The sequence below is a fragment of the Lontra canadensis genome, unplaced genomic scaffold (assembly GCF_010015895.1).
Source record: "Lontra canadensis isolate GAN:19392208 unplaced genomic scaffold, GSC_riverotter_1.0 scaffold33, whole genome shotgun sequence".
In the NCBI taxonomy this organism is placed as follows: domain Eukaryota; kingdom Metazoa; phylum Chordata; class Mammalia; order Carnivora; family Mustelidae; genus Lontra; species Lontra canadensis.
In genome coordinates, this window is record NW_022631027.1 from 8,745,680 (window position 1) to 8,889,858 (window position 144,179).

The following is a 144,179-nucleotide window of genomic DNA, read 5'->3' on the forward strand; positions in this document are numbered from 1 at the left end:
CTAAAATTCCACTTGATGTGGTGGGGACTGCCAGCTGCCTCCTAATATTTTCCCTTTCTCCATAGTATAGGAATAATAACAGTATTTCATTTCCTCCTCCACTTTTAGCTGGACCTAGAATAAAGTTGCCATTTACCACTCCCTTACTGGGAGTGGTCATGGGACTAAATTCTAGTCAATGGGATTGGATGGAGTCCCATTCTCCTGACTAGATGCAGACTTGGTGGTTGGAGCTCCAGGGACCACCCTGGAGCATGGTATGACAGTGGACCCAAGCTGTGCAGAGCAGAACCACAGAAGGGAAATACCATCGGTCCCTACATTGCGGAGCACCCCAGCTTTGCCTGCCTCCCTCCACTTAAACCTCTAAGACAAAATCCCTGTGTCTTGTTCAAGGTGCTGAAGTTTTAGGTTTTGTGCTTTTCTCACTTGAATGAATCCTAAACCATACATTTGTTGGACTTACCACTTTTGAACCTATTTTCTCTCTTCATGCCTCTCACCAACTCCGTTTTCTTTACTTAGTCCATTTCTTTTCTTTTCCCTTCCCTATTTCCCCCTTTCTGTTCTTTTCTCCTTATTGAGCATTATACAAAACTCAAATACCTTGACCTATTCTCTATTGAACACATTTTTAAAAAGTAACCTATTATAGAGAAAGTAAAATACACAAAAGTAGACAGAATACCAAATCTTTCTGCACTCACAACTCTGCCACACCAATTTGTAATCTATGGTCAACTCAGCCACAGCCATACTCCAGCCTCTCGCCCCTTTCTACATTATTTTGAAACAAATCTCAGATCTCATATTATTACCAAATGAAGTTTCAGGTCTCCCTATTGCTTAAAAAGCAGATGAAGCCATACTTTTCTTCTAGAAATAAAGCCAATTTAAAAAAAATTATTATTTTTATTAACATATAATGTATTATTTGCTCCAGGGGTACAGGTCTGTGAATCGTCAGGCTTACACACTTCACAGCACTCACCTTGTCACATACCCTTCCCAATATCTATAACCCAACCACCTTCTCCCTACCCTCCTCCCTCCAGTAACCCTCAGTTTGTTTTGTGAGATTAAGAGGCTATTATGGTTTGTCTCCCTCCCAATCCCATCTTGTTTCATTTCTGCCTTCTGTACCCCAAGTCCCCCACGTTGCCTCTCAAATTCCTCATATCAGGGAAATCATATGATAATTGTCTTTCTCTGATTGACTTATTTCGCTTAACATAATACCCTCTAGTTCCATCCATGTAGTTGCAAATGGCAAGATTTCATTTCTTTTGATGGCTGCATAGTATTCCATTATATATATACATATATATACATATATGTATATGTATATATATATATCACATCTTCTTTATCCATTCATGTTGATAAGACATCTAGGCTCTTTCCATAGTTTGGCTATTGTGGACATTGCTTAAAACCAAATTTTTAACTCATGTTTTTCTTCACTTCTTAACACTCCTCCTTTTCATGTTATCTTAAGTGTTCACCTTACTATTTCCCTGCTCTTTGCCCCCCCCATTCCTTTTTTTCTCCCTCATTCCCCTCTCTTTCTGTATCTAATACATCATTTGCCTACAGCCCCCCCCCCCCGCATTTTTTAAAAAAAGGAAATCCAGGTCTAATTTTCTCAGTCATAGATGTAGTTCTTTGATCTACCTACCTCTTTTGATTTTCAACCACTGAGAATCATTTTGCCAAAATGGCAGAATTTCCTCATTTATAGTTCCTTTGTGAGTTTGAAAGTATTTTTAAAAAGTCACATAGTCCCCAAACTACCCTCCCTCTGTCCCCATAATAAAAACTGGCTATGCTAGTAGTACAGTGAGAAAATGTAAAAGGAATCCAGTTACAGTAATAACCAAAACTAAGTATTGGATGTTATTTTAATTATACAAAATTATAAAACCTGACTGATACTGAGGACTTGTTTTTATAACATAGATAAGGCATTGAACTTTTATGTCATTGGACCTGGGCCATGTGGATGTTTTCCCACAAAGCAAGCTAGAACTGTTTCGATACCACTCATGGGTAAGAATCAAACATGTTTCTCATAGGCAGAATGTAACCAATCTTTTGGAGTGAGTACAAATTATTTGGACATGGTGGAGGTGGATCTTGCCACCAAATGGTATGATTACAGAGTCACTGTCAAATTCTTACAGATTTTATTTGTTTTTATTTTGTTTTCTTGGTGAAAAATCAATTTGTGACTTTCCACACTGTAACAAAACAAAAAGAACTATGACCAATTAACACAACAGTCTTTGTGTACCTTTGGAAACAGACTACGTTCCTAAACATTACAAATATATTTCTCCTCTGGGAAGTTGTGGGAAGTGGGTGTTACTCCACCCATTTCTTTCACCTACTACATTGACCTTCATACCAATAAGAAAATGTGAAAGAACTTGTAATTGTTGCTCATTGTGTTTACTTGTCTAACTTAATACTCAAGTCTTTGAGAGCAAGGGCTTGTTGCTTTCATCTCTATTTCAAAACACTAAGCTTGTAGGGTCAGGCCAGTCAACAGTCAATGTGTGCCCAAAACATTTTATGAAATGAGTAAATACAGAAACTTCAGTAGGAGAACCGCTCACATAGCTCATTGAAGTTCAGGTTCATTTCGCAAGTTGGCATTTAATGCCTCTTTTATTCTTTACTCTTAGTGGGTCTCTCTCTCTCTTTTAAATTCCAGTTAGCTAACATACAGTGTTATATTAGTTTCAGGTATACAATACTCTTAGTAGTTCTTAAAAAGCATTTTTACTTTTCTTACAGTCTTAACATGATCTTTTTCCTTATCATGTCCCACTACTTCAGTATTCTTAGCTTTTTTGACATGATACTAACATTTAACCAACCTCTCCTAATACTCTAAAATTGTGTGTTCTCACTTCTGTGTCTCAGTGGGGTTTGACTTACATTTTCTGATACAGTGTATTTAGGTCCACTACTACTCATGATGAAGTGAGAAGAAGTGTTTTCTCAGAAAAGCTAAAAGAACTATTTCCTGAGCTAGTGGTTTTAACTGGAGGTGAGAGATTTAAAACTTCTCCTCCTTATGGTCTTGGTAAAACAACTGTTTAGAAAAGTTGCTTGTATAAATAATATTCTAGCAAATCATACACTGTTTAAGGGAGGAGAAGTATGGAGAGGGAGAGGCAAAGAAAAAGAAAGTGCTCTAACTAGACATTCATCTACATGTCTAGACATTCATTCCACATTTAAATATTTAGAGTTTTTAGTAGCCTGTGAATACAAGAAAATTTATTACATTAAGGTAGGCTGTAGATATTTGACATGTAGCTGATATTTTCATAGTGTGAGAAATATCAAGCTGACATTATGCTTTCTCTGTGATGATTACTTCCAAATGTCAGAGAGTAGAAACTTATTCATGGGATTTCAGGGCCTTAGGATAGTGTCAATTTAAAAGACATTCACATCGACTTCTTTTTTTATTTAAACATGCTAAATGGAAGATGAAAAGCAGGTTAAGAAATCAACAGAGAAAGGAAGAGCAAAGAAGAGACCTATTGACAAGAAAATTTTAAATAGATTGATGTACTCTTACATCAATTTCATGAAACCTTAGCTGACAGCAGGCTCTGTGATTGCCTCCTAATATTTCTGACAGCTGGAGCCTTGCTGTTCATATTATTTCACTCCTATCACTTATGTTGAATTTGGGAAATTAAAAATAAGATATGAACTATTTGACTTTTTGTAGACTATCTTTAATAAATAAGGCTAATAACTAAAATTTGTATTTTAATACTGGCATTGGACTTCAAACTAAAATAAAATAACTTAGTGATATTTTAAATTAAAAATGTATTCTTTTGTTCACCAAACTCCTTAGAAGTTAATTATGAACCTACTGAATTGCTATTTTAGAAGTAACTCAAAGAAATTTTAAAAATTATTATTAAACAAATTGGCCATATCAGAGATAATTATGAGTTTAAATAAGCCTTTGTCTTTCCCAATTATGTGCACAGCAGTGCTCCTAATTACTTGGGGTCACTGAAATCCCATGGCATCCTGTGAAAAGCATTTCTCCTGCAGTCTATCTAGTTAGATTTCCTTTCTTATTTGGGGGAAGCCAGCATCTTCTCCTTTTTAAAAACCCCTTTTTAGCAACAGTGGGAACGATGTTGAGGATGGTAACATGATTTTTGTTGTGACTTGTGTAGGTCAATGACAGGACTCACCGTGTAGCCATCTAAGTTCTCTAATTCATCTTACAAATTTATTTCTGATACAAAGAAAAAATTGTGGAACCTCAGTGAGCTAGACAAGCTACTTCCTGAAGCTGCAGAATTTGAAATTGTTACTTAGAAAAACAAAAGGACAAGCCAAACATGCTGGCTGATAGAACTATCTCAGAGGATCATCGTAATCTTGTTCACTAAATCAAAGCTGGAACAGAATGGATTGATAATTCTCTTATCCTATTGGTGTTACTCAAACTCTTAAACTGAAGTGCTGAATTCAAGGACGATCATTCCATTATTAAAGCTTTAAGTGCCCCACTGTTTTATATGCATCAAGTATCATAAAATGAGTAATACTGAAAAGCTAGAGTTTGCTACGTTTCCACACTTGATGTACCCCTCCCGAGGCCAAGGAGTCTGGGCTGTCCCCTGAGAAGGCAGGAGACAACTGGGAAAGGTTAAGACGTTGCCTGCACCCTGGCGCATAACAACCCACAAAGTCCAGAGCCACCCCAGTGACATCCTTAGAATGGCAGGAGCTGCAGGCCCTCTGCTTTTGCAGGGTTAAGAGAAACAGGTCTCAGGAATCCGACTCTGGTTCATAGTCCCGGTGCCAGGTCCAGCTCAGCATCTGGGCTCGTTATTGCCCCCCGGCCTTTTCCGGGTGTCTCACACTGCCAGAGTCACCAACAGCTTCATCCGGACAGAGTGTTTCCTGCTGACTGCAAGGTCCCCAACACCCAGCCCCATTTTGGGCCGGACCAGGGCTCACCTCCTCACTGATCACTTTCCTGCTTGTTTTTGTCTTCCTAAGCTTCGAGTTCCTTTCTTCCACTCTGCCCTCCACCCCGAGCCCACGGCCAAGTCTGGGCGGGAACGGTGAGCCTTCAAAGCCGGGCTAAAGTTAGGGGATTTCTGGCTTTGCTGGGAGGCCTCCTTCCTCTGTCAGAAAGCAGCGGGGGTGCTGTACGGTCGCCTCTGGCTTCCGAGAAAAGTCTCCCGGGAAAAGTCCCCCGCAAAGAAACCGAGCCTCGCGCCGGAATTCTGCAAGAAGGAGCTTCGACGGCGGACTCCTAGGCCAGCGTCCTCTCCCCGCGCGCCGAGCCGGGGAGACACAGGGCGCCCCCCAGTGGCCGCCGGGCCGCGCCGCTCCGGGCCGGTGAGGGCTGCGGCAGCGGAAGTGGAGGGGCGGCGGCGGCGGCGGAGGCGGCTGGGCGGCCATGGCAGATGCCGCGCAGGAGGAGCTCTCGGCCCTAGCCGCGATTTTCTGCGGGCCGGAAGAGTGGGAAGTGCTGAGTCGCTCAGGTGACTACCCCGGCGAGGGAGGGGCCGGGCGTCCTTCTTCCCCGCCACCGGGACCGGGCTGCCTGCCCCAGGGCCCACCCTCGGGGACCCGGCTAGTGGAAGGATGGAACGCCAACCGCCGGGACTGGAGATGTGTGGGAGCAGCCGGGAGAGTGAGGCGACCCCCTCCAGCGTGGACTGTTGTCGGCGTGCACTCCGCCCCGCAGGGGACTGAGACCGCAGCGCCCAGGCCGGTGCGGCCCGCCGGCCGGCCCCCGCCCCACCGCCACCGGCCGAGCGCTGGGCCCTGCGCGGCCGCAGAGCCCTGGCCCCGGAACGCCCTCCGCCCCTTCCCGGGCCGCCCGTGTTGACTTCAGGTCTCACCTTGAAAAGAGGCCTGTCCTGACACCCCCAATTTAAACCCAGCTGCCCCAGATTACATTGTGTCCTTCCTAAACTCTGTGCATTATTCCTTCAGGGGCACCCACCACAGTTTTAACTCTCTTAAGGGCATTGAGGGTGCCGAGCAGCAGGTGGGCGGGGACCCTGTCTGTTACGTAATCACAAAACTCCATGCTCCTAGGACAGTGCCAGGCATATGGTGGTTAGTAAATGTTTGTTGAATGAATGTTTGAATTGGCCCTGTGCTCTATCCGAACCTTTTCTCAGTTATGTTTCCTAGTCGATTGCTCTTCTTTTGCGTTTTTCTGGCCCGCTGAAAGGTGGCTGTCAGTTAGAGGCTTTGGGCGTGTTGATCTTTCAGCCCGCATGTACCGATGCCCTGTAAACACAAGGTTTCAGAGACACAGCCCTTGTCCTCTGGGAGCTTACAGTCCAGAAGGGTTCTTTTGGCTATTTTTTGATGATAGTTAAAATTTATTCTGCCCCTGTCTGTGACTTCTATTAAGTAAAAACCAAAACTGCAGATTTTGAAAAAAGTGCAGTGATGCAGATAATTTTCAATTTTCACTTAGCTTTTAAATACATTATGTAAATTTTTTGGCATGGGATTTAGCCTTCTGTTATGTTTCAGCAACTATTAAAGTTGCCTTTCTGACCATAAATTGGTTGACCTTTAAGAAAGTAGTCTAAAAATGTTCTGGGTGTTGTGAGAAAACCATCTAGGACTAAGATGGGTTTCATGGTATCATTTGGTTGGTTATTCACACAGGAAGCCAGAGCCAAGCCTTTTCATTCTTTCTTCCTTGCCATCACCTGTGGTCATGTGACCATGATTATGTTCTAGGCACTGTGAACCAATTCGGGTAATGCAGCTGCTTCCTTTTCAGTGCCTGGCCTGTCTTGTATCCTATATAGAAACTATTGTTGACAGTCCATATGAAATAATTTGTTTTTAGTGTTTTCTTGTCACCCTCCTTCTGATTGGATAGCATTCATAATTCTTCATCATCTTTCTTACTGTCTCCATGTGTCTCTTTATTGATCATTACTTCTGCGTGAGGCAGCTATTACGGAGATCATCAGTTTTTCTAAATTCTTTCATGATGGCTCAGTTGAAATATCCTGGAAAAATGAACATAAGATTTCCCATCACACCTTAAAGAGGATGGAGTGGTAGTGAGCTGGGTCATGAGTACATAGATAGCTATGCATAAGATACTGCTGACCAGTCAGAGAAAACCTAAAAAAGTAAGCATTGAAAGAAAGAGAGCAGATTCTTAATAGTGAGAACACTGTGGACCCTTTATCTGCTGTTAAATTGAGCATGACTTTCAAGCCATGCCTCCTAATTAATTTAATTCAGCATTCTGGCATCAATAAGTAATTGAATTATAAAAGAATTCAGTGTAACAACTTAGGACATTTTGTTGCTGAAAGGTTCATTGGAGAATAGAACAATTGAGTGATTGAAATAAGGATGTTTGATGTCCACAACTGGGAATTAAGGGTAAGGTAAGGCCTTCTTTAATAGACCACAGTAAACACAAGTGGGCTGCTGGCTGTCGTTCTCACGGTCACTGTCAGCCTGGGTTGGACGATATAACATTGATACCAGAACATTAACAACATCAGTTCCATTCTGGCCTCCCCACAAATAATGCTGCTGCTTGTTGCCACTGGAATCAGGAGAACATTGTGGGGACACTGTGGGTGGGATTGCACTTCTGGTATGAGATTGCCCAGGAAGGGTTAGGCTCCCAACCCAGGGGTCAACTATTAAAACCATCAGATTGAAGAGGCTGACTAATTGAAATCAGTTAAGTTGGGCTAATTTATGCTGGGAATTTCAGGGGATTTAAGCACATGGCCTCTTTATAGTGGTTACAGTAAGCCTATAGTAAGAGGCACATGGCCTCTTTATAGTGGTTACAGTAAGCCTATAGTAAGAGGCGTCAGGTATAACTGTCTCTTACAGGGACGAATGATGTAAACCCCCACACTGCTGTCTACTGGGGAGGGCTATGGGTAGACCAAATCAGAAGTATTCTACCCCTCCTTGTATAGTGCAGTCAGGCCAGGTGCCAAGTTTAATGGGGTCACCTTCCATGTACCTCATACTTCAAATGAATCTTACCTGATGAGGGGTACTCTTAGCTTTTTCACAGAGAAGTTAACAGATGTTCAGGCTGGTTAAGTAACCACCAGGCACCAGGGTATATGGACCCTTAATAGAGATGGGGCTGCTGCATGAGGAAAAGAATTCTTAGCAAGGATAACACTTATGAAAGAGCAATAATGAGCACCCATAGAAAGGAGATGGGTGTCACCCAACTTATGTTCAGAGTAGTTCTGTAGGGGAGTGTGTGGGCATGCGTCTGTGTGCACACTTAGCAGGTAAAATGGATACTGTTATAAATCCTCATTTTCCTGATAGTTGAGGGTCACAGATTATATTGCTGTAGTCAGTGCTCATTATATGTGGACGTGTAGTTCTGGAAATTATCTTGTGGATCAGAAGCTTGTAAAATGGGAGGTATATAAGACTCAGTATCAGATAATATGTTGCACAGTAGCTTCAGCGTGAATTTTTGTCTTCTGCTAACACTCATGTTCGGATTGGATTGGGCCCTCTTGCAAAATGAATCATGACTGTCACCCACTGACCCCTCTACATCTGCTCAGCTCTGTTTCCTGCTGATTGTCAATACTGTGTTCACCTCTGCAAAATCAATTCAGCCTTGAACTTGACTTCTAAAGGATGGGATTGCCACTTTTAGCTTCACTTATTTTTAGTTTTCCTTTTGCTTTTTTTCTGTAACCACATTTTTAAACACATAGAAAAATCCAGCCATAGCATAAAAACAAGCACGAGTGGATGCATATTTGTGGCGAGCTGCCCGGGAGGAAGAGGAAAGAAAGCCCCGTGCAATGAAGTGCAACAGGGTACTAGGGCCTGCTTCTTGGTTTTCTGAACAACGGCTTACTTTGAGGATATCTAAAAATTGAAGAAAAAAGGAAGCAAATGAAAGGAAAGTCAGTTGTATGTGGTTTCTTAATGGGCTCCAAATGAATCTTGAAGAATGCATTCTATTAAATGGTTAACATTTTCCAATGTCTTCTGTTATTGGACAGTATTAAGTTCCTATCGTGTAGCTGTGAAAAATGGAAATTCTTAAAAATAACACTGCTGTGGAATTTGGGGTTCAGTTCAGTTTCTCTAGTTTGATTTTCTGTTGTTTGGAGTGTGGTTAGGTGTACAATTTCATGTAAGGAAGAACAAGGTCTGAAACCTATTTTGGTTAGTGTTCTATTTATGAAATTGATACACTTATAAGGCAGAGTGACTTATTTAAAAAAAAAAACTGGGTAATTTATATGTGAATTTCAACCAGAGGCAAGACCTACATCTTTTGGTAGGTTCTTTAGATTAAAATAGTCTTGAAACTTACGAAAATTTCAGTTTTCTAGGGCAAGTGTAAGTTTTCTAGGGCATAGATGTTTATTGACAATGATGAGTTTGTAAGTTAATGTGTTTTTTGAGCTCAGGGAGGGGCAAAGATTAGTGTTAGATTTAGAGCACGATTATTTTTTCTGTTAATCATTCTTTCTAAGCTGTTAATAGTCTTAAAGCAGATAGAGGCAACTTTGTTTTTTGTGTCTCTCTTTTCCTTTAATGAAAAAATCAGATTGACAGTACATGTGGTTATATGAAAAATCCTGACATGAGAGAGAGCCAGTTTAATTGCATGTACAAACTAAAGCAGATATGAAATGGAAAGGTAATGCGCATACTTCTAGAGTTTTAGAGAGAAAATGAGTTTTTAAAAGAATATAATTTTATTACCACATTAAATATCAGCAGAGTGGGGTCATTATTGGGCTTTTCATTTTCCTATAGAGATAACAGCATTTTGTGTAATTTTAGTTTGCAGCCCCAGTATGTGTGTATATGTTGGGGTGGGTGGGGGGAATGGGCAGAGTCACTGTCTCTGAGAAGACCAATTAGGAAGAATGTTAATCCTTTCCAGTTCTTGAAAGAATCAAAGCAATTTTTCTTCTAAACATATAACTAATAATTTTATAGTTTTCTAAGGCAAAAGTAAGGATTTCTCCCATTGCTTTTTTTTTTTTTTTTTTTGGAGAAAGAGAGAGATGAGGGGGAGAGAGGGAGACAGAAAATCCCAAGCAGGCTCCACACCCAGCATGGAGCTCTGTTCCACCACCCCGAGATTATGACCTGATACGAAATCGAGAGCTGAATGCCCAACCAACTGAGCCACCCAGGTTCCCCTCTCCCTTGTTTTCTATTTGCTGCTTAGGACCAGAAAATCCCTAAGAGAGAAAAATGAAAACTGGTAAGAATTTGAAAGGCCAGCTCAATAGCATTTTCCTACTTTCTCCCTGAACTGCCTGTTTCTGTCAGTTGGTTACCTGCACTGGGGAGGAACAGGTGGGTATACATACTTACATGGCAGGGATTGAAACACTGTGGGTTTCAGGGGTTTGATCAGAAAGGGATTCTTGCTTGAAGGGAAAAGCTTGCTTTGTGGACACAGGTACTGTATTAGTTTCCTGTGGCTACTGTAACAAATTTCCAAAAATGTGGTGGCTTAAAATAACACCCATTTTTTTCTCTTGTCATCCTGGAAGTCAGGAGTCTGAAATCAGCTTCACCAGACTAAAAGCAAGTGGTCAGCAGGGTTGTGTTCCCTCTGGGGGTTGGAGGGGGAGAATCCACTTCTTTGCCTTTTCCAGCTGCTAGAGCTCATTTCTTGCACCCCTTTGCTCATGGTCCTTCTCTCTCTTCAAAGTTGGTAGCATGGCATCTGACTGCAGTGATTACATTGCTTTGGACACTTGTGATTACATTTTCCTTGTGATTACATTTGTGATTACATTTAGGTCCCATCTCAGGATCCTTAACACAATCACATCTGCAAAGGCCCTTTGCCATGTTCTGGCAATGAGGACATATACATTGTGGGACCATTATTTAGCCTATCACAGGTAGCAAGGACTTCTGCACCTGTGATCCCCATGGTTACAAGCTAGCGCTCAGAGCTATTTATCTGTAAAATTTAAAAGCTTCTTATAGCTTAATAATTATTTCTTGGCTATTGTCTAAAAAGAAAATTTTAGATAATCCAGTGGTGAAGAAAATAGTTCATTTGGTTCAACCATAGTAATTCTGGTATGAGAGTACCACAGAATAAGTTCAAAGTACCATGAGAATCATAAGACAGATTTTATAGGGGTGATGTTCATTTATGATGAAGGTATGAAGATCTTCAGAAGTTATGCCTCCCTTTGAGGGAGAAAGTAGGCTCCCTAAAGGATTTCTGGAGAATTTATTCCGTCTAATGGTCATACGTTGTCTGTAGGTGTATTTATAGTGCCCGTTTCACATAGTGAAATGTACTGATGCAACTGACATTTAGGGACCCTATTTAATAATAAAATGGTCATACGTTGTCTGTAGGTGTATTTATAGTGCCCGTTTCACATAGTGAAATGTACTGATGCAACTGACATTTAGGGACCCTATTTAATAATAAAATATTTAAAAAATAAGGAACTCGGTGGGAGAAAGAAGGGTTTTGAGAAACATGATGAATTGTAGAGGAATGTACTAAGATTTGGAAAATTTTTCTTTATCCATACCCATTTTACTTAGGTAAACACATTTTAGTTATATCATTTTTTAAAAAGATTTTATTTATTTATTTGACAGAGATCACAAGTAGGCAGAGAGGCAGGCAGAGAGAGAGGAAGAGAAACAGGCTCCCCGCCGAGCAGAGAGCCTGATGTGGGGCTTGATCCCAGGACTCTGGGATTATGACCTGAGCCGAAGGCAGAGGCTTTAACCCACTGAGCCATCCAGGCGCCCCTAGTTGTATCATTTTAATATGGTCTTTATAATGGTTGCTGTCTGTGTTTCTGGGTAGTGTCTTTAAATAGTAGTTCTTTGCCGCTGATACCAAAGAGTCTAAACAACAGCAACGAAAACCTTTCTGTAGCAGATGTGTTTGGTCCTGTGTGAATCAACGTCTGTAACAATAGCTTTTACATAAATGGAATCAGGTGGCTAGAAAGCCACATTAATGTTCTGTTTGGTTCTTTTGGGGCGGGGCGAGGGGCGTAGCCAGGTTCCAGTTGTTGAGGCTGTTGAGCAGCAATCCAAGTATGAAAATGAGAAAGGTTTGCCTGTTTCTGTCATGAAGGAGGATGGAACAAGGGCGTGTGGAGAAAGAAGCAGGGGTAGAGAGAGGCAAGTTAGCTTCAAAGATATCCGTCTGCACCCAGTTCTGTTCTACTCTGCTCTTCTGATGTGTGTGCTTCTGCCCCCTGCAGAATGAATCAGCCTGACGTTTTATCAACTTTTTGAAAAGTGGGGTGAAGCGGTGTGGAACACATCAGAGGGGTGAAGTGGAGCAAATCTGAAAGGGAGCAGTGTTTCATCTCCTAGCCTGTATGTGCCTCCCCCTCCTCCTCGTGGAGCCAGAGAGGGCTGAATTGATGTCCGCCCCATTTTAGTTCATTCTGCTACCTTCATGTTACATTGATACTAATACATTTGAAGTCGGAAAGGAGCAGGGCCGGGCAGTTACTGTTTCATGCACAGTCATCAGTTTCTCGGGCCCTGCAACTACACTGCATTACGGTGTTTGCTTTGACTTGAATCTGCCACCTTATGACCTGGCTTGGATGCACTGTGTAACTTTTAAATTAATACACTGATTTTATGTATATGCAGCACTGTTTCTCTACGTGTTCATGTGAGTTCATTACGAGTTTCCAGAATTAGAACTAAGTGAGGGTAGGAAAAAAAAAATCGTGTGATGAGATAGCCTTCTGGTAAACCTGACCAGAAATGGGGCACTAGCCAATGGAAATGCCTCAGAAGCTCTGGATGCTGGGATGCAGGAATCCATGAGTATATGTGTATGGTTGAAGGAGAGAATCTGTAAATCACGGCTCTCTTGGGATTATGTGTCTCTTTGTAAAATACCTCCAGTTTTCTCATGAAACATCAATTGACATTGGAAATGAAAAATTTAACTTCTTAGTGTGCCATTCAAATCGAATTATGTATAGCTAATCATTATTTTTGGATGCTTTCCAGGGACAGAGGGGACAGTGTTCAGAATTCTCACAAAAGCTGAAGGCCTCACGGGCGCCGACGTACCTTTAGAATTGGTGTTCCATTTGCCAGTCAGTTACCCTTCGTGTTTACCTGGTATCTCGGTTCACTCCGAACACCTGACCCGGGCCCAGTCAGTGACTGTGAAGGAGAAGTTACTTATGCAAGCAGAGAACCTTTTGTCGGAACCTATGGTCCATGAGCTGGTGCTCTGGATTCAGCAGAATCTCAGGCATGTCCTCAACCAACCAGAAACTGGAAGTGGCAGTGAAAAGTGTACTTCTGCAACTGGCATGACTGTGGATGATGGACTGTGGCTAACTCTTTTGCATTTAGATCACATGAGAGCAAAGACCAAATATGTCAAAACTATTGAGAAGTGGGCTTCCGATTTAAAGCTGACAGGAAAACTGATGTTCGTGGGTAAAATAATACTGATTTTACTACAAGGAGACAGAAGCAATATCAAGGTGCCAAAAAATTTAATGTTGAATATGAATTGGGCTATTTTCTGCTAAAATGGTGTGTCTGTGTGTTTTGTGACAATGGGACAGGTTAATCATTAAGATGTTAATGGATCTCCATTTTTTTAAAGAATGTCTCTAACTTCTAATTACAACAACAAGCTTACAAACCTTGAAGAATAAGTAGATTATATTTTTAAAAATTATTCCACATAATGAAAGGGATAGGTCATTAAAAAAATCTCTATAGTGCATGGATTTTGTTTCTTTAGTTAGCTTTGAGCCTTAACTTTATTAAATGTGCACTAAAAGTTTGTGCATATCTGTATTCCATTCCTCAGGCACAGTGTCTGCCTGTGGGTACTGTGTAACTTTTTGGCAGTTAAAAACATATTCAGACACTTTAATTTGGCTTCTGTAATACCTGGAAAGAGGAGCTGATCCCTCCTAACCAGGATTTAGTGTTAGTGGAAGTAGCATCGTTAGGCTGTCAGCTTGTCACCTCCTACCTAACTTTTGTTTTCCACCTGACTTGTCTCAGCAGCTGCTTTCAAAATCATGATCTTCTTCAGATTCTCCAAGTTCGCACGCTCAACTCACCTAACCTATTTTATGTGGGACCAGACAAGGAAAGCTGCTTATTATATTTTAAATCTTGAAAGCACCACAAATCACTTAATAGGTTTATGCTTTCAGATGGGTTGGATCAAGAATACTTCAATTGAATTTATTCAAAACAGATTTAGTTTGCACAACCTATAATCTGAAAGATTTGTAGAATAACTACCTAGCTTTTTCAGAATGGGTGCTTATCACAATACTTATTTGGCATTTGGTTAACCAGATTAGTGCTGGGGTTATAGCATATAGATACCACAAATAATTAAAGTTGAATCAGTCTTGGTTTGAGGTCTGACCAAAGTACCAGATATTGCAAGGTGATTTATAGTATATCTATAAAACTTGACATTCTGGGTAAACTCCTGGCTGACAGAATGAATACAAATTAATTTCCTTGTTCATATTTCCCTAAAAGGCTCAGATTTTTCTTTAAGCCAGCTCAGGAATGTTAGGTTAAGTGCAGCTGTTTTGCAGATGTCACTCAGATTGGATCCATCAATTGATAAGTATTTATTTCATATGACTAGAACTTTGCTAATATAGAGGAATTGTACTTTTTATTTAAAGAGTTCTTTCTTTTTTATGAACTTTCCCTAAAATGCCACTTAATGTAAATATCTCTGTTAAAATTGTTAAGATTATATATCAGGATTGAGAGTTACAGGTACGTATTTATAGATGTCATCCAATTTGGACTGGTAAGTGCTGTGTGCCTGTTAATTTCTTTCAGATGCAGAAGTAGCCATAACACTACCACTAGCTGGTACTGTTAATTGTGCCAAAGCACTGTGTGCCAGGGTGTCCTCTGTGCGCTTTGCACATATTAACTCTTTTAATCATCACAGCTTCCCATAAGGTAGCTACCGTTCTGCGTACCATTTTATGGAGTAGATTCCTGAGGCACAGAGGGCTTAAGTAACCAGCCTGGAATCAGATATAGGAGGCCATGCAGTCCCGATTTAACCCTGCGTTGTTTGAAGGCCTCCTTCTACCAGCACATTCTTCTGTCTAGTGTAGAAAGACAATGTAGCCCTCTTACTGCTTGATTCAGAAAGAGAGTACTCTAGGCAGGAAAATAAGCCTGCAGGTGCATGGCTTCTTTAAAACTAGGACTTGGAGATTCCGAGTAAGATATGTACTTAATGTACTGATTTATCATTTAGGAGTACCTGCTTCTTCAGAAAACCTCCAAAGTAGATGTGGACTCAAGTGGAAAGAAATGCAAAGAGAAAATGATTAGTGTACTGTTTGAAACAAAAGTACAGACAGAACACAAAAGGTATAATTTAGTACTATTGCAGATGGAAAAGTAACTGAATCGATAATTATACTCTGACAAATCTAGGCATATTCATGAGTTTCTCTTGTATAATGCAGGTTTCTGGCATTTGAAGTCAAAGAATATTCATCGTTGGATGAGTTACAAAAGGAATTTGAAACTGCAGGACTTAAGAAGCTTTTCTCTGAATTTGTGCTTGGGCTGGTAAAATGAAATGGAAGACAGGAATCTTTTAGTCAAACCGCGGTGGTTTTTTGTCTTGTTTTGTTTTGTTTTGTGTTCTACAGTGGATTTTGGGAATGGTTAATTGAAATTCTCGTAAGGAAACAATTTTAAAGTTTCTCTGAAGCAAAATGATAGACACCATTCTAACTTCAGGAACAAAAGCCCATTTTGCTTATGGACTATTAAACTTTAAAAACGCCCATATATTCTAATTTTTGCCAGTAAAGGCTAGGTTTAATAGATGGAATGTTATTTGAAAGATAAATATGAAATGATGGTAAATGAGCCCTTGTGATTATATAGAGGATTTGTTTGGAACTGTGCAATTTTCTAGCTAATTTTCTTGTAATTAAATGAAATTTTTTTAAAGATTTCTTTTCATGTTTACATTTTTAGCATTTGGTCATGATTTTCCTCAATTCAGCTTATTATATCTATGTTTTATATTTAGTATTTTATATTTAAGTTGGATGCTATGAAAAATATAACACTGATTTCTTTGTGCAAGTGTGTAAACTGTTAGTTTAAATACAGACCAAAGAAGTTCTATAGAACTTGACTTTTGATCACTTTCTTTGGGGTCCTAGATAGCATAGTACTTATTAGTACACTAGTTAGTTATAGGACTAGGGAGTCAATTAAAATTAAAGTTAATATTATTATTTTGGGGAGGAGGGGCAGAAGAGGGAGAGAGAGAATCTTAAGCAGGCTCCATAACGTGGGGTGTGCTCTCACGACCCTAAGTTCATGACCTGAGCCGAAATCAAGAATCACATGCTTCACTGACTGAGTCACCCAGGTGCCCCTTAAAATAATTTTTGAAAAAACTTACCTTTGGGTTTTATAAGAAAAGAAATGTTTCACATAAAATGAACTTGACTTGTTAGATGGAGGAAATGATATAGAGATACTATTTTGTATTTCTTAGGAAATCTGTTAAAATATGATAATCTTAAAATATATAATGACCTAAGGAGAGAAGAAGCCATAAAATGAAAGCTTGTATTACAATCTGTAACAAAAGCATAAAGAGGCATTTATGTTTGAGAAAAGGAATTTGTGTTCATAAAGCCAAGTGTGCTTCCAAAATAAGGGGCCAAATGATAGAGGAAAAGGCCATGCAAATCCCTCTCACTGCAATCTGTGAAGTACAGTGATGTCATTATAAAATCATGAAATGTTGTAGCATGCAGGTAATGTTTCTTTCTTTCTTTTTTTTTTTTTTAATTATTATTTTTTTGCAGGGAGGGTTTCTTGACAGTGTTGTTCTGGGGCCTTGATGGTTCAACCTGATTGTCTCACTTTCAGGCACCCTTATAATTAAATTGAACCTCCTATTGATCATCTTACGGGTTTCTAATGAGAAGGGAATTTTGATTCATTTTACCTCATTCCAGGGTATTTATGATTTTTTCTTGGAGAACAGGTAAATGTAGTTAGGTTGTTCTATGGGAACAGCAGATGGCAAGGAGAAGCTAGGCTACTGGTATGCTCAACTGAAAATAGGCTGGAAAATGTAGGGCTACTGCTTCATTTGATTTACTAAGTAAGGAGATTAAAGGTTATTACCATCAAGGCTGTAACAGTAAAAGTAGCAGGGGGCTGGTCTGAATTTTATCACAACAGAACAGCTAGTCCTTTATTTTACTTTGATTCTTCTCTGTTCAAGTGTTTTCTGCACCATGCTTTGTGGCTCTCCCAACTTTCATCTTCAGATTTGACCCTCTACACCTAGAGAAGAACTTGAATCAGGCAAAATTGAATATTGGTAGTGACTTTCTCCAAATTAATTAAATTTCTATTTGCTAAAATTATGTTTAAAAAGTATTAGTTATGATTACTTTCTTGAATGTTTACATCTGAGTCTTTCACAAATATACACATCAGAATGCAAAACTAACCTTGACAGTATTAGAGACTTATATAAATTTATAAATTTATAAATCTCTGGATAAAAGAAAATTTAAAATGATATGCAAAAAATATTTAAGAGTCTTTCTGATATTTTCTTACCAGAGAATTGCTTCCGTTGATATTTTTACCTCAAACTCTTAATGCTTTCTTTTCAGCCCGAGGTACTTATGAAAAGATCATTAGGACTCCCGGAAGACAGAAGAGGTGAGGCCAAGGGCTGGGACCCCTGAAGGACTACACTATAATTGAAGCGTAAATAAATTAATTGTCCTAGCTAAACTTTGAGGATTCTGTTAGGTCCAGAAAGTCTTAAACTTTGAATTTGGATTAAAGTAATCCATGATTCTAATGCCGCCATATCCTCCAGATCTTTGGAGAAAGATAACATTATCCTAGGCATCAAATTTTATCTATTTAAAAATTTTAATATTATTTTATTTTAAATTCAATATCCAGCAAATTTTAAATTTTAAAATTCAATATCCAGCAAATAATCAGATAACTGGACTCATCAAGAGACAAGATATTATCAGCGAGAAGCAACAGAAAAAATAGACAATAGAAATAGAACCACAGGGACTCTACATGCTGGAATTATTGGACATAGATCATGGAACAGTTATGCTTAGTATATTCTAATAGACAAAAGCCAAACTTGGAACTGGTATTAGAAACCATAAAAGGTGACATGGTATATTTGTATTTGAAAAATAACAAAATAAAAAACAAATAGAAATTCTAGAACTGAAAAATAAAAGAATTAAAGAAATAGTTAATAAGTTAAAGCCCAGTTAGGAAATCAGAAACCAGCTTAGGTATTTCAAACAGTGAATTTAAAACAGGAATTGGTTAGAAGGCTGGAAGAGCAAAAAGGAGAAGGAATGGGACTGGATGACAGAAAAGAAAAAGAGGGGAGGGTGATGTTCTCAGAGTTCAGAAATGGCCAAGAGTGTATTCCTGCTGCTGCACTTTAAAAACTGTTGTAATTGGTCCCAGATCTGCTCACTTGGTGCTGCCTAGACCAGAGCTAAAGGTGCTGATAGGTACTATCTCTGGTCTGTTGGAATTGCCACTTGCTACCACTACAGCAAATGCCAGCAACTATCACAGTGCCCTGTGCTGCCTTCAGATCTTCCAGCAGTTCCTCCAAAATTGACCAAACCAACAGGAATCCAGCTGGCAAAGAAGTCTGGGAAATGTAGTTAGAATATCCCGACCCAGAAGAACAGCAGAATAGAGGAGGATGTGTATGTGTGTGTGTGTGTCTGGGAAGTGAGGGGAGAGACCCAAATGCCCATAGGAGGTAACCAGCACAATCTTCCTTTTAGCTATTAAGCATTCCCACTTACTCCCTACCCATATTTAAATTTCTGTACAATTTTTATGCTTCCATCTATGCAGACTTAGCTATATTTTGCACAAATGAAGAGATTTTTGCCTTTTCCCTCAAAGGGGGAGAACTAAAGTCCCATCAGTTACTATTATACTCACCAGTGTTAATTCTTCTAGTTCAATCACAATTCCACAATTCCACCTGGATATTCTGTAACCTGAAGATGAAACTATAAAGTTCACCACCACCACCATCTCTTATATCTAACTTGAGGGAAGGAAGGGGAAGAACTTGAGGGAAGAGGGAAGGAAAAATAGTTAATAAATACAAAGATAAACAGAACAAACAATGAAGCAAATTTTCATGAGTACTTTGGTACTTCTATAACTGGTCATGAACCTATAGCTGGTATTTATAACTTCTTCCTCTACTCTTTGCTCTCGGTCAGCACTTCTACTGGTCAAGTCTCTCTACCTAGCATAGTGGCCAGAACTTCATTTCGGAAGGATCTAAGTCCTCAGTAGTTGAGTTGCTTATTAACTTTGACTATAGAACAAGAAATATTAAGAGGCAACCCAGGATTTCCTGGGGTCCTGACATAGTTCTTATTGACCTCACTGTATATCAGTAACCCAATTTTGCTGGATCTGGATCAGCACCCCAGCCACAATGGGAATGTCTTTCTTTGCTTGTTGGTTTAGTATCATAAGGAGCCTAATATATTTGAGTGTCAGTCTCAACTTCCAACTGATTTGAGCCATTTTGCGTGCCCTGGAAGAAACATTCTTTCCATGGGAACTAAGATTGCCAAATCAGCATAGCCCAAGTTTACAGAGGTGAGAATAAAAAATTCTGTGAGTGGATTATTAAATATAATATGGATAGAAGTCCATCCTATTGTTATTCCCTGATTTCTGGATCCTCATATTCTGGAAGTGGGAGAAATACATCTTATACTGATCACTGAAGCAAAATACTTTTTTATCTTGTATAATAGTACCTCGGCCTTTCAGAATCTTGCCTCCCAGCTGGCCAAGTAACTGAGTCTTTTGTAGGTCACTATATTACTTTATCAAGCTGGCTACTTCTGTGTGATTTGGTACATGGAAAGACCTATGAATTTCATAGTCATGAGCCCATTGCTACATTTCTTTTGTTGTGAAATAAATTTCTCATTTAGATGTTGTATTGTGTTCTCACAATGTCTATAATATTCTGGTTGGTAGTATTATAGGAAGGGACTTCTGATTCATATCCAAAATAAGGCTTTCATGTTTTTATAAAAACAAATTGCTGGCCCTTCCACTAGAGAAGAGATCCAATGTGATTAACTAGCAACCAGGAAGCTGGTATCTCCCAGGAAGTGAGGCCCTACTGGTGGCTCAGCATTGATCTCTGTTCAGAGCAGGTTAGGCACTTACCAGTGATAACAGCAAGGTCAGTATTGGTGAGAGAAATTTTACGTTGCTGAGCCCATGTATAACTTCCATCCCTGCTGCCACATTTGCTTTGTAGAAGAGCCCACTGAGCAGGCACAGGGATGCTAGGGAAAGAAAGTGACCGATGTCTACAGGATGAGTCAACCTGTCCATTTGATCAATGAAGACTTTCTTCAGAGTGGTTGCCCTTTGATAAGCATCACATGGGACACAAATATCCCCATATTTTGTGCTCATCCCTAGGCGTCCATTCAGGTATCTCTGCCTCATCTCCTTGTCATTAGTCTTCTGATCTCATTCTTTCAAAGTGACTGATTTTCTGGCCAATCCATTAGCCACTGCCCATGAAATACTGTAGATCTATACCATGGATATTTCTTTACCTAGACAAGGTAGATAGCCAGAAGTACTGCTCCAAGTTCTGCCCACTGAGAAGATTTCACTTTAACCTTTCAGAGATAATCTAGATTGGAATGGTAATTGCTGAAGCATATTGTGAAGGACCATCTGTATTGCAGGCCTGAGTTCATTCTTCCTTGGTTAACAAGTTATGGGTGCTGCTCATGACACAAGAAGAATCTCGTGCAATAGTTGCTATAAGCATCTGAGCCACTTGATCACGAAGCTTGCCTGTGCCTTCAGGACCTGCTTGAGCTTGATCTTGCACACATCACTTCATTGTACATACTCAAATTTAAGATTTCATGGATGAAATGATACCCAGTTCATGATATAGGTAGCTTGGGTCACATGGTCAGTTGGTATTCCACAGTCAAGTGTTCAATCTCATCCAAGATCCAGGAGCAGGCTAGGAGGTCTTTTTTAAGAGAAGGATACTTATACATAAAAGAGCATGGCTTTGATTTAAAACCTAAGTTCCACTGTGCTTGTGAGGGGCTCTACATAACATCACCACAGGCCATAACGCATTGAGCTTCATCGGGTCTTCTGGGTTGCAAGGTCCACTCAGCAAGCAACTTGTACTGCAGTTTGGATCTGTAACCTTTTCCTGTTTTGGGCCCCACTCAAAACAGGCAACTCCATGGGTTAATCATCAAATGGGCAGAAAATCACATTGAAATACAAAATATATTGCCTCCAGGATCCAGAGATGCCTAGGAATCACTGTACTTTAGTGGCAGGCATAGAAGGGGAAGCAACTTGGGATATCCTGGGATATACCTGACAACACTGGAGCCCTAAAAACTTCATCATGCTGTTGGGCTTCTGAATTTTTGTAGGTTTTTATCTCCCTCTTTTGGATAAGGTATTTAGAGTACTTGCTAATTTCTGTTTACTGGGTCTACTGGCATGATGTTCAGAGGGATGTTAAAATGAATGAAGTCCTTGAATACTGAATTATGACCCAGAGCCAGAGCTGTGATATAGTCCCAAAGTAAAATATAGTTGTGAAGTCAAAGTGTCAGGCTGTACTTGCTAAGTAAAAACAAACTGCTTCTAATGGGCTTTACGAATTGATATCAAGAAGAAGCATTTGCCAGATCCAGACCTGGATACCAAGTACTCAGGACTGTGTTGATTTGTTGCAGGATGAGACCACATCTGGAATAGCAATTATGATTGGAGTCAATTATCTACCTAAATTTGATATTCTACAGCCATTCTCTGAGACCCATCTGCTTCTCCCAAGCCCAGTTGGTGAGTTAAATGGGGATGTTATAGGAATCGCATTTGAAAAGGACAGAACATGGTCCTGGAACAATTGGTTACCTACATGGAGGAAAAACAATTTTAATTTTGCTCCTACCTAACATCATAACCAAGATTAATTCCAGATGTATTAGAGACCAAAATCATGTATTTTGGAAAGTCAAAAATATTTTAGAAGAAAATACGGAAGCGTATTTTCTTGACCTTCAGATCCTAGTGTTAAATGAGACACAAAAGCAACATCTTGAGGGGAAAGATTGGTAAATTGGGCACCATTAAAACACTTCTGTTCATCAAAAGATATCATTAAAGATCACGGAGAGGTAAGGGACAGAATGGGAAAATGCGTTTAACATTTAATTGATACAGGTCTCATTTCCAGAATATTAACAATTAGACAACCTGGTAGAAAAACAGGCAAAAGAATTTTGAATAGATACTTCACAGATGAAACTATCCAAATGGCCAAAACAGTATGCAAAGGTGCTCAATGTCATTAGTAATCAGGGGGAATGCAAATTAAAACCACAGTAATACCACGAGCCACCCACTAGAAGAGCTAAAATTTAAAAGATGGATAATAATGAGAGTGGACAAAGAAGTGAAGCAATGCCAACATTGACACTCCCTTGGCAGGTGTATAAACTGACCCAACTACTTTGAATGAACAGTTTGCTATAATCTGGAAAAACTGACAATCCCATATCCTATAACCCAGCATTTCTGCTTCTAGGTATATACCTCACAGAAACGTGCACAAACATGAGATTTCATACATTTTTGTATGAAAAATGCCCATAACAATATTATTTTTATTAGACCAAATGAAGCAACCCAAATACCCATCAACAAAGAATGGATGAGTTAATTGTGGTATACTCATGCAATGGAATACAGTAGGGCAAACTAAGGGAGCAAAGTATAACCACATAGAACAATATGGATTCCTTTTATAAAAGCAAGAATGCTCGAATGAAGTAATCTCAAAAGAATATGTGCCATATGATTCTAAAAGTTCAAAAGCAGGCAAACAGCACTCAATTACAGATGCATATTCCCATGCTAAAACTCAAAGACAAGCAAAGCAGTTGTTATACTAGAAGTCAGCATGGCAGTTACCTGCAAGGACGGGGGGAGGGATGGCGTTGTAGTTGGGGTTGCATGTAAAGATTTGTTTTGTTTTGTTTTTGGAGGGGGAGGTAGCTATGTTCTCCTTCCTGACCAGGTGCTCATTTCTCAGACATTTCGTTATAGTCATTCATTAAGCTCTATTCTTACTTTATTATTTATTTCTTGATTTTTCTTCTATAAAAGTAAGCTTGGCTTTTAAAAATGCCAGAGTTCTTACAATATTTTTAGTAAATAAAAATATTGAAGGTAATTCCTGAATCTTTATAATTAATAGCAATTTCTCCAATCTTAAAGCTTGGCTCAGCCGTGTAGAAAATTTGGAAGGTAGGTGCAGGAAGATAGGCTATTTTAAGTAGAGTTGTCAGGGCAATCTTCTCTAAGTGGACGGCCTTTGAACCAATACTTGAATGAAAGGGACCAAACCCTGGGAAAAGTAGGCAGCAGAGAGTTCCAGGCAGTAGGAACTGTAAGTGCAGAAGACCCGAGGCCTGAAGGCACATGGCCTGTTTGAAATAGATTCAACTGAGTGAAGATTACTTTTGCAGTGGAAGTTGTACGTCTACCTGTCTCAGCATGCCAAATGATCTCAGTCTTACTTCAGGTATGCTAACTCTATGAGACTTCTGCTTGCTAGCATTGCTTTTGACCCCTTAATTTGCTGTTTTCTACTTATTTTTATACAAGATGGAGAACACAGCATTCAAATACTTGTACACGTAGAGCTATATAGGATGAAGAGGTTAACAATTTTGGAATTGTGGTACAATAGCTTAATTTTGTCTGTCAGTTGATGCACCAATGTCTGAATTTGATAAATGAATAACTGCATTTCAAGTGTCACTACTATAGAATGCGTAGGGCAGAAAAATATATTTGAAATAAACAGATTAAAAATAGGAGCAATTCCCCCATATTATGAAAAACAGACAAAAGTGTCTAAAGATGGTAAAACTGCCAGTGATGTACAAAAATGATCAAGAAATGAGAGAAGTTGGGGAATAGAATCTTCACTTTGGATCACTTTGTCATTTCAGCTCATCTAATGCCTAAGTCGGTTTGCTTTCCTCCCTTTGGTTTGAGACTAGATTGCTTTTTTTCCAAACAACTGGATTGTAGGTTTCAATTTCTTCAGATCATCTGAAGTGATGTTGCTTTTCTCCTTCCATCCCTCTTGGATTAGTCAGGGTTCTCCAGAGAAACAGAGCCAATGGGGTATGTATTTACCCATTTTAAGGAATTGGCTCAAGTGATCATGGAGGCTGGCAAACCCCAAATTTGTGGAATGGGCTGGCAGGCTGGAGACTTAGTAAGGGCGGATGTTGTAGTTTGTGTGTCAGTGTGGAGCCCTGGGGAAGAGCCAGTGATGCAGCTGAAGTCTGCAGGCAGTCTCCTGGCAGGATCCCCTCTTCCCTGGGGGAGGTCAGTCTTTTGTTCTATTCCCATTTCCAACTGATTGGATGAGGTCCACCGACAGTATAGAGGGCAATCTGCTTTCTCAAAGTCCCTCAATTCAAATGCAGATCTCATCCTGAAACACCATCACAGGACCAAACATCCAGAATGATGTTTGGCCAAATATGCCCGCAGTGTGGCACAGCCAAGTTGACACATGCAATTAGCCGTCACACCTCTCAAGAAGCCATCCATAGCTTTGCTTTTAGAGGTGAGGAATGTGGCTTTCAGTTCCTAGCTGCTTAACTCATTGTGGTCTCTTACCATGTACCAAGGCTACAAAACATTGAAGACTGCTGTGAATTTGTAGTAGCATTGGTAAGAAAGATACCATTTACAAAGCAAGTTAACAACTTGACAAACTATAGTTTTCTTTGGCCTGAATGGCTCCTCTTGAGTCAGAATTGGCCACAGTAATAAATTCCACAAAAAGCTACATTTCTACTAGCCTAGGAGTATAAAATATATAGACTCAAAGACGTATATTGATTTTTTAAAAATAGTGAACTCACCTGCTTTGGGACAACTTTCTAGCATTCTAAGCTTGTGTTTGCTTAGTTCATTGTTATGAAGGGTTATTGCGGGGAGGGGGGGTGGTGGTTCTGGAATTGTAGTCCTTTCTATGTGAACTCCAACCTAGTTTTTTTCTGATGTGTTAGACAATCCTGTTTCTTCATCACCGGGAGAGAAATGAACCTCTGCTAATCTTTAGTAATAGACCTTTCATGCAATGAGGAAAGCTCTGTTGTAAAGTGCTAGTGACTTCCAAATTTCCATGCATGGAGTTTTTCACTTCTTTATTACTTGGGAATTTTATCCATTTGCATATCGCCTTTCTGTAGCTGTGGCTCAAGTTTACACCTCAGGTCCTGACCTCTCTCCTGAACTCTACACACCCATTTCTAACTCTGCCTGATATTACAACATAGATGTCCTGCCAACACCTTAAATCCACTATGATGAAAACAAACGATCCCATTTTTTGCTGTTGCTGATATTGTAACCAAAACTGTCACTGGTTCCCAGGATTAATCTTGGATTTTCCATTGACTTCTTTCTTACTTCTTTGCATCCAGTTAGCTGCCAAATCTAGTTCCTACTGACACTTACATTCTCCCATCTTTTCCATTTTCATGGTTACACTGTATGTCAGGTTCTTTTTTTTTCTGAAGAGGACTATTGGAGGTTTCCCATCTAGTGTTCTCATCTCTGTTCTCCCTTTGACCCATCCTATACATTAATAATCCCTCATATAAAACTTGGGGTCAGATGTGTTTCAGAATGCAGATTTGTCTTTTCCATTGTTGGAGTTTTAGAAAGGTAATGTGGAGAAGATACTTTATTTTACAGTCTCCCTAATCGGGACTGGGACAATGTCCTGTAGCCAAATCTTATTTTTCTGCAGTGAAATATGAATATTTACTTTAAGTAGGATTAATAAAAAGTATAAATAGGCTTGTATTGTTCATGTTAAACTTTAATGCCAAATGAGTTCAGATAAGATTGGCTTTTGCCTCCAAGTAAAGTATCAAAAAAGAATGAAAACAACATCCTGCATTTTTGATTTTTAGAATTTTTGCTTTTGAAATTGTGGAAAAGACTTGGTAGATCTTAGCTAGGTAAATCTTCCTCAGGTAACCCGATCACTCTCATTTCCTACTAGGTTAGTTGTAAACTCTTTGCTCTGCTATTTTCAAATGCCTTCTCAGTTTGACCACAAAGCATTGTTTTCTGGTTTTGTCTCCCACTCATCTTCTACATACCCTTTTGACCTACCTAAACTGGTTAAATACTTCTTATTTTTTCTTCTGCATATACTCAGGCTCATCATTCCTGAAATGTCCTATCCTCTTGTCCTTTCTTCTGCCAACTATCTATTGATCTTTTTTCTGTCTTCAGAATGTTTCCCTCTATAAACTGTTTGATCCCCATTCTGGGATCAGTGATTGTTCTTTAGTCTAAATTCTTGTAGTAAGCTTTAATTTTCCCATACGGGAATGGGGGTAATCCCACTTCCTTATAATCCTACTTCCTTACCTCCTACAGGTAAATCAGTGGATTAAATAATGTTATAAGTGTGCCTAGCATGGTTGTAAACCCATAGTAGTACTCAGTTGAGGTTGGTTCTTCCTTTTTCTTCTCCTCCTTTTTCTTCCTTGCTTTTTCTTAGTATATTCTGTACTTTATATTATAGTTTTAAATGTGCTTTTATTGTCCCCACTATTAGAATGGGAGTTTTCTGAGGGTAGAAACTTACTTATTAGAAGCTCAGCAAATATTGAGTTATGTGAAATGAATACAAATGGTTACTAGAGAAATTTCATCTCCTCCTTTGGATTCTGGAAAGACTAATTTGTGTGTCTATGAGTGTGCATTTAAAAACCCAAAACAGGGGACGCCTGTGTGGCTCAGTTGGTCAAGCGGCTGCCTTTGGCTCAGGTCATGATCCCAGGGTCCTGAGATCAAGTCCCACATTGGCTCCTTGCTTCGTGGGACCCTGCTTCTCCCTCTCCCTCTGCCTGCTGCTTCCCCTGCTTGTGCTCTCTCTCTAACAAATAAATAAAACCTTAAAAAAAATAAAAATAAAAAACTCAAAATGCAAAACAAAAACAAACCTATGATCACAGGACCCATCTTGGTGTTTAGTGTCATAATTTCTGTTTCAAGGGTAATTTTGAATGTCCAGAGCCATTGTACAGGACACTGCCTACCCAGATCATGGCAAGCCTCAGGGCCTAGAGGGGCACACTCTTTCTGGTACTCTAACAGCCAGCCATTGGGAAACCTTGCCAGAAACCAGTGGGCAGGGTGACTAACACAGCTCTTTGGCGCTGGTGAAATACAGTGCTCACTCCTATGGAGCCTGGATCATGGGAGAGCACAGATTCTGTTCCTATGCTGTTTCTTAGGGCTCACTGCAGTGTCCCTAGGTCCCCTCAGGGAGGGGGAGGTCTCTGAACACCACCTTTGCTTTTGTGCATTTGGTCCTTTCAAGTTGGTTCTGATTATCTCCAAGCTCTTCAGTTTCCCTCCACAATTATCTCCCCTAAAACCCCTTTCTCTGCCCCCTCCCCCACCCTGAGAATATTATGTCCCCGGGAGAGAGAAAAGCTAGTGGTGGTAGAGGTCACTAGGTGTTTACCTAATGTCCATCTAACCTCCTTTCTTAATAAATTTTCTTAGTAATTTTCTAAGTAATTTCTTAGTAATTTAACATGGGTACATTACTGTCTAGAATAAAAACAATATTTTGCAGCTCCCCTTGAAGCTAGTTATGGCTATAAGATTAAATTCAGAGTAAAGGGAAGTGCTATGTGACGTCCAGAGAGGCTCTTCAAGGGGCTCGCTCTGAGCCACTCTTTGGCCCTTCCTGCCTTTGCCGCCTGGACAGTGGACACTGTGGCTGAAAGGCCAGCAGCAATGCTAGATTATGAGGAGAGCTTGAGGGTGAAAATGGAGCTGAAAATAGGAGCTATCTTCTAAACGCTTTTTTAATGTCGAAGAAGATACCTTTTTGGCTTTTGGCCCCATTTTCAGTTTTCTATCATATGCCATCCAGTCCAGCCCCGATGGATCTGAAGATTGAGACCTAGTAAAATAATAGAAGCTAAAATGTGACCGATTTTGAATTAGTCCAGATGCCTTAGTTATGACTTCAGTTTGTTACCTGGAGTTCTTAGGAACCTAGATGTTCTTGAAATGAGATTTCAAAACATGTGATCTAAAGATTTCATTCTTTTGTTTACCCATGTTCAGTTTCAATAGCCATCTCCTGTCATTAGAGGTGGTGGAGGCCTGAGCTGTTTGGGCTGGGTAAGGGATACACGGACACGCGAGGGGAAATGCATGTGCGAAATACCATCCCACATCATATCCTATAGATAAATATGCTTTGACTGTTTTCAGGGAGATATCACCTTGGCGCATTCATAGTTTATGTTTCCATGTTTCTAATAAAGTACACGTCAATTAAGTGTGCTTTCATTTTTGTCATTATCATCTTTCTGTTTCCCAGAATTATTACTAATAATTATTGGAAATTTACATGGTGCTAATATCTCCAGTTGGCCTAAATGACTTAAGCTTTTTGCCTGGAGTTTTCCAGAAGACACAGATTCCTCTGAAATTGACACGCAGGGGGAAAAATGGAGAGAAATCTGCAAATGTAATTTTTGCCCATTTCTTGGTTTTCTTTAAGCCCATGGCTGGATTTACATTGTCAGCCCACACAAATGTGAATTCCCAAGAAATCCAAGTAGAAAGAGAATAGAGAGAAGGGAGAATGTATTTGATTTCTTTATGGCTAGATCTTTGTTCTAGGCCCTCAGGTATGAAGTTCTTTATATCTATTTATAAATCATCCAAGTATGTCTGTGCATGAACCCACTCCATGCACCAGGGAGCATCTCCATTAACTTGGATAAATAAGGTTCCCCATGATCCAAAGTTCACTTCCCTAATTAACAGGGCTCTTTTGGAAACATTTTAGAGATGAAAACATTTTAACAATGTTTTGCACTCATCAATGGACAGAATGGCTAGAACATGATCTAAGCTCATTGCATGGGAGTCATCACTAACAGCCTGGACCCCAGCCTCCTGTGATGTAAGAAAGACAGGTCCTGGTCTGTGGAGGTGAATGAGCCTCAGCTTCCACTTCTACTGTATGGACCCCAGTGCCCTCACATTCCAGCTAGTGTTGGTTCCTCCTTTCTCTTTCTGCTCCTTCTGCTCCATTTCCCCTCTGTCTCTTTTTCCTACTCACCATTTCTGACGCTTCTGCTTCCCTTAATCTCTGCCCTCACAGAGATTGGCTGCTTATTGATTTCTTTCCTCTTTCTCTCTCTTGCTCTTGCTCTTTTTTTTTTTTTTTTTTTTGCCTTTTTCCCCTTTGCTGTCTCTTTTTTCCCTTTCTTACCACTTCTTCTAAAGTTTATGACTTTAGGGTAGCAGGGCTTACTTTTTAGAGCCATCATCATCCAACGAGAATGACAGCCAGTCACAATTTGTCTTCTTAGATGTCATCTCTTTTTTCTTTTTGTTATTTCCATTCATACTCACAACTGTGGGCTTTACAAATTCTTTTTAGGTTCATAGTCTGTTCCTGAAGGTTGACAGTGTTTGACTGCTTCACTGTGGTATCATATATATAGAAGTCATAGGCCTTAGAACTAGGAACTTCTAGGAAGAACTAAAAAAATAGTTTAATCCAATTCCTTTTTTCTAAGCAGAGTGCTGAAGTAAGTAACTTACCTAAGAGCATTTATACATCTGGTAGCAAAACCAGGACTAAGACATAAGCCTATACATCTTCATTTGGAAGAGAATTATATTAGCTCCCTAGTCCTATATATATAATACAAGGAGACCTCAAGGAGCCAAGCAAACAATTATTGTCCAATAGCTACAGTCTCTGGGGAAATATCTATTCTGTTCTGATGCTTTAGAGAGGAGAGAAGCTCTCCTTGATTCTTGATTTGTAAAATTATCCCTAAATATATACTCATGTATGCATTGTAAGATCATAGGGTTTCTTCACAAATGAAAGCTGTTTTCTTATGACTGCAATTATTTGTGTATGAATAGAATGTACATGACCCAATGCCTGAAACTTGCTTCATACATATTGGGTGTTTTGAACAGCCAAATGACTCTTTTTAGTCGGAAATAAGCACTCTGAGTATCACAGAGTCTTATATTTATGTAAAAAAAACCCAAACAAACCTTAAAAACATCTTGCTATTAGAGAAATAAGCATACAATAAAAATCTTTTACATTGCATGTGCGTATTTCACCTTCTCTAGAAAAGTAGAATCTAAGACTTAGAAATGTGGAGTTTTAGCTCAACTCCCTACTCAGTGCAGTAATTTTTAAAAGTTATAACTCTGACAGATATCCAATGTCTGCTTGAAAACCTCCAGAGAGTGGTATCACCCTTATGAGGCAGCTGTTATTGTTACTGGACAGCACAAGTGGATAAAAAGTTCCTTCTCGCATTGAATCAGAATCTGCCTTCTTTAACTTCTAGCTTTTTATCCTAGTTCTGGCCTCTGGAGCAACACAGAATTAGTATATGATTCTCTTCATGACAGCCCTTCAAATATTTGAAAGCAGATATTATACCTTTTCTTATTCTTTGCTTCCCAAGTTGCTTGAATAATTTATCAAAAATTACAGCTTCTCCTATTCACCTGGACATTTGCCTTTATTACATCCTAATTGGTCAAAGTCCCTCTTAAAATGTGGCACCCAGAATTGAATTCTATATTGTAGATGTGGTTTAACTAGCTAGAAATCCAATAGAACTGTCATGGGTAGTGATCTGTGGGTAGTAATTTCTCACGGAAGCATCCTAAGTCCCTTAAAAGAAGGTGGATTGTATGACAACGCTCAGTAAACTGTAAAGTGCTTTATAAATGATAAGCTTTGTTACATTCCATTTAAAAATACAAAAAATAATCAAGGAGTTTTTTTTCCCTGTCATTGACAACGTTGATTTCAACCTTTGGGTCTACAGTTAGCAAAGAGGCTGGTATTTATTCCTTGGTAAAAGTGTGAAGATAATTTTAAACTCAGCCATTATGTTGTGGTACTAGCTGAACAAGTTTTAAATAATCAAGGCTTTTTGAGGCATTTTTTTTTAAGTGTATGATAAATGTCATTTTTAACCTGTGCATACTCATTTAATGCGATAAAAGCAGAATCTCCTACTGACAAGGCATTTTCACATTCAAAGTAAAGTTTTAAATATGTAATCTGTGTTTCTTCCATTTTAAAATATGAATTTTAAACTTCCATTCAAAACATTTCTTTTTTTAATTTTGTGTAATGGTTTAATATTATCATCTAACCAGTCTTTCTCATTGCTGGGTATTGATTATATGTTAAGAACTTGAAAAAGACACTAATAAATTGTTTATCCTTCTTTCTTCACTAACCCTAGAAGACTTTTGGAAAGAATAAATTTTTATCTAAAATGTTTGTCATGAATTTACATCTTGAACATTCTAAGGGCTTAATGCCCTGCTAAATGGGATAATCTCAAAACTAACAGTAGCAGGTTACATTTGGTATATATAAATGTGTATAAAGTTAAATGTAAAATATAGATATGAAACCCAAATGGGATAAAGTTAATGATGGGGAGCCTAGCACACTCCCTGGCACATAGCAGATTCTTAATCAACATTGGCCTCATGAATGCTGCCTATTAGGGGAGGATTATTCCTAATCAGGCAGTGAGCCTGGTATGACAGCTGGAGGTTGAGTCCTGTAGATTGATGTGCCATTGCTCAAATGAGTACGACACATTAGAGACTGCACTGTATTTTAAGACCTCATATCTCTTTCATCGGAACATTATTTCTTGGTTAAGAGAAATTACTACATTTTCTAAAACATGACAATGTTGTGGTGGTTATAGTTGGATTTACAACATATGTCAAATACTCTAAAGAGCATAAATTATTTAAAAATACATAAATACTCAGAATAAAAATCAGTTGTTCTGTACTGCCCATACTGGAAAGAAATTTAGTAAAGAAAATAACCCAGTAAATCACTTCCAAGGATTAGAGTATTCTGATAGCATTCTGCAAAGTCAGAATTCTGGAAAATCATCCATTTGCTGGTACATTTTTTTAAAAACTTATATAATTTAATAATTCTTTTTTTCTTTTTACAATCCTGGTGACTGGGGCCATGTAAATTGGAGAGGACTGCTTTGTAAAATTGGACTTAGAGTCACATAATTTAATTTTATATTACTTGATCCAAAATTCCTCTTTCTATTGGATTTTCTTTCTTCTTAATAGTTTAAAAAAATGTATAAATAGGTGAGCTTTTCTAGAGAAAGACTGCACTCTTTTTATATTTTGTGCACTTAATCTTCCGAAGCTAGGTATTTGTTGGTTAAACATCTAATTTATAGTTATACATAGACTGAGCAAAAATAAATATTCTAATAGCATCCAGTTATTGGTTTTGGCTATACGGATGTGTGGGCTTTTATATCAATATTAGTGTTTTCTACACTTCATAGTATTTTCCTCCAGCAAGAACTGTCTCTTTGCTGAGAAGGAAAAAAAAACAACAACAACAAACTTGCTTACAAAATGAGGCCATTTTGCATATTAATTAGGAGGTCTTTGAACTCTAAGAATAAAAATCCGTTAATGCTTTGGGTATGGAACAATTATGCATTCAAGGACTTTGATTTTATGCTAATAATGCGACAAGCTTTACATTTTTCTTTGTTTTGTTTGCATTCCCTAAAGATAATTTAATGCAAATAATCCATCCACATACAGCATAGAGCGTGTCGGATGGTTTCCCTATAGTTAAGATTGTATCAGCACTCCCATTATAAATCTCTATTACCCATGGTTTATAATTTAATTGAAAAAACCCACTGCAGGCAGAAACTCAACACTTAGGGTTTCAAGCTAAAAGCAATATTTCTCTCTTAAAAATAGCCTCCTCTCTTTAATTTCATAGTTAATAGAAATGTAAGAAGGATCATCCTGGAGCTGATTTTGAACAAAGCCAAACAGATCTTTGTCTATAACTAAAATAATTTCTAAATAAAAGTAGTTGATATCTTATCATTGGCCTATTACTACAACATTTAACCAAACGAGAAGAGACCACAATGGAATCTGCTTATCCTTTCTCTACACAAAAAAACACATACAAGGAGAACAAGAAAATTCTGTAAGACCAGATATCTATAACATATATGTTTGACAGTATGGTGTGAGGCATTACATTTTCCTTTGGTTTTCAAATGTGTACTTTAGTCCTTTCAGTGGATCTGGGCAAAGGCTGTGCAATCTGCTTTTTGTCGGTCTGAGCTAGAAGAGGGTGCTGGGAGGAGAGCTGCCTGCTCTGGAATTCTATATTTTGTCTGCTGTATAAATCTTATCTTAAGTTTATGCTTCAGTTATCTTGATGGGATTCAGGGGTTAATTAACAGGCACGGCAGTTTCAGCCTGCTTACACAGTAGAATTGAAAAGATCAGTTTTTAGACACACGGTAGTTTTGTCATCAGCTTTTGAACCCAAATCCTGTAGTGTAGAAAGGTTAACCTGCCTGCCAGGTAATATGCAATCTCCAATCAAGACTTCACCATAGTTTTATCAAACCAGTGAGACAAAGAAACTGTGAGTTAGTTAGAACAGATGTTTTTTATTACCTGCAGCCCATCAACCTTTTCCTATGTAATTCCTACTTGTACTGCTGCATGTGAGATATATGCCGGGATTACTTAACCCTAAGCAAACAAAAACTTGCTTAAAGATGGTCTGGCTCTGTCTTTGCAATTCATCGTGTTTCTAAATCAGTTGCCTTTGAGATCCTAAGGGCAGTTACTGAGGACAATAACACAAACTCATATGTTACAACACTTAGCTGTGCATAAAGGGCTTCAATATATCTAATACACACAGCTGTTCAAAAGTACAGAAAGCAGGGGCATCTGGGTGGCTCAGTTGGTTAAGCATCTGCCTTTGGCTCGGGTCATGATCACGTGGTCCTGGGCTGGAGCCCTGCATCGGGCTCCCTGCTCAGCTGGAGCCTGCTTCTCCCTCTTCCTCTGCCACTCCCCATGCTTGTGCTCTTTCTTTCTCTCTCTCTGCGTCAAATAAATAAATAAAATCTAAAAAAAAAAAAAAAAAAATTAGAGAAAGCAGAAGCTTAAGAGGTTAAATGGTGATTAGTACTCACTCTGTCTTGTCTACTAATTCTTCTGTGGCCCAGTGGCTCCTTAGTTCCCTTAGGGGAACTATGTTTTTAACTTTGAGAAATAGAGTCTAGTGAAATCTTGATGAGAATCCCCTGTAATTACTTGCCACCTATTGTCGGAGACAATAAAGGAATTCACACAATTTCTAAGTCCAATTCTTAAAATATTCCATGTTTGCTTAGATTTATAAATAAAAAAACTTAGAGCCTAGATAACATTCATATATATATAAGCTACACAGTAAGTCAATGATGAAATAAAACAAGTCATGGATTTATTGTTCCATCTCTCTGATTAAAATTATTTTTAATGTTGATATTTTGATTATATTAGAAACATTGCTTAAGTATAAAGGTTATGAGAAATTCTTTTCTGAACACTCATAATTGTACAATCTTAAGAGATTTTTGAGAAAATAGTAGATAACTATTTTCCAAGGATGGTATAAATGTAGTACTAGTATAATGATGCAGGGAATACATAAGGAAACTCCCTAGGGTTGCAGTAAATCTGGCAGTCCATATTTGTTATATATAGTGAAAAGCAGATTATCTTCTGATATTTACAAACTGATTCAAAGTTTTTAGTTTCTGTTGTAAGAATTTTAATAGATCATTCTCTACTCCTCACCCACCTCCTTTTTTTTTCCTTTCTTAGATTACTTTTTTCTTTTTTAAAAAGATTTTATTTATTTCACAGAGAGAGAAAGAGAGCACAGCAGGAGGAGTGGTAGGCAGAAGGAGAAGTATGCTCCCCACTAAGTGGGGAACCCCATGCAGAACTTGATCCTAGGACCCTGGGGATCATGACTTGAGCTGAAGCAGATGCTTAACCAAATAAGCTACCCAGGCCCGCTCTTTAGACTACTTTTCTTTTTTCTTTCTTTTTTTTTTTTTTAAAAGATTTTATTTATTTATTTGACAGAGAGATCACAAGTAGGCAGAGAGGCAAGCAGAGAGAGAGGGGGGAAGCAAACTCCTCGCTGAGCAGAGAGCCTGATGTGGGACTCGATCCCGGGACCCCGAGACCATGACCTGAGCCGAAGGCAGTGGCTTAACCCACTGAGCCACCCAGGTGCCTTTTTTTTTTTTTTTTTTTAAATTTGAGAGTAAGAGAGCAGGCAAAGGGAGAGGGAGAAGCAGGCTTCCCGCTGAGCAGAGAGCCCCATGTGGGGCTTGATCCCAGGACCCTAGGATCATGACCTGGGCTAAAGGCAGATGCCTAACAGACTGAGCCACCCAGATACCCCTCAGCTTAGGTCTTGATCTCAGCGTTGTGAGTTCAAGCCCTGGGTAGAACTCCATGCCATGCATGGAGCCTATTTAAAAAAAATAATAATAATAATATGGAAAATACAGAGATTAAAAAATAGTAAGAGAATAATATCAACACATAAGGCTAATTCCACAGTAATCCTCTGTTTTAGGCACCATCACCTTTTTTATTTCATATATGAGGAAGCTGGGAGTCAGGGTTAAGTAATTTGTCCAAGGTTATCATTTATCTAGTATTTGCCTTTTTATTATCCGGAAGAAAATTCCTCTTTGGGGGAGATTGTCTTTCTTCTATCCCAAACATGTGGTTGTGGTAGAGTGGAGGCTAATCAAAATTCTCATGTCCTTTGGCCACAGAATGGGGCATTGGTACCAGAAAGGGCCAGTCATCATGCTCTGGTTCTATGGCTTGCCGTACAATTCCATTGTGGTGGGCCATGTGATCCAGGCTTGTCCAAGCAGTGGCATTTTCTGGAAGAATTTCAACTGAAGTGCCAGGGAAACTCTTTTCTCTCTGGCCCTGTGGCTTGTAGAATGTGTTTTTATCATTGTGTTTGGCCATGGGTTGATCTTGTGGGAACAGCTGACCTGAGAGAATGAAGAGGGAGCAGAGCTGGTAGCTCTTGGAGTAGCAAGAGTAGATGGAGGGGAGAGAGAGAAGAACCTGATGAGGTTTGAGTCCCTGGATCCATGTATTTCTGAAGGCAGACATATCCTCCAGCTTCTCCATGGTTTGGTGGTATGAGGCTTGATCAAAACTGTCTTTGTCAAGTCAGATTGATTTCTTGTCTTCTTTTTTTGTAGTAATAAAAAAAAAAGTACTGATTGAGCACCTAGAGTCAGGATGCAAATCTGGATCTGGCTCACCCTGCAAACTTGAGCTTCCTTCCCAACCTTCCTTGGACACAACCTCTGCTAATGGTTTGATATTTTCCTCACCATTTCTTCTTCCTTTTTTTTTAATGACTAAACAAATATTATGGTATATGTAAATATTTAAATTTATGATATATGTTGCCGAATTGTCATTCAATTTGGCTTTACTAATTGATACTTTCCCTAACACTTATATGCTAGATATCTTATGTTGCACCCCAGGTGGAGGGGGTGCCCTCGACTCTCTTCTACCCTGTTTTGTGCTCTGAGAGGCTGACTTGGGGGTATAGGTCCTTTGTCTTCAGGCTTCTGATTGGGCTGGGTTGTCCAGGATAGGGGACACTGGCGGGAGATGAGAAGGAAGGAGAGTTAAGAGATTCTGCTCCTCCTTGGCTCTTCCTGTGGCATTACTGAGGGTTGGCTGCCTTCCCAGACCTAAGGTTACGGTTCTCTCTGCTCCGCTTTGTTTTTCTGCATCTAGCCCTGGAGACTGCCCTCTTCCTTGTGGGTCCCCTCCACCCTGCTTGACACCCTTATGGATAACCCTTTTATTAAATGCTCTTCAAATTACCCGATTTGAGTATGTTCTTAATTTCCTGTCTGGACTCTGAGTAATACTGCTTGTATAAGGGTGTCTTTTCCCTCCACATTTCATGTCAACATAGGGTATTGGCCACGATTTTAATCATTTCAATTCTCATAAAGGGAAAATGGTATCTTGTTTTAATTTATATTTTTTTGATTATTATTGCGTTTGAACATCTGTTCATATGTTAATTGGCTATTTGCATATTTCTCTTAATTGCTTGTTAATATTCTTTGCCCATTTTTCTTTTGGGTGATCTCTCTTTCTCTCTTTCAAATTCCTATTATGAGTGGAGTATTTGTTCCTATTATATTTTCCAACTGATTGTTAGTATAAGTGAAAATTATTGCTTTCATATTTTGTTATTCCTATAAATTCTGTTAGTTTTAATAGATGTTAATCGATTCTCTCAGATTTTCTATCATTTACAAAGAATGATAATGCTATCTCTCCCTTTCTGATGTATGCTACATTTCTTTATCCCAATTTACACTTTGGCTAGATCCTCCAGAACACTCTTTGACAACAGGGGTGTCAGTGGGAATCTCTGTCTTATTACTGACTCTAACTCCGCTTTTCCCAGAGTGTGTTTCACAGAACATGAACCCTGACAGATACCCCTTGAGAAAAGTTTAGACTGGTGTGGGAAGCATTACATATTCTTAAAGAGTCTCAGTGCACTCGAGCATGTTAAAAGCTCTAAGTTGGTTTTTTGTTTGTTTGTTTGTTTTTGGTCTTGGCCTAATATAGCTCCGGTACTGAATTTTCTGTAGTATGTTATTAGCCTGGTCATTTCCATAGGTCCTGGAGGACCCAAATACAAACAAAATATTTTGTAATAATATAGCTAAGCCACCATGTTTTTATGCAAAAACTCTGAATTATTCCAAAGCTTCTTTATGTCTCTTCTCAGTACTTATTAGTATAGCAATATAAGCCACTGTATTTTGAATGTAAGGGGTCATGTGACACATCCACCACGTTGGCACATGTTACTCTCAAAACAAACAGCTGAGATTAAAACACTAACTTAAATGGAAGGAAAGATGGGTGTCAGGAAATCCAGCTGGTTTCTCTCCCTCTCTTTCTTCTCTGTTTTATGCACACACACTCACACAACTAACCAACCCACCAAATGAATAAAACATTCCTGCCAATTGACCTCAAGGTACCATTTTCTTTCATGTACGGGCTTCCTTCTTAACCCTGCCTCCCTTCTTTCCAATACCTATCCATTGTTTCTTCCAGCCTCCTTCACTTTCTTCTGTGAAGTGTGCATGTGCATGCATGAATGAGCATGTGTTGTCTCCAGGAAAATCTCTACCATCCCTTTTTTCCCATTGCGATTATCAGTTAAAAATTACTATTATCTTTGTTGATAGAAATCAAGTGAATATCAGAGAATACTTGTAATGAGAAAAGAAAAAAAGCACTCGTTTTTTAAACTCATCTCCACTGCTTAATTAATACATGTTATGTTTTCACATGAAATTAAGACCTGATACAGAATTGGTGACAACAACCTCCAAAGACCTTGAAAAAGCTCAGAAGTCCCCTTCAGAATTCTCACAAATGTCTCATCTACATTTGCTTTCTCTTCCAATTAAGTCTATTATTCCCAGAGCATTTAAGAATAATAAACTATCTTTTATTCAATTTAACTTTCCATTTGCTTTAATTACTAGTATTGAAACAGTTTTGCTTTCTGCTATATTTCATTGCAAGTCTTTCAGCTACACTATAAAGCTAAATTAAGGCTTTTATAGATTTTTTTTAGGATCAACCTGATCCTTATTTATTACTTTCTAGGGTAATATTCATCTTAAGTCTTAAAAAACTGACATATAAGTAAACTCTTAGAAAATAACTCACTCAAAAATTGGCAATTTCCTGTGTGGTGAATTAAAAAAAAAATACCAAAAGATGGACTCCTATTTTTATAGAATTTCTTTAGTTCTGTTAGGCCGTTTTTGTGAGTGTGAATTTAAATCACATATCAAGGTTAATATGGATTTACAGAAATTCATTGTTACCGCTACTTAATTGTTATGCCATTATTTTAGTCATATGTTTATTTTTCATTTTCTGTAAAATTTCATTGATTTCTGAAGTTGTAATTCCCGTGTTTAAAAGAATGGAGCTCTGACTTTATATTAAATGAAATGGTATACCAATTTTACAGGGGGGAGGGGCATGGCAGGGGGTAGTGTCTGGAAAATGCCTTTTTCATGAAATCTATAAGAAGAAAAATTCATTATTGCTAATGAATGTAGGGATTTTACTTACTGGAAGTAGTCAAGTGGTCTGGTACAAAAATGTACATCACATTATGAACCATAACATTGTGAGATTTGTAATATAAGAGCTGCGAAATATATTTTGAATATCACAAAGACTGTGTTTCTTCCCCGGAGCATGCTCTTTGTTATACCCTGCTTCTCATATTCTTATCTTTTTCATGAGTATGAATCTCAATAAAATCTATGGATTGTGTTATGTTTAAAGGCTATTTACTGAACCAATATTTTCACAGATAAGATCAATAATATATGTGTAAACCTTTGAAATTTAGAATGGAGAGGAAGCTGCCTAATAAAACTCTGGTACTGAATTTTATACAACATCTTACCAGCCTTTTCATTTTATATTCAGGTCCCGAAGGATCAGAAAACAAACTGAACACAACTGCAATTATCTGGATTTAGCCTGGATGGTTTTATGCAAAAACTCTGAATGCATTTAATGTTTATGTATTGTGAAGCCACTGTGTCCTGGGTCCTCATTTCATTTCTTTAAGAACCTTTGTCTAATGTAAAAATTTTGAAGGAAAAATTTTATGTTTATACCTATTTAGTTGCACCATTAGTTCAAGATATAGACTATGGAAGTGCTAGAGTTCTAAAGCATGTTTCAGTCAATGATTTTTTTTTTTTATAAAGTTGGTATCTAATGCTGTATTTGTAAGGCCATCAGTTATCAAACCACGTAAGTGTTAAATTCCTTTTGAAGCTTTCAAGAGGTATTTTAATTAAGTTTTCAAAATTGCTTTTGGATCATCTTCACAATTCTTTAGTGCTTTATTTCCATTAACAAAATAGTAATTAAAATTAAATTTTAAAGGAAATAACCACAGTAGGTCATACTTTTATTAACTTGAGGTAGATAATGAACCTGTCCTATTTAAAGACTGATCTAAATCGCTGAGAGGCTAGGGATAGTATATTTTAATTAAGGTAATCCTTGTTTGCATCTAACAAACAGCATTGCCACTTAGAAATTTAAGATCTTAGTAATGCATATTAGTACGTTACCTCAACAATCTAATAGAGATTTAATACTTGTGTTTTAAAGAGCAATTTGTCATAAATTAAGAGCATTTGCATAGTAAATTTCAAGGATGTTATTCTTTGCAGAGTTTTCTATAATTAAGGAATGCATTAAACATTAAAATTTTATAATTTTTGTAGTACTAGGAAAACTTGCTTTGTTATTAAACTGAGCCTATTTTCAGCTGCGCACAACCCTATGGAAAAGTCCAGCCTTAATAAAGACATAATGAATGTACTGTCACTAAGATTTTTTTCCCTCTTAAATCTTGAGCGAAGGCTTATGTGTTTAAAGAATGTTTTATCATACGAAATGTCTGTTTACTTGGATGGGGAGTATTTAATCATTTAAAAAGTAGGCCAAAGAGACTTACCCCAACCCTACTGCTAAATAGTTACAAGCTGCATCGTATATAAATTAAGTGTTCTGTAATTGGGGGTGTGGGTAGAATCTTTCTTTAGTCAGTTAAGTGTTTACAGTATTCATATCTACTTTAGTTAAAGGAATTAAAAAGCCAATTTTAATTAAAAATGACAACCTTATTCTCAAGGTTTCTTTTATTCTGATGGCTAACAAGATAATTTTAGCATTTGCATTTTATTGATCCAGAGAGAATGCTTTTTTAAAATATGTTTAGGATAAGGCTCAGCATCCTGGTTCACCCCTGGTCAGATGGATTTTTGACTTGTGGTGAGAGTCTCTATCACTTAGACATTTTTACCTGGGGATAACTTTAGGGTAAGAAGGGGTGTATTCCTCAGAGAAGGAATTTATACCTTACTCAGTTTACCTTAGATTACCGTGTATTCTTCACATTATCTTCTCCTATAAACTACCTGAGTCTCTTTATTTTTTCCAACCAAGAGGAAAGGATCTACACTAGATTCCACCAGGATCTACACAGTTCATTGGCTTGAGTTGTAGTAATTTTTTGAAAAAGTTTCCCCTTGGCAGGGAACACGGATGTTTATTGAACATTCATTTAGGGGGTTTCTTCTGTCAAAGGACTAATTCAGTTTATATGGGTGTGGACATTATGTGACTCATGATTTTTAACTCAGCACTGTATCATTTCTAATAATAATTATAAAATATTTAGATTCTTCGTTTTATTATATGTTGGAGCTAGTAAAGAAGGTGATATTTTGCTGTTCTCATAATTTTAGAGTTTTGATGCTGTCAATATATCATCATCATCATTATTATATAATTAGCTATAAAGTCTAATACTTATTATGTGTTATAGTTAGTTATAGCTAAGAAATAATCGTAATGAAAGAGGATATTCCAATTCTTCCTTTCAGTAGAAGGGCAGACTGAAGTGAAAATAGTAGGCACAGGATAATAGTAGTTAGTGAGTTCAAATCTCAAAATTATAATTATTGGCTGGCTGATCTGCCTGACAAATTCCATTCAATTTTAGCTCCTTCTTTCCTCAACTTTAAAAGACTGGATTAACTTGAAAGCTCTAGTGGTTTCATAGACGACATCTGTGGTGAAGATTCTTTCTTGCCCTGTTTGTACCACCCAACTGCCCATCTCTACCCCTCAGTAGTTAAGAGTTGGAAAATTAAACCCCAGAAAGACAAAATGATTGGTTGAGGGATAACACTAAATAATTTAAAAATAAAAGTGAATAGTGGCTGCAGATCAACTTATCCAGGCCCCTCAGTCCTCTGGATGGGTTAAGTGTTCCCATAGTAGGTAGAGGGCTGAGTTTTACCACTGGGACTTAGGGAGGAATGGCCAAACTGTCTGTGATGGCAAAGAATGTACAGTCTAAGGTCTTAGATTAAAACCACTTTCAAGCTATTTTGTTGTTGAGGTTGCACTGTATTAGATGCGCAGCAAAAGCTGGTGATTGGAAGCTGGTCAGTGAAGATCCTGAATTGCAGATGACCAAATCTCACCCCGTTGTAGCTGTTAAGAGCCAGAAATAGCATCCAACACCATTTGGCACTTCCTATGTCATGCACTGAGCATTTCACATTTACTAACCTGTGTAATTATCACTACGACTTCATCACTGTTACCATTCCCATTTTACTTATGAGAGAAGTGAGGCACAAAGAAGAGAACACTGTCCATGTAAGGAAGTCAGAGGACTGAGAAGCTAATCGAGGCCATGCAATGCCATAGCCTAACTGTTAGGCACTTTGCTATTCTGCCACTTAATATTCTATGAGCTGTCTAGGGAGAGTCGGTGCAAAGGTAGGTATGGAGCCCCGTCTTTCCTTCTGTGATTGTTTTTAGGTTGGAAGTAGCTTTAATGGAGGGCACACATAGAAAAAGGATCTGAGAGAAGAGCAGCAGAATAGAGAGTAGTCATGTCACACGGCTTTGGAGGCAGAAGATGTGACTTTTATATATTTATTTATTTATTTATAAATGAATGAGTGAGAGTATGAACAGAAGGGGCAGAACGAGAGGGAGAGAGAATCTCAAGCGGACTCTGGACTGATCAGGAGCTGCCGTGGGGCTTGATTTCAGGATCCTGAGATCATGACCTGAGCCCAAACCAAGAGCCTGATGCTTAACAAACTGTGCCATCCAGCTGCCTTAGGAGATGTGATTTTTCATGTTGGTTCTGTAGCTCCTAGCATGACCTCAGGTGAGCTGCGGAAGCTCTCTGAATTTTCTGCTCAGTAAAGTAGTGATGTTAATGTCCACATGGTAGGATTGTTGTTCCACATCATCCATGTGGCAGATCCCTGGTTCAATCAAGGGCTTTATCCATAGTAGCTATTGTTAGGATTTACCCACTTATTACACTTAGAGAAATAAGGGATCGCAGTCATACTCTTGTGCCCAAAGTGTTCCTGTTCAAAAGTTAAAGTCTGCCTCATTGTTAATCTTAGTGGCTTATAATGGCCCTTGTTTTTGTGACATGGGTTTTATAATTGTGTTTTCAAATAAATATAACTTTCTCTTCTGGTTGCTTCTACTTTTCTGTATGAGAAGGTAATAAACATCTGCAGGAGATTGGAGGCTCACTATAAAAATATGAGATATGTTTATGAGCCACTTATTTGCAGTTAATCTCTATGATAACACTTTGTGGGAATTAGCAGTGGAATTAAACTCATTTTAGAAGGACAATCCCAACATAGGATATTTTCATCTGCAAAGAGGAGAGGGAGCTTTATTTTTTCATTTCAATAAATACAGAGTATCTACCATGTGCCAGATACTGTGCCTGGGTAGAGCGAATACATTACATTTTAAGAAGTCACTGAGCAGTTGATGGAAGCTGTTTGCTATGCTGTGTTGAGGTGGATTGTGATCCCAAGTGGGCAGGAAAGAGTGCCATGGGTTGAGAAAGGGGGATGACAGACTAGGACTATGTATTTACTGTTTATGATATAACTACAATAATATGAGCAAAACCAAACCTAAGTCATTTTTTTATAAAAAATTTTTTTTTAAAGATTTTACTTATTTATTTGACAGATGGAAATGACAGAGAAGCAGGCAGAGGAAGAGGAGGAAGCAGGCTCCCTGCTGAGCAGAAAGCCTGATGCGGGGCTCCATGTGGGGCTTGATCCCAGGACTCTGGGATCATGACCTGAGCCCAAGGTAGAGGCTTTAACCACTGAACCACCCAGGCGCCCCCCAAAAAAGGTTTTTATAAAGTATTTTGAATATATTGACTATTTTGGACCTTTTTCTATTATATCTAAATATAGTTTGTATTATGCATATATTATATGTATATGCATATGTATATATATATTTTGCATCATTCATACCATCATTTTATGCCAACTTGATATGATCAATGTATAGATAGGAGTTTATCTTCAGAGAGAAGTTATTAATTATTTTCATATATATAACAAAGACATAGATCCTTCCCTCTAGGAGATAGAGTTTAAACTAGATAGTACTAAGACCAGAACACTTTATTTTTTTTTTTAAAGATTTTATTTATTTATTTGACAGACAGAGATCACAAGTAGGCAGAGAAGTAGGCAGGGAGGAGTGGAGGGGGAAACAAGCTCCCCACTGAGCAGAGAGTGCGATGCAGGGCTAGATCCCAGGACCCTGGAATCATGAATGGAGCCGAAGGCAGAGGCTTTAACCCACTGAGCCACCCAGGCACCCCAAACCAAAACACTTTATAATATTGAACAGATACCTACATTGAATAAAACATTTTGTATTTCCAGATATGTCACTTACCTACCTTAATCAGCATGTGTGCTAGTAATTTTTGCTTCTGTTTCTGCAAAAACAGAAAGAACTAATGATTTAGTCCTAATGGGGAAAGAGCAAAGATGTCACAAAATCATACAGTTCTTTAAATTAGTTTTTTTTTCATACTTATTAGGATTATGCTTTTTATCTATGATTGTTGCTCTAAAATATTAACCTTTAAAAAAATTCATTGCACAGCCGGCTGTAGCTCTGTGATCTGCCCAATTACAGCATTCTGAATGTTTATACCTCATTGGGGATCCCCAGCGGGTTTCCCTCAATTCCCTGAAGAGAAAGAAAAATTCCAATCCTTGTTTCCCCTTCCTGCTTTTGTTCCCAGAGAGAACAGACCCGATTGTCAAGAGCATACCCACAGAGGTGAGAGATCAGTGAGATTGTAGGATAAGGCAGCCGAGTTCTGCTTTGTTGAGCAGAAGGAGTGAGCCCTACAGTCTCCATGAGGTATCTCGCTGTCTGCGGAAGATTTGTGTGAACTGTCAGTTGAAAGCGTTGACAGTGTTCCATTAGTAATGAATTATGGGAGTAATTTCATTAATTTCTTTACCTTAGTCGGTACATGTTAGTGTAAGTTGTTCAACCAAACATCAAAAGAACCACTGCATTGTAACCTTTTAGTCTTTTACTGTGTAACCAGGAACAGCAAAGAAATAAATTAGTGTAACATTCCTTTAAGAAAAAAAATGACTGGAGATAAGCAGTGGACATAATTTCTCCTGTTTTTAATTTAATAGCAGGTTTATGGTTTTATGCAAAACCATTCACATTACATTTGACCCTCTGGGAGCTGCCTGTTTTTTTTTTTTTTTTTTTCCTTCTGTGGGTATAATTTTGAGTCTTTAATAATCTGTTGTTAAATCCAGTCTGAATTTGATTAATGAATTGTGATGAGCCAGTGCATTAATTTGCAGGTTTGGTCTAATGCCCTAAAAGGCTGCTTTGTTGTGGATGTTATTAATGCTAAACTCCTCAGGAGGAGCCATGGGATGGCAGTGTGCCCCAAATAATGGACCAGCTACATCTTTGGGAAATCCCAAGGAGGGAACTATAGCTCTAGAAGTGACTTTGGAGCTATGTTATTGAAGGAGAAAATCCTGATTGAGTTTAATGTTCTACAACAGGGGGCCGTAGAGCCCAGGGGTTCTCAGGATGGAATTCAGGGGGGCCTGTGGCTTTAGATCGTAAAACAATTCTTTACTTTCAGTAAGCTTTAACTGAAATTTCACATTCTGTTCAATTATAAATGTAGGCAGCAGACCACAGAATTATTAATAGTATCTGTGACTTTGTCATCAATAAAAATTACAGATATTTTTATAACACGGGGTTACAAGTAGCTCAACATGCCACTTGTGCTATTTGTGCTTATGACTGTTTCAAAATTATAGTTGTTATTAAGACAGCTGCTGGGTCTGGTTACTTAATGTGTTAGTAAAGGAATATACATATCACAAATTTTTAGGACAATAACCATATTTCAGTATGATTGGTTACATTTGTATTCTTATTTTAGACATTTAAATACATGACTCTGAGAAGGGGTCTATGGCTCCCGAATAGTTAAGAACTCACTGTTCCAGATTGGCTGTTGTCACTGCCATCATCATCTTTCTCTTTGGTAACTGATACTTTACTTCTTCCTCAGAGCTTTGTTTTCAGGAGCAGGTCCAAGGTTCAGGTGTGTTAACTCATGTGGCCAGATGACAGCAGTGACTGTGGGATGCTAACATTACCAACTTCTCATTTATTCCCTTGCTTTCCTCCTCTGAGTTCCTGGAAGCTATGGACTGTTTATTTTATTCACTGTTAATTTCCCAACCACTTATTATACTGTTTGACACATAGTAGGTACTTAGAAAATATTTAATGAATGAGTGATAGGTTAGGAGGAAATAACTTTTTTTTTTTTTTTTGCCCCATTTGAGTGAATCTGGGTTTTAAAATCATTTTTTGAAGTGAAAGAAAAATCTGGTCACATTCTGAAGATTTTATTGCACTGTAAAAGTTATTTATAAGGCATTAGGAATGTTTATAGGAACAAATATTAACCAGTTTATTGTCCAGCAGCTCTGCTTATCAGGGAATTATAGACTCTGGTAACTGATTTTTTTTTTAAAAAGTGTTGTTATCATTAAACAAAGAGAACTGGAATCCTCCAAAGGCAAATGTAGCTGCAGAGAGATAAGAAAGTCAGATTAAGGAAAGAGATTAGCACGTGTGCTTGGAGTGTGTATAAGTGTGTGGATGTGATTTTGTGTGTGTCTCTGTGTCAAAAGAGACCCAGCCCGCGTGAGAGAATCTTTGGAGCTGTAAGTTGCCTTGGAGATTATTTTTCAATTTAATTTAACAAGTATTGAAACTGAAGCACAAAGAGGTTAAATGATCAGTGACCTCCTAATTGCTAAATCCAATAAAGCCTTCCTGGACCTTATCTTACTCAACCATGCTCCTGCATTTTATGTTGTTTACTTTTTACTTTTTCTGAAAGTCTGTGCAGATGCTGTTCGCACCACCCAGAGTGCCTTCCTTTCTTGCTCCTTTATATCTCTGCCCCCTACCCTTCTTCCAGAAGAACACACCTTTCACACCCACCTGGTATCCATCCTTCAAGTAGAGCTTTGCTCTAGTTCCATGTTTTTTTTTTTAATTTTTTATTAACACATAATGTGTTATTAGCCCCAGGGGTACAGGTCTGTGAATTGCCAGGTTTACACACTTCACAGCACTCACCATAGCACATACCCTCCCCAATGTCCATAACCCAACCACCCTCTCCCTCCCCGCTCCCCCTGGCAACCCTCAGTTTGTTTTGTGAGATTAAGAATCTCTTATGGTTTGTCTCCCTCCCGATCCCATCTTGTTTCATTTATTCCTTTCCTACCCCTCAAGCCCCCCATGCTGCCTCTCAACTTCCTCATATCAGGGAGATCTTATGATAATTGTCTTTCTCTGATTGGCTTATTTTGCTCAGCATAATACGCTCTAGTTTTATCCATGTAGTTGCAAATGGCAAGATTTCATTTCTTTTGAGGGCTGCATAGTGTTCCATTGTATATATATACCAAATCATCTTTACCCATTCATCTTTTGATGGACATCTAGGTTCTTTCCATAGTTTGGCTATTGTGACCATTGCTGCTATAAACATTCGGGTGCACGTTATCAAAACTTTTTTCATTCTTGCCATCCCTAAGTAGCCTTCTTAGACATTAAACAACAAAAACAAAACTTTCCTCATTCTCTCCTCCACCAAATTCTGGTGTAGTTTTAGAACCACAGATACACTATAGATCAGTTTATGGACTCTAGCCTTTTGCAGGGTAACAAACCATTATAGTATCAAAGACATTCTTACCTCCAAGAACCAATTTCATCTCTCTGGGGGTTGGATCACCCCTGCTGAGAATGCTTACTCTTGTAGAGTTCAAATGTTGCCAGACTTTGGATTCAAAAGACATTGCAAAGGGCATCAACTTCTAGCTATTTTGCTAACAGAAATTCCAGTCTTTCCTACAGCATTTCTTCCTTCTCCCAACTTTTCAGGAGTGTTTACCTGTTTTGTATAAAAGTAGGTTTTGTTCCATCTGTTTGTTTCTACCTAGGAGGTAACGGAGAACATAGTCACTATCTCAAGGAAGGACTAGAAGAGAATTGTTCTCCATTTTGTCTTTGGTCCTGACGGTCAAGCCCAGTGAAATGCAGCTGGTGGGCATGAATCTCAGAACCCTCTTAGTGCTGCTACAACTGCCTAGTGGGCGGGAAGATGGTCACCTTCCCTGCTCTTGCAGCTGGTGACAGGTGCCTGTGTTTATGGGCCTTTGCTTAGGTCTCTGGTAGAGTAATTGCTCAGCCATCTGTGCTTTTTGGTGATAATAACTTTTAATTCCCATCTTACACAACTGTGTTCTCTGGGTGCATCTGAGACACCAGGTCAACTAGCAACTTCCTGAGTATCCTATGGTCTCTCTGTCCTCCAAATCTGGCCCATGCTGTTCTGTCACCCTGGGATATTCTTCTACTTTTCAACTAGGTACCTCTACTGTCGTTACCATATTATAATATCGTTTCTCTCAGGAAGCTTCTCAGATGCTGTCCACAGTCTATGCGTGGATACCTTTCCTGCAAGATCCCATGGTTTCCTGCATTCCTAAAGTTATTATATACAGACTGTTTACTTTTCTGTATATCCCATTATCATTTAGCCTCCTTACACACAGAAAGCATGAGGGTTTTGAGATTTAGCAAATAAAAATACAAGATGCCAATTAAATTTGATTTTTAGATAAACAACAAGTATTTTTTTAGTATAATTATATCCCATAATTGAATATTTGCATATGGGACATACATATTTGAATATGGGACATACATACACTGAGAATTATTCATTATTTATATGCCATTCTAATGTAACTGGCCATCCTGTATTTTATCTGGCAGTCCTAAGAACATGTCATGTGTTTTACTGTATTCCTGGAGCGTAGCACTGTTCTAATCATCAAGGAGACACTATAAATCCTTACATAGTAGGTAAATTTATTTTAGAAACTAGGGATAGAGCAGTGAACAAAACAAAAGTCTTTGCCTTCTTGGAGGTTATATTCTAATGGGTGAATATAAATAATAAGTAAGTAAAATACATAGCATGTCAGTGTTGGTAAGCGCTATGGAGGAAAATGAAGCAGAAAAGGCGATATAACGTGTCTAACATAGGACTGATTTTTCTTCTTGTCAAACTTGCTGTATGTTCAGTTTTTCTCATTTCAGCTGATGGCAACTCCATTCTTAGAGTTGCTCAGATCAAACCCCTGGAAAGTCATCCTTCCTCTTTCCTTTATACTTCTCATCCTGTCTGTTAGGAATTCTTATTTGTTTCACCTTACAGAATTTGCCCACTTGTTACCATCTCATAAAAAGTCATTCATCCTAGCTACCATCAACTCTCACCTGGATTACCGCAATAGCATCTGGGATGGCATCACTTCTTCTGCCCTTGTTTTTGTATGTCCCATTTTCAACACAGCAATAGAAAGAGGTTTTTTAAATGTAACTCAGATCGTGTCATTCCTTTCTTCAAAATATTCCAATGGCTCCCTGCTTTCCTCATGTTAAAAGTCAGGTCCTTAAATGATCTTTAAAGATCTGGATGATTCACCCCCATTATCTCTTTGATTTCACCTCCTGTAACACTTTCTCACTAGGGTGACTGACCAACCATCTCAGTTTGCCCTGGGTGCCCTGAAAGTCACACATCCCAGGAAATCCCTGAGTCCCTGGTGAACTTGGACAGTTGGTTGCTCACCCTACCCACCACTCTAGCCATTTGTGCCTTTTTACTGTCCCTCCAACATACTGGGCACACTCCACCTCTGGCTTTTGCACTTTGTTCTCCCTGTTTTGAACATTCTTCTCCCTATATCTAAGTCACTAATTCCCTTCTACCTTCAAAGTTTTGTTCAGATGTCATTCTTCTCAATAAAGCTTGTTCTAAACACCCTACTTATAATTTGGGGCACCTGTGTGGCTCGGTGGGTTAAAGCCTCTGACTTCAGCTCAGGTTGTGATCCCAGGGTCCTGGGATCAAGCCCTGCATCTGGCTCGATGCTCAGCAAGGAGCCTCCCCCACTCCCCATCTCTGCCTGCCTCTCTCCCTGCTTGTGATCTCTGTCTGTCAGATAAATTAATAAAATCTTAAAAAAAAAAAAAAGAAACATTAAACACCCTACTTATAATTTAATTTTAACTCCTAACAAATGCTGCTTGACCTGCCCCAGTTTTATTTGCAAAGCGTTTATCTACCTCTAACACACTGTATAATTAAAGTAACTATGCTTATTGTTTGTCTCTTCCTTTTAGAATCGAGGCCCCAAGTAGGCAAGAAACTTTGTTTTGTTTACTTATTTGTCCTAAGCACCTGGCTCACATTGGCACTAGATAAATATCTGATGAATTGAACTGAAAAGGGATTGGAAGTTGTTGGTAGTGGAAAGAATTGCAGTGATAGTGGTCAGGGATGAAGGTGATATTTAAGCAGAGATCTGAAGAAATGAGGGAATGAGCCATGTGACTCTAGGTGAAGAAATATCCAGGCACATGGAAGAACATGTCACGGGGCAAGAATGTGCCTGTCATGTTTGCAAAGAGCCAGGAGGCAGTAAGGCTAGAGCAGAGTGGTCAAGATGTGGGGGGTAGGAGATGAAGTAGGTGATGGGATGGGAGTCCAGATGATGTAGAGACATAGTCGTGACTATTATTTGGCTTTTACTATGAGTAAAATGAGAAGCCAATCAGATAGTTTTGTGGAGAGTGGTGACATACTGTGATTCAGCTTTAACAGTTTACACTAATGACTGTGTTGAAAATTGGCTATAAGAAGCAAGGGTAGAAGAAGGAAGACCAGAGATGAAATGGAAATGAATCAAGAAAGAGATGATGTTGGTTTATACAAGATTAGCAGCTGGTGGTAGTGAGAAATAACCAGATTCTGGATAAATTTTGAATTGAAGCTGGCAAGAAATGTTAATGATCTGGAATGTGAGGATTGAGAAAAAGAAGAGTCAGGAATACTTTCTGATTTTTTTAAAGTAAAATTTTCCTTGCAGTATAATCATGCATATAGAAACATGCCCACATCCTAAGTGTAGAGCATGCTGAATTTTTCTCAGAGGGACAATACTCATGTAATCACCTCCTCCAGCAAGACATAGAACATTACCAGCCCCTGCTATGCTGCTTCTCAGCCATCATCCCTCCTCGAATAACCATTGTCACTGACTTTTTCCCACTCAGCACAACTTAAGCTGTGTTCACAAGTTTTGATGTCATATTTCATCATCATTTATTTAAAAATATTTTATAATTTCTATTCTTATTTCTTTGACCAATTTTCAAGTATTTGTTGGATTTTTTTTTTTTTTAATCTAGTTACTGATTTCTTGCTTAATTCCACTGGTTCAAAGAATACATTAATGGTTTCAATATTTTGAAATGTTGGGGGACTTGAGAACTCATTTTCTGGCCCAGAATGTGGTCAGTTTTGGTAAATGTCTCATGTTCCCTTATTAGATGGAGAATTTTGTATCTGTCAATTAAATTAAGTTTATTAATATATTATTTAGCCTGACTGTTCAGTGAGTAATTTTTCAAAGTTTGTTGAAGTCTCCTACTATAATTATGGACTTATCTCTTTCTATATTTAGTTCTGTTAATTTTTGCTTTACTTTTTGAGAGACTGAATTTAAAATTGTCATATCTTTCTAGCAGATTAACTTTTTTACTATTTAAAAAGTTCTTTTATTGTCAGATAAATCATACACACAAAAAAGAGATAATGTATAACATATATATAGTTTAAAGAATAATAGAAAAAAATAAGAGTGTGAATCCACAATACACCTTAAAGATACCCTTGTTCTTGTTTATGTTCCTGCCTAGTTCTATCTCATGCCACTATCCTGGATGTTTTTCTTAAAGATTTATTTATTTATTTGAGAGAGTGAGAGTGAGAGCATGTGAGTGGCAAGTGGGGTAAGGGGCAGAGGGATGGAATCTTTAAGCAGACTCCCCACTGAATGTGGAGCCAGACTTGGGACTCCATCTCACAACCCATGAGATTATGATCTGAGCTGAAATGAAACCAAGAGTCAGCATTCAACTGTCTGAACCACCCAGGCATCCCTATCCTAGATTTTTTTTTTGTTAATTGCTCTTGCTGTTAAAAAGAGTCTTATCATAATTATAAGCATCCCTAAATTATTGTTTAATTTTATCATTTTTTCATCTCCACATCTGGCAGATTAACTTTTAAATATTAGTAGGAAATGTCACTTTTTATGTTTAATGATAGTTAGTGCTTACATCTCTCCACTCTGTGATTTCAGATGCACTCATTTAGCAATGTGCAGTTGAATTTCTATTTTTTCATTTAGTTGGACAAACTTTATCTTTCAGTTGAAGTATTTAGTCCATTTACATTTAATGTAAGTAATGTATGGATATATTTGGGATTATATTTACTGGATACAACAGCATGCATCTTTACTTAATAGATCTAATACAAATTACCACTGCTCAGACGATGCTAGGATTTAATAACGTATTAATTCCATTTACCCCCTTTGCCTGAGAGTATTGCTCTCATGCATTTTAATCATGTATTTTAAACTTCATAGTATATTATTATTGCTTTTTAGTCAATGGTCATTTATATTTATACTCATATTTACCTTTCTATTGCTTTTCATTCCTTCCTGAATTTCTGTCTTTCCATCTGGGATCATGGTCCTCCTAACCCCTTCGGTATTTGTTTTAGTATGGATTTGCTGACAACAAATGCTCTGTCTCTCTTTTTTTTTTTTTTTTTGGATGCCTTTATATCTGAAGGATGTTTTTACTGTCTATAGACTACTAAGTTGTCAAAATTTCTTTTGGCACTTAAGATGCATTCTATATTCTTCTGGCTTCCAAGGTTTCTGTTCAGAACTTAGTTGTCATTGTTGTAGCTCCTTTGAAGGTAATATCCTTTTTCATCCAGCTGTTCTTATGGCTTTGTTTTTGTCTTTGCCATTTGCAAGTTTTACTATGGTGTGATGAGTAGCTTATTTATCCTGCTTGGAGTTTGGTATCTTTCATCTGTTTTAGAAAATTCTCAGACATTATGTCTTTAAATATTGCTTTAGCCCCCATTCCCTCTCGAATGCACTTCTAGATATCCAGTTACACTTTTGCCATCACTCATGTGTCTCTTGCACTATTTTCTAGGGGCTGAATATTTTCTACTGAGCTATCTTACAGTACTAATCCTCTTTTTACCTGTGTTTAATCTGCTATTAAACCCTTCTGTTGACTTCTTAATTTTAATTTTTGTATCTTTCACTTCTAGAATTTCCTCTTGATTCTCTTTCAATGGATTCCATTTTTTTCTAGTGAAGCTATCTTGTCATCTATTTTTAAAATATATTTATCCATATTTGATAACTTTAATGTCTGAATTATCTGTGACCCTATTTCTATTGTCTTTCTTTTTCTTTTTTCTTATTTCTTTGTATGTCGGCTAATAGTTTATTGAGTACCAGAAACTTTGCATGAAACATTGTAAAAGCTCTGGATGGTGCTCTTTTTTTCTAGAGAGGGTTAACTTTATACAATGGTAAGCAGCTAGAAAAAGAGCAGAGCAACTCAATCCAATCAGTGTATGACTGAAAATAATTGGGGTCTTAGCATTTATAAGGTCATAGAGCATTCTGCTTGGGTTCAACTTATTTGTAGGCTGGGTAATCTTGGATAAATACTTAATATTTCTGCTCATCACTTTTTTCATTGAAAGTACAGGCTAAATAATAGTACTTTCTTCACGGGGTGATTAAGAACATTAAATGAGTTCAAATATGAAAAGTACTTAGATTAGTACCATAGTAAGTGGTCAGTAAGTGTTAGGGTAGCTATTAAGTGTTGCCCCGATCAAACAAACATCCAAGGCCAAAATCTTCTCCTTCCAATCCTGCATTTAATAAATATTAATTGGAATGGCTACTGATGAAACTCAATATGTGGAGAAAAACTAGACCTTGGTACAGGATGGATCCGGAAATAGGGTGGAAATGTAAAAACACTTTAAGCTTTTACTACATTTATAATAGAGTCAAAACTATAATGTAAGAATCTCAGTGCTGGGTCCTTTGTTATTCCAGATAATGTCCTACATGTAACTCAGTTAGTTCCCATAAGGCTAAGTAGAGTTTCAAGGTTTAAGTCTTGCACGGTGGAGGTGATTTTAAAGACTGGTCAAGTTCCTACTTGCTGTCTCTGAAGTGGGAGTGAGAAGTGGTTAGAGAAAGCAAGCCTAAGGAAGAAAGAGTAAATATTTTTAAAGTTCTCCCCAATCTAACTCCTGGGCTTTGTTTTACTTCCTTTTGGAGTGGTGCATTCTTGACGTAGGCTCCAAGAAAGATGTTCTATCAACCATGAATTAGACATAATTTCATTAGAGAATTTCCCAACTAATGTTTCTTCTTCACTTTTAGAAGAATCATCTTAGTAGGATCATTCTAGTTTGATTGGATTCAAGGTACATGATTATGCCACAGACACTGTACATGAAGCAATCTGTGTTTTGACTGGTGATAAATTGATAATCACCTAGCCAGCTCAGCCAGGCCACAGAGAGGCAGTTAATATTGTGAAACTTCAATAAAGTCGGCTGTCAATGCAATAGATATTACAGGTGAACTCCTTGATCTCTCATTGTAATCCTTTGAATCTCTGTTATCCATCACTCTATAATACATTTGTTTAGGAGGAAAATAAGCTTCTAAAATCGCACCATCAAAGTAAGTCTCTACAATAACATTTCTAAATCTGACATACAAGTCTCAACAACACTGTCAGAACACTATTTAGCTATCAAATTTAGTGAGGTGATGTATATTTACAGAAGGATGGCAAGAGATTGAAAAGTGCTCCCCTTTGTTTTCCTGGACAATAAAAAAGTTTCAGAAGCATATCCTTTCCACTCCCCTTACCAACCAGACCTTTGGGTAACAGGTCTTGGTATTAGGCTTCTGAAATTTTCCTACTGCCAAGTGTTAAGTGATACAAAGAATAAGAATCAGCTACAGAAAGGTATAGCTTTGTTCTTATGAATGGATGCAAAACTCTGAAGAAGCAAATAATATCAGCAGACGTTTTTTATTTAGGAAAAAGGATTAAATTCTTTTTTGTTTTAGTTATCTTGTACTTGGTTTCATTGTCAAAATGAGTTATCACCTCAGTAATTCTTCTCAAAGAAATTTTATCCTACAAAGGCCAAAACTCAAGAGTAAAACCAGTCTTGGCTCCACTTAGCATTTCTAGGGTGTTACCTTTTATGAAGAAGACATTACTCTTCCCATGGTATATTTTGAATTTATATGAACATTCTAATGAATGATCTTATTGTGTGCAGTTTAGTCTCCCGAGGAAAGAATTTTCTTCTATTTAATCTCAGGAAATAGGATCAGCTCTGCCAAAGTATTATAGAGCCCAAGGAAACACTTCCTGTATTTAAATTAAGCAGATTTTAAATTGCTTAAAGGGATCTTACTAATTAGAATTCCAGTGGAGAAAGCTTGGGAAGGTTTCAGAGTGCTGTATCTGAATCCACTTCTCTTCCACTCCTGGTGGGAATTTTGAAGGGATTTCACGTCGTTTCCCTAGGAGGTCAATTACAGACCTACTTTCCCCAACAATTTTTGAATTCATTATTCTCAAATATCAAATACACAAAGGAAAATATAGTCTTTAAGCTCTGCTACGAGACATAGTGATTGAATCAAAGGTTTCTTAGAGTTTCAAAAAAATTTTGGTTTTCTTCATCTTTATTCAGAATAGGCTGGGAGAAGTGTGGAACCAAAAGTTTCTGAGGATATGGACTTCATGACAGCAAGCTCCTTGAGGAAATGTATCGTAACTTTTCTCACAGCAACTTGCTCAATATTTTGTACAAAATTTACATTCAATAAATGTGTGATTAAACTCACTGATATCTATTGCTTGGAAAAATACTTCTCACTTAGGTATGCTAGAGCAGCCTGACTGTTTTGGAAAAAATGGATCATGTTAGAATGTGTTTCAAGCAATCTTTAGTGTGTTTCACTTGTAGTATATCTCTCATGCCAGTTGGACCTTCTTGGTGTCAGTAGAATGTTGCTAACTAACAGGATGTTTGCTCTGGCTTTTGAACCTATCATAACTAAATTTAATAAAAGAGCTGGAAAGCAAGGGAGGCAAGCCCAAGATTAATTTCTTTTTTTTACATATGGTACATTATTATTTCCAAAAAGAAAATTATACCTAACATTGTAATTAAAGCAAATTTTCACAGACTTAATTGGCGGCAGTGTGTAAGATTTTCAATCATAGTAATAAACACTAAGTTGAAATGCTCAGAAGAGAAATAGTAAGAATAGCTGATATTTATTGACTACATAGATGAGTCAAGTTCTTAACCTTTAGGAACAGTGCCTTCTACAGCTGGGTCACATTTTCCATTTTTTTGGAAAGGTGGCCAACTATATTTTAGGCCCAACTTAATTTCTTTCAGTCCTAGGTATGTGAGGCTATATTCATTTTCATAGTCATGTTAAAGGTTTTGGAACTTTTGATAGCATTTCATCAGATGCTTCTAAAGACCTGACAGAAAATTCTGTGCCCCATTTACCTTGTGTCTTAAAGCCACATTCAGTTCTCCATTCTGGGACATCTTCAGTCATTGGACTCTGAGGAATTTGAAGAACTCACCAAGGTACTTCATTTTGTTAAATCCTCCCAGAGAGCCTTCATGTGGTATGTGGAATTTCATTAATTTGGAACTCAATGTCATTGCATTCAGACAAGGCCAGTCTAGAGGGCAGAATTTCAGAGGAATTCACAGAAAGGAGGATGCTGGAATACCCAAAGGAGGAACATAGAGGTAATATACCAATATTGTTATTTACCACACAGGAGATGAGCTCCAAGGGATTTTTAAACTATTTTAAGCCTCTTGGTATAAAAAAAGATGATAGATAAATAAATTTGTTGCATTTGGGAAAGGCATATGGTTCCTGCACTGTGACACACAATTACAAAGTTGTGAGCAGATAAGCAAGAGAGCAGAACTCACTCTCTTCCTCACTAATCTCTATGGCCGATGCATAATAAGTTTCCAATTAAGTTTTGTTGAGGGAATAAAATAAATTGCTATGAAGGAAGATTTCTTAGGACATTAGACCAAAATACCAAAAACATGATCATCTCAAAAGAACATTAACTCTGGATTTACTTGTGCAAATGAGGAGGAGAGTGTGAGGGGCGATGGGGACAAGTGATAAAATGAATGCTTGCTCCCTCAAGATTCAGTGTGTCCATTCACTAGGACACCTTACAGTATGAAGGAGGCTGGTTTAAGTAGGAATCTGTGGAGACAATAAGCTTTTGTTTGATTTTTAAAACTTGTTTGTTTGCTTATTTGCCTCCTACCCTCAGTCATGACTGCTATGTGAGAATAGTGGGGTGGGATAATCTTAGACGAGCCACCTGACTTGGATTTTTCATCTCTGAGGAAATGAGGTTATAACAGGTGAGACTGGACATCTTTTTGAGCTATTATCTTGGATTTTTTTCTTTATTTCCCTTCTCTCTTACTTGCAACTCAACTCCACATGGTTTTATTTATTTTTTATTTTTATTTTATTGGTTCACCCCCAACTTATAAAATCTCTAGGAGAATATACTTATGCTTATCTTTGCCATTTACTATTTGATTAGAGCCCAGGCACTGTGAGGTTACACCAATAATTTGTAAATTTCTCTCTGATGGAAAAAATAATCTCAAAGATTTTATTAATTACCCTAAGGACATTAACCAGTTTTGTACCTAACCTAGCAGTTTTATTAACTATCTTTCCTTTATTAGATTGCCTGTAACCCTAATTCCTCAAATGTGCTTTGTTTTTATTTATTTTTTATTTTTATTCAAATATAATTAACATAGTGTTTTATTAGTTTCACATATACAATATGATGATTTGATAATTCTATACATTTCTCAGTGCTCATTAAGATAAGTATACTCTTGTTTTTTCAAGATTTTTAAATTTATTTGTCAGAAAGAGAGAGCGAGAGAGAAAGAGTGTGTGCATAAGCAGAGAGTCTCAGGCAGAGGGAGAAGCAAACTCCCTGCTAAGGAAGGAGCCCAATGTAGGACTCAATCTCAGAACCCTGGGATCATGAACTGAGCCGAAGACAGATGCTTAACCAACTGAGCCACCCAGGCGTTCCAAGTTAAGTGTACTCTTAATGCCCTTTTTGAATGAATTGTGTTGTTTATATGTTGGTATACACAGAGTTTCTGATTTTAAGACTTACTTGCAAATGGAAAGAACACAGAAAGAAAATGAGAGATTGATTAGGGTGGGGTGGTGATATATAATGGGGCAGTTGAAGACTGATTCTCTCATACCTTATTTTTAGGAATTTAATAAGATGAAGAATGGATTCCCCAACAGGAGAGACAGAACAATGGATTTCTCTCCATAGTTAAGATGTTATATAATGTTCTTGGAAAGACCTGTGCGGATCCCAGCTCTGGCAGTCCCCACGCCGGAGGGCTTCCCCTAGCTGCCTCCTGTTCCCCACCTTGATTCATATACCTGACAGGGTGGCAGCACACTGTTCCCTTCTAGAAGTCTTGGGACCAGATTCTCAAGATGGATTGGTCTTTGAGAGAGAGAGAGATCAACAGGCTGTCATAGCCCCTCAGCTTACATTTGTCTCTCTATTTATTTCTCTAGGTAGGGATTTGCTTTTCCTTCTTTTAGGAATTACCCTATTGGGACAAACAGCTATTGAGTTATATGATGGAGAAGAAGGGTTATCAAGTTTATTGGTCTGAATTCTCACTTTTGGAAAGCAAGCTATCCTGCAATTACTTCAGATACCAGGTCTAAGTTTCATAAAGTTAAGCTTATTGAGTTGTGAGGTGTTTTTTTCCAGTGAGCCCTAGACTGTGTATGGAATACAGTAACATGTATGTAACATCTGAAAAGTCATTCCTTTAAAAATTATGAATAGCACCTTATTGTATGTTAAGAGCTTCATGGATTTTTTAAAAAATATATTTTCAAAAATTTGATTAAAAAACACAAGTTAGCTATATCCTCCAATGAATTAGGAAACCCATAATACTGTTTACTTGGGGCTGAATTAATTCCCAGTATACCTGTCTGCTTCTTGGGTCATACTGTATCCAGTCACGGTGGAATACTAGTGGGACTGCAGAGCTCTACCAGAGAATCACAAACCAGAACCAGGAATCCAAACAGAAATGCCCAGGTATTCTCAGTAGAAGAAGTCTTGGCATGCAGAAGATGCTCAATAAACATTTACTGAAAGACTAAAGCGGAGGAAATTGCTAAGAGCATGGCGGAGTTGAGGAGGTTCCTGGCAACTTTATAAAACATGGCACAAGTAAACAATTACTTCTTGCAGGAAGCCATAGCGCAGAGGGATTGAGGCCGGTGAACTAGGTGCCATAGATCTAGTTCAGCCTTTGCTACAGACTTGTGTCTGTGGGCAAGATAGTTCAACTTCTATGAGCCTCAGTTTCCTCTCTGTAAAAGGAAGTGGTTTTCAAACTGTGGTTTTCCTTTTTCAAACTAAATTTTTTGAAGTATTCTAATGTACACAATAGGAAAAGTGGACCCTCTTGGGTTGACTCAAGGAAGGCAGACTGTAGCTCTGACTGCTGTGCCACCTATCTGACCCCCATAGCACACAGTTTGAAAGACACTGAACTTCACCTATGAGGTCCTCTCCCGCCATGACATTTGTGGGTGGTGTCAATAACCAATACTATAAGCAGCTGTCCAGAGGCCAGAGGAGGGCACTCGAGGACATATTTTGAGAAATACTACTTTAGAGTGTCATCTTCTCCCTTAAGCCATATTCTGGCCCCTGTGGTCTCTAAGTCAGCATCACAATCCATGTTGTCCCCTATACCTAAACCCTAGGGATTATCCAAGACCGCCCCCCAGTGCCCCTATCCACTAAGGCACGAACTGCTCTCGGTTTTCATCTCTGAATATTTCTGAAACCTGCCATTTCTTCTCCAACTGCACTACCACCCCTAGGATGCAGGCCTTTATCCTCTTTCTCTTGGACAATCACAAAAACTTTCACTAGTCTTCTGACCTGCAGTCTCAGGCCATCCCCTTCTGTGCCACTCCTTAACAGAAGTCTTTTCATTGTTCCCATGGCCTAAAGGACAATCCCAATCTCCTTCAGAGGGCAGGTGGGCTCTCCATGACTGGATGGACCTGCCTCCCCAGCCTCTACTCACATGTGCCATCTTGTCCTTTATGCGCTGGCAGGATCAAACTGCCCAGAGTTCTTCAGATATACTGCGTCCTGTTACACCCTCATCCTTGGGTCCTAGGGATTCTCCTCCTATCTTGCCCTCTACCTTTCTTTTCTATAGCTCCTTTATAGTTTCTTTAAGATGTTGTGCAAGTGTTATCCCTACATAAGGCCAGCTAAGGGCCCCACTCTGTCTTTTAGGACTCTGCTTGCCGCTACCACACTGTGTTAAAGTTATCCAGATAGATATAGTTCCTCCACTAGATGTAACTCATTGGAGACCAGTGTTATTTCTTTTTATACCTCTTATTCCCCTGTGTCAAATACAGTGCCCATGAGCTTCTCACTATGCAGCCTGTTTTGGGATTATCTCTGGTCTCAACACATCAGCTCACTGATTCGGCTTCCCGTGAGATTAGTCAAGAGATGTAAGTGAACTCAGGGGCAAGGGAAGGGCTAATGTAAAGTGTAATACTTGCAAAATTAAAAAAAACCTTTTCATATAAATGCTATTCTAGTATTTATCATAAAGCTGTTCAGAACTTTCAAAGTTCTGTTTGCTTTCCATTTTAATAGTCTGCGTCATTTAAGAAGAGAAAAGTCAAAATACACAAGTGAATAAATTTACTCAAGTAAACCTTTGGGTATTTTGAGTAAATTGCCAGTTGTTCCTTTGTCTTAGCATCAGCCTCATGGAGGGTGAATGCCTACCATGTCCCCCAACCCTGGCACCCTCAAGGATCAGGAAAGCAAGCTTCTTCAGTATGTAATTCTCTCTTTCCTTGTCTAGGACCAAGGCTACCTCTAGCCTATGTGGCACCTTTGTGTGAATGAGGAAATGGCAACTCCTCGGCAGTGATGCTGCCCCAAAGGCACAAGGTTTAGCAACAGAACCATGACTTTGTGCTAAGACAAGTGTGGACTATCCTCTAGGCAGATGGCCCCATAGGAAGGGAAGCTGGATTGGAGCACCTCTACCAGGCACCTTTATGAAAGGTGCAGACATCCATGCCTAATGCAAAGAGCCACACATTTCCTCCTTGTCCTCAAATGATAATCTGTGGCTGCCCACCAAGCAGGGAAAGGAGTAGACTTCTCAGAGAGACTGAGAAGCATTTTGGTAGGTTTGCTTGTTAAGTCTAGCTTGCCATTCTGATGGGGCTAGATAGTGGCATTCTGTGGTGCTTTCTGAACATGACCCAGAGAAATCCCTTCTTTGCATAGGATTGTCATTTTGTAGAACTCATTTTGCTTAGTGACAAAGCTGATTCTGTCACAACATGAGCCAAACAAAATGGTGATCACTGGCTCACGCGTGAGGGGTCACTTCATTTCCACACACTCTGTGGTAAGCATTGTTCATGAAGTGTTAATTATTGGTCATCATGAATAAAATGAAGGTGACATTTGAGACAGATGTTTATTGTTTGCTACATATATATATATATATTTTGTCAAAACTCCAGCCACAGAAATTGGCCAAAATTACCATCACAAAGCACAGCTTTTGTACATTCAGGGCTTCATCCTGATCTCTGACCTGTAGGAACAGTGTGCAGGTGTGGTGATAGACAAATGGACAGACTTTTCTTTTTATTGACAAGAGGGATGAAGTTTCTTGAACAACTGTGCTCAGGCTGAAACAACTGCTGAGTTCCACCAGGGGCTGCTGTTGAACTTCTAAAAAAAAAAATCATATTTTAGAGAAGAAGGGGGGGTGATGGTGGATGGGGGGGGGGGGGAGGGGAAGGGGGTAGAGGAATAGAAAAAAAAAATCTTGGAAGGAAACCTGACATTTCTGTTGAAGGTGGAGGAACATGCTTTGCTGATGCCACACGTGGAATGTTTCGGAAGTGTCAGTAATAAATACTTCTATCAGAAATTTTCTCATTCTATACCTCTGCATATTATACCCCAAGGAGAGTCATACAAAGACATAGCTGTCAGGGTCTAATTTTGGATCTGAAAACTATGGCGGTTGTCAGGCATCATTTCCCATGTGTGATATTTATCTCCTCTCACAAACAAACTGAGTGCAGGGTTTTTAATTAATTTCCAAGTGTCTCCCATGATAATTTCCCCCCTAATATATTAATACGATGATTTAAACCTTCATTCAGAGGCAGACTTTTGGTTGGAAATCACTAAAGGCTTAGACGGTATTTAGTATTATCAATAAGTTACACGTTCGTTGGTTTGCAGGGAATCAATAAAGTTGCCCTTTCCTCATTCTTATTTTTAGAGGCATCAGTGGGATTGTATCTCTTTTTGAGTATATTAAGGAAATCATGAGTGAGCTGATTTTGTTATTTTTTTCTTGTGATTGGAGGCAGTTCTGAGGCTGCTCCCCTTCTTGCTTGTGGTAGAGTTACTTTAAGAAAAGTTCTTGATTTGATGAGAAGGGAGTGAATTTTCTCCTGTAAAGTATTCCCTTCAGAGAAACTTGATTTTTTTTTTTTCTTAAATAAAGGACCCAGAAATAGACCATAGAAAGGGGCATATCCCTGAAATGTATAAAGCAGTTGGGGACAGCAAGTGAATTCACCCCTTCTTTCCCTGCCATATCTCCCTCTCAACAGAAAATGTGGAATAAAAAGCATAACATCATAAAAATTCTAAGGACAAGAGGAGGATGGAGTTATAATTCATGTTTCTTAAATATCATGTTTTTAAAAGAAATGAAAATTAAAAAGTTGTGTCTTCTATAGGAAGTCACATTTGGTAGAATTTTATTTATTTATTTTTGGTGATACTTATATCTTTATTATTATTATACTCTTAGCTAAAATGTTACCCCAAATTTCATCAAGATTTTTTTTTCCTCAATTCACCTTTAAGGTATTCGATTACTGGGGTGACAGGGCAGTCCTCGAAGAAATGTTTATCTTTCTCTGAAAGGGACATTCAAACACATTGAGAAAATCATGACAATAAAAGGTAAATTCCCACAGTCTTACATGCATCTTCTAATTATTGACAATCAAAATATTAAATTCTTGGAAATGCATGAAAGTCCTTATAGGACTGCAGCTTACATTTGTTAGTTTTTTTCTGTATGAGGATTTATTTCTTTCTATTTTATTTATTCCTCTCTCCCAGCTCCCAGCACCTTCTATGCAAACGCTTTCCCTAGGTCCCTTAGGAAAATTTAACAACCAAATATCTACCTAGTGAGAAAGGAATTTTTTAAGCTTCAATTGCTCTGTTAATAATTTGTATTTTTTTTTTCTGTCTTGCAGTTTCTCTGTAAGCACCACAAAAATCAACTTTTTAAACACAGATTGATTCTGACAATTTTTATTTTACTAGATTTCCAAGAATTGGTACAGAAATGCCTCTTAATTGAAATAGTTCTCCTTTTTGGCTTTTATTTTATTGTCCTTTACTTCTTGACATCTTGTACATTAAATCAGAGGCTGTTTTAGAGACGTGAAATGACAGCTTTTTCAGAGCCCGACTCTGGATCCTGATAGATCTGCACTTCTCAAAGCAGACAGGCTGCTCTCCACAGCCTGCGAGAAGCTTCCTGCGCGATGGGCGCGTCACCTGGAAACATAACCATAAACTGCAGGTTAATCACCAAGGACCGACTCGTGTCAATTCCCCACTGCCCTGCTTCCCATCTAAGAGGAATAAAGCCAAGAACTATTTTTTCCCCCTCTCTGCTATTTAATTTAACAGAATCTGGGCTCAACTTTAGTTGGAAATTATATTTCCTCTCAACCACAGTGGAAAGGCTACTCATGTAATCTGGTAGTGTGTTGTAAAGAAAAATCAAAGTGCCCTCATGGAAAATTTTCCCCGATTACATCTTCCTGTGATGAGAGAACATATAAAGTGAATGAGATGTGACACAGGCATGAACAGAGAACCCATTTGTTACACTGAAATTCTGAGAAAAATGCTATTTTTGTTACTGTGATGTTTTGGAGTTAGAAGAGGGTTATTTGGGAAAAAAAATGTGTATTTATATCAGAGTCAAGAGGAATAAAAATGAGACAGGATGCGAAAATATGATAGCACAGGAAAGCACAGCTCCACAGACCAAACCAGTCCTCGTTCAAGGTAGCAGGCAAACATCTTATAGCAGGAACGCTAACAAGATGAGCATTCTGGATTTGTTTTTCAGTTCTACCTAACTCTTTGTAACTTTACAATGTAAGATTCAGAAATTGGAGCCAATTACCATAATATGTGGTGGTTTGGTGGGAGCATGTTCTACATCAGACAGTTAAAAGGTTTTATTGCTATTAGGAGCATGTTAATGCCCTTGATAATGTCTCTACTTGCTTTGTAATGTCTCTCGTTGAAGTATAGGATTCTTTTATCTTCTTATTACATTATGCAAAAACTTGAATTGAAAAGATATTTGCAGGAACATTTAAAGTAGTGCATCAATCAGCTTCAAAGAAGAGAAAATGTTCTCGGAATAGCTTATAAAAGGATAACTGTCAGTTTTATTTTGGATGAACAAAGGCGGCAACGTAAAAAGCACTTTATTGTAAAAGCATACTGTGCAATTCAATAAATATGCCATATAAATATAAAAGAGAAGAAAGTTCATAATTATCTGATGACTTAAATGTAATTTAAGTAATACTTATAAAATGCATCTAACAGTGAAGTACTCTTTTTCGGTTGGGTTCCGAGTTCTAGCCTCTAAGCCCCCATCAGGTGATAACTTAAATTTCTCTCTCTCTCTCTCTCTGATATTATAAGGATTTGAATGGATTAGTCATGGTCCTGTTTTTAATATATCTCAGAATGATACAGAAAGGAGTATGTGTGTGGAAAGCGTTAGCAAAATTTTAACAACCACTTAATGGTGCAAGCTTTTCAAAATGATTTGTTCTTGTCTGCATGGTATTCAATTGTTTCGCATCCTGTCATTGCTCCTATAAGACAATTTTGAATTTGAATCTAACTGTATTGTCACTTGAAATAGCATTTCCAAGTGTTTTGTGTTTGTTAGGTAAATCTATCAGCATTGTAACTGCTGGACTTTCTGAGTCAGGGGTGTTTGTTACTTTGTTACTTTCTACGGGAGGATACTTGTACCCTTCCTTATATCTAGAAATATATATATATATATATATATATATAATATATATATGTATATATGTGTACAAATGTATATGTATATGAAATATATATATGTATATATATAAATGTGTATATACACACAGACACACAATTTTAGAAAGTTGACTTTTAACTGTAAATGCTAAATATATAACCTTATTTTCAAATGTGTTTCCCAGGTGGTAAACTTGAGCCTGAAAAATGCTGCAGAGATGACTCTTTGACAAGGTTTAAAAATCTACAGTTTGAACTGTCTATTAAAGAGAGTATTCAGATCCAGCAAATGGAAAACATATGTAAATTTTCAGAATAGGGAAAAAACATCTCCAGAACTCAGTTTTTCTATAATTTATGTTTCTACACATATCTGTACACATCTAGGCACAGACAGCTCCCTGCACATAGAATGAACTGGATAAATATTTGTTAATTAAGGTTAAAATATAAAAAGAAAAATATCCCAATCAGTAAAACTCTGTTTTCTGTTTTGTCACCTGACAAAGAGATACTAATCTCTTATTAAATAGAGGAATGGACATTTTTCCCGGACTCAGGCCTTCTTAAGATTCAAAAAAACTTCACTTGAAGTCAAGTAACCAGCCTAATTCATTCCCCCACACTGTTGTCTCTTATAAAATTATATTGTTCGTAACTTTTCTAAGAAATAATCTTCATTTATTTTAAAACTGTAAATATGACACCTTGTAATAAAAAATCAATTCATAACTTTATTTGTAACATCATTTTGCTAGCAACTGATTTCTCTTCACTATTGTATATGACGCCTAATTCATTAAAATAATGTCCTCATTTCAGTGGGTTTCATTCAGACTCTGTAGAAAACAGACCTCAGTCTGCTGGTACTCTCTGATATACCCCATTTTCTCATCCCTTCTTTCTCTCGGCCTGTTTGGGAACACTCTCATTTTGAAAGTACAAGGAAAATTATCTCATAAAAGAAATTTAATAACAAAAGAACTTTTGAGATTTCAGAAACGTAGAATTCTTAAGTTATTGAACTATGGGAAAATCCGTAATTTATAACCAGCAAGTTAGTATGTTGTACACATCTGTGTACTGTTTCAGAAAATAAAGGTTGTTACTATAGCAACTGCCACATAATATGGAACATACGTTATTTGTGAGATGCCAGGCTTCGTGTTAAAAAAAACAACAACTCCCTCCTCATGGCTGCTCACTGATGTTTCAAGGATTTCCACCTTTTCCTTTACTATTGTAAGGGATTCTCATTTTAATACTGTTATTTTAAATATTTTTCTTATTTTCAATTTCCTATGCTTTCGAGTTTGTTGGCTAAATTAGTAAGTTTACATAGAGTACTTCCAGATTTGGTGACCACTACTGAGACATTCTCTCCATCTTATTTTGATTTTTAAGAAATTCTAATTCATTTTTTAGAGCAATAAGTATGTAGTAAGGATACATATAGCTACTATGAATACACAGGTGATATGTCTATTAACAGTTTATTTGGCCCTTTCAGGGTTTCGTAATTATGTATTGTGCAACCATTGTGGTATTTGACCCCCTTTTTATAAAAGTAAAAATGTCACAAAGTATGTATCTACTTTATGGATATCAAATGTGTTTGTATGTCAATGTTGCATGTCATACTTAATTTCATTTCAAGCAATTGTTCAGACAGCACTGGTCATTTTATGATGACAAAACTTAACTCCTCTGTGAAGGATAGATTTCCAGTCTTTCTTGGTAAATGGTGTGTCAAAGAACAAGAAAGTTGACCCAAAATTCAGAAATTTCAATTTTGGGAGAGATCCTTTTAGTTTTATAGCCAGAATAAAGAATCCATAAAAGAAACAAGGTAATAATGTAAGAAAGGAGCTCCTTTGATATGTCTGGTCAAGGCTTCAGGATGTCCAACTAGTTTGAAGTAGAAGTCTGAAAGTAACTTGACACTTAGAACAATGGTTTTTGACTCTTATTGGGTCTGCTTTGTGGCAGAGATTTTTGATATGTAGATCTGTCTGATATGACTGACTTTCTTGTGCGTGGTGACTTCTTAGTCCAGATTTAATATATAATTATGATCATGATATATGTATCTTGTCAGCTTGGAGGTCCTTGGGGGCAGTTTCTGAGTTCCCTGTGGCACCAGAGGGGATGCTGGGGACTAGCTCTCCTTAGAGACAAGTACTTCTCTATCTTCAGAGCGCTCTGGGTCATCAAAATACACCATATCAAGCCTAAAAGCAAAACACTTCTGGTGAAAATGGCAGAATGAATAATTCTTTCCTTTTTTTGGGAAAAAAACAAAACCAAAACCAAAAACTTGATAGTTAAATCAACAAACATTTATTAACCATTCACCGAGTGCCAGGCACCATTTGGGGGCTTTAAAGATGAGTAAGAGCATCCTTGTCTCTGGGGGACCGACGAGCCTCATCAGGGACAGAGGTGTCCCGCTAGGAGAGAAGCAGCCCAGTGAGGTCCATGCTGGGACCTCGTTCTTGTGGGCCTCAGCAGTCAATATCAGCGCCTCGACAGCAGAATAGTAACGCCAACATCTCTTGAACACTGACTTTCTGACAGATACCTCAGGCGCCTTTGTAATTTAATCCACACAATACCGGTGTGAGGATTTTACTGGCAAGAAACTGAGGCTGGGAGCGACATAGTCACTTGCCTGCCATGACCCAGCCGAGTGGGGAGTCTCAAGCCAGTTATACCTGAGACATTCCGTCTTGACTCCTTGTCCCCATCTGCGCCGCTAGCAACCTTATGGAAGGCACCTTCCTCTCTCACAGGACTCAGCGGCATCTGTCTAATCGCTGTCCCTGCTGCCACTTGGCCCCCGCAGTGCTCTCCACAAGGCTCCCAAAATGAAGAACATGAAGCAGATCATGCGTTTCCCTTGCCGGGACCCTTCCAGGGCTTTCTATCACCTGGGGGATAGAATCCAAGTTTGTAGTGTCTGTTGTTTGCTGCCTGCCAGCACCCCTTCAGCTCAGTTCCTGCTGCTTTCACCCAGCTTGTTCACCAGCCTTTAGACCAGAGGTCGGCCCGCTTTCTGTAAAGGGCCAGATAGAATTCTCACAGGTTTTTCAGGCCATAAAGTCCCTGTGGCATCTACCTGCTCAACTCTGCTATTATAGCTTGAAAGCTGCTACAGACGAACGGATGAGGGTGGCTGTGTTCTAATAAAACTTTATTTAATGAACAGGTAGCAGGCCAGATTTGGCCCTCACACCATAGTTCGCTGACCGTTATTTGTTTGGACTTACTGTCCTTCCTTTGTTCCTCTAATATGCCAAATCTTCCTACCTGAGGGTCCCACATTCTGTTCCCAGATCTTCCGTGGCTATTAACCCTCACTGTGAATGAGAGACTTTAACTTGGCTGCCATTGTAAGTAGCTCTCTCTACCCCATCTGGATACCATATCATCTACATTATTGCCTTCACAGCTCCTAAACAGACAAGACCCCATTGATTTGTTTTCTTGTTTCTTGTCTGTGCCCCCTTTCTAAGGTAGCTCTATGGGAGGAGGAATCATATTTGCCTTGTTCACTGTGGTATTTCCACTGACTAGAGCAGAGCTTGAGGCAGAGGATAGATGCCTAGTAAGTACTTTTAGTGGAAGTACAAACCTGTCTGAAACCAAAGCTTGTGCTTTTAATGATGTCTCAGTATTCCCTTTCTGTAAACATAAAGTCACACCAATGATAATTTGAGGAATTGAGCACATCAGACCCGTAGAGGACCTCTGTGTCCTGGCAAAACCCCACCTCTCAAGTATTTCTGGTGGACCCAAGGAATATTTCCCATGGGCATGTGGGTAAGTCCAGAGTCTTACCTTGTGGTGTCTGCTGAGTTCTGACCCTTCCTATGTGGCCATCACTGCCTTTGCTGACACAGTTGCCTTGTCCCCTGGGTGGCTTCACTTCAACCAGGCTCCTGCTGTCACTCACATTGCTCTGCACTCACTGGCCATCTTGGATGTCTTGTGACCTCACCTCTGGGTACCACAAAGCCCACACGGTGATGGCCACGGCTCCCGATGGTCACTGCTGCTGTCTCTGCTGAGATTCCATCTCTCTGAGCACCACTGTCCCTGTCAAGCCCGGGAGACTTCTGTTTCCAGTCCCACTAGATGCCACCACTTCAAAGTGCCGTGCTGCTTCTGGTCAATGTAGAGATGGGAAGAACACCTAGTTTTTGTTTTCTCTCAACTTAGTGGTTCCAAGTTAGTGCTGCATGTGCCCTAAGGCCTTATAGCATTTTCAATTTTTTACTTAACTGTCATCTGTCTTCCTAAGTATAATAGCTGGTGCTTATTATATGATGCTTATTGTGTGACAGGCGCTGCTGGGGGCTTCGTGTTCATTAACTTGTATAATTCTCATGACAGAACCATGAGGCAGGAATGCTATTATTACCATCTCCACTGAAGCTAGAGAGGTTAACTGACTCACTCAAGGCAACTCGTATGTGACAGAATTGAAATTTGAATGCAGGCACTGAGCTTTAGAATTCACACTCTCAATGCCAGTTGATATGACCTAGACATGTATCCATGGGGGTGGATTGGGGACAGGTGCAGGAGGCCAGTCCCACACTGTCCTCTGATCCTCCCTCCCCTGTCATCCTGGGGTTGTTACCTACTCAATGACCCCTCTCAGTGCCCCTTGTGCATAATTCCTGGGTGCACACCATTGAATTTTATACCTCTGCAGATAGATCTGACCATAGGCTTGAGGGATAACTGCTTTCCCCACACCCTTGGTCAAATAAGATGCTAAAAGTAGATGCTTGAAATGTGTCTGTAACACAAAGGAAGAATCATGAACTCTTCAGGGAAGGAAGGGAAATTTGAACTAGACTCTGAAAGATGAATATTGTTTTGCCATTCAGAGACTTTGGATAAAAGAGCACAACTAGATCAAGCACAGACTACAAGATCTATAAGGGGTCAGCCTATGACAGGTGAGAGGTAAGGTGGGGAAAGGAGAGTGGGGTGGATCTGGAAGGGTCCTTGATGCGTGCTAGGAACCTAGGACATTATTTGGTAGGCAAGAGTGGGGATGGAAAGACAAGAGAGATGACAACAGCTTTGACCCCTGAGTGCAGGAGAAAAGAGCTCTCTAATGTTCTATCAAGTGGAAGGTTTCAACTTACAGTTTAAAGTCTACTTGATGTCTGCTTGGTCTGTGGACTAACTTTTGTAGTATTGGTTGGCACAAGGCTGTATCTGCATGGTTCTAATGTGAGCTAAATACTTGCAACGCCTTTTTTCAGGATCAGTTCCCTTTTGCTCATTCCTTGTGATAAAGTTTCCTTTCACTTTATGCCTGCTCCCACCCCTGCCTTGGCATGAGTGGAGGTGATTCCCGAGTATTCTATCCTTTTTATTTTTTCTAAAGATTTTATTTATTTATTTGACAGAGAGTTTGAAAGAGAGCATAAGTGGGGAGGAGAGGCAGAGGAGCAGTAGACTCCCCGCTGAGCATGGATCCTGATGTGGGACTCTATCCTAGGACCCTGGGGTCATGACCTGAGCTGGAGGTAGAGGTTTAACTGACTGAGCCACCCAGGTGCCCTCAGTAGTATTCTATTCTACTAGAATGACCTCAAGAAGTTCTAGGACTACTGCAACAGAGGACCTCAACCATGGGGATGATGTCACACTTGATTGCCTTGAATGGCTTCATCCAGGTTAACGAGTCTTCTGGGGACCTAAGTGGAATCTCTCAGCCACCTTCCTGCTGTGAAGGTTATGAAAGCACCAATTCTTAGTCTGAGAAGCTGTCTGCCTGGCACGGTCATCTCTAACGACTTTGGAGGCTCTTCAGTTTTCATGGACACCTAATTAGGCAGTTATTTATATTTCATTTTACTTACTCTCGTGACTCCCTTCTAACCAGCACACTAATGAAGTTCTTCTGTGACATCACAATGCTCCAACTGATGAAGTATGTCTTCCCTTTTGGAATCAAACGCCTATTCGAAATTAATGAGTCTCTTAGACCCAAACTACTTGTGAATTTTGTCAGCTCTGTCTGTGAGAACTATTTAGACTTGCCTGACTCTTGTCAGAACAGAGATCTTAGTTCTTTGGCAAATTTACATAAAATTGTAAGGAGAGTAACCCAATCAATGTGATCTATGTGTCTCTTCCGCCCCACAAGGAGCAGGGGGAATGGGGAGTAGGAAAAGATTTCCAAGGTCACAGAGGACCAGAATAGAGCTGAATGAGCCTTTTGAGGAATCAAAAAAGAAATGATCAGCCTGAAGAAACATTTACCATCCTTATAGTTGTTCTATTTTCCCAGGGTCAATCTAGGAACATGAATTTTTCTATTCCCATGATTTTCCAAGTTTTAAAAACAGGGGGATCCTTTTATTTAAAAAATGGATTCTTTAGTGATTCCCATACATAGAAAACAGGGAACAATGGAGTTGCAGTGGTCGGAGAGGATGGTGGAGTCCCGAGAGCTTGTCCCATAATGCCTTTTTCCTTACCTTACAGCTCCTTCCCCCTGCCTCTAGCTACTACAGGGCTCTGAAGAATTTGACATGAATACCCCTGCTCTATCCCATCCATTCATTCTAACAGTTGCTCTAGGAGGTATAGCTTACATGGGAAAGGGTTTTAAGAAATATTCTAAGAATGTTCTGTTTTCTCTTCATAGTGAATTACTCTAGAATTCCCTTGATTACCATTTGAAATGGCATGACTTCTTCAAAATACTACAAAGTACATCAAAATGCCGTGGTTCTCAGAAGCATCCCTCCTATAGGTCTTTGTCTTCTTCCAGTCTATTCATTATTCTTATATTACCTTTATTATTCTTCCCACCAAGAGGGGCAAAGAGTGCCTTTGCTCCAGCACTAATTATTGCTCTATTTTCAATCTTGAGGGTGGGAGAGGCCCTGAATCATACAGAATATGTATTCTAGAACCATGTATAAGTGAAAACCAACTTAAGGCTACTCTTAGACTAATCCAGCCTTTCTTTTTCTTTTCTTCTTTTTTTTTTTTTTAATATTTTATTTATTTATTTGACAGAGATTACAAGTAGACAGAGAGGCAGGCAGAGAGAGGAAGGGAAGCAGGCTCCCTACTGAGCAGAGAGCCCAATGCAGGGCTTGATCCCAGGACCCTGGGATCATGACCTGAGCCAAAGGCAGAGGTTTTAACCCACTGGGCCACCCAGGCACCCCTAATCCAGCCTTTCTAGAGAACTGGAAATATGAAGCTTTAAAATTATCTACATTTCAAACTCAGAAGAAAAGACAAAAAATTTATGTAAAGACAGTAAATAATGATATAATAGATTTCTATGCTGCTGTAGTTAGTTCAGTCGGTGAGAGACAGGAGAAGTGGGGTGTGTGGGTGGCACAGTTGGTTGAACCCCTGACTCTTGGCTTTGGCCCAGGTCCTGATATCAGGCTTGTGAAATCGAGCCCTTTGTTGGGTTTCCTGTTCAGTGTGGAGTCTGCTTGGATTCTCTCTTCCTCCCCTTCTGCCCCTCCCTACCACCTCTCAAATAAATAAGTAAATCTTAAAAAAAAAAAAAAAAAGTCAGGAGGAGAGAAGAAGGGAAGGTGGGGGGGAAGGAGGGAGGGAGAGGAAAGACAGCTTATGGAGTGCATGGAGCGTGGGGAGAGAAGGATGGCTGGCCTGTTCAGGCACCTTCATTTGCTTCCACCTCTGGGGGACTCCATCCAGGGTCTCCTTCGTCGGTAGCCCTTACCTGATGGTCAGCCTCACCCCAGTCCTGCCCTGATACGACCTTCTGAGCTACTAGAAACAACATGCACCATGTCTACCACTTGTCAAGGTTCTTCTTTATCCCTGCCTCTCCTGGCTGCTTGTGAGGTACCTTCTGGAAGAATTCCCCTATGTTCCTGAGAACGCCTGCTCCGAGTCTACTCTCTGCATATCAAGGAAAAATCACTGTGCTGTGGTGCTTTTCCTCTTTTTGAGAAATGTTTTCCATGCATCCAGGAGAGAAGTAAAAAGCAAACTAGTTTTTTTCTTTCTTCAGGTTTTAATTTTCTTTAAAAATTGTATGAAAAATGCCTTTCTTTTTTAAAATTAAGAACTCATCCCTGATAGAGAAATGATTTCTCTTTGATGACTTTGCTATGCCTGCATACCATCTGTGATATTTTTCTCCACATTTTTCTTTAAAGCAAGTTAAAAGGTAATAATTCTAAGTAATAAAATTGGTGAAATCAAGCATTTGATGTGATATTATATTTTAAAAAATAAATAGATAACAATGTAAATATTTGGATGGGAGGCAACTAAAATGATTCCCCTAGAGGTAAATGTTCTACAATTTGGGAAATACCATTTGTTCTAGTAAATGGTCTGCTTCTGGCTTATTATTACTTTGAATATAAACTTAGGGTCTGGTACAATATTCTACAATGCACCAAGAAGAAAAGAAATGGTAAAGCTAGTGGACCTGGAAGTTGCCAGGAGCCGATAGGTCCCAATATAAAATTCATTAAAATACTAGAATTTTTTCAGTATAAGTAAAATGAATGTGTATCCAACATAAATAAAATATCTACACATACATATTTTTTTAATTCATACCTCAGTTTTGAGTGATAAAGTTATTCTAGGTCTATGGTATAGAAGATGACTGTGCACAAGAACATCACTTCAGTAATTTTCTTGTTACTTTCAGACGGTAACTCCACACAGCAGCTCATTGTCCTGAAGGTGGTGTGATGGTCCACTCATTGTCCCATAAATAGGCAGGGTTTCTATGATTAAAAAAAAAAAAAATCATGCTACTTAATAATACTCTCAATCAACGGAGCACCTTTGTAGTTTCTCAGGAAAAAGATACAATAAGGTTATATTATTCCTTTATGTTTTTCTGTTTGCCATAGAATTTCCTTTTCAGATTCCAGGGCAAATAGAACAAAGGATCGGTTTTTATGATTTTTTTCCCCTAAGAGTATGTTCTGGTGTCTCATTATTTGGAGATAGCTGTGAAAACTAGGATCAAAAACATAGATAGGCATAGTTAATTGTGTAATTCATAGTAATAGCAAATTTTTCCTGTTCATAAGTCTTTTTGGATGCATTTTTTTTCTTCTGAGAAAGACTGAATGGAATAATTTTCTCCTTTTTCTCTCTTTTTCAAAACTATTGATGCGACACAATGCATGTTACATAATAATCACAGTTACCATGACTTTGGGGAAGCAGGGTTTCAAGTACACATGCTGTACAAAGGATTTTATGAAAATTTGGATTCTCATGTTTGAAGAGAATAAAAGGATTCCTTTGCTTCTTAGAAAGAAACCCTGAAAACAAACGAACAAACCGACTCAGGGCACGGACACCTAGCCGAGCCCACATCTGGGAAGAATGACGTGCCTTCAGCATGAAGTAGCTACAAGAAAAAGACATGTAATTAAGGAGGGGAAAAAAATCAGAAACTGGAGCCATTAAAGAGACTGTGATATGAGGAACACATTGTACAGGAGATGTGACCACAGATCTCAGATCTGAGAGCTGAAAGGAAATGAAACTAGTTAAAATTCCACTGCTCATTCACTCCACAAGAGAAAGAACCTTCCTGTTCAATGCCACTTGGCACTTCAGTTTTAGAAACAATTAAAAGATGCAAATATTTGTGAATTGCGGCGTATGCTGTAATCCCGTTTTGAAAACCAACAGTGCCTTGTACCTGGGGTCCTCACTGCTGGTTATGTTGGGATTCAGGGGTTAAAGCAAACCCTTCAGAATGAGTTCACTCCTGCTACTCAGACAAAGGGACGCAACTCTGAGTCTGCGTTCTGTTTGCCTGCAAGCTGTTGCCTATGCCAAATGAGCATTTTAAAAACCATTCAAATTAAGTTGAAAATTTGTAATTATATTTTCCCTTTTAATTGTAACTTATGCAAATGTTATATTCCAGCTGTACAAATAATTTTCGCTTCAGACTACAACATCCACATTAAATCTAGCATGTAACACCCTGATAGAAGATTCTTCCCAAGCTGTAGTTGCAGATTTAGAAGGCTGGAGTCGGCGCTGTTAGTTATGGCTTTCGTTGCTGTTACCCCGCAGTTAAGTATAGATTGCAAAGTGGCAATAGAAAAGAGAGACACCTTTGCTATAATTTGCTGGAGACAATTTATGAAGAGAGTACCGAGAAAGAGAATAGGAAGGCAAACAAACAGAAAGGCACAAGGTCTAAGAAACCTGGCTATTTGAGAAAGTGGATATTGTATCCTTGCTGTAATTGATGAAGCTGGCTTGCAGTGCATTAGTTACAGGAAGAGGTTGCCTGTGATTCATTTGTTAATTGTCACGCATTTTAAACCACTTAGTGCAAACAGAAATTGAGTACTTTCCATTTTCAATGGAAATTTCACTTGGGGAAATCATGTACAAAACCATTAAAATTTTTAACCAAGGGTGAAAGAAGCATGGATTGTTTTACACACACACACACACACACACACACACACACTCACACAGGGGATCACGCAAACGTGAGAAATGAAAAAGAAAGATCCCCTCCCGCCCAAATGCAACATACTGTTCTCATTACCAAAGTGCTTTCTATACGTTAATTTGGGAAGGTTTTCATATGCTTGGTAGGCAAACACGCGGAACCCTGATGCAGAACCAGTTGATCTGTTTTTTGTGTTTAACTGTTCTGGAAGCGATGGAAGAGACGGAAGAAGAAAGTTTACTTCACATCCTCAGGTAATTCACAACCTTGTTGAGAAAGAAGGCAAACTTATGGAATGAGATGGACTATAGTAAATAATACTATGTGTTTATAGAACTAGCAGAGAGATCAACACTTCATCTCTCAGGGGGGCAAACAGCTCCAGTGTGGCTTAGTGATTTGTTCAAGGTCACACCTAATAGTGGTGAAAACATTTTTCAAACTTAGGAGGTCTAACTTCTTGTTCTGTGTCTTTTTCCATCATGAAGGCATCTGTTAATTGAAAGTTGTGCAACTAAAGAATCTATTTGCTAAGCATGGGTCCTTCCTATATTTGCCCATGAAATGAACTTCGACTCAGTTGGAAATTGTATAGGTTTTAAAATACTTTCATAGGTCCTAGATAGAGATTGGAAGGTTTTGTTGATCTCTAATTAGCTCTGATTGTTAAGATTGATTTTTAAACTGGGAAAATCCAAGATAAAGATCCCATAGCCTTGAAAAGTATGCTGTAAATCCATACGCTTTAGGTCAAAGAGCAAGTGATTAAAAGTCCGGATTGATTCTTGCGTAAAGGGGCACTGCGAGGAAATGCTAAAAACGAATGTGCATGGACAAAAACCCTGGTGGTGTGTGTCACTAGCTGGGAATGCTCATTAGACCTCATTTACTACTGCTCTTGGCACAGTCTGTTACATAGACAGCTATGACAATGACTATACTTTATAATGCAGAGCCTGGGCACTGATGTCTACGAAAAGGACTGATGATGGTAGGATTGGTGTGTTGGTCTACGTGCAGTGATTTCCTGCGGGTACGTATGGGTGTGCTTAGTTCTTTATACACCAATTGATTCATTCAGCAGTTAACGTATGTACTGACTCATTCATCATGCATCTAGTGGGGGCCTTTACCATGGTTCAGGCAAGATTACATTTACCACTGGGAATACAGATTGGCAAAGTAAAAACGAAATAACTTATTTAATGGATATCCACTACAGGGCAGTTGCTGTCTGATGGAACCAGAAATTCTTAACTTCTGCTCTCGGCTCCCATCCAGAAAGCCAGCTGTGCTGCCTATATCCAAAGCCAGGTTAGTTTCCCTAGATGTCTCAGCAGATCTCATCTAGCCAAACTGAGTGTCAGCCATAGATGTTGATTCTTCCTCCTGTGTATCTTCCCAGAAGGTCAGTTTGTAAGCCTATTCTACTGGAGGGTTCCAGCATCTTCTGTACTAGGATAGTGTATAAAAGCATAGACTTTAGGGTTAGTTGTATGTGGCTGGTTCCACCACTCACAAGATGAAGGTCCTTACCACATATTTAGTTTTCTCATCAGGAAAATGAGTGTAATCTGGAAAGTTTGCAGCGAGGATAAAATTTAAATAAATTAATGCTTGACACTTAATAAGGCCTCACAATGGTGGCTAACCAGTGACATTTTACTAAAATTTGCTCTTCTCTCAATACTCCTTTCCATTTGCAAGTGATGACTCTTGCCTGCCATGTATTAGCTTCATGGGCTCATGACATTTTGCAGTGTGAGTAGTAACTTGGACATCTGGAGTCGGCAAGAATTTTCTGGCTCCCTTTGACTACTTTGATACTCTGCTAACTGATTTTCTAGTGGTGGACATGAGTGGGGCTACTGAGCTCATCCGTGGCTACTTTCTGGAGGGCATCTGGAAATGCGGCCTTGCAGAAGGCTGACCTATGCTGGCTTCCATCCACAGGATCAGGGTGATTTCTGGGATGTAAATTGCTTCAGAGTTCCTTGATCCATTCTCCCCCTCCTCTTCTCCACCTTCTCTTTCTGCTTTCATCTCTTTTTCTCTTCCTCCTCTTTCCATCTAGTCTTTGGAACATTTACAAATACACTTTGACTCCACAGTTCCTGACTCAGGCATTATCTTTATTAACGTTTGCAGTTTGTGAATATAAGAGGTTTTCATGACCTCTGCAGAGCCCCAGGGGAGGCCACGGCCCTGTATTTGTAGACTCTTCTACTTTGATGAAATGCAGATAAATTGAAAAATCTGCCAAGAATCATTGTCCTCAGGATATTGGGAAACAAGCACTTCCATAGTTAATCGTGTGTGCATTTTTAATTGTGGCCTAATAAATTAGCTTTTCTTTTTTATGCCTTTAAATTCACTCTCAGAAAAAAAATCTCAGAATATTAACATTTTTGCTTCCTGTGTGGTCAGCTAATTATCCTCAGAGTAGGTGCTGGACTGGGGAGAGCAAATAACAAAATCAGGTGGAGGAGGCAGGGATTTTTTTGTAAGTAGGAAGTAGGATAAATTCTTTTCCTTCAAACCTTGAAACCCTATGAGGCAGTGGGGTAAGGAAAAATCACATACAACACGCTAGCAGCCGAGGGGACTAAGATTCACAACATGTTTTGTCCATCTTGCTAACTTTTTTTTTTTTTTTTTCCTGGGCAAAAGGTCTCTAGCCAGAGCTTCTGGATCTTTAGGGCACATAAGAATCACTGGGGTGGCTATTAAAATGCTGAATCCCAGAGAGTCTGAGTCACTGGATGACTCAGTTCGTTGGCTCTCATCCAAAAGTCAGCTGTGCTGCCCATGTCCAAATCCAGGTTAGTTTGGGATTGGATGAGTTGGGACCTGGCAGCCTGCGTCTGAGAGCGTGATGAGGCACGGGGTCTGCTTTCCTCTCCCCTTTGGTTTCCACTTTTGGCTCTGCCCATCTTGGCAGGCTGGGCTAAGAAAGCCTGCGTGAGAGGAGGTGCCTGGCAAAACAGATGCAGCCGTGTCAGAAGTGTTTATTCAGAACTCACAGCGCTGCCTAATACACAGTGCCATCGGGTTGTTGCTCGGGGAGACACCTATGATTCCATTAATTATTTAGGGATCCAAAGTAGCCACCATTAATGAATTTGAATGTATTACAATGATCCTAATCAGAGTAACAGATGCAAAATGACAATATGATACACACAATTTTCCCCCAGCGAGTTACACACTATTAAGGTCTGTTGCAGTCAATGAATCCAGATGCTTCCACACTCTTACTGACCATGAAAGATCCTGGTTTCATTACATGAAAGAAAATAAGTTCATCCTGTCATCTTGCAGAGTTAAAGCGGGCTCCAATTCAGCAGCTGGTAAGGCATCATAAGTTGGTTTGCAATAACCCTGCTTCCATTTCAGGATTGACTGAGTGGAAGAATCCTATTGCATCTGGGCTTATCATTCCCTTTACATTATTTTTATGCTTTCCCAGATGAGATGGTTTATTCTAGCTAAGAAAGCCTCTGATGGGCTAAACCAGTTTTATACACACACTAGGTGAGAAGAAAGTGAACTATTTTTATCGAGGGTAAATTCATTAAAACCAGAGTGACAAAACCAAAGTCAACCATGATAAAATGGGAAGCATAAAGCTTCTCCAGAGTATGTCAGAATTCTGGTATGCATGAGGCCGTGCATGGCAGCACTCCCCGCCCCCCTTGTCTTAAGGATCATACAAAAGGAAAAGAGAGAGGGAAAAAAAAAACAAACCAACCAGGAGACAAATATAAGCCGCAGACTGCAACACCTGTGAGGGCTGCCAAGAGAAGCTGAAACTGTGTAGTAGCTGTAGAGGAGGAAACAAAAAGAAGCATCACAGATGGCAGCGAGACATCCTGGGGATGGTGGGATGTAGGGAGTGCCAGCAAGAATACTCTTCCTGAAGGCGAAGGGCTCGCTTGAAGAAGTGCTAATGTTAACAGAATTGTTGAGGAATTCAGGTTAGCAGGGCTGGCGCAGAATTTCTCTTCTCTCCTGAGTTGGCTCTGATAGATACAGTAAAGGGCTGAACAAAGGATCCAAAGATGAGCTGTATTTGCAGAGAACGACCTAATTCTAGGGCAGCAGGGAAGGACAATGAAGCCTGGAAGGCCACTGTGGCCCCACCCCAGGAAAAGAACCGCTGGAAAATAGCTGATTTGGGAAACTGTACTCATTCACTGATGAGAAGTTAAAAAGGAAAAGGCATGGATAGAAAGATCGTATAATGAAAACATGTGGGAACAAGCAACAAAACTAACCAGCAGATGGAGAACACTCCTAAGTAGATAAAAAATCTTGTCCTAACAATTTTCCATGAATTAAAATAAAAATACACTCAATGAAGCAATTACCTTGATGAATGAAGACCACAAAGCAGAAATAGGAGAACATGGAAGGGAGGTGGGAAGTCACTGAAAAACATGAAAGATGAGCTGAAATGCAGAATAATTTTGCTGAGTCCTCATAGGTAATAATTGACAAATTATTTTATTTAAAGCTGAAAGAGAAAGTAGTAAATGTGAAATGCTTATTTAGCAGTACAAAGATGACAAACAGAAAAATAATAACATACCACTGGGTGATAGAGGGGAGAGAGAAATGAGGAGGAGGACAAAGAGAGAGAGAGAGAGTAAGAAAACAGCAGAGGTGACTTATCTCTGCTGCACAATACCTGGGGCCTCATCTGAATGACTGGAGACTGGAAACATCTGGGAGATTCTTCATTTGCATGGTTGGCTCATGGGCTGAGATGACCCAAGGCTGAGTTCAGCTGGGACTTGACCAGAGTCCCAAGGTGTGATATCTCATGTTGCCTGAGCTTCCTCACAGCATGGTAGCTTCGGGATCACCAGACTTCTTACACTGGCAGTCCAAGAGCAAGTGTTCCCAGAAACAAGGAGAAAGCTGCATGGCCCTTGCTGAGCTGGCCCCGGAGTCACATAGCATCACTTCCACTGTAGTCTATGGGCTAACATAGCCCAGGTCCACCCAGACTCAAGACAAGAGGCAGAGACACCACTTCTCTAGAGGAAAAATTATCAAAGAATTTGTGCTCATGTTTAAGTCTGTCACAGTGTTGAAGGATTCAAATTTTGGTCTAATAAAGCAGTTACTCAATAATATAAGAATAGACTAATATTTCCTTAATATGATAAAATACATTTGGCTCAGTGGAATGCCAGAATCAATCTGAATGGCAAACAGCAGAGGCATTCCTTTTAAAGAGAAGAAAAAGTCAAGGATATCTGCTATTACTAATATTACTTACCATTCCTTGAGAAGTACTAGCCAAAGCAAGTACCTGAAAAGAAGGAAATAAAACTAACATTATTTGCAGATAATATATAATCTTTTACCTGGAATTTCCAACAGAATTAGTTGGAAAAAATGCTACAAATTGAGAATTCAGCAATTAGGGGGAACAAACTTAGTACAAAGAAATTAATAACTTTCATATACAAACAGAAGAGAGGATGGAAAAAAATACCCCATATAGTAGCAACTCATAATACTAAATACCTAAGAATCCACGTTAAAATGGTCTATCTGAATGACAATAAAGATAATAACACATTTTAAAACACTCCTCAGAAAATCAAAACAACAACTTTGAAAACCTTGAGCAGGTTGATAGAAATACTTAATATCATAAAGATGTCATTTCCCCCCTAGGTTAATTCTAATCAAACTAAGAATTTGGTTTTTGAAACAAATGGTTCAATTTCAAAGTTCACACTGAAAATTAAGAGTAGCCAACAGAACTCTGAGAAGGAAGAACAATGGTGGTGGTGTTGGGAGGGAAATGAGTCAGGTGATACCATGTATCAACCCATCTTTTAAAGCTTAAGTAGATGAAACAGTGTGGTAGGTAAACGAGTAGAAATAGATTAATGAAACAAAGCAGAAAATCACCACATAGCCAGATATCCACAAAAATAGACATCAATGTACATGGGAATTTATTACATGGTGAAAGTAGACTATTCTAAAATTAATGTTTCAAACTGTAATGTGAAAAATCTGGGAAAAAAATTTAGATCTTCTCAACCATTCCAAATGGATCAAAGATTTCAGGTAAGAAAGGATGTGTTGACAGTACTGGAAGAAAACACAAGGGCAAAGGAAATTCCTTTAAGTCCTTAGAATGGAAAATCTTTCTGACAATAAGATAAAATCTAAAAGAAAAGCATGATGAATTCAACTATGTTAAAAAAAAAACTTTTGCATGTATAAAACACCATAATCAAAGTCAAGAGACAATATTAATTGCAAAATTTTTCAACTTCTAAAGGGTTAATCACTCTAATATATACAAGGAAGAAATGGATAAGAAACAGGCCAATGATGTAGTCAAAAATGGAAAAAGGATGTATGTAGATTACAAAAAAAAAAAAAAGAAATCCCAGTAGCTCTTCAACATATAAAAATATCCTAGACTTTGTACACAAAAAATGCAAATTAAATCTGCTCTGAGATGACATTTTTTAACCTTTCAGACTGGCAAAATTCCTTATGTTTGATGATACACCGTGTTGATGAAATTGTAGAGAATCTCATCAGTTGCTTGTGGAAGATGAATACAAATATTGTAACTACTATTTGATTCTCAACTCAGTTTCTAAGAAAAGAAACTCTATACCCTCTTCTTGATCTTTTTAAAATATTTTGAAGCCAGTAAAATTCCAAAGTTTTTGTTAGCTCTTCTATATGATGATGAATTGCTAACTTAGTCATTATACCACAGTGGATGAAAACCCTAGACCCTAGTGAGTAAATATGACCCTAGGAAGTCACTCTGACCTCAGTTTTCTCATTCAGGAAATGGACATGGTAATCACTTCATAAATTTGTGTTGGGAATTAATAAGAGTTTTGAAGCATGATAGGATGAAATAAATGCTAGCTAATAATATTATTATTTCATACCATATTGGTATATCATAAAACAGGTTTTTTTGAGGGGAAGAGAGAGGCAGGCTTTAAAACCTTACCAAAAATACTTCTTAGAAGATTTCTTATCAAGAAGTCTTTTTTTAAGCCTTTAAAAAAAAGTTATTATATAAAAAATTTTATGTGTAGTAACGGGCAATTTAAATGGCTATGGCAGAAAAGAAATGAAATGATAAAAATACTATGTTACTTCTCCTTAACTCTTATTCTACCAATGGAAATGCGAGGAAAGGATTATTTTTCCAATAGGTACCCTTTCTCTCTACTATTTTCAATCTCATCCTTTTCTCTGTTTCCCTTTGGTCAAAAAAATTATAATGTTCATGTCTTCCTTGCCTTGGACAATACCCTCCTTTCATCTCATTGTCTCATGGAACTGTCTTTCTTTCAGACCTCACCAGGAAACTTTTTGATGGAGTGTGCTACCTTTGCCACCACAGGACCATCCCCTTACTTCTTGCAGCCTGCATTCTAGCTCCCCTCTTCATGCTCCAGCTGCAACTGTTGACTCCAAGGAGCCAACCACCCAATGACCAAATCAAAAGCTCTTGTGGTTGTCTTCCTCCTGGACTGCACCTGCATTTAGCGGTTGATTATCCTTCTATTGGTACACATTTCATCGTCCTGCTTCTCCCACCCTTCTGTCCATTTCTTTCCTCTTTTTCTGACTTTGCTTGCTTTTCATTTTTCACCCATCAGCATATGCACATCCCAAAGTTTACTCCTTATCTTTCTGTGTTTTTTTTTTTTTTTTTCCCTTCCTTGGAGATTTTCCTCAGTCTCACCATTTCAACTCCTGGAACATGATAGAATATTCTCCACAAGGAATCAGCTTCCTTCTTTAAAACTATAAACCCTCCAAGTTAAAGGCAGGGAGAAGAACTTTAAAAGGTGACTTTCTTTTGAGGTAAGGTAGATATCTATCTATCTATCTATCTATCTATCTATCTATCTATCTATCTATCTCCCTGGCTCTTGTTCCTCTTTCCCTGTTTTTCTTAAGTTTCCTCTAAATGTTTTCTTCTTCTGTAAACATATCCATACCTGGAGTTTTCCACAATAGGGGGAGTTTTCAAGAAAAAGATATTTGCAAAATTCCAAAAAGAAAAATAAGGAAAATTATAGAAACTCTATATGGCATAAGAACAAGTCAGTTTTAAAAAGACACATTTCCAAATTTGATATTATATAAAAGAAATATAGCCTTATTCAGATAGCTAGGCTTGGTTGAGATGATGGGGACTGGCATCAAAGCAGGAGAGAGGGAATAGAGAAGTAAAGGTGGATTTGTGACATTGGAGGTAGGACTGTGATTAATTTCACTGTGCCAGTGAAGGCAAAGCAGGTGTTGAAGATGACTCCAAGATGACTCACTTTGGCAACCAAGTGAATGGTGATGATATTAATCAAAATGTAGGTACCAGTAAAAGGAATTCAGTCTGTAGGGAAGATATTGAGTTTGATTTAGGACATCTTGAACTTAAGCTACCAGTAGGGTCTTTGGAAGTAAGAGTCTAGGGTGATATTATTAAAATTTATTTTGTAATTCTTCCCTTCTTGGGAGTAGAAGATCTCATTCATTTTCATAGTTTCAACTACTATCTACATGTCAGTGATTCCTGTGGCAGTCATCAGTGCTGGTGATCCAATGTTTTGGGTTTTTGCTTCCCAGACACATTATGATAGGATGTACTTGCTGCTTTTTTGAAATTAGGTATGGCCATGTGGCTTGCTTTGCTGATAAAACCCAAGAAGTGACATGTGTAACTTCAGTGTGGAGGCTTAAGAGACAATACGTTATTCTCCACATTTCCTCCTCAGAGACAAAGGGATTGTGAAAATCCCTCAGCCAAGTGTCCTAGCAAATATAACACAGAACACCGGCACAAATCATGATTTTGAAAAGTAAACCTTTGTGATTTTAAGCTGGGTGTTTGTCAGCATGCCATAGCCTACCATTTCAACTAATTAATTCCTAAATTTTTATCTTCAACCCCTCCTCTACTTAGTGATCATAAATCCACTAATTTTGCAGAGAAGACCTCATTTCATGTAATTTTATCCTTTCCAAAAGGGTCAATTACAAAATATAAGAGTGGATGTGATTTGCTTTTTATGTGCCTTCATAAGATCTTAGAACAACGGCTTTAAAAGTCTTTCAACCGTGATACAGAGTAGGAAATAATTTTACATTAAAACTAGTAGACACATCAGTCAGAAACAAAAACTTCATGAAACAATACTGTTAACTATGTGTGAAGCATGGCAACTTTTTATTTCACTTAAAAACACTTACTGCAAGCCTCTAAGTAGATGTTATGACCCAGTAATGGATCTTAACCTATAGTTTGCAAAACCCTGACTCAGGGTGCAAGCTTTGGGGTTGGAATGTCTAAGTTCAGCCCTGGCTCTTCTACTTACTACTACTGCTGTGTAACATTCAGTAAGAGGTATAACCAGTGAGCCTCAGTTATGTCTTCTGTAAAATGGGGTACTAATCACTTATTTTGTAATTAAATCAAAGTAAGTATGAACATATATAAATATATAATCATTTGAGTAGATATATAAATATATAAATAAAATTATGTATATGTGTATATTATATACATTTAAATTGATGGGCATATTTCCTGAAACATTTTAAGTGGTCATAAAACCCAAACCTTATTTTTGGCTGGGAAGATAAGTCCTGGTAAGACTATACAGTCTGAGGATTCAACTTTTCAGGAGTGCAATGGGACAGATGTATCCCTTGCTGATATAGCTCACCTCTCTGGTCTACTTGTTCCCATAGCCATTTGACCTCCCCGGTATATGCTCACTTAATACAGTTCTTCTGTGCAAGTTGAGTCTGGGGGCTCCCTGTGGACGTGGGGCTTGTATACAGGGATCCATATGCTCACTTAATACAGTTCTTCTGTGCAAGTTGAGTCTGGGGGCTCCCTGTGGACGTGGGGCTTGTATACAGGGATCCAGTGCATGATGGGGATGGGTCTGGAACACATTTGGGGACACTCTGCTCTTAGGACCACATCGTAATCTTTTCTCAGCCTTCTTGCTGGTCACTTTGTTATGAAAGAAAACCTCCTTGCCTCAGGACCTAGCTCTTAACCCTGATACCAATCATCAACATCCTGTGTGTCTTTTTGATGGCCGGTTGTCTTATCTCCCCACCCTATTAAGAGCTCCTAGAAGTTGTGGATAGTAGGTGCTTACCGATGGGGATGTACTGTAATACTCTCTACCTATTTGTTTTCCTGGACACTGCCTATTGAGCTTTCAGTTCTTTGCTTAAAAACCACTTCCTCAGGGCACCTGGTGGCTCAACTGTTAAGTATCTGCCTTCAGCCCAGGTCATGATCCCAGCTTCTTGGGATTGAGACCCGCCTGGGGGGGGGGGGGGTCCCTGCTCAGCAGGAGGCCTGCTTCTCCTTCTCCCACGGCCCCGGCTTGTGTTTCCTCTCTAGCTGTGTATCTCTCTGTCGAATAAATAAATAAAATCTTTAAAAAATAAAAAAAACCTTAAAAAAAAATCACTCCCTCTGTGTGCTCCTATCTTGAGCTCCCAAGGTCCCTCTTGGTTTTCTTATCTTTTAATACTTTCCAAACAATTATGAAATTCCTGTCTTTCCTGCTGGAATATGAGTTTTGAGAGGGCTAGAGATGTTCTGATTGGTTGTAACCTAGGACGAACAACAGTACTTTTTATTAAAGAGCATTTTGGTATATATCATTCTAGACCAGACATCACGTGCTTGAATGTCTGGAAGGACAACACAGCTCACATACGTGAGGCAAGTCAGCTGGTGGGATTTGGGGATTTGGTGGGCTTTACCCAAAGGGACAGCTACTACTTTACATCAACAGAACATTTCCCAGAGGAAGTAGCCTCTCATTGCTAAAAGTTCTGATTTTTTTTCTTAAATTTGAGATCTTTTGGATTTTAAATGCTGGCAGCTAACATTTTTTGGAGTAAAAACCAAAACAAAACAACCCTATAGGCTGCCAGTTAACAATTTACACTATGTATAATGAATGAATGCATACATGTAAAATATATATTTTGGGGGCGCCTGGGTGGTTCAATCAGTTAAGCATCTGACTCTTGATTTCAGCTCAGGGTTGTGAGATGTAGCCCCATGTTGGGTTTGAGATGGAGCCCCATGTTGGGCTCCATGCTGGGTGTGGAGCCTGCTTAATATTCTCTCTCCTCGGTAGACAAACCATAAGAGACTCTTAATCATAGGAAATAAACTGAGGGTTGCTGGAGGGGAGGGAGGTGGGGGGTGGGGTAACTTGGTGATGGGCATTAAGGAGGGCATGTGTTGTAATGAGGACTGAGTGTTCTATATATAAGACTGATGAATCTGACCTCCACCTGAACTACTAATACACTATATGTTAATTAATTGAATTTAAATAAAAAAGTAAAAACAAAGATTCTCTCTCCTCCCTCCCTCTGCCCCTCTGCTCCTCTCCCATCTTTCTCTCTCTCTCTCCATCTTAATGTATTTGTTTAATCTGATTTTTAAAACTTCTTTGTGAACATCTTTCTTAGACAATCTTAGAGATAATTTTCAGTTCCCTTATTTGTCAGGCAGGGATAAGATGCTATTTCAAAGGACTGTTGTGAGGATCAAGTGAAATTGAGCATGGAAAGCCCAGAGAGGAAAGCTGGGTCCACAGTACGTGATTCACAAATGGGGTCCCTCTTCCCTCTCTTGTTCAGTCTTGTCAGAGAATCAGTAGCTCGAGACCTGGCTACAGAGAGTGTGTTCCCTGGGATGCTCTGGGAGGTCTTAATACGTATCAGGGTGGCAGGGCTCCTATGGGTAAAGAAATTTGGAGATGGTGACCTGAACCAATTTAAGCATATGTCTTTACAAAGGACTTCTTAGAGACTTTAATATGCTAATGTGCCTCCTAACTCTTCAAAAAGGGAAAAGAGATGCAATATTCCTCACATTTAATTGACCTGAATGAGTGTCTTACGAAGCACACTCCATGAAATGCTGAATCCACTGGAGTCTGGCTTTAAGGCTTCCTGGGGTGCAGTGGCCACAGCCCAGGAAACAAGCTTCCACTGTGTGGGCCTGCATTGCCCAGCTGCCTGCCTCGCTAGCCCGCATTGGGTTGGCACTCGAGTTCTACAGAGTCAGACATCCAGGGCCCTCCAACAACTTCATTGATCCCACAACGCTTTTGTAGCGAAGCCATAAACAAACGTACCCATGGAACAGCAGTAAGTTGATGCTGTCTAGTGAAGCCACCCTCTCCCTAGCATCGATTTTTATCTTTAACTAGCTATTCTCCCCGAAGAACCAAAGGAGGCGATTTTATTTCTGTGGATTCCATTCTTGAGATCGTTATGTTGATTATGTGTATTCTCTTTTTTCGTGTAGATGTTTGAAATTTCCCTAGGAAACATTTTCTTCTGCCTAAGATTGCACAGAGCATCATTTTAACACATAGTAAATGTTGCTGAGTAGAAAAATGCATGCGTTACCACGTATTTTTGCAAAGTAAGAGGTTTATATCTTTGTAATTATTTTCAATGTGTGTTTATTGATTTTTATAATACAGGGATATTAACTTGAAAGGGAACAAATTACATACAACAAATTAAGCACTTGCATGGATTAGAAAATGAAGGTAGTGCACTCAAGGCATGACTAACACGTAAGTGTTGCAACATAGAAGAACTGTGTAGTTTCATCGCATCTGGGAGGGTTTCATCCAGCCACTCGTCTGAAAGGCTCTTTAACTGGAATGCAGGTGCAGGAGGGAATGCATTCATGGAATCATAGTATTTGAGAACCTCATCTAGGGAAACTGAGGACAAGATGAGTTAAGGCCCCATACACAAGGTCACAGATTATTGGAGGCATGGCCAGAGTGAGAAGCTAGGTTCGGGGACACTGGCTTCGTGTTGACTTTCCAATCACACATGGTGTCTTCCCCAAGGTCCAGTGTTACCACTTAACAGCTGTGTGTCCTTGGGCAAGTCACTCTTTCCTTGTTCATAGAATAAGAGCAATACCTGACTGATGGGATAATGTGCATGGACACAGCATTAGGTTTAGCGCAAATTAATGCCTTTTGAATAACACTTCATTCATTTATTTGAGATGTATTTATTGAGTCTCTACTAAGTTTCAGTCATTAATTTCTTGGAGAACAGATTTTTCCTTCCAGTACGGATATTTGCTGAAAGTTTTAACATAACTTCCATGGTACATTTTTAAGTGTGTAGGCATAATACTTCACATTTGAATAAAAACCTATGAAGAGGATACATTTAATAATCTCCAAATTCTAAAACCCCAAGACTTATAATATGATCCTAGAACCCCTTGGACTGAAGTTGCTATATAAACTACCTTATTAATGTCACTAACATTGCCATCCCCTGATGTCTTTTTAAAAAGGGCCATGATAAGTGACTCTTACCCTCCTAAATACGGGATCAAAAGTTCCTGGAAAGTGGAGTGCAGCTATCCCAGTGGGGCAGTGCTTTCAAATGGTCGAGTTTAGGGATCTCCAATTTATCCTGTATCATAGAGTTTTTCTTTCAACTTGCTTTCCTCCCAGTTCAGTGACCTTCTTTCATTTATAGGTGAGGGTTTTGGGAAAGATGATTTCAAAATGGGGGATAAAAATTCATCAGGATCCTGGAAAGAGTCATTACATGGTGACCATACCCTGGGTCTGCTTCTCTGTAGAGGCTGGAGTTGAATTTGTAGAAATAGAAGACATGGGGAGCAGCGATCATTTAGGTCATGTGTCATTTGTTCATCAGTGGTGGGCATTTAAACCAAAGATGATCTTAGATCTGCTTGTGGTTTTTAGAACTCAAAGATGGGGTTAGAAGGAGTAGGGTGTGGGAAACAGTATTAGATTTTTTTGAACATCCTCTTCAGCAGGACCTGATGTGTCCTTTAATTTCTTAATGTGACAGGTGGGTCCATGACATATCTTGGCTAACTCTGGGCAGGGGAAGTTCTGCTCCAGGACTAAAGGAGACTGAGTGGGAGTCCTTGGAATTGTTACAGTTTCAGCCTGAGAACTGGGGGATTTCAAGCAGACCACATCTACTCTTTAGAGGAAGGTCATCTCTAGATCTTTCTGGTTGATTTCATTTTGATTGCCCTTCTTGGTTCTAAATGCACAGAAATAGTGCTGGTTCCTAGAACATTTTTTTAAAAGTTGTTTTGAGCAAGTGTCAACTTTACTAATAAATTGGACAGATTTATTCTTCAAATCATATTTGGCAACCCTGGTATTACAATCAGTTTCATAGAGAGTCAATAATTATTCATTGGTACTTGCTGTCACCGGATTCTTGGCTATGTTTCCCTCCCTTTCATTAAATATGAAAATATATTTTCTAAATTTTATTGTATTGCCTCGAATCTTTTTTTAAATATTTTATTTACTTATTTATATGAGAGAGAAGTGTACAAGTATGAGTAGGGGCAGGGGTAGAAGGAGAAGAATCCCAAGCAGACTCCTTGCTGAGTTCAGAGCCTGATGGGGGACTTGATCCCACAACACTGACATCATGCCTGAGCCAAAACCAAGAGTCAGACGCTCAACCGACTGAGCCACCAAGATGCCCCATTGTCTCAAGTCTTACATATTATGTTGGTAAATGTGATGTCTTCTACAGGATAGTCTCCAACTTATAGATTATTCCTTCCCTATAATTTTTTTTATTTTTTAAATGTTTATTTTGTTCTTAGAAAGCACTTTTCCCAAAGAAATATCATACATATGAAGAGTTTGCCATATAACTATGTTCATCTATAATGCCCCTGAAATACTGTACATTTATATTGAAAAGTAGAGAAGGATACAATTACTGAAATAGCAAATAAAACTAAAAATGTAAAAATTGAAAAAGAAATCAGTATTTATTTACATTAATTGCTGCATGTTGGGAAAAAGGATTTTAATTAACAGGGAATTTTTAAAACTTCAGAACAGCACCTGAAAGGGGTTTTCAGGATCATTAAAAAGGTTCATTATGTGGGTTCTTTAATACATCAGCTTTTGTTTTTCGATAGTTTTATATAAGTGTACTAGTAACATTATTCTGATATGACCTCAGCTATGCCCAGGTCAACTCTTTGGCTTCATATATAAATTGAAGAGATGGGATGTGATAGGAATCCATAAAAGAATTCTCATTGAGCCTTGAAGGTCCTGAAGAGAATGTACATCAAGGATTAGAAATAGGGCTGCTATGGACTGAATTGTATCTCCTTCCCCCCACTCCACCCCTTCATATGTTGAAGCCCTAACTTCCAATATGATGGTATTTCGAGATGGAACCTTTGAGCAATACTTAGGGTTAGATGAGGTCATGAGGCTTTACTGTGATATTTATATTTGGAGTTTGAAACTTTATGTTTGTTTGTTTGTTTTTCCATGTAAAACCCATGGCTTTTCGATTTCTCTCTTTTTTACATTAGAACATTATGAAATAAGGGTGCCTGGGTGGCTCAGTGAGTTAAGCCTCTGCCTTTGGCTCAGGTCATAATCTCAGGGTCCTGGGATCAAGCCCCGCATCAGGCTCTCTGCTTGGGAGGGAGCCTGCTTACACCTCTCTCTGCCTGGCTCTCTGCCTACTTGTGATCTCTCTCTGTCAAATAAATAAATAAAATCTTTAAAAGAAAAAAGAACATTATGAAATTGTTTTTAGGACCCTGTAATAGGACACTGTGGGATGGGCAGTTCTTTTGTTTAATGGTTTTTCTAAGCTTTGGTTCCTCTCTCTGGATAGCTTTCATATTTCGTGCTTAAATGAGGCATCACAGAGTCTTATGTGATTGTCTAATAAAGTAGCCTTATTTAATTAATTTAATAAACTAGCTATTTGTATTACAAGAAAAGAAGTCAAAGCCATGGAAGATTCATTGTAGTCGAACGTGAATCTGTTGGATCCAGGATAAGATGTTGCTGAAACAGCCTTCCCACACCTCCCCCACGAGTTTGGAGGGGAGTGGCTGTGGATGGGTTTTCAGAATTTTTTCTCAACATTTTATAGGTGTTCCCAAATGTCTTTGGCTGTTCTAACACATGCATGCTTTTTTCCATTTGTCTCCTAAGGTTCTTTTAAGGATCAAGTGAGATAATGCTCATCATGTAAGCACCTTGTAAATGGTCAAGTTCTATGCATGCGTTAATTCTTCTCTGCTTTGCTACTTAGATACAATGGCTGTACTCAAAACGAATGCACCATGCACCGAGGGCAACTTCCAGGACCATGAGCTACCGCTCTGCACTCTTTCCTGCTACACTCCCGGGCTTACTTCTTAGTGAATGCTAAATGCATGTGGCAGGATCCTGACCCCAAATCATTACAATGGATAGACTGTGCGCGCAGAGTTTAAACTATACGTGTGCTTGCTGCCACATGATGGATATAACTGCTTGCTGAGAATTTGATTTATTTTCCAATAGTTTAGCATCCCTCTGCTTTTATCTGATATGACTATTTTACAAGCGTGTGTACCAAGCATGGCTTCAAAATTGCAGGTTATGAAATACAGAAAATGGAACAATTGCCGTGCATAGCAGAAATCTTCCTGTTCAGCCTGTGTGCTGTATATTTTAAAGTAAGATGGACTGCTGAATGGTGATGGGGGCTTGCCTTGGGCTTCATCATTTTTCCCCATACAGGTAAAAGGAAATGCAAGACTTTCTTCTTCATTTTCGACTTCATATTGTTAGTTGGTTTTTCACAGGTTGGTTTGTGATGATGGGTTTTTGCCTTATCATTTGTTGGCATAATAAAAATGACATGATGATGGGTGAAGAGAGCAGTTCCCTTTTAGGATGGAAGAGAGCAGCTGATACTAGCGATGAAAAAGTAGCCGGCTGATGGGGATGCCTCCCCCTTTCCCATTTCACCACCACCCAAATCTCTATTTTTTCAATAATACACTTGCTGGCAGAGAAATGCACATCAGAAACTCACTGCTATTATGTATATGCCTATGTTTGTGTGTAGAAGAGGCTGGCCGGTTGGCAGTCTGTGTAAGCTGTTGTACCAGAATAGGGACACAGTTCCTAGCAGGACAGCTTGCTTCGTTGGAGGTTGTGTTTATTTCAGGGTTCTTACCTCAAATATCCCTTCTTTCCCCCTGGTCAAAATGGACTCTGGGTTGCAAGTCATTGGCATCTAAGAACATAACAGATCGAGAGCTGGGTCGACTCTGATAACACCTGTACTCTGCCGGAGGTTTCCTTCAGGTCAGCTGTACGGAAGGGATTGCCGGGCAGCGTGGGACTGTGATTGGCATCATTCGGTTCAGACTTAGGCAGAAGCCAAGCGTGACACACCTGGGGAACGTGTAGCAGAGGGAAGGTGCGTTAATGGACGGTGCAGGGGCTGAGGAGATTAGGTGTGCACCTGCTCTTGGATGTATCTGGGATGTCAGTCCCCTGGGACCTTTCACCTGGCCTGAATCTTCACCTCTGCATTAAAACCCTTGCTGAAAACTCAGATGCAGACCGGAAGGATAGCTATCCCACTTTCGTGGTTAGACAGCATCCTGTTAAGTATCTTTCCTCCCATGCTTTGTCACTCCTGAGTTTCTTCCGCTTTAAGGACATGAGTATCTCTTTCCATTGTTCTGCTGTTACCTTGGATGACAGATCCCTTGATTATTTGAAGTAAGTTAAGTCTATACAGAGAAGTTAGCTGTTATTTTGGAGGAGCAGATGGTTTCCTATTTCCTTTTGATAATAGTGCCTTCAGTGGCTTTTCATATAAAACACGTGCTTAGGGGCGCCTGTTTGGCTCAGTTGTTAAGCGTCTGCCTTCAGCTCAGGTCATGATTCAAGGGTCCTGGGATCGAGCCCTGCCTTGGGCTCCCTGCTCAGAGGAAGGCCTGCTTCTCCCTCTCCCACTCCCCCTGCTTGTGTTTTCTCTCTCTCCCTGTCTCTCTCTCTCTGTCAAATAAATAAATAAAATCTTTTTTAAGGGATTTGTCATGCTTAAACTTTATTGAGCATTTACTATGTTTCAGACACTACTCTAAGCCTTTTACATGGTCTTCATTACACTTCTATGAAGTAGATGCAGTAATTATCTCCATTTGCAGAAAGGAAACTAGGCCGTAGGGAGGTTAAGTGATGTGTCTAAGGTCACACATCTGTGAATGGTAGAGAGGGATTTAAATCGGACCATTTCGAACTTGGGGTCTGAATTTTTCACCCCTACTTGAGGTTCCTTGTAATGGCATTTGTCAGGCCAACAAATGTTTGGCAAATGTTTCCAATGTACTGAATTCTGATTTAGGTGTTACACCTAAAATAGGTCAAATAGCTCATGGAACTTTTATTCTAGGGATATGGGGGAGGTCAGACATCAAACAAACAAACAAACAATTTTAAATAGGAATAAGAAAGTATAAAAAACCAGTATAAAAAACTCAAGTGACTAGTGGAAAGAGAATGAGCAGGAGGAGTTATTTCTTAGGAGAAGGCATTTGAACTTTGACCTCAGTGAGAAGGAGCCAGACAGACAAATTTGTGTGAAGAAGGAGCAAACTGCAAAGGCCAAGGCCATGTGGTGGGAAGACACGTGCTGTGTTCAAACACTGCAAAGCAGGTCACTGAGTGTACTGAGTGGAGGGGAAGTAATGAGAGACTTGAGCCAGACATGAGCAGGAACAGATCTCTTGGTGAAATAGAAGTGTCTTCAGGAATGACACATCCCGTCTCCCCCAGCTCCGGGTGCTGTGCTTTGCACTTGATGCAATTTTTAGCTACTTGTTATTCCCTAGACGCCATGTTGTTTCACTTCTCCATGGCCTGGCTTTCACCTCTCCTGCCTTCCTTTGACATTTAGCTCAGTACTCATTTTCTGTGGTGGATCTTCTCGAATTGGGTCTGAGTTTTGCTCCTTCTCTGGATTTCCCTTCATTTCTGTCTAAATACTTAGCATGCCTTTCTAATTTTTCATTTACCTGGTACTCTGAAAGAATAAGAGCTACGTGAGGGCAAAGAGTATGTCTTGCTCCTCCTCGAATCCCCAGTGCCCGGCACGTGAAGGCAAATTCAAGTGAAGAATCACAATATCTCAGGGCAAATGGAAGCATAGCAAATTCAGTGGCGCTTGGAGTTTCCAGACATGGGTGTTAGATCCGTTTGTTATTCTTCTGTCCCTGCTCTGTTCTGAGGGTTAGCTAGGGGTTCCTAGCTTCTGAATAATGAGAGATAATCTAGTCATTACGGCTAATGTCACATCTGCGTTATCCCGTTTACTTGTCACAATAACCAATGGGAAAGGCACTCTTACTTTTCCATTTGACAGTTGAGGTAACTGAGGATGAGGGGCACTGGGAGATTTCCCTGAGGATGCGCATCCATTAAGAGGTGGAGCTGGGATTTAAGCTCAACTTTGACTCTCAAGCTCATTCTCTTGACTGTGATGCCCTGGAGCCATTTTAGGCAAAAGCTGATTCAGCTTGTGTTTTCATCAAGCGTGGCCTGATGGTTCTAGAAGCCCCTAAGATCACCCAGAGGATTTAAATGGAGCAAAAAATACTCAACAGCGTCTGTCACTTTGAAGGGCAAAGGATTCTGGTCCCCTGATCATCCCTGCCCAGCCACCGGATGACCATCTTCCTAGATCTCTACACATGCTGGGCGCATTCCTGCCTCAGTGCCAATGCTCTGAGTGTTGGCCTTTCACATGCCTTCCCCTACCCCCTCCTCCTCCAAGGCTTTGCTCACTGGTGGCTTGAACTTCCTGTGGCAGAGATTAATTAATAATAACTAATAACTATAATAACTAATATAAAGCTACCATTTACGGAATTCTTACTACATGCCAGATGGATCTCATTTAACACTACAATACTTGGGAAAGTTGGTACTATGACTATCTGTATGTTACAGAGGTGGGAAAAAATGTAGGGAGGTGATCTGCTGGAATAAGGACTCTAGTACGGCAGAGGGTTTTTTCCCTTCTCTTCTCTTCACTCTCTTGTTCTGTCTCTCCTTCCCTCTTTCCTTTCCTCTTTCCTTCCTTCCTCCCTCCCTTTTCCTTTTCTCCTTCTCTCCTCCCTTCTTCCCTTTTTCTTCTTCTCTCTCTCCCTCCCTCCCTCCTCCTGTCTCTCTCTCTTCTTTCTCTACTAAACACCGTTGCCCTTTTCTGTAGCTAACAGTTAGTTCCCTGATGGCATTTGGAATTCCTTCCCCCACGTTGGGTGCGGTGTTGATGAAATAGTCAGTCGAGGGGACTTCCACTCCTTCCTCCATGCTGTCACTTGCTCCAGCCCACCAGTGATGTGTGACCCAGTGTGGGCCAATCAGTTTTTCGCTTGAGACACTAAACCATGGCAGAATGGTACCTGAATGGAAAAGCAGCTGGAGATGATTTAGCTGAGCTGTGCCCTGTCAGGATATCAATTTGCTGCTGCCACCTTGATCCCTGGAGCAACCTTTACTTCTGCCCCTTCTTCATCCAGTCGTAAGCTACTCTTTGAATTCTGGGAACCGCCCTGTAGCTTTGCGATAATCCCCATTTTGGTTGAGCTCGCCAGGGTGAATTTCAATAGTTTGTAACCAAAGAATCCTATCAGATAGAACTAGTCACACTGACCTCCATCCCATATTGTGTGACAGACCTTCCTGGATCACCTTGAGCACCCCCAAAATATCTCTTCCTCCATGACTGCCTAAGGTACCTGGGATATTTGCCCTAATTGTCAAGTCTACATTCTGTTAATTTAGGCTTCGGATCTCTTAATAACCATTCAACAAGCATATAATTGGAATCATATTTTGAGTCTTTCTTATTTAATGAGTGGTGGACATTGGGGTTCACTCCCCTTCACCCCAGAGTGTGGAGCCTAAAATCTTCTATAAGGAGGCATAACACCTGCAGCAAACTGTGGTGTTTCTTTCTGCTCCCCCCAAGTTTATACAGTGGGACTTCTGGCTTCTCAGTTGAGTTTTGATCTTTGCTCTGATGCTGCTGTGTATAAGAATTTGTTTTGATAGGACTGGTTTCAGATGTTTATTCTATAGCTCTAAATTTAAAATTCTGTTAGTTATTGGCATAGTTGAGCTTGCCTGTGGTCTGGTTGACCCATCATCAATAAAGAGGGGATTTACATTAAAAGAATATTAGATTTAGATGATCATCAAGGACAACTTGGAAGGGAAAAGAAAGTAACAACAAAAAAGCCCTATTCTGCAGCCTTAGGATGAGGAAGGTGGGCTGGAATAGGAAGAGTAATTGTTCCATTTGGTTTTCTAGGAATGGTGGCGTTCTTCAGGCCTGAGTGTGTGATCGTGCCCCCTCAACAAGGAAAATCTACCCTTTTCTAGCATAGCTGGGCCGTGTACACTGTTGCCTTCCTCTCTTTACCAATAGATTCTGCAGATCCTCCAGAAGACTGAGTATGGGATACTTGACAAATTTTAGGGTCAACTGGAAATGGGTAAATGTCTGTGGGTGGGCTCATTGTCCACCTTCTTCCATCTCCCTATAGGGAATTATTGTCTTTGTCCAGTACTTGCTCTTTTTTTTTTTTCTTTTTTTCTGGTAACAACAATTTGATTTCATTTGGGACCATTTCACGGTTTATGCGGTTTAGTCTATACCCTCACTGTCAGCCTCTCGGTGGGCTCATGCACTAGCCATATTACCCCCTGGGTCATGGCAAAGACATATAATCCCAAGATTTGCTTCTGAACTTCTTGGAGGAGTCCCTCCAAGTAGGTTATGGGATGATAGGAAATGGCTGTGGAGCTGCTGGCAGTCTGCCTGCTATGCAGTGCAGGGGAGGATGGCATCGAAAGAGGCAGCTTTCTGATGACAGTGTTGGAACACCTGAATCCAGCCTTGCCAGTCCTTGTAGCTTTTCACTGACGTGAGCCTATACATTTCCTTTTTGTCTCAAACATTTTGGTCCCTAAAAGATCCACCTACCAGGACTCCTGATTAGCTTCGGGATCATTGTACCTCACAGAATAGAGGGCTAGTAAATTTTAGAGACAGGAATTCTGTCAGCCTCCAAAGTGCTTCTTGCATCTTTCATTATGCATCTCCAGTGGAGAATACTCAGAGAAGGGATGTAATGACTTCTTTGTCAAGTTCAACTGAAATAGAAAAGATCTGAGCAGGTGATTGAGGTGTCAGCCCCTGCAGATATGTCCCCACAGTGTGGGAGGAGCTTCATGGCTTGGATTATTATAGCAGAGAAACACCTAGATTGTCAACAACAGTTGTATGAAAGAAAAGAAAAATCTCTTTTCCTCTTCTCCCAATTACTTCCCTTTACATATGTTTTGATGTTGCAAATATTGCAAAAAAAATTATTGCAAAAAATAAGCTGGGGAAACTTAAATTTTCCCACCAAAGAATAGGCATCGGAGTTTCTGTATGATCTCAGACTTTTCTTTTAGTGACTGAGAACGACGAGGAGCTAGCCTAGGATTAAGGGATGCCCCCTTCTCAGTCACCACCCAGTAGCATCCCCTGTCTTTCCTTTGATGAAGTCTCCCAGATTATGATAGGCTTCTCCAGAATTGGGGTCACAGTATCCAGCAGAATGAGTGCTCCAGAATATGACACAATTTGACTTATCCTCAGAAATCAACTTGTCACAAACCTAAATTCTTGTTGGTTAACTAGAGTGACAAATGTAGAACACTTCTCTGTAGCCACTTGATTTCCTCTGGACTCACGACATCAAAGAAGCAGAGAACAGTTACTCTGATTGAAGGCTAAGTCACATAGAGAGGCGTCTAAAAACGGATGAAAATGAAGATACAACCAAGAAAATGGAAATGCAGAGAAAGCTTGGCATGGAGGTGTACAGAGCCTGACAAACTGACTGTGAGCGAAATGGAAGGTATCAGGATGTTATTGGTGAGAGAAGATAATGGAGAAGGGGAAAAGCTCCAGGGAAATGAGACTTGACTTGCTCTCAGAACTCCTCTGGTGCTGGGGGTTGATTGGCTAAGGATAGTCTAACACCTTGGTGACATTAAAAATAAGTGGCATTTGTAGCTTTCTTAGGAGAAAAGAAAACAGGAGAATGTACTGATCCTTTGAAGTTGTCTTAGGAAACTGCATTATATATTTAAAACAGAATGATGTTTAGATTTAGGAATAGGGTAGAAGCAGCAAGTAGAGTGTTTCACATGCCACAATTTCCCTTCACTTATTAGCTTCTCTACACTTCTGGCATTAACTTTGTTTCTTATTCACATCTATGTGTACATATTTGCACAAATTTGCATTAGCCAGGGTGCTGTGATGAAAAATTTGTGGACTTTCTTTTCTTTTCTTTCTTTCTTTCTTTCTTTCTTTCTTTCTTTCTTTCTTTCTTTCTTTCTTTCTTTCTTTCTCCTTGCTGCTCTACTTTAGGTGCGGGAGTATAGTTCTAAAGTGGCGGCGAGGCACTGTGTGTAGAAGACCCTTTTGTAGTCACCGTTTCATGGAAGCAGGGGATATATGCAATTAGAATGGATTTGGGGGTTGTAACAAACTGAATCTCAACACTGATTCCACCTAATTATTAGACACATGATAACTTGGACAAGTGACTTTTTCTCAGAGTGTCAGTTTCCTCATCTGTAAGGCAGGGATAATAATGCCTTTCTTTCAAGATTAAATGAGATGATGTACGCATCTCTGCAACAAGGCTGCCATCTTGGACACAGACTGTGATGTGAATGGTGCCTTTTGGAGTGGTGGGATGAAATTCTGGTCCCCACGCCCTTCAATTATCTGAGACCTACCTTAACTTTAAGGTAAACAGAAAAGGACTTGAGCTACCATCCTTAAGACAGAGGTAAGACCAGCTCCTTTCTCATGTTTCCTAGGATTCTCTGTGGTGCGGTTGGTGGGGACTCACATTCGTCTCTTTTCTCTTGCCTTCAACGTGGTTCCTGCTGAGACCTTGTCTGCCACCTTGTTTTCCACAGCTGCTGTTACAGATACAGTCCTTTTTCCTCCTTTCCCTAAAGATAATACCACATGCCTCCAGATTTTACTGAAGATTTGGGTCATGCAGCAGAGCTACAGCATGGAATAGGAAATATATTTCAAATGAAATATTTGTTTTACTGGTCTCATTCTGGTCTCAATATTTGTTTTTACTGGTCCCATTCTGGCCCAGTGAATTCTCATTTGCTGTCTTGCTTCTTTAGCTTTGGTAGCCCCTCATCTCTTGGAGTCCATTCCCATGGTCCCTTCTACCTTTTTTCAGATGCTCATATTTCCAGGTCTCCTAAATCCCCATCTCCACATCTGCCACTGGAAAGCAGAAGCATTTTCTCACCTGATGATGTAGTGCATTTAATACTCCCATTTTACACAAGGCCTTAAAGTCCACCGTTGTTGAATCTAAAATGCACCTGGGAGTCCATCTACCCTGTAATGAATGCCTATCCCTTCTTTACTATGTAAAAGTGCTGAAGACCCTTCTTCTGTAAAACACTGATTGTTCCTCTCCTCATTAGAACTGCAAAATACTAAGCCTACAGTAGATGCTCAGCAAAAGAGAGCTACTCACAGAATGAAAACAATAATATTTACAGTAAAAACAAGGCAACATGGAGTTTGTGTCTTGTCTGTAGAGCCTGTGGCTCTTACGCTGACACCGAGGGAAGAGGAAGATGCCTGCGGAAGAGGAGCTCATTCAACAACCAGCTGCTGTTCCAGACACCTCAGTAAACAAAATTTCTCAGATAAGATGTTCACACGGCTCAAGTTTGTGTCTTTGTGTTACCTGTGGCACAGATGATACTCGGCTGACTCCCCCAAAAGTGATATAAGAGGGGAGAAGCATCCTCAAAGAAGGGAAATTCTCTAAGTATTCTGGATCACAGCTGTGTAAATCCCAGCTTCTTCTAGAATTAGTCTGCACAAGGCAGAAGGTGGACTTTGCCCCTCCTTCAGCTTTTTGGTCAAATTCGCCTTCTTGCTGAGGAGGCCTTCCCTGACCACCCTTTCTGATTTGTAACCACCTCTCCTCAATGTTCGCTCAGCCTGTTTTTTCTTCTCTATTCTTCTCTAATGCACTTATCACCAGCTGGCAAACTGTAGTGTGTATTTGTCCTGTCCTGTGGTCTCTCTGTTCCCAAGCTAAGATGTAAGTGCCACATGGGATGTGATTTTATTCTGCCTTATTCATTGCTGTGTCCTGGGGCCTAGCACAGAGCCAGGCATGCTGTGGTCTCAGTAGAAGCTTGTTGAATGTTTATTGGCTCCCTGACTGAGAACCTGATAACAATGTCCCATTCTTCTATGTGCTGCTTTGTTTTTTACAGAGAGCTTTCATGCACCTCATCTTGGTTCACCTCCCACCAGCTTGGGGTGGGGGCAGAGAAGGAAGGCAAACTAGCATGGTGACGTGAGCTCTCTGGGTCATCGAGCTTATGAATAGTCAAGCTGGGGGCTTGAGCCCTTCTCTTTTGACTCCCAATCTTAGTGTCTTCTGTATTGCATCTACCAAGTCACAGCAAACAAGGGCTGTTTGCGTAAAACATAACAAATACTTTGGGGTAGAAAGAGTGATGGAAGCATTTTGGACTAAGCATCCCACAGCATCTCTGTTGTCCCATTATCCTAGTCTGAAATGCTTGGCTGAGCGGTTCTTGCTTGCCAAAGTGAGGCCAGGTACCATATACATCATAATGGCTCCTCACCTGCTGCAGTCTTAAATGTGGAGGCTCTATGCCAAGTTTAACAAACCCAAACCAGACTCACTGTAGACCTTTCATGAGCATATCTTAACTAGTCCAACAGCATGGGAGTGGGGGGCACAAGAAGGAGTAAACCCCTGAGAGTGGATGGGCGTAGGGGCTCCTGTTCATAATAATAAAGACATTTGTCCAAAGATTTACAGTCACCGCATTTCTTTAACATTTACCATCAAATTTGATTTAAAATAATTTTTTTTAAAGAAAGTCTCTTGATTAAAAGGGAGGCAGACATGAATTTGTCTGCTTTACAGATGGGGAAGCTGAGGTCTGGACAGATTGGGAAATTAGTCTAATGCTAGATGATTTGTAAGGGACAGAATTGAATTTTCAGCTGAGGAGTTTTGAAGCTAAGATTGGTGGGTTCTTTTTATGTTGGTGTGTTTTTTTCAGGGTTTAGCATAAATAAGAATCACATGGAGAGTTCAAATACCCCCACATATTTTGATTCAGTAGATTTGGGTGACATCCAAGAATTTGCATTTCTTCTGAACTCCCAGGTGATGCTGATGCTGCTGATCTGCTGATTACATGTTAAGTAGCATTGACATCGACATTGGAGCAAACTTCACAATTTCCTATGCATTTGGGTTTCCTTCTAGCCACCTCCCCCCATCCCTTGTATTACACATTTTACATAGGTTCCTGCTATACACCCTTGCCTACTCCATTCCAAGGAGCTGGCCTCTATACTGTTTTTTGAGCACTCCGTGCATGATCCTACCCCAGGATCTTTGCACTTGCCTTTTCTTTTGCCTAGAATGCTTTTACCCCTAGAAAGCCATATAACTCATACCTTCTTTTGCTTCAAGCTACTCAGATGTCACCTTTGCAGTGACACCTTCCTGACTACTCCCATCCCTAGCACTCTGTATTACTTTCTATAGTGTTTATTGCTTTGTAATATGGCAGGCAGTTACTTATATTTAATTTGCTCATTGTCAATTCTAAGGATAGATCTTCATCTTCTCACCATATTCCCAGTGTCGAGGACAGTGCCAGCCATAGAGTAGGCCCCTAAAAAGTAGTTTCTGAAGGAATGGAGACAAGGAGGGAAGGAGAGAGCAAAATCAAGGACTCTGCCATCTTGTAAACCCAGATTTTCTTATAAATAGAAGAAAATTTGTTTTTGTTTACTTAAGTGAGAAAATAAGAATATATTTTCAAACCCTTAATATATTTATTTAATTTTGAGAAGTTAAAAAATTGTAGAAAAGCACAAGGAAATCACCAGGTATATATCACACACAATTAACAATTGTTGCCATTTTGTCGGATTTACTTCAATATTTAATACAATAAATAAAATTGTTAACTTCCCATGCCTATTGTCTTATTCCTCTCGCCAGCTCCCCGGTGGGGAGAGGGTGGGGAACCCTCTGTCATGAATGTTGAGTATTTTCTTCTAGTCAGTGTAAATAAATCTTATGCAGTATTATGCATCTCAAAAAGCACAACTTGATGCAAAAAGAAACTTGCAGAATGAATTTTTATAATACAATGTACTTACTTGAAATACACACCCACAACTATATCCTGTTCAGTCATTAAACTGAAACTTCTTTAAGTAGAAGAGAGCACATGGATTAAGTTTTAGAAAAATCAGTGCATTTCAAGAATAACTCTCCATAAAGGAAATCTTCATAATGGAGAGAAAATAATGATCTAACCCTGTTTAAGATGGTGTCACTTTCATTTTACATGTTCTGTTGAGTTTGTGAGGATTTTAAAAAACTTTATGGTGATAAGATCTAGAGAAATGCTAACATAGGTGGGTTTGATTTTATTCATTGATGTAATTGTGCAGTTGAAAGAAGCCCTTGGAATGAATTAGATGCATGATTGATTAATGATTAACTTCATTCATTCTTGGTGTATGGTACTTGGGGATAAAGCTTTCTGTACTATGTTTGTTTGCAGAACTCTATTTAGCAAACCTTTGGTCTTGGTGACTATATAAATTGGCAATTACATGCACTTTAAACAGAGGAATATTGTGCTGAATTAAATTGTACAGTGATTTGGTTTGAACTTGGTTCATGCTAGCAAGTCTTTTGCTTATTAAATCTGTGCAGTAGGTATAAAATCTTTATATTATCTGAAGAGTTTTACTCTTTTACAAAACAAGCACATTATCAGATGGTTTCTCAGAGTGTGAAAAGAATAAGAAATTAAAATGTATTTGAATCATGAATCACATTTGATAGCATATGTTCTTTTCTCTTTGCCTCGTTTATGCATGAGGCTCAGTACTGGGAAGTGTGTCCAAAGGCTGCTGTGAAAGTATCCCTCATGTCTGAGGAAGGAGGAAGACAGGCTCAAGGACTCTGGGGTTTTGCTCAATGCTGCCTCTTGCAGGCAGGAAATATTTCTTTACCCGTTCATACTTTTCTTTAAATTTCCCTAGAGTCTGCATTCAATTCTGAAATATTTGCATTTAAAATATACATTTATTTAAAGTTCCTAGTTAAGTCAACTCACTTTTTAAAAAAATTTATTTGAGAGAGAGAGAGAGAGAGAAAGAGATATCATGAGTTGGGGGAGGGGCAGAGAGAGAGGAGCAGACTCCTACTGAGCAGGGAGTCTGTCGCCAGGACTCCAGCCCAGGACGCCGTGATCATGACTTGAGCTGAAGGCGGAAGCTTAACCGACGGAGCCACCCAAGTGCCCCTAATTCACTTTTTTATCCTCAATTTTCGACACAAAATGGATACTCCAAAGAACATGAACCCTGTTTACCCTGGCATTCTGTCACATTTCCTGGTTGATGGGAACAGTAGGGTGATAAACAAGACTGTCAAGTATTATGTTAAGTTTGAGAAAAAACCGCATTTTCATTGCCTAATTAATTATGCTTAAAGTTATCTTACTGGCAATTGATTTGAGTTTTTTGTTTTTTAAGCCAATTGTTTTCATCTGTCTGTCTTGGTTTGTCCATTTATAAAATGCAGCAAGAAAAATACTATGAGTTCCCTCAATTAAGGTAACCACATGAGCAACTGCTGACATTCACTGTTTGTTGATGGTGTGTCAGGCACTGTTCAATGGCTCAGTGTGCTGTTTGTGGATTCATTTTTTTTCTCACGATTGCTGCGTGTGGCAGCCACTTTTATCATATTCACATTTGGAGTAAGAGTCCACAATGCTAGGAGGTCAGGAGATCATTTACTAAAGTACAGAATTTTTCAGGAATTCTCATAATCATGACTCAATAAGTTTTGGAAGTCCTGGTTATTATGTAATACTGGAGAGTCACAATGACAATATAATATAAGCTCTGGAAAGTGTTGCAGTGAAAAATAATAATAATCTTTCCTTAATTTTGTTAAATCAAAAATTTCCTAAAATAAGTTGATCCCAGGGCCCCTTTCCCTTGCTCCCTCCTGCAGAACAGCATTAGTACCTCTCAGAATTGGTGTCCTCAGAACAAACTTGGAGGATTAGCTGACACAGCTCCACGGTTCTGGAAAGGGACGATGGGGCCTGCATGATTGGGGACAGGAAGCCTTAATCATAATACTCCAAAAACTGAGGGAGCAGTTTGCTTGCTGAATCTTTGGCATGGCTCTTTGGAGAGAAAGAAAGGTAGTTAATTCAACACAGATGAGAATCTATCCATAAATTAATGATAGCTGAGAATTAGGGGAGATTTTTCAATTTAATCAAATAAACGTCGAGCACTTCCTATGTGCCAGATGCTGTTCTAGATGTTGGGAACATAACAATGAGTAAAACAGACATGTATCCTTGACCTTATGGAGGAGATGAGGCATAAACAAAATAATTAAGTAAATTACCTATTACATGAGAAAGAGAATTATCTGAAACCCAATTTTTTAGATTTCTGATAAAATGCTTCTAGAATACCTTGCTAGACGAGAGCTGAGGCATAGCAGGGGTGAGACAATAGGAAGAGCCACCCCAGGGCAAGCCAGAAGGGCACACGCTATCCAGAGAGTAACAAAACAGTGATGGAATGGACAAAAAGTCCGTTCTAATGATCACCACATAAGTTCTACTTCTAATGAACACGTGCTTTTAAACAATGCGAGCAATAGAAAGTCCTTCCTTGAGAAAAACTTTTGTTGATCTGTAGGTCTAAACAGTTAGTATGGTTACTGTTCAGTGTTAATAACCATGTAAGCTCCAAGGAGCCTACACTTACTACTTCTCCTTGCCTTGTTTTTAAAGAAAATTCTTATTAGTTGTCATTAAACTGCAATTTGTTCATTTCTGAGGAAAACATTATGTGGATATAACCTTTTCTCTTTTTTTCCCAAAATACATAAATGTGATGAAGTTATTTACCCATTGCTTTCATTCCATTTTTGTACTGATATTTATTTCAGTTTTGTTTTGTTCATTGTTAAATTGTATTACTGGCATGTGTATGGATAGAAAGATCGATGAAAGAAAATGTCCACAGTTTCTGATTCTCCTCTGGTCATTATTATTATTAATTTCCTGACTATTTCTAAAATGAATTCTATTGTAGGGAGAAGAGAGAAAAAATGATCTGCTCTGAGTGTTAAATACACTAGTTATGTCACTGCACTTGAATGAGATTAAGGTTCCCTTTTGGAAAAGTTAGATTTATCTGCTCAGCTAATCATCTGTCTTGTGACAGGCCTAATAACTTTTAACCAGACATCCTTTATTGTACCTAGTCTAACAATATTATCTAACCACTTTTCCTGGCTAGAAATGTGTCTCACAAGAGAGAAATCTTGGAATTGGCTTTCTCAGGAGGCTTTTCCCTTGTGGCAAGTTTGAAATGACTCTTGGTCCTGAGTTTACAATTAAGTAGCCTAAAAAGTTGCTTTACATTCACTTAATGAGTCTATTGATAAAAAACAGAAAACAAGAGCAGTGAAGGAAATGCAGGAGTTTGCCATGCAAGTATCTGTAGGAATTCCAAAAGAGGGAATCACATGTGCAAATGCCCGGAGGTAAAGAATTGCTGGTGAGCTTGAGAGAAAGGCAAAAGGCCAGTGTGGCTGGTGTGGAGCAAGTGAGGGGTTTGGTAGGAGATGTGGTTGGGGGATTTGTGGGGAATTGTAAGGACTGCAGAGGTCCTGTCACTTCTCAGATGTCATTCCTTATTTATGATCTTGTTTAAAGCTGTGTGTTTTTCCTCCACTCCTGGGGTAGTTTCTTCATTTAAATTCATATCAAGTTTTAGTCACATCTCTTAATATTCTGCTTTGTCCTAAATCTTTGGTTTCTAGTCTTATTCACCTTTTCTGGAGTTTTAGCTGCTTAAGGGCACAGATGTACTTTATCCCCCTTTGTAATCTCGTTCATTCACTTATCCATTGGAAATTTATTGAGCACTTACTATGTGCCAGGAACTGTCCTAGGCCCCTATTAAAGAGTATAACCTTGAAAGCTATGTCACCCCGAAATATGCCACCCCAAAATATGCTACTTTGGCGTACTGATTTTACTGAGCTGTAGGTATTTGAAAAGTGGCAAATGCAGGAAGGGTCTTTCTCCTTTCTCCTTTCTCTGGTTTTCTCCTGAACATCCCTTATCTGCCCAAAGACAGAACCTCCAAAAAGAGCTCAGTTGTCATTAATGGCCTCTTAAGAGTTTCATCAAGATTGTCTCTTGTCACAGGAGAGGAGACTGGAAGTTAGTACCCCACCCAGACAAAGTTTGTCACGAACTATCACACCTCCTATCAATTTTTCTGAGGCCTTGTTCATCTTCCTTAAAAACCATTCATTGTCCTCTAAGTTGCCAATAAACTCTCCTTTCTTTCTCTAGTAAATGGTTTTTAAGTCTGAATTCTAAGCTATTTCTTTGAGTTACTCATTTTCCCTTATGTGTCTCCCATGTAAATGTGTGGTATACCTGTTAATCAATGTCTATTTGTTTTCTGTTATTTTGTTAATATGCTTTTTATTGAAGGGGTTTCAGCCAAAAATTCAGAGAGGTAGAGGGAAAATTATTTTTCCTTCCCTACATCTTCTACTCTCAAGGAACTCATCATTTACAGGAAGACATGAGTAAAGCAACTATTTATAGCACAATATAAAAGGTATCATTGGAACATAGGGCATCTCACAGAAGAACTAGAGAAAGGACAGTGGTGATCAGGGAAGACTCTCAGAAGGAGGTGATAATTTAACTGCACCCAGAGTCCACTGGAGGAATTCTTTCTTATTGAGATTGTGTTTTGAGGTAACTCTCCCTTGCTTAGGGGTGTGGGTGGGGAGGGAATGTGCAGTCTCTTTGCTTCTGAATAAGGCTTCCTAAAACTGTCAAAGGCCCTTCTGAGCAGCTCAGGCTGCTGAAGCCTTGGGTCCTGTTACTGGGAGGGACATGATCATCAGTCTTAACCCTTTCTTGGCTCAGTTCTTTCTTTCCTGGTTGGAATGTCCTTTTCTATTCAACCAATGTTTTTCAGCAGTCTGACTCCAATAACTCAGGGTGAATGATTTCAGAGGACATGGCATCCCTATAGTTTTGGGATGTTTTTGGTTCTCAGTGAGATTTTTGTTCTAAGGGTAAGAAAGAATTTTGAGCTGTATCTCATGAATATTCACAACCTTCCTGGGAAGCTAATAGCCAACTTGAAATCATTTGAATGTACTGTTTTATTTTTGTAGATATAAAAATGGAGACACAGGTTGGGTAAATGCCTTTGCTAGTGTCCCATGGTTAGTTGATGACTGAAGTGGGAGCAGATCTGCAGATTAATAACTTGGGGTCATTGTCCATTAGCCTGTGCCAGCTGGCCTGGAGCCAAAGACCTTACCTTATCATAACCGCAAATTTCTACACTTTGTGTTTAAAATGCAGAAAAATAATGATGTATTAATTTGCATTACATGTTTTTGTTGTTGTTGTTGTTGCTTTTATGTGTATGTGCATGTGTGTGTGAGTTTTCCTTTCTTTCTTTCTTTTTTTTTTTTTTTTTGAGTGAAAAAAGAGGTCTGTGTGCATGTATTATGCTTGACTTGGAGACTCTACACTGAGGGCGTTCATTTGAATGACTGCATAATTACTCACCCTATTAAGTGCTTTGAGGGTATTTGTTTTGTTTTAATATTCAAGCACCCATAACACCTTCTAGCCAACGATAGGAAGTTATTTACTGTGTCATATATCTTAAAGTACTTTGAAAGTATTAACTTATTCTTCACTCTCAGCTTTCAGGAAGATGACAGTATTGCCCATTTTCTTATGTTCAGGGGACAAGCCTTTGTAAATGAGACAGCCTGCCCCCAGTGCTCAGTGAAGAGCCTGGCTAGTGCTTTGCAGGGTCCAAGATGGCGTCCCCTCTGGGATAAAACACATTAATAGTAGAGTTCCCCAGCTTGTTGTAAGCAAAAAGCTGTAACTTGAAGGAACCAGGGGAAGACAAGAGTAGAGAATTATCTTGATTCTCTTCACCCTCTGGAGTTTGGATGATCTTGGGCTGGATTGAAACTCCTCTACTTGCAGGAACAAGATCTTGTCCAGGTCAACCTTTAAAAACAAAACAAAACAAAACAAAACAAAACAAAACATTGACTGGGGGAGAGAGGTTTTCTCTAGGATTGGTCTTCAAAGTGTTGTTGAGCAGGGTGAGTTGCTTTGGTGAGAAAAAGATCTCCCAGCCAAAAGATCTCCCGCAGCATTATTTAAATTCCATTCAGGAGCTACATTCTTTAAATTTGAATTCAGCTTCTCTTGAGCTCCCTGACTTGAGTACTCAAGAAGTATCTGTAGATTTATTCATTTCTTTGGGTTAAGTGATTGCCCTCTCATTTGGCCTCTTTAAAATGTAGGCTCCCTGGGGAGATAGCACATTAAGCTGTTAATATTTACACCTTAGCAGCTGTAGATTTATAACATTCTTCTCTGATGAGGGGCTATTCAAGCAGCAAAGGGGGGATTGAATTGATGCTTGAGTGAGAGGTGCTGAAAATGGGGAAAACATTTAATCCCTCCCCCAGTTTGGGGCCTGGAAGGAGTGGTGTGGGTGAGGTGGGTGGATTGGCTGAGGGCATTGGCGCCTCTGAAGTTGGATGCTGGGAGTTGGAGACCAGGAGACACAAGGGGAGAGAAAGAACTAGAACTATGTAAGAGATGCTGTTTAGTCTGGAGATTGACTAGAGGAAATGTTTATGAGGACAAGGGGTAGAGCCAGCAGGCCGAGAGCCTGGTCTGACCTGAGTGAATGAGAGAAGGAAAGAAAGTTGGGTGGAAGAATCTTAGGCCACTGGGGAGGCCTGTCCGAGGTGTTGCCTGTCTTCCTGGGATGGCCTTGCTTTAACGTCCCTGTGTGGTCCGTTGTGAGCTGGGAGCAGGCAGGAGGAAGCACAGCTTCCCTGTGAACATGGTGATGGATTTCTGAGGACAGCCACTGGACTGTCACTCATTTTTGCTGCTTGCCAGCGGCAGCAGAGATCTGAGGGGGCATATTGTTGTGGTCAGGGAAGTCTGCTTGGAGCTCTTCCTGTGCGGGCCACATAGTGTGGAGTGGAGCTGCCAGGGCCTTAGCCTGCATTTGGAATGGCCAAAAGGGAAATGAAAGGAAAACAGAGATCTCTGAAGACACACCCATTCTATGGTAGGCTGCAATGTTGTGAGTGGGCAGAATGCCCACGCATTATTATTGATCCAACTTTTAGCTCTGCTGCTTGCTAGCCGCATGGCCTTGAGAAAGATACTTTAGATCTCTGAACCTCAGTTTCCCCATCAGTAAAATGGGGATAATAATACTCATCTTGCAGGAGACTGGGTGGATAAAGGGGGATGAGGTCTGTGCTATGCCTACCCCAGAGCAGACATTCCACAAGGGGGCAGTGTTTGTGACTCTGTTTCAGGGTTGACTTAGATTTTCTGTTTGCTCAATACCTTGTGTTTTAAAAATGTGCTTAAATATGCTTTTGCGGTAACAGGAGCATGCTTATAGATCCATCAATTGCCATATTTTGGAAGAAGACCCTGAAGGGGTATGCATCTGTGTGGTCAGGCGAAAACTCTAATATGTGAACAAGCTCATTTTCTGTATCCGCACGCCTTAGGCTGATTTAGTTTGGGATCACAAGGGAATTTAGCAGAAGCTACTCTAGTTGGTGGCTGCTTTTTTGGACATATGTTCAAGGTGTCTTTTAACATATCAGGATGACCAAGTTATCCCTGGTAAGAGGAGTGGCATGGGGTAGCAAAAAAGAACAGGAATCAAAAGGTAATGACAAGTCATTTGTATAAAGCACTTCACAGTTTATAAGGTACTTTTGTGAAAACTGGGCTTCAGGGTATGATAGGTAATAGCATTCCATGCCAAAAATATGGAAACTGAAGTCCCGAAAGTCTCAATATGCATAAGAATGTCTATGTTATGCGTGCCTTGAAAGGCACAGGAAGAAATCAGGGGCCCATTATGAACACTCTCCCAGAAGCAGGTCAGGGTACTTTGTAGCACTTCAACAGAATCACAGGCATGAATCTTGGTGTGGGGATGGGAGACTATTCTTTGGAGCTAGTCACTGGACCTGTCCTTGAGATTAGTGTATTCCCAAAATTTGCTTTGGAAAACTACCAAATGTGGTTTTAAGCAAATTTAAAGTGCTTTTAAAGAGCTATTTCTTGGCAAATAAGGATAATAGCTATGCCAATCATTTGCCCATTTGCTTTCAACTTTATTCCCTGCCCTTCTAAATCCTGACCTACATTGGAGGAAACTACATGTTCCTGGCTCCTGTGACTTTTAGGTTGTAAAGCGGTTTTGATGTCGGCAGGCCAGTTCCGAGGACCTAGAAGGGGTCCTGCAGGACCAGCCAAGAGGGTCCTTGGCTTCACATTGGATAAAAATCAAATGTGAGCCATCAGGAGGCAAAAGCAGAGTTTATTAAAGACATAGCAGATACAAATGGACCATCATCTGGGAGACTCGGAAAGGAAAGGAGCATGGGTCTGGTCTTTGTTCTGGGACTGGGGTTTTTTATTAATGATTGTGGTCTGGTGCAGGTGTCCTCTTGGGCATCTAGGAACTCGTCAGAACGAGGACAAGGTCCAGCTGTCCATCATAAGTCATTTATTCCCTGAAACAAGGGTTTCAAGATGTTTAACAATGGGCTGGAAAACACATATGATAGCTTCACCATTCTCACCTGGTCCTTCCTCAGATGTTCTCTATTTTACAGAGACCATAACTCCTTGTTGCTTACGAGGAGGACAGGCACTCTTTGCATTCTGAGTCTTGTATAGAGTGGAGAGCTGGTGCAGGTCCTAGCAAGAAGAGAAGCCGGATAAAGAACAAAGGGGAAACAACAACAACAACAAAACCCTCAGCTTTTGCGCCAACGAGGTGCCTTCGGCTTCCCCGTCTCATAATTAAGATGAGTATTTACCCTGCTTTGTTGCCACTGAACTGTGGAGACCATGGGGCCTGGGACCTTGAACCAGCCAGACGCAAAGGAGTCAGGAAAGGTTCTTGGTCTTGTCACCAGAATAGATTAAAGGACAGACACGCAGCACCGTGGACAAGTGACACAAGCAGGGAAGTTTATTAAAGCGAAAACCACCCTCTCTGGAGACAAAAAAGTAGGTAAGAGAGAGAGAGACAGACACCTCAGTAGTGGGTTGGGTTTCTTTTATTGACAATTGCTAAGTAGGCAGCAGAATATTCATTGGCTGGAGTGGGACGCTGCTTTTTCTTCCCAGTTTGTTGGGGTGGGGGGGTGGTTACCCCACATGGCATCCGCCATCTAGATCCTGCCTTCTTGAGCCGGCTTCTTGTGACGCGCTGCCAGGACACGCCTCTGACGTTCCCCATACCTGGCCGGGACTTCCTTGTCGCTGACCTCCAGGTATGCTGCTAGAACCTAACTAACTGCCTACCAGAACAGATTTACAGGTGAGCAAGGAGAAACCCGAAGCGCCAGAGGTATGACGCAATCCGTCCAAGGTCAAACAACTAGCTAGGAGCTGTGCTGGGCTTTAAAGGCGGGCGCTCAGGTTGACCCTGTGTCACAGTGCGTCTTACGACGGCCTCCAGGAACTCCTCACCTGCCACTCAAGGGCTTGGCCTGTCCTCTAGAGGTGACGTGAGCAAACTTGGAATGGTACATTTCCTTCATAGGTGGTAACTTTGTTTCAGTTTTATTTTTAATCTTGCTCCCCCCTTCCCTCCCTTCCTTTCTTCATTTTTGAAGATTTCATTTAGAGAGAGAGTGTGAGCAAGGGGAGGGTCATAGGGAGAGGAAGAGAGCGAATTTCAAGCAGATTCCACGCTAAGGGCGGAGCTGACTAGGCACTTGATCCCATGACCCTGAGATCATGACCCTAGCGGAAATCAAGAGTCCCACGCTCGACTGACTGAGCCATGGCTCCCCTGTTTCATTTCTGATTAAAAAAGCAATCTGGGGGCACCTGGGTGGTTTAGTCGGTTGAGCGTGGGACTCTTGACTATGGCACCGGTAGTGATCTCTGAGCTGTGGGAACCAGCCCCGTGTCAGGCTTAGCACAAGTCAGCTTGATTCTTTCTCTCTCCGCCTCTGCCCCTGCTTGTGTGCTTCCTCCTCCCCCAATAAATCTTAAAAACAAACAAACAAAAAACCTAAACTCTTGGCAGGATTATAGAAATAATAGAAAACAGAAAAAAACCTTACACTTAACACAAACTTCATCTACCACTTGTTATTAATATGTGGGCAATTTTTTCTTCCAGTCCTTTTTCCTACAGAACAAAATATCTTTGAAACTGTTTTTGTATAATTTGAGGAGAAAGTTGACTATGATCAGGGCTTATGTCTTGCAAATACAAGTATGTGAAAAGGGAAACTAATATATAATAAAAATGTTGTGCTCTGTTGACTGCATTGCCCTGAAAGTTTGCTCGCATGAGGCACTATAGATATTTGGCCAGGTAGACCTAAGGTTAAAGAGGAAGTGTAAAATCAGCAAAACATGGGACCTGTGCATACCCTGGAAATGTGCCTACTAAATCTTATTCAGTGTGTGTCAGACTCCTTACATTTCGGTTTTCCCAGAAGATGACTTTGGGATGAAATACTGGAGCTCTTTCAACTGGAACAAAACATTCTCTATTTGTTATACCAATAAGGCTTTAACTTCTTGCATTTTACTAGTGTTCTCCACCTGAATTCTCCCTATCCACCTAGAAAAGCAAAACCCAGCAATAATTCAAACCCCTGAGGTCCGTTATGAAAAACATGTGCAGCAAAATGACTGCATGCTAAGGTAGGCACCAGGGAGGAAATCCCGAGTTTTATTTCCTGAACTATCTCTGCTACTTTGTCATGTGGTGAGTGGTTCACTCCTTCACTGCCTTCCTGCAGTGTTTCCAGAGAGGCGAGCTGATGACGTGTCTGGCAGGTTCTTTTGTGAAGGCATTGGGGGAATGTGGAGGATTAAAGGAGGAGCGATGTTTGATGCTTGTTGTGCCCTATTTCAGGTTGGACTCAATTCTGAATCCTAAAAATGAACTATGACTTAGAGGCAGTCATTTGGGGTTCTTTTGTGGGTTTAAAGGTTTGCCTTGAGATTCTCCCTAAATTACAAAGGTTTGGCCCATTCATCAGTCTTGGAGACTTTTTTAGAGGTGTCATTGTGCTTAGGTAGGTTTTCTTTCTGTCCTACAGTTTTTAGTTTCCTCCATGATTGCCCTGTTTACTCTGCCCCCTCCCCAAGGACTGTCTCAACAATTACTTTGATGTAAGGTATGAGAAAGAAGGTGATTAAGGTGGCCAGAGGCACCTGCCTGGCTGGGTATGGATGGATCTCACCAGTGACAGGGAAATTGTAGAGCTGGTAGATGTTCCATCAGGAGGAAGAGAAGGAAAAGAGGAAGCAGGGCCCAAAGGCATCGTTGAAAACTGCAGGTGGGAGTGAGAGGTAGATCCTTGACCTAGACATAACTAAAAGAGACTGATGGGATTGCTGTATACTTTGTTCCAAGAGGCTGCTTAATTGAAATCATGAGGTCAGGGCTGGAAAAAAGAATCAGCGGCAGTCTCTTTGTGGCAAATAAAGATCCTAAGAGGAAACACAGTTAAGCCAGAGATCAAGGAACTGGAACAAGGAAAGTTCTTGATTCCAGCTTTTACTGTGTTGGCTCATTGCAATCTCTGGCACTGATGAAGATCTCTGGTGGGGAGATATATATATATATATATATATATATACACACACACAAATAAAATGACTTCATTATTTTCTGGGCTGGTGGAGGAGGAATCAGAAATCTGGTACTTTGTAAGACCATGGGATAATCAAACAAGAACATTCCCCAGGATGGTCTATCTGAACATAGGAAACATTTTCTTAAGACCCCCATTTTTCCTGTTTCCCTTGAGGTTTCTCATAGTTACATGGTCAGTTTTTTTGTGTATTTATAAATTTTTTGTCTGTTTGTAGTTTCTTTCAGAAATAGTTGTTTCTTGGTGACTGTGTTACACACTGATATATTATGTCCAGCACAATGGACACCTGTTATTTGGGAGACCGAGAATGCCCTTTCCTTGATCCCCCTTACTAGGGGATAGTACACCTCTTATGATAGAGACCAGATCATTTCACCAAAATCCATTTCCTCTTCTTCCTGTGCTCCTTATGGAGAAGAGTCATCTGGCCAGAACTGTGTCATGAGCAAGACATAAACTTTCATCATGTTAAACCACAGAGACATAGGGACTTATCAGTTGCCAGTAATTAGCATTACCCTAACTTAAACATCTTCATTTTTGGGAAGTGCTTTTCTTCTCCACACATACAGTCAAAGCCATGTTCTTAAAGTCCACAGCTCATCCCCCATACCCAGATACTTAATTGATTCAAAGGTGGCATCTGAACCAAACTGAGCCAACTAGTATCCTATCCCAGGGTTACAAAGTCAAACCAAGAGAGATAATCAGGTCTTCTCTAGTGCTGGAAGGTGTAAGAAGTTAAGTCAAAAACCATCAGGAGTTAATGTGAGGGAAAATCGACCCAGAGAAAGCCAGAGAGAAGAGGGCAAGGAGGAGACAGGGAGGGAGATGGAGAGAAAATGAGAGAGACTTCTTTTTTGACTCTGTGAGTCCTCTTGACCTTTGCCCACCTTACATCTCTGTTCTTTCCATATTCTCTAATTTTTTCCCAGTACATTCTCATTTGTTTTCTAAACAAGTTTGGGTTAGTTTCTGCAATTTGTGACCAAAACTATAGTGGCCAGCACATGTCATAGATGGTTGCTTATTGAATTGTAATTTTATATTAAAGTTTATTATAATAGACTCAATCTCCAATGAATATTTAATATTTAAATATACTTATTCACAGACATGTGTTTCTCCCACCTTCTTGGGGAGGGTTTTCCGCTGTTATTCAGGAATGGATAGTTCATAGGGAGGGAGAACAGACTTTGAGGAGCCCAGTGACAGAGAAGGCGTGGGCAAGGGAGTAGGGCAGCAAGGACAAGCAAGGATCAAAGCCGAGATTTTGCTATGTTGGAGAGTAGAGAGAAGAACAACCTTCAGGTATTTCTGTGAGGCAGATATTTGTGATTTTGGCGCCATTTTGTCTGAGGGCAAAGGGCTCCCAACATGCTGGATACCAGGGAGGGGTCACACTGTAATTTATCCCAGCCAAGAGGACAGCCATAGCTCTTCTTAGGTATCCGTAATGAACCATTTCTGTAGTACGGCAAGGTTCAGCTCAGGACAGGGGGCCACCCAGATGTACCTCATATGTTTCTGCTAGAATTCAGATAATCACATTTGAAGACACTATACTGCCTCACATCAGGGGTGAGAAGTGTATGTGCAAAATAGTCTAAGCTCTGAAGGGCTGGGAGGAGAGTTCCCTGGCATTGCAGAGGAGGGCTGTAATGAGGAGTGTCTTCCTGCTGAGAAGCACCAGGATGCGTTTATTGATTGGAGGTGAATGCAGGGAATGTAAAGTTGGGGAGTTTTGCACTTTAATCTGACATCTGTCATTCCTGGAAGAATGAACCGTTCAAAGTAGAACCTTATCCATATTGATGTGTAAGAAGAACTCCGGGTTAGGAAAAATGGGGCCCATGAGATCTGCACTGGGAGAGCTAAGACAGAGCAAATGTCTTCCCAGGAGTCTTAACTTGTGGACCAAGAGAACTGCCTTGTTGGAAAGCAGCTAATAGAATGCCGGGCGCAAAATGGATATTCGAAAAGCATTCATTCTCTTCTCCTTTCAAAGAGTAAAGGAAGCTTCGAAAGCACACAGGAAAAAATAGGTGGGAAAACCACAGATATGTGGTGTGTGCAGAGAAGTTGAATTTTCCATTTGGGGGGAGGAAAGTTTTTGGGAGGTGGGTGGTGGGAGATGAGGAAGTGAACATAGAGTAGTTGCATATTATTATTATTATTATTATTATTATTATTATTTTAACTCTCAGCTTTGTAGAAGGTGAAGAGGCTACCCAGACCCAGGCTCCCCTGATCTCCCTGTGCCTCCGCATTTTTTGGCAATGTTGCTGTTTGGCCCAGCAGCCCAAATCCACATGCCCTGGCAACCCGGCTTTATAAGGTGTAGCTGGTCTCAGGCCCTGTCTCAGGTAAGTAATGGGCACTTTGGGCTGCAATTTCTATTCCTGAATAGGCCTCCTATCTCAGAGTCATGCTTCAACAAACACTCAATTAAAAGGAAAAAACCTCTGGGTGATGGAAGGCACCCTATTACTGAGAAGCAGGGGATGTTTACTGAAGAAAGCGACTTCTCCCTAGTTACTAGTAGCCTAGCGAAGATTTATGAGCCAGTTTGTCCCACAGCAATCAAACTTGAAATGTGAAGTTTAAACTGGTGCATTTTTTTAATCAACAAAACAAACTAGGTCATGAGAGTTGCTTAGAATTAGGAATTAGGCAAAGCAATGGAGTGTTAAGGCTGTGGCTAAGAAGGAGCTAGGCCTGGGGTGGTTGTGGTAGGAAGATTCCCTAATTTGAGCACCAGACACCTACAAATGAGAAGTCGAAATTATTTTTTTATTAAATGCCCACTCACAGCTCACAACCGTGTGAAAAAATACATTTTCTCTTTGGAATACAGGAGTAATCAGAATTTATTCACGAGGGCTGACTCTGAGAGTTTTGATATCCAAGGGCAATCCTGTCTGATTGATACCGCTCAAATGGCAATATTGTTTGAAGAAATGTAGTTAGAGAGATGGCAATTTAAAGGCTGTAAAAAGTTACAGGCAAAGTGAGTGTAACGTTCTGTACTGATTTCTGACACATGATACTACACAGCACTGAATTGCCAGTAACTTGTCAGTTTCGTTTTCCCTAAGATGGAGGGTCTGAAAGGAAAAGGAGGAGCAAATGTGGATTTCAGGTGTCTTAAATACACCACAGTTAACTATTTTTTCCCTGGAGGACTCTCTGTGGCAAATGAGAGTTCTGGTATCTAAGACTCTGGAATGTTGAATAAATTATGGTCACTTCTGACACGGGTGTTTCTTTGAGAAATAGATCTTTTCACTCAATTGGGATTTTGTGAGTAGGGACTCTGAGCAGTCCTCTCTCCTTGGCCCCAAAGAGTGCTCTCTTGACAGAAAGTTGCCTGAATGTCACCATGCGTGTTTTGAGCAAGGCATTCTCTTCACTGCTCTGTCTCAAATCCAGCATTGCCTGTGACACACTCTCGAAGGAAGCCTTAGGGGTTAAGAAATTTAAAAAATGGAGGTGGGGGGGTGTGGGGGACAGGAATGAAAACATTAAAACTTGTTCAGTCACTTTAAAATTCTCAACATGTTTTCTCATTCGGCCCAAACTAAAACAAAGTCACCCACCGGTCGCTGTGCTAAAAATATGGGCCCAGACACTATACCCTTGAAGCAAGCAGGTCACACAGTAGGAGATTTCTGTGGGGTGAAGCCTGGAGACTAAGGGAAAGTGTCACATAGGAGTTGAAAGCAGCACCACCTCAGTGAGTGAGAAGTGTAGGAATCCAAGGTGAAACTGCCAATTGAAAATGGTCTTTTCAAAAGGCCTGGATTGGGGGCCGTAGCTGGGGGAGTTTCTGCAGTAATGAAGCCTCCATCAGCCCCATCCCTGTTACTCCTACTGGCCTTGGATCACCCAACAGTGTACCACACTGGATGCTGGGTGCCAGAAATAAAAGGGGGAACAACACATCCGCAATTCCTCTCCTGAGGGGGTTTATAGTCTAAAGGAGAAGAAAGGTAGGCCCAAGTAAATAGCACCCAAATTAATTCCAAGTTGTGATAGAGTGCTGTGGAGGAAATAATCGAAATTCTGAGTTAGGGGATCCCATGAAGGGACATGATTTTCAAAAAGAGGGTGGGCTATACTTTTGGAGACACTGACACACAAACAGATGTGCTGTATGAGGAGGAGGGATTACAAAGTCTGCTGGGGGAGAGGTTGGTGAAGTACTGAAAGAAGGCAGTATGGTTGGAGACCAGTATGCCTCTGGAACAATAAAACAAAATGGAACAACAACAACAATGAGAAAACCCAACCGTAGCCATAAGTTCCATTTTAGTCACTCACCTATCATCACAGTACTCTTCACACGCCCTAGGCTTCCACTGGAATGTCCTTTTAGGGAATCTGTCTTCTTTAAATTACAAGTGACAGAAACCCAAACTGAACTAACTTGGGCAGTAAAGGGGAGTTACTGAATTGTTAGCAAGTGAGGGTGCAGCCGACTCTGAGACTGTCATGGAACCTGGAACCTGGGGATAAGGGTCATTAAGGCTCCCTTTCTTTTTCTCCTACATGGATCTCCTTCATTTCCCTCCAGCAGACAGGCTTATCCCGCAGATGACCAGGAAGTAGTGCTTCCAATAGCAGCCTGGGAGTTCCTACTGGTACCCTTTCCAAATTTGCCACCAGAGAGGAAGGGGGCGGTCTTCTCTTAGTTCCAGTTTGACTCACCCTGGGTGAAGGCTCTGCTTTCCTTGGCCTGGGTCATATTCCTCCAAGGAGAAAGGGTGCCATGAGAAGCAGGCTGGGGGAAAGAGCATCACCCCTATAGAGTGAGATATGTGTGTGTGTGTGTGTGTGTGTGTGTGTGTGTGAGAGAGAGAGATGTTCACATGTGAGTGTGTATGAGTACATGTGGGAAAGTGTAATCCGGGTGTGTGAGTATGTATGTGTGTGTCAGTGTATTCTGACAATACATGGGTGTGTCTGTATGTGTGAGTATGTTGGAGAGTTTGCTCTCCTGGAGCAATTCATATGCATGTATGTGTTTAAGGGTATGTGTATGAGTCTGTGTGAATGGGAGTTTGTGTATGTGTGATTGTGTGTGTGTATGGGAGTACACGTGTATGTGAATTTGTGAGTATATATGCATATGTAAGTGTTATGGGTTTGTGTCCCAATTATATGGGACCTTATTTGGAGACAGGGTCTTTAAGAGGTAATCAGATTACAATGAGGTCATTAGGGTGGGCCCTAATCCAGTTTGGCCAGTATCCTTATAAAATGGGAAACTTTTGACTTAGTGAAAGTCAAAGAAGGAAGATAATGTGAAAAAATCCAGGGGGAAGATAGCCATCTCCAGGCCAGGAACAGATTCTTCCTCTCAGACATCAGAAAGAACCAACAACTCTTTCCACACCTTGATTTCCAACTTCTAGCTCCAGAACTCAAGACAATACGTTTCTGTTGTTTAAGCCACCCAGTTTGTGGGATTTTGTTGTAGCAGCCCTAGCAAACTAATACAGCGAGTACGTGTATGACTATGGGTATCTGGGTATCAGTGTGTGTGTGTGTGTGCATGTGTGTGTGCATGTGTGGAGATTGAGAGTTGACTCCAGTCACAATCAGAAGGTGTCCATCATGCCTCCTGTTCTCTAATCCCAGTCACATTCGATAGCCCATCAGAAATCTCCCTCTTCCTGGACATCTTTCACGGGTTCTCAGTTCTCTAGGAGCAGTTCGTGCTTTCTGCCTCTTCACTGTGTGATTCAGTCACCTTGAGGGAAAGAACCTTCCTCATTATTTGCTGAATCCCCAATATTAGTCATATTGCACATAATAGGTACTCAAATAATATTAATTTTGTTACTTAACCTTTTATTTGAAATTTTTACTGTGAAGTGAAACAAATCCAGAAGAGTATACAAACAAGACTTTATAGGTCAATGTCTGATCACAGAGTTAACTCTGTGTCACTACTGCACACGGGGGGAGAGAGCCAGTACTGCCAGTGTTATGAAGGCCCCTCCTCTGCTACACAGCCTCTTCTGGTTGTTTATCTTCCATTCCCCTCAAGGGTAGCCATCCTCCTGATTTTTATGATCATCACCCTGTTGGTTTTCTAGATAGTTTAACCACTTGAGCTGGCATTCCTAATATCATTGGTGAGTTTGCTTGGCCCCTAGGGAAAAAGTGTTGACCCTCACCAGTAATCAAGAAAATGCAAATCAAAAACATGATGTCACAACACTACACACAGCAGGCTGATGAAAACAAAGATGACTGGTAGTAGCCACAGGGAGGTTAAAGACAGGAGATTGAAACACAGCTGAGAATACACGTATATAAACAGTTTAGAAAAGTTGGGCTTTGTCTCAAGTTGAACTTGTACAAGCCCTATGATCCCATAATTCCCAACAGAATTGCATGCACGTGTGCACTGAAGGCATGCACATAAATATTCATGGCAGCATAATTGGTAATAATTATGTGATGGGAAAAATGTGTTTTGCTTTTTGTTTGGCACAACCTGATTATTAGTGACATTAAACACCTTCTCATGGTTATTGGTCCTCAGTGGCATGGATTCTTTGATTGTTCTGAAGTCTGCAGAGATTCCTGTTAAATATCTAAGTGGAGATGTCCTTTAGGGAGTAGGATGTATGTGGAGTTTATGGGAGAAGCCAGAGGATACAGACATGCACTTGGGGCCATAACACATAGATAGTGCTAAAAGCAATAGATGAGGGAAGATCATTTGAGGGGTATGAGTATTGATAGAGAAGAGGTCCGAGAACTGAGCCTTGGGTAGGAGTAAGGAATCCAGTAAATGAGAGTGGGAGGTAACAGGGAGATACGAAGAAAACCAGAAACATATGATGTTCCAAGTATAAGGGGGAGAAAAATGTTCCAAGAAAAAGAGAGTGGTAAGTTATCAAATGATGCTGGAAAGCCAAATTAGATGAAGACCAAGAAAAGTCTTCTAAGTTCGGGAATATACAGAGCTCATTAGAGATCTAAAAAGGAGTGGATTTAGTGAAATGGAGGACATGTTAACCCTAGTGGAAGGGGTTCGAGAAAGAATGAGGAGTGAAAAATTGGGCACAGAGAGCATGTATACTCTTTTAAATAATTCTGCTGTGGACAGGAGCCAAGAAATAGCGAGTGGCATTGACAGGACCGGGGAAAGATGCAGGGCCAGGGGAAGGCTTCTTCTTCTTCTTCTTTTTTTTTTTTTTTAAATATTATGATGTGTTTGCTGATATATATGATCTGGTAGGTGGCCAAACATGCTTACTCAGGAGATATTGGAGATTATTGCTCTTTCTAAGTCCTTGAGCAGGCAAGAGGGGATGGGTCCACTGCCTAAGGGAAGGGAGAAGCCTCAGAAAGGACATACAGTTCAGTCACCATTATAAGAGGGCAAGTGAAATGTGTGCCCAGTGGGAGATAGGATGTATGATTGGCTGCAGGTTATGAAGGTTCTCTTCTGTGTGTTTCTTTCTTTCTTTCTTTTTTTTTTTAAACTACAATAGGAAATGAAGTTGTCACCTGAGGGAAGAATGTATAAGATGTGTTGAGTTCTAAGCGAAGAAGAGTGTGTGAGATATACTTATCTCAGAGGAGGGGAGAATGAATTGACTAGGACAGTATGCTAGAATTCCTGCTTAATGTGGAGGGCACAGTTGATGTTTGTGGTCATGGTTTTAAAGTGGGCTTAGTTAGAAGGGTATAGACTTTCCCTGACATTTAGTGTTGGTTCGGGTGTAGGCATGGTGTAGGCAGAAAGCTGAATTTAGCCAGGATTGCCATTTTGTCAGCTGAATCTATGGTGGGAGAGATGAGCAAGAGAGCCAGGAGAGTTTATGAGGGGATGATTTTAGACACGGACCGTGGAATTTAAGCTGGGCATGGAGGGAAGTGAGAACCTGATGGACAGGGCAAGAGCGGTGAGACCAATGATTTGGATATACTAAGGCAGCCAAAGCGTTGGAGTTCAAGTAAAAAAAGAATTATGCTGAAAAAAATCATGGGTTATAATTGTGAAAGGGATACTTGAAATTGAAAATTTGAAGTGAAAATTATTGGTGATGAAAAGAAAGATGGTGGGGTCATGAAGGTGAGTGGCTGGGGTGGGATACAGGATAATTCCAATGGATGGTAACAAAAAAGGAAAAAAAATCAAGGATCTATGTCGCTATGAAACCCACCAAAAAATATCACAGAAATAAAAGTGTGGAGAGAAAAAGAATGACCAAGAGAAAAATTCTTTTATTTGGTAGAGAGGAAAGGAAAGTAGATCATTGCAATGAGTAGGGTGGTAAAGCCAAAGTTTTCAGGGCAGAATCGGGAGTATTCATCTGGATGTGGCAAAGAGAAATGAGATCTGCCCCTTCCTTCAAGACAAATGGTATCAGACAACCACCCCTTGAGGGAGCTGCAGAGAAGGCTGTACCTTTGTGATCTAGTTGAGATACCAACTGGAGTGAGAAAGTAATGTTATCCAGGGAAGTGTCCTGACAAGTCCTGAGTTCTAGAAGAGCCAAGCCAAGCGTCTGGAGGGCGGTGAGGGTAAAGAAGAGTGGGTTATATTGGAGGATAGAGACTCCTATATTGGGCCAAGAAGACTCAAGAAGGGGTGGATAATTAATTTTAAGCAGAGTTTCAAATTGGTCACTCTGTGAATAAACAGTGGTCCTGAGGGGAAGTGATGCCTGAGTGTCCTACCAGTGCTCACTTCAATCCTGCTGTAAGTAGGTCCAGGCCAGAAGAGAGGAATTTTAACTCTTCAGTCCTGTTAGTGAGATGTCAAGGCTGGGGGAGGGGGCAATCTTCCCAGTGTGAACTAATCTCATTGACACAGTTAGGGAGAAATAAGATCAGTTAAGCAAAGAAGGCTCTGGGTCAACATACTTACTGATATTTGTTTGCTGATCTCAGAAGAAAATACTAGGATAGGGTCTTCTGTTGAAAAAAAAATTGTTTAAATCATAAGCAGATGAAAATGCTTTGATACTCAGAGAATATTCTTGTCTTAGATGTTTTTAGCAGCTTATATTTAACCAGCTATAATTCTTTTTAAGCACCATTTTGTTCAATCTTTTGAAACTGAAGATTAGTCTTTCAATGAGAAATCTGCATTTCATTGTAAAGATGGAACACAATGCCTTTGGCTCACTTAGTCTGTGGAGAGGCAAGCTTATTTTGGTAATATATCTTTAGCATATTGTAAAACAGTGATTGTAGCAAATTTATTTCAGGCAAGACAGACTGAGACATGCTCATGTATGTCTCAGAGACCACGAAAGCTATAACCTTCATTTCCAGTATTTCAAGTAATAAAATCTCAGAAGTGACGTCAGTCATCTTTGATTTCAAGTCAGGTGTCTGTGATGAACCAGTTGTGGGGGGAGGGGGGAGTATCTTCACAATGAGAAATTATTGTAGTTAGAGTCAGTGGCAGATCTCTCTGGTATAGAGATGTTTCTTTACTTCCTACTTTGGGGAAATACAGAATCTTAAGAATTTTCCCATTAGATCAGACCAGTGGTCATTTCAGCCTCAAGTTCTAAATATTGTACCTTAGTAGAAATTGTATGTATGGGAAAAGGCTCATGTCCTCTCCATGGCCTTGGCCTCATTCCCAAATTTCTGGCAAAGACGCATCGATAATTACATCTACCATCAGCCATGTGGCCCTGACCATATGACCACGATTAGGGATTTTGAATCTATTCTCTTTGTGCATTCTTGCTTCCCTTGTCCCAACTCAGGCCCTCAGTGTCTTTCAGCTGTCTAGTAACTGTAACTGGAGAAAAGGTAGGTATGATGACTTCATTCTGGATCAGTTATAAGGGTAGGCTTTTTTGAGGGGATGGTGTTTGAATTAGGTATTCAAGAACAGCCAGAAACTTTGAAGGATATTCTAGGTGGGGTGGATGTTTTGAGTGAAGGAATCATGATGAGAAAGCACAGGGCCCATTTGGAAGGTGCTAAGCTGAGCAGTTGAGCAGAATTTCCTGTTAAGGAAGGTGCGGTAGAAAGTTAGCTTAGAGCAGGATTTAGTTGAATGCTGATTATGCAGTGAAGGAAAATGGGCTGGGGAGTGGAGAACCACTCCCCTCCTTTATTTTTGGCAAGAAGGACTAGATTTTTGTTCCCTCATGTCTTAGAGCACGCTGAGGAAGAAATTGGGGCAGAGCTTATGGAGGACGGTGGTTACAGTAAAAACCTCTCCTGGAAGAGAATCCTGCAAATAGTAATAGTGGGAGAGGGGGCAGCAGTAACAAAATCTGCCACGGAGACCCACCAGCTCATGTGGCTCTTAGTGCCAGTGGGAAGACACTTAGAAGTCAATAGAACACTGCCTCTATTTGCCTTCAGCAGGACTTTGGAATATTTTCTTATTATAATGAACTTTTTATTGTAATTGCTGTAGAAGAATCTGGCCTGAGGACTCAATTTTGCTGCAATAAAATGTCATAATTTGTAAAAACCCAAGCCTGATAGAAGCCTAAGTAGAAATACAGGCTCTAACAGAAGTTCTAATTTTGCCCGGAAATAGGACAGCAAAGCAATCTCTACAAAAGAGACTTTAGGCTAATGAAGGAGATCGTTTTACAAGGTGAAGATGGCCAGAGGCACATTCAAAATGCTAAAATATAAAAATCCAACACCCACTTTACTGTTTTCTGTATTGTGCCTAGTACCAAGCCTGACCGAATAGGTGCTCAAGGAATGTCTCTTGAGTGAACGAATGTGAAATGTTACGGGCTCGGGAAGTGATATTTAAAATATTTACTTGGCTTACGGTTATTTTTTTTTATTGTCATATACTAAGACTATGCAGTACAAATAAAATAAAACAAAAAATACTCCACCATCTCCTCCAACTTTTAAGGTTCTCTAGACCAGGATGAGGAATTACTTGACTAAGAATCCATAAAGCAAATAGATTCTGGACACTTGATTCTGGCACAATTATCATCAATGTGTTGAAGGCGTTATAGCAAGAAACAAAGACAAGATACTGATATGTTTTGAGTTCCTTAGGAGAATGTGGATTCTGGTTACCAAAAGGTTCAATTTGATTTAAAAAAATGCAAATGTTACAGCAGATTGATTTGCATCTCACTGTTGGCTCTCCCTGGAACCTGTTACATTTCTGAGTTCCAAAGCCTTTTCGTTATTGACAGTGTCGGTAGGATATGTAAGGTCCAATCTTGGATCAGTCGTTGGGTAGTGGATCAGGACAGAATCAGAGTAGAATTACATGAATTAGCAGCTACAGGCATTCACAGGTTAAGGGTCTTACCCTCAAGTTACCATCCACCCATGAAGAAGTGGGGCTTGGGATATGGAATCAAATGTAGTTGGCCCTCAGGCTGTAAATACTGTGTTCCTTACAGGGACCGCAGCATTATGACAACATCCAGCAAAGCCAAAGGGCTGAACATAAAGGTTTGGTTTGACAGGGGAGTAAACAGAGGTTCCTCTTTAGCAGGCTCAACTTGAACCTGCTAAAGTCTGATTGAAAGAGAAAAGGCAACAGGGTTAAGGTGGGAGAGTTTTCTCCCTTCCGTGCTTGGGAGAAAAAAATACTTGTGCCCTCCAGCATATTGGAGAATGGAATTTTTTTTTTTTAACTGAATTTGTAGTTGTTATAAAAAGAAGTTGAAAATATATTGTCATGGAAGGTACATTGGGATTCTTCTCCTGGGAGAGAACGCTCCTACTTAGGAGAGGGGTGTACCTGGGATTATAGGTTGAAGGTGCAAAATGAGAAGAAACCTTTATCTGGTGGTTTCTTTATATCTCCTCCAGTGAATTCTGGCTTTCGATCAGAAAGAGCAGATGGATTTTCTTGCCTTACAGCTTCCGGGGAGACATGCTGTGGGAGTCTCTCTGCTTCGAAATAATTCGTGGATGTTTTGTGAAACCTTTTGACCTGGCTGGGAGCCTGGGGTTTTTGAGCATTCAAGAATAATAGGCAGCATTGAAAAGGAGTGGATAGAATGTTTTATTAAATGTAGCTATTTTTATTAACTGGAGTCAGGGGAATATCAGAAAGGATCAAAATTTAGGAATTCTTTGAAAGCCTTTATTTTACATTGGTTTTATTTTACATTGCTTCGATGCTTTACTCCATGGTATAACAGGCACTGCATTTTCTGCCCTAACAAATGAGAGGGCCAGGACGAAGCTTTGAAATTTTTATTTGTTGTTGAAAGTGGGGGGAACATGGAGTGGAAACGAGATAGAGGGAGAGGGAGAGATGAAGAGGTAATGGTGACTTTTTTGAGAGCTGTTTCTTTCCTCCAAAATTTCTACTGTTCAGAATAACGTTTCAGCATTATTTTTTCTCTCTCCTAGTCATATTCATGTTGTAAGTTTTGTCTGTGTTTCAGTGAGTAAATTTTGAGTGTTGGCTATGTATAAAGTGTGTGCTGAGTGTGTAAGGATTTAGAAATTAGTAGTATAGAGTCTGGGCTCATGGTCTCTTGGTTGGGCTTGGTCATCCGCCGGATGTAGGTTTATTACCTTTCTCACCCTCCATCTCCTGATCCCAAGAGTCCAGGCCTGATCTTTGTTCTTATGACAGGAAACTGTTAGCAATTTTGGTTATAAGCAATAGAAACAAATGTTGGCTAATTTAAGCAAGAGGGATTATTTATAGAAAGGTATGAAAGTTGTTCTTGAGATCTAAGAACCAGGTTTGGAAAGCACAGGAAACATGTAGCTCTAGAAGTTCTGGATAAAAGCACCTATACAACTGTCTTGTCAGTCAGGGTGAGGCGCTGCTTCAGTGACTATCCTCTAGGAAGGGAACACTGGATTGGCCGGTTAGGGTCACATGACTGGGGCTGGGGATGACGGAGCCTCTTGATTAGCACTTAATATACTGGCAGAGAAGTAGTGTGTCAAAAATTGGGATCTATTACTTAATTAAGATGGAATAGATGCTGAGCAGTCAGAAAACTAACAAAAACACTTTACATTAGAATAAGGTAGACCAGAGACTCTCTTCCCTAATTCCAACCTGAGTTAGGTTCAGACCTGAGTCACAGAAGGTATAGGACCTTGGAAAAGAATGATGCTGAATCAAGGAGTATGGGGAAAGCTGAATGCATCTTCTACTCCCTCACCCCCATCCCCATGAGAGAGAGTAACCACCCAGAAGAAGAGGCATTAACTCCAGAAATTGGAAGAGGGAACTCTCTGGTGGAGAGTCAGATAGTCTCTGACACTGGAATGCACACTCTCAGTTTGAGGCACCCTTTGTGGAGTGGGCTGTACCCAGAGAGTCAGCAACCAGGTATGCTGGTGCTGACCCCAGATCAAAGGGTGATCTGCTCTTCTGAAGTCAGACAGGTACACTTTAGAACAGTCCATAGGGCTGACCAGTGGATGGCATGCCCTACATCTTTCCTTCTGGAGCATATCTGGCTTCCCTACTCAGAATCCAGACGGATCATGGGGGTAGTAGCTCCCCATCTGGCCCATACCCAGATATGGTCCCTGAGGTGACTCTAATCTGTGCTACCAAGCCTGTCTCACTGGGGTGGACATCCCATGCTTTTCTTCCACCACAGTTGATGTGCCTGATTACCATGTGGAGATTAAGACAGAGCCTGAAAGAAAATTTGGATATTTACACTGTCTTAGCATTAAAAAATCCACTAATGGAATGGTTCTTGGCTTGAAAAGCCAAGTTTTCCAGGAATGGAGCTTGTGCCTGCTTTATCTCTCTGTAACTGAGTCTAGATTCCTTAGAGACTGAATTTTCTGCTGTAATCTCCAGGTTTTTAATGGGTTACTGGTGCCTGCTGTGAAGACCTTCCAGTGGATATGATCTACTTGATTGGATCAATCAATTGAATTTATTTTATATATATTTAGTATGCAGGTATAATGGATAAGCCTTGAGATGAGTGAGCCATAAGGATACAGAGCAAGTTAAGGGTCATAGGAAACAGGGAGTAAGAATGGATAGTAAAGCTCGTGGCCCAGCTTCCATGCCTGATTGTAAGGAAAAACCATGGCACAAAATGAGTAAGGACACAGATACATGTGATGTGTAGAGCTTAAATGTGTAGAGCTTAAATGACAAATCACGCCGTGCTGGGATGAGCTGTGACTAAGACACTGTATAGACCATGTGAATATTGGGGTTTACCCACGCTGCTTATATCAGAAGAGGTTTGGCTGGAGATACCATGAATGGGATGTTTTTGAAGTAGTATAGCAAAGTTTTAAAAAATATTTTTTGCCTATAACTCATGGTAAAAAATACATTTTATACTGGGCTATTATATACCTCTCTACACTTTCCCATACACTCCTGGAAAAAAAAGTTTTATAAAATAATACTTATTCTTCCTATGTATGATACACTCTGGTATTTTTCTATTCTGTTCCATTATACCCTATTTTATACTTGCCCATTCAGTTTCCTAAAAAAAAAAAAAAAAGAAAATGCTGATCATGAACCATTAGATTGAATTCAGGGCCAACTAGAGGATCACAACATACAGTTTGATAAGTGTTGCAAAGCAGCTGAGTAAAGGTTCTGGAATCTGTTAATCCAGGTTCAAATCTTGATTTTTCCATATCCTAATTGCCCTGTGTAACTTGATGTATTAGTTAACTCGGGCTGCCAGAGCAAAATATCATAGAATGGGTGGCTTAAACAATAGAAATTTATTTTCTCACCTTTCTGGAGGAAATCTGAGATCAGGGTGCTAGCATGGTTGGGTTCCCATGAGAACTTTCTTCCTGGCTTACAAATGGCTGCTTCATAGCTGTGTTCTTACATGGCCTTTTCTTGTATATGTGTGCACACAGAGCGAGAGAAAGCTCTCTCTGTTTCCATAAGGCCACCAATCCTATTGGATTCTTATGACCTCATTTAACCTTAATAACCCCCTATAAGCCCTATCTTCAAATTCAGTCATATTAGAGGTTGGGGCTTCAATATATGAATTTTAGAGGAATCTAATTCAGTCCATTGCTCTTGAATAAGTTATTTAACTTCTCTACATCTCAGTTTATCAGTAAAATGAGAGTAATAATATAGTGTGTATACTATTCATTAAGAATATTTGTTGTTCACCCAATGTGTACCAAATCCTGTGCTAGAGAATTTAAAAAGCAGAGAAAAATCCTCACCCTATAGAACTGTTGTGAATAACAAATGAAACTGATTGTAAAATGCTTAGAGCAATGTAGTGTGCAACAAACATTAATTGTTGTCATGGCTAATTGGTACAAGACGCACCTGGTTGAACTTGGGCCGTCTCCTGGCTGTAGAGGAGGTATCTCCTCTGTCATGTTATGAGTGAGAGGCTGTATACTGTTGTTAATTGGGTTCAATAAGCCTAGCCGCATGGCTTGAATATGCCCCTCTGTGTATTCTTCACTCTACCCTGAGAGTCGGGCCCAGCTCTGTGGGGAACTAGGCTATATCAAGATAAATGGCATGATTTTCCATAACTGAGATGGATAGGAATCATAGGGCCTCATAATCGAGATGGATAGATAGACATAAACACAGCTCTAATGTATCAGATCAGGGCTATAATAAAGTTAGGAACAAAGAGCTGTGGGAGTGCAGAGAAAAAGAGACCAGTTCTGCTTGAGGGTGGGAAAGGCTTCTCAGAAAAGTTAGAGTTGAGCTTTTCCCTCTTAATTTTCAGGTAAAAATTTAAGGTGAGGGAGAGGTTGTTTTAAGCAGAGGGAAAAGCACAAAGATGCATGCGCATGACTGGGGAAGGACAAGGAACCCAGGGGGCCTGGGGCCAAGTCTGAATTCTGTCTTAGGTAATACAGAAAACAAACTGTCAGGGATTTTGAGCAGTAAAGCATCTAGCAGTTAGGTCCAACAGTTGGGAGGAAAACAGCAGGCCTTCCAGCTAGGAAGCTGTTGTAATTCAGGTGGGAGATGATGAGGGCGTAGCAGGTGGCATTGGGCACATGGAAGAGACATCTGTGAAGTTGAGGTTGTGGGTCTCCATGGCTTATCGGATGTGGCAGGTGAGAAAGTTGGAGTCAAGATGACTTGAGGATCTTTCACTTTGGCGTTCAGTGGGACCATAATCTGAAGAGGAAGTACGGATGTAAGAGTAAGTTTGGGGAAAGAATGTTCATGCTGGACATGTTGAATTTGACTACTCTACATGGTTTGTGTAAGCAATAATTTCATGGTGAAAAGAGAAGTAACCAGACTGATTAATGATAGGGTGTTCAGCTTCAATTAGCTGCTGATAAACTTGTTAATCCAACTTCCCCCAAAAAATCTTATCTGAAAAAGTTGAGTTTGAAAATTAATTTGAATGTCTGGCTGTGACTGCCTTGCCAACAAACTGGGAGGCTAGAGCCTGACGTGTTGCCTGTTTCTGATGGTGCATACACTGTTTCTTTATTTAGAACCTCTTACCAGTATCAATTAAACCCCAGTTAAATTTGACATTTCTTAACCTTGCATTGGATCAAATTCATTGCTACAGCAGTACCCATATGGCACAGAGACAGTTGTAGGCATCAGTTCATTGCTTATGTAGAGATACTGGCCCAGTGCCAACCAGTAATCACTGCTTTTTGTTAATAGACATGTTTGCTTTGCAGTCATTTCTATACACAGGGCTCTGGATTAATTAGATTGAAATCTGTCATCCATCTAAGAAGCCACAAGAACTCATTCTCTGTGCTTCCAAGGGAAAGAGAACAGCAGATTTTGGCAAATTTAAAAAAAAAATGTGTTTGCTTGTTTCCATAAGAACTTAGCAGACTATCTAAATAACCAGTGCATAAGAAATTTTTGATAATTAATAGGCAGCATAGATTGGGTTGGGGAGTTGAAGAGATGAGCCCTCAGAAGTATCAAGGTGAGATTATTCTCAGGATATGAATTAGCTGAGTTTTTAAAAAGCACATTTTGTTTTTATATTTGTTTCCCTGGAAGTTGGTGGACAAATTTTGTTTGGGTGTGAAGATTTACAAAGACAATTACCGCCTGACACCCCCCCACCTCCCCCACTCCTCCAGCCATCAGGTCAAAGGTTTGTTCAAGTTGAAGAAATAGCCGAAATAGCCACCAGGTTTCTTTGCACTCAAGTTTGACTGGGAAGAGAGGTGACCTTCCAGGTGATTCTGCAGTAGAGTCCTGCTGTAACTCTGCCTTTGGGATCGACAGCACAGATCCTCCTCAGGCTGAGATCCCTTCACCTTGAGCACCTTCTGCTACATCACTAATGAAATCCCCTTAGACATGCCTTATGCTAAATTCTTCTCTGAAGTCAGTATTTCTAGACCCAGTCTCTCTAACAGATCATGTTTATTGTTTCTTATGTGGAAGCAGACAAAGATTCAAGTAGTATCTCAGAATTTTCACCCTGTGTATATGAGTAATTTAAACCGGTGCCTCATACATGTTTGTTGAATGAATGGAAGAAGGGGGTAGAAAGCATTTTTCTATAATATTTCTGTATATTTGCTTTAGAAAAGACCTCAATTTGCTATGTGCATTTGACCTCTTAATTAAAAAAAAAATTGTGCCATCCAGCGTTTCAAAAAGTTTGATTAGCCTGTTACTTAGATCATCCAGGTTGTTGAAAACATGAATCTTGCATTTCTAGAAATTTCCCATTCAAAATTTTCAACTACCACTTTATATTTATTGCTAACTCATTAATTGGGTCACCGTTTAGCTATAGTGGGGACTCAGAGACTGGCAGATAGAAGTTGACGGATCTTTTCTTGCTTTCTGTGGTAGTTTCCTCAAACAGGTGTGTAGTGATCACACAGTAAACAATCCAAGGACAACAGTGTCACGGAGTTCTTCTAGGGACCTCAGTCTCTTTACCTACCCTAATCACCTCTTCCTAACTTCCCTAGTGAGAGAGGAGGATATCAGTTTCTAATACTAAATGAGACCTTCCTTGTGGTGTAAAGTTACCAGTGAAATTGGCCAGGGGAGAAAAGCAGTGGATGTAGGACAGACTACGCAGAGGCAGAACAGATAGAGACAAAGGGATCAAAGACTGCACGCTGAAGATAAAGCAGAACAAAGATGACATCAGTGCTGATCCCTGAAGGGATCTCAAGGGCTGTGGACGCCTACTCTGTGTCAGGGAAGGTAAGTCAGAGCCAGGAGAGCGGGATCCATATAGTTGGGTATCTGTTGTTGCATCTTAGTTCTAGTTAGCGGATTGTCATGTACACATGGGCAGATCGCCAAGCAGTACTCACACAAAGGCTGTTGGAGCAGCATCCCCTGGGGAAACTTTCCGAGCTAGAGTAGCAGCAGCGTGCAGGTCTGCCACTGACCATTGCATTCCAGGGCAACACCTGGAGGTCTGGCAGGGCCAGGAGAGACTGTGTGAGATGTACCAGCTGCCTAGGCAGGGAAGCATGGGGCTGTCCTCTGACAAAATCAGTGGTGTGGAGGTAACAGTGAGAGGACATGGCAGAACTTTGGCTCCAGCCCTGTCTTGCCAGCTCCGTATTCGTGGTAGAGGGGGAACCAGGCCCTTCCCTGTGGGTTCAGGAAATGCAGTTCCAGGCCTTGCAGTTGGAAATGTGTATCAGGGCAAGCTAGGGGAAGGATTCACCACATCCCTTTCTCTGATGCTAGTCTCTCCCTTGGCATATTGTGTGTAGAGTCCAAGCCTGGGGCTGACCAGGACTGATCATCTTAAGCACTAGGCCATGAGTAGTAGCCTCCATGGAATGGCAGGAGCCAGTTTCTTTCCTAGGAGACCAGAATGAAGGGGGTCCATCCTGAGCAATTCAACACTTACCTCTGACCAGCTGATCAAGGCCTGTCTTCCTAAGGTACCTGCATGTTCTAGGAAGGACAAAGAAATGCAGAAATAATAGAAACCACCATTTACTGAATGGGTTCTGTGTGTCAGACATCTTATTAAGTATTTCATTTCTTTATGAGTGAGATCAGTAATTGTAAAACACACGTAGAACACAGTAGCATTAAAGTTAAAGAGACTAGGACAGTCAGAGATTAAATATCTGGCTCAAGGTCATTCAGCTGATCAGTGACAGAGCTGGGATGTCTATCCAGCAGGGCAGATTTATAGATACTACCCTATTCGGCCTCATTGAATCTAGTGATTCTGTCCCAAGACTATGGAATCCGGTTGTATGTTCTAGGTTCTGCTTCTGGGGAGAATCCTTACAGTTAGGAAGCTCAGTGATAGATGTAATATCACATTAAAAATGTGCTGGAATGCTGTGTGAAATATAGAAAATATAGAAAACAAGCAAGTCTCTTATTTAACCATTTCACAAGTACTTTCTGTGTGTTGGCTCTGTGCTAAACAGACTTTCCTTCTGCCTGCGTTTCCCTTTGGTAGTTATTTTAAAATTTTGACATGAATACTTAAAAGTCCAAAATTAATCAACATTTTGTGAGCCTCCTGAATAGCATATGGAATTTAAAAAAAAATTTACTGATGGACGTTGCCCTCCTTGTGCCCATGTAATTGTTACCTAGTATTTTCATTCTGTCATGTTTTTAACTGTCCAGTATTAGTCATTGTCTTGCTTTTTATTCTGTTTCAGTCTATGCTTGTTTAGAATTACTGAAACATTTGCCCATTTCTTGGCTCACTCTTGTTTCTTGCAACACACTAATTTTCCCTGGGTTTGACTTCCTTCTTATGGAAGGGCACCCTTGTTGTCTTTCACCAAAAAACTTTTTTTTTTCTCTTAAAGATTTTATTTATTTATTTGAGAGAGAGAGAGTACGTGCATGTGTGTGTATGAGAGAGAGCACATGAGTGGTGGGGAGATGGAGAGGGAGAGGGAAAAGCAGACTCCCTGCTGAGCAAGGAGCCCAAGACAGGACTCAAACCCAGGACCCTGGGATCATGACTGAGCCAAAGGTGGATGCTGCTTAACTGACGAGGCCATCCAGGTGCTCCTAAAAAAGTTTTTCTTAATCTTGGTCTGAAATGCTTTCTTCAATCTTAATTTAATGATAATTTAGCTGGATGTAAATTTTCTGAATTGTCAGTTATTTTCTCTCAATACTTATTTCCCAGTTTTATTGAGATGTGATTGACATATAACACTGTGTAAGTTTAAGGCATCTGAAGTGATGCTTTGATAGACATATATAATGGGAAGCCATTACCACAATTAAATTAGTGCATTTATTGCTCACATACAGGTTTTTTTGTGCACGTGGTGAGGATGTTTAAAATGTACTTTTGGGACATCTGAGTGGCTCAGTGGGTTAAGCCTCTGCCTTCGGCTCAGGTCGTGATCTCAGGGTCCTGGGATTGAGCCCTGTGTTGGGCTCTCTGTTCAGCAGGGAACCTGTTTCCCTCTCTCTCTCTGCATGCCTCTCTGCCTACTTGTGATCTTTCTCTCTGGCAAATAAATAAATAAAATCTTAAAAACAAAAACAAAAACAAAACCTTTCTTGGGGCACCTGGGTGGCTCAGTTGGTTAAGTGTCTGCCTTTGGCTAAGGTCATGATCCCAGGGTCCTGGGATCAAGCCCTACATCAAGTTCTCTGCTCAGTGGAGAGTCTGCTTCTCCCTCTGCCTGCCATTCTCCCTGCTTGTGCTCACTTGCTCCTTCTCTCTCTTTCTATTAAATAAATCTTAAAAAAAAAATGTACCTTCTTAGAACTTTCAAATATACAGTACAATATGGCTAGCTGTAGTCACCATGCCTCGTATTTCATCCTCATGACTTACCTCCCTCCATCACCCCTCCACCAACCCTAGACGACTACTGCTCTGTTGTCACTATAGAATACTTGGCATTTTTCCCCCTGAAGTTTTATGTAAATACAGTTATCCAATACATTCTCTTTTTGTCTGGCTTCTTTAACTCAACAAAAATAATTTTGAGATCCATACATGTTTTTGAGTGTGTCAATAGCTTGTTAGTTTTTGTTGCTGAGCAGTATTCCACTTCATGGTGTGATAGGTAATTTCATGTATTATCCTGGATCAGGGGGTGTTCAGAATCTGGTGGAACATTATTTCTTGGTGTGTCCAGTGTGTTTCAGAGGAGATTAGCATTCTAACTTGTGGCCTCAGTAAAGTAGGATGCCCTCCCCAATGTGAACATTGTCATCTAATCTTTTGAGGATGTGAACAGAACAAACATATGGAGGAAGGAGGTATTTGCCCCTTTTCTTTATAGGCTTATTGTTTGAGCTGGACACCTCATCTCATCTTCTCCTACTCTCAGATTAGAGTTTATATCATTGGCTCCTTCAGCTTTCAGGCTTTGGACTGATCTTGCAGACTGTGGTCCACCGCTGTAAAAGCATTTTCTTCATAATAAATCTCTTATATTCTGTTGGTTCTGTTTCTCTGGAGAATCCAACTAAAGCATATGTATATGCCACAATTTATTTTTCAGTTCCCCCATTGATGAACTTCTATGTTGTTTCCAGTTTTTGGCTGTTAAAACTGCTGTCATTTGTGTACTGGTCTTTGTATGGAAATGTGATTGCATTTTCCTTGGGTAAATACCTATGAGTGGAATCTCTGAGTCATCTGCTAGATGTGTTTAATACTTTTAGAAACTGTGTAGTTGTTTTCCAAAGTGGTAGTACCACTTTTCTGACCAACCAGAAGCATATGAGAGTTCTAGTCCTTCCAAATTCTCACCAGCACTTGGTATGGTCAGTCATTTTCATTTTGGACATTCTAATAGATATAGCTGTACCTCACTGGGTTTTAATTTGTATTTCCTTAATGACTAATGATAATAAATATTTCTTTCATGTGCTTATTTGCCATTGTTGTTTTTTTGGTAAGATATCTGTTCAAACCTTTTGTCCATTTTTAAAATTGTGTTGTTCGTTTTCTTATTTCTTTAAAGTGTTCTTTGTGTATTCTGGATACAAGTACTTTAACATATATATGCTTTGCAAATATTTTCTCCATCTTTGTCTTGTGCTTTCATTCCTTTAACAGTGTGTTTTGAAAAGCCGATGTTCTTAATTTTGATGAAATCAGTTTATCGGTATATTCCTTTATGGATCATTCTTTTTATGTCCTAGCAATTAAATCTTTTCCTAACTCAAGATCACAAATATTTGTTATCCTCTAGAAATTTTATTATGGTCTTGGTTTCACATTCAGGTCTATGATTCATTTGGAATTAACTTTTGTGTATTACATAAGGTACAGTTCAAAATTATTTTCTTGCATAAAGATATTCAGTTAATTCCAACAACATTTATTAAGAAGATGCATTTTTCTAATTGATTGCTTTTTTCCTTTGTCAAAAGTAAATTGATCCTATGTGGAACACCTTGGTTAGATCTTAAGGGAATTTTATGCTCAGTGAAGAAAGCTCAAAATATTATGCACTGTCTGATTACATATATATAATATTTTTGAAATAGAAGAATTATAGAAATGGAGAAATCATTAGTGGCTCCCAGAGATTAGAAAGTAAAAGGTGGAGAGAATGAGTGTGGCTATAAAGGGGTAGCAAGAGGGAGCCTTTGTGATGGAACAGAGCCGTCACTTGATTGTGATGTGATTCCATGCATGGGATCAAATTGCATAGAACTATATATACTCATGCAAATGAGATAATAAAACTAAGGATATCTAAATGGGTCCTGTGGATTGTATCAATGTCAGTTTCCTGTTTGTGATACTACACTCTAGTATGCAAGTTGTTACCATTGTGGGAAGTTTGAAAGGCTCTCAGGATCTCACTGTACATTTTCTTTAACTTTCTGGAAATCCATAACAATTTCAAAATAAAAATTTTTTAAAAATCAAGTGGCCATATGCATGTGGGCTTATTTCTGGACTCTCAGTGCTGTCCAATTGATTTCTTTGTTATCTTGGTGCCAGTGCCAGACTGTCTTATTTTATAATAAATTTTGAAGTCTCTTAGTATAAGTGCTCTAATTTTATTCTTAAAAAAAAAAAAAACTTTATTTATTTATTTGAGAGACAGAGAGAGAAAGCACTCACAAGAGAGAAAGGGAGAAGGAGAAGCAGACTCCCACTGAGCAGGGAGCCCCATGTAGGGTTAGATTCCAGGACTTTGGGATCACAACCTGAGCCAAAAGCAGACACTTAGTGCCCCATCTAATTTTATTCTTTATTTTCCAGAATTATCTGTTATTATATTTCCTTTGCATTTCCATGTAAATTTTAGAATTAGCTTTTTAGTTTCTACAAAAAAATCTTGCTGGAGTTCATTGAGTTTGTACTGAATCTCTAGATTGATTTTGGGAAAAATTTACATTTTAACAGTATTCAGTTATAGGACTCCTGAACATCACATCACATCTCCATTTATTTAGATCTTCTTCAATTACTCTAAGCAGTGTTCTAAAGTTTTCAGTATACAGCTTTACATATCTTTTTCAGGTTTAGTCCTATTTAATTTTTTAAATATTAAAATTATATTACTTTAAGAATATTAATTTTTAATAATGTATCATAGTAGAAATTAATTTTTTAGATTGATCTTATATCCTATAACCTTACAAAATTCTTTTAATGGCTTTTTATTTATTTTTTATGTTTTTACTTATTGGAGAGAGTGAGGGAGAGAGCATGCATGCATGTGAGTGGGGGTTGGGGCAGAGGGAGAGAATCCCCATTGAGCGTGGAGCCCAACATGGGGCTTGAATCCATGACCCATGAGATTACAACCTGAGTCAAAACTAAGAGTTGGATGCCCAACTGACTGAGCCACCTAGGCACCCCAGTTTTAATGGCTTTTTAAATAGTGCTTTGGATTTTCTACATAATCATGTTCTCCAAGAGTAGAGACAGTCTTACTTTTTCCTCTCCAATGTCAATGTCTTTTTTCTTCCTTCCCTTAATGAACTTCTTATAATCTTCAGTACTATTTTGAACAGAAGTGGTGAGAAAGGACATCCCTGCTTTGTTCCTGATCTTAGGAGGAAAGCATTTGGCGTTTCACTATTAAGTATGAGGTGCATTACTTTTTCACAGATGCCTTTTATTAGGTTGAGGGAGTCCCTTCTTTTCCTAATTTATTGGGTGTTAAAAACAAATCAGAAATGACTATTGAATTTTGTTAAATGCATTTTCTGCATCTTATTTAGGTGACTGTATGTTTTTTTTCTTTAGTCTGTTGATATGGTGAAGTACATTGATTGATTTTCCCATGTTAAACCACCCTTGCATGCCTGGGATAAATCCCATTGGTCACAACATATTATCCTTTAAATATATGGTTAGATTGGCTTTTATAAAATTTTGTTAAGGGTTACAGCTGTACTCATGAGTAGATGAGTAGCTTTGTTTTTGTTTGTTTGTTTGTTTATTTTTTCCTTCTCATAGCTTTGTCTGGTTTTGTTACCAGGATAATGCTGATAAAATGAGCGAAGAAGTATTGTCTTCAGTTTTCTGGATGAGGATGTATAGAATTGGCTTGTTTTCCTCCTTAAATGCTTGCTATAACTTACCAAAGAAGTCTTCTGGGCCTGGAGTTTTCATTGTAAGAAGGTTTCAATTACAAATTAAATTTCTTCAACAGTTATAGGGCTGTTCAGATTTTCTTTTTTTTTTCTTGAATGAACTTTGGTAGTCTGTATCTCTGAAGAAATCTGTCCATTTTATCTAAGTTGTCAATTTTATTGGCATGAAAAAGGAATACTTAAAGTTGCAATTTTGTTTATTTTTTTAAGCAGTTGATTTAGTATTTATAGTGTACATCTTCAACTTATCATAGTCTCTCTTAGTGATATTGTACTAAGCATATAATGACATAAGAACCTTACAGCAGTAGACTTCCATTTCTTTCCTCCCAAACATTGTGCTTTTGTTGTCATAATTTAATTTCTACATGGAGGGGTTAACTCTTGCTAAATGCTCCCAACTTTTTTTTTTCTCTTCAACATCTCATTTTTTCTTACTCACATGAATTTCTTTTTTTTCCCCTTTTCTCTTCTTTTTGTAAGTTGGAATCAATATTTAAAATTTAATCCAGCAATTCTGTAAAATTATGATCGCCCCAACTACAGGTATACAAGGATCAAGGGACGCATTTGGTGAGTCCCGGAAGGGCTACGAGTAGGTCTTCTTTAGAATGGAAGATGGGGTAGTTGGGTTCTTTTTTCCATGCTGAGACCTTAGCTACCAGATACCAGTTCTTCATCTGTACCTTTTTGCTGTGGCTGTGAATCCCTTTAAAATGGCAGGACCTGAGGAATGACGTCAATGTACCAGCTCCCAGTGATAGCTCTGTATAAAGTAGTGAGTGTGAGAAGGTAAAATGGGGTAGAAGGGGAGCACAGAGGTAGGGTTTGGCCTTGGTGTGGTGTAGTCTTAAATATAGTATGGTTAAGGAATACCTACTGAGGGCAGGTAGTCAATCTTTCTTTAAATTTGTTTAAATGACTCCTCCTTATGACATCATAAACTCATTGAAATGGTCAAAATATAGTATGCGTTGGTGTTCATAATGAGAACAGCAGCTTTTGTCTATTCTTTTGGAATTTGTGCTTTATCTACTATTTTCTTGTGGTTTGGTTGCCATAAAACTAAAGGAAAGTCTTCAGTAGATTTTATTGATGTGAAGAAATGTGTATACCTCCCTCCAAGTAAGTGGTGTGTGTGTGTGTGTGTGTGTGCGTGTGCACATGAAGTTGCCTCCTCTTATTGTCCTAGAAGCATTGTGTTTTGCATACCAGATGGGGCAACTGGGCTGATTGTGTATTTGGATACTTGTGTCTGGAAGCTACAAGCCAGAACTAAAATGAGCGACAGTTGTGGTTGCTGTGACAGGAGCAAGGTTTATGGCTGCACAGCTAGGAGAAAACTTATAGATACAGCCTCTGCTTGTTGGGAAACTGTGTTCATGTCCGCACAGAGTATTTTTGTGAGATGCTCCCTGTAAAGAACAGCGTCTCCTATCAACATTTAAGACTGAATATTTCTCAAATACAATGTGACTTGCTGCTTGTCTCATTAAAGGCTGGAGGCCCTAAGGTTCCTGTAGAATGAATGTATGTTTGTGGCCTGCCCTGGTGATATATGTATAAATTACTATGCTCTAAACTCATTTTCTGGCCTGTTGTTGTCCTATAGAGGTTTTTAGTTTCCACCACAAATAAAGGATCGATGGTTCAGACAGTGTGTAGGGTTGCTGAGAATGAGAACCGTGTCCCAGAATCTGTGGTTGGCCAACGGTGTCCAATGTATGCAAATATGTTCTAAGAGGTTCCCACCATGACACTGGGTATAAAAATATTTCTGTCATGACAAGGTTTTATGACCATTTCAGACCTCACTTAAAGACCACGAGGGAATTTGGCTTTAATGCGACTGAATGTGTGTGACTAATGTGCTCAGACACTGTGGACAGGAACTCAGGTGTTTAGAGCATAAGAGTAAGCTTAAGACCATATATATATAGCTTAAGAACGTATATATTTAATCTTCAACTGTGCCAGTTAATCCTGCTCTAACTTCTGGCAAGTTAACTGCTCATGAATACACAGGGTTGGTAACCGGATTGTTCAGTATGACAGAAACAGCAAAAGCCCATTGGCAGTTCTGGGAGAAATGATGTGACACGTGTGTGTGTGTGTGTGTGTATGCATGTAAGTATATATGGAGGTGGGTAGGGGTGGGAGGAAGAGATGCCAGGGGATTTAAAAATTGTGAGGATTTTCTGTGGCTACCAATAGCATAGCCTTTCATTATGTATGAACATAAGATTATGATTCAACCAAAAAAAAAAAGAGCTTTTTAAAGTGAATACAGGAAACACTATATAGTTTCTTGCTCAGAGCAGTGGAGCAAGATAAGCAGCTGAGATATCAGAGCCCAGAGATCTGTAGTGCATGGGAGACCTTGAAGAGGGTGTGGGCTGGTTCAGCAGCCGTCTGAGGCCAATGCTGACCTGAGGTGGGTCTAGACAGTGACACAGGGGCAAGAGTAACTGGAGAAGTCAGTAAAGCCCAAAAAGGCAGATATGACAAGTAGAAATGTGGCCAATGTGGTGTTCCTTAAAACTAGAAGCTGGTTTAGTATCAGAGGGCCAATTTAAAAACAATCACCTGTTACAATCACCCACCAAGCTTAGTGGGCTTGGAGACCTAAGGCAAAGGCAAATGACCAAAGAGAAAGATTCTCTTTGAGCAAATATGCAACCTTGTTTCCAAGGAATCTCCCTCTCTCAACCTCCTTGGTTGGCTGCTGTCACCTTTATGTCTTCCCCAAACATCTACCTCAACCCTGCCCTGTTTCCATCAATTGTTGACACATATTCGTGGAGGAAATAGAAGCCATGAGATATAAACTCCCATAATTTCCTTGTTTTTGTTTTTGTTTTTTTCTACCTCCATCTGTTCTCACCTTCCCTCTTGACTTGGGCTGGAAAAACTAAGGTTACTCTATCCCATGTTCTCTTGGTCTGCTCCTTTCAGTCCTCAAACTACCAACATCTACTCTCCTGAAACTGGCTGGCCACTGTCACCACTCACCTTGTAGTTGCAAAAGCCAGTGGCTGTTGTTTAGATCTCTTATTCTGTAACATTTTACATGATTGATCATGTTCTCATTTCCAAAATGTCACTTTTGCGTTGGATTTCGTGGAACTGTTTTCTTCTGATTTACCTACCTCTTACTTTTGATTAAGTCTTTTTCATTTTTTTCTTCCTTTGACTGCTTTTAAATATCAGTATATTCAGCAATTTATTAATTACAAGGGAGAAAATCATTTCAGTGGAGAGGCCTAGCAGATAACTTAATTAAGTGATCAAAGGGAACATTAGTAAGGAGACAAATCAAGATTTTGTGCCCCTTGATAGGATGCAATGAAAAGAACACAACATCACTTCTGTGATATTCCTCTCAAAGATGCATAACCTGTTTCATGAGAAACATCAGAAAAATCTAAATTGAGGGTTGTTTACTAAATAACTGGCCTATAGTCTTCAAAAATGTTGAGGTCATAGCGGAAAGACTGAACAGCTTTTGCAGACTGAAAGAGATAGGTGAGACATGACAGCTAAATGCCCTGCATGATTCTGAAGTTTGTCCATCTGATGTATAAGACATTATGAGAACAGTTGGTGGAACTTGAAGGGGATTCTGAGGATTAGATATTAGTGATGTATTAGTGTCCTGATTTTTGTGGTTATGCAAGGGAATGTGTTTGTTGGAAACAAACAGGAAAGTTTTCTGGGTTGTTGGAGCATTAGGCCTGCAACTTACTCTAAAGTCATTCATGGAAAAAGCTCTTTATATTTGCAACTTTTCTATCAGTTTCTGTTTTTTTTTCCCCAAACTAAATGTAATTATATAAAAAGTATAACCTGTAGTTTGAATCAAGGCATCTAGATCTAGGAACCGAGAAAAGGTTGATGAGCAGTGTGGGGAATGTATGATGGGGCAAGGCTGCTTAAATGGGCTGGAGTCTTAGTGAGATTCCAGGTTGTTGAGTTGTAATAATTACACACTGAGAAAAATGCAGAAAGCATCATAGTGACTCTACATCCAACCATTGAGAATCAACAGAAAATCAAAGGGAAGGAAAGAAATAAATCCGTACAAAGCAAGATCACATGAGAAAGCCAGAAATGAGACTTTACTTTTCATTGTCAATGACTAGAAATAGACATCTCTATCTCTATCTCCTCTCTGTCTCTATCCCTGTCTCTCTGTGTCTGTCGGTCTATTTCTTCTCCCCCAACTTTTTATTATTTTCTAAAATCTGATGTTAAAAATCCTCTTTAGTGTGTATGTAAAACCATATTCTTGAACTGTAAAAATTTGGCTTCATCCAATTACAACTTGAATATCTAAAAGGATACTTTATCTTTTGGGTTTTGGTGGGTTATGAGTTACTTAAATATGTTTCCTAAGGGGAGCTGTCCAGCAGAGCAAGTCTTTTAAAATGCTGTCCCCCAGGGACTGCTCCTGTTCTTGTCAGTCAGGCAGGACTTACCTTTGTCTTACAGAGAGTGGGCCTGTAGTCTCCTTGCTTTGTGAAGACAACTTTTTACTTAGAGAGTGCAGCCTTCTTGTATCATTTATGGCCTTAGGTCATGTTGGCTTATTTCTTCTGAATGGATGTCTGCACACACACATTTATATGTATCCGGCTATCATGTATTGATGTATTTATTTAAATTTCATACTGACAAATCATCATAGTAAAAAAAAAAATAGAAAAGCAATAGAAAAAAACAAAACAACCGTATCATCTGACATCCCATCCTGAGAAAACTATTGTAGTACCTTGTTTGTGCATTCTTGGAGACTTTTTTCTGTGCAAATATGTACATATATATTTGTG

General features: G+C 39.6%; 1 protein-coding gene and 1 long non-coding RNA gene across 3 annotated transcripts; both read left to right on the top strand.

Annotated features, from left to right (window-relative positions):
• Positions 1-5,439: 5,439 nt before the first annotated feature.
• RWDD3 (RWD domain containing 3) lies at positions 5,440-16,019 on the top strand. Of its 2 annotated transcripts, XM_032867188.1 has the most exons (4): positions 5,440-5,543; positions 13,048-13,535; positions 15,314-15,429; positions 15,528-16,019. In XM_032867188.1, the coding sequence occupies exons 1-4, from the start codon at positions 5,459-5,461 to the stop codon at positions 15,640-15,642; spliced, it is 804 nt and encodes a 267-aa protein (XP_032723079.1). In that variant the 5' UTR covers positions 5,440-5,458; the 3' UTR covers positions 15,643-16,019. The 2 variants fall into 2 exon arrangements, with proteins under 2 accessions (XP_032723079.1, XP_032723080.1); XM_032867189.1 differs by lacking the exon at positions 15,528-16,019 and having other exon boundaries at positions 13,048-13,488; positions 15,314-15,390.
• A 1,731-nt stretch (positions 16,020-17,750) lies between these two features.
• Positions 17,751-65,154, top strand: LOC116873388. The gene is made up of 4 exons (XR_004383805.1): positions 17,751-17,772; positions 21,891-21,999; positions 63,328-63,426; positions 63,729-65,154. It is a non-coding gene; the product is annotated as an uncharacterized LOC116873388 (long non-coding RNA).
• The last annotated feature ends 79,025 nt before the right edge of the window (positions 65,155-144,179 follow it).

What these genes read in the sequence shown, in the direction of transcription:
- RWDD3 (XM_032867188.1), top strand. Translation starts at nt 5,459, where the DNA reads ATGGCAGATGCCGCGCAGGAGGAGCTCTCGGCCCTAGCCGCGATTTTC. An exon ending in GGAAGTGCTGAGTCGCTCAG is followed by an intron (nt 5,544 to 13,047) that starts GTGACTACCCCG and finishes GATGCTTTCCAG; the next exon opens with GGACAGAGGGGACAGTGTTC. An exon ending in GAGACAGAAGCAATATCAAG is followed by an intron (nt 13,536 to 15,313) that starts GTGCCAAAAAAT and finishes TTTATCATTTAG; the next exon opens with GAGTACCTGCTTCTTCAGAA.